The sequence below is a fragment of the Tenrec ecaudatus genome, chromosome 10 (genome assembly GCF_050624435.1).
Source record: "Tenrec ecaudatus isolate mTenEca1 chromosome 10, mTenEca1.hap1, whole genome shotgun sequence".
Taxonomy (NCBI): Eukaryota; Metazoa; Chordata; class Mammalia; order Afrosoricida; family Tenrecidae; genus Tenrec; species Tenrec ecaudatus.
Genome location: NC_134539.1, coordinates 105198174 through 105334804, shown reverse-complemented (window position 1 = coordinate 105334804; position 136631 = coordinate 105198174). Strand labels below are relative to the sequence as shown.

Sequence of the window (136631 nt, the reverse complement as noted above, 5' to 3'; positions counted from 1 at the left end):
TCCCTGCCCCAATCATTCTCAAGGCATTTGCTCTCCACTTAAGCCCTTGCATCAGGTCCTCTTTTTCCCCCTCCCTCCCTCCCCTAATTGTATTTTTTCGTGAACTCTTTAAGACTCCTCACATTCTTCTGGTTCCTTCCTGCGAGGTCGCCTTGGGCTGATGGCGTCCCTCAATAGGCCATTACTCCTTTCAAGGAGTCTACCCTACTTAATCATCCTCTTTAGATTCCATAACTTCTCCTACTTTTGCCCCTTTAGGACTAGGGGTGGTGACCATTCACCTGTTGTCAGGTCCAGGTTCCTCAGCACCCTACTCACTTGCTGCCCTTGAGTTGATGCCGACTCATGGTGACCCTGTAGGACAAGGGAGAACTGCTCCTAGGGCTTGTGAGACTGTAACTCTTTATGGGAGTAGAAAGCCTCATCTTTCTCCCAAGGAGTGGCTGGTGGTCATGAACTGCTGACCTTGTGGTGAGCAGCCCAGCTCATAAGCACTAAGCCACCAGGGCTCAACACCTTACCTACACCTTTATAATTTACAATAAATCCCTTTCTAAATAAGCCTTCCTCAATTTATCTTGCTTGAGTGAGCTTCCTGTCTCCTAGGGGACCCTCACTGATGATCAAGGATAAGATAAATGCAAAGAAGCCTGCCAAGACAAACAGATTAGCTAGTGAAGATGGAGAACCAGAATACGGTACCAATGAAGTCACTGGGAAACAGGATTAACAATAATGGCAAAAATAGTTAAGCGACCCAGTAAAACAGGAACTGGAAAGTGTCTACTGAAGCAGTTAGGTGGGCACTGATGACCATAGTGAAATCAGAGTCTATGGAATGGTGAAAGCAGAAGCTAGGTGGAAAGTCACTAATTAACTTGCTACATCTCTAAAACACATGGAAAGAATGGAGTAAAGAGTATACCTCTGGGACAAAGCAGCATATTCTCCACCGGGAGGGCATCTGAGCGTGCCATACTAGAGAGTCCGAGTTGTGAGACAGAGACTGAGACAGGGAACAACAAAACTAGTGAAGAAAACCCTGAGAGCCAGGAAGGAACAGAGTCATCGAGTAAGAGTCGTCTGCCCTTTACTCTGCGCAGCCTCCACACAGCCATAAGGCACTGGCAACTGCCACCCTGCACGGTGTCCTTGCTCATCACTGTCATAATGTCCCCTGCCCAGACATCTAGAAGGAACCTAGTCTCCTGTTCTCACAAGTTCTTCATTCTACCCTTCAAGATGGGTTAGAATCTTCAACAGCTTCTCCTCCAGAGTATCTCTAAATAAGGGCACCTCGGTGAACTTGGCTAGCAGCCGCATTTTTAAAATCTGGACTTCTCCTTTTCACTGAAAATTATAGATAATATGTACCCATGGTAGAGAATTTTATTATTTTAAATGATACTATCTTGAGTTGGGAGGTACTTTTTAAAATGAATCTCTAATGTCCAGCTAAGAACAAATTTACTTACAATTTCCTCCGGCCCCCCCTTTTTTTCAACCCTCATATCTCCTATAGTTGCTTCCTATCTATCATCCAGCTCTCTACAAAATTCAGACTTCATAGAGCCTGCATTTGTACCACGCCTTGTGGAAAAATCACTTGTCCACAGCAAAACAAGATACAATAACAGGCGGTTAGATCTGTATATATTCTCCATCTTCAAAATCTAGTTCAAAACTTAAATTTAGAAACTCTTCCCCAATTAAATCTGACCCTCTTGATCATTTCCCTTTTCTTTTCCAGTGTTACAATATTAATGTCATTTGTTGAACAGTATCTACAGGTATCTCCATTTATACAAGGAAAAGCCAATCTCCATCTGGTTCGTTTTCCCAAAGCCTAGTGTGACATTCTGGGTTTGTGTCACTGGCACTGAGCTAAAATTCTCAGTAGTGTGGCTGGAAGTCCCCCCCCCCAAACACACATACACCCATACTGTGACCTAACATAATGTAAACGACTCCATGAAGATTACAGTAGGCCCTTCCTGCAGTCACAGCCTGAAGCCATCTATAAATAGACTGTGGAGAATTCACTCACTCGCTTCTTCCTGGTGGCCTGGACCCTGCATGTGGTTCTTTAGACTTGGGTCCGTGGCCTGCCAACCTTGAATTCGTCCAACCTGACCTCCACCATCCAGCCTCCTGGTCAGTCAGCCAGCAGCGATGTGAGTCAGGAAGAGCCTCCAGCTTAGCATCTGTCCCATGGACGTGGGTCAGACTGGGCTGGCCTGCTCTGTGGCTGTGGGCCACTTTCTGGATATACATTTCTCTCTTACATCTATAAGTGTCACTGGTTTTGTTTCTCTAGAAAACCTAGCCTAACACACCCAGTCCTACCTTAGACCTCATCCTCCCATCGAAACACTCTTCTTATGGCTTAAATGCAATTTCCCAACCATAATTTCCTAAATCTGAAATTAACTGCTTCTGGGGAGAGACTGGGCAGAGGAGCCATCACAGGAGTGGAGGCTGACCACTCTTGGTCTTCAGCTTGAAGGTCAAGGAGACAGACCTCTCTTGGGTCACCACGGCTCAGAATAGGGTCTCCTGAGCTTTAAAGTCAGTTCTGCATTTGGTTTTTCCATGCAACTTAAGATAGCAAGCTCAGAAGCTTCATTCACAAAATACTGAAATATAAACCAGATGTCCTGCTAATTAAAAGTTAGAAAGAAACTTTAAAATAACTATACTGAATGAAAATATTCACACACAAAAAAACTATAAAATTCTTCGGTAGGCTGTGGGAGCAGATTGTTTTAAGATGTACAATGTACTCTGTTGCTTGGACGCCTGGGTTTCTGATAGCAGCATGCATTCACGGGATGACCTGTAGCTTATTTCCTTCCTCAAGTTAAGACAGGACCATCGCCACATTCCATGGGTCGGGCAAGATCTGTGGGGAAAAGTTGTCAGCTCTTTCCAGGGAGCTGAGACTCTTAAAGTCTGAGAGATAAATATTTCTCTCCCGTTCCCTGGGAAACCGTTGAAACAAGGCATTCTGCAGGTGTTGTGCTACCCCCCTCCAAACCACAGTCTAACTGGATACAGATACGCTTCCTTCTTTGTTTGCCTTCAGAGATATGGTCTACAAACCCTTTGTGTGCGAGTTTGTGACGAAATGCAGGATACGTGACAAGAAAGGTATGTAAGCCTGCCTTGAATAAAGTTCTGGGCCCTGGAGAGCCTACGCTTCAGAAGCTCCCTCCACCCCACCTGTTATCTTTTATCTTATCTATCTTTCTTAATTGCAACTGTGCCCCTCTTGACCCCCTGCTCATTGTGAGGGAGCTGGTCATGTTAATCTCACAGCTGTTCCTGCAGTCACAGCAAGATCTAGTTAGATCAGTGATTCTTAAATATGGTTCTTGGCCTGCTAGGTTAGTGCACAAGAATCCATTGAAAATTCTATTTTAAACATTTACTTCCAGATCCTAACTCAGACTTCTCAGAGCCAGATGTGTCAGTGGTGAAATTAAGGGATCTGTGTCTTGAACATGTGCCCTAGGTGGTGAGGATACCTGGTCAGATGTGGAAACCTGTGCATCAGTCGATCTTAATGCCTACTTACCCAGCACTCAGTCTGGTCTGTCCATTTCTACCCTGGCTCCGGTCTACAATCAGATCAAGCCCTAGAACTGCAGAAATGCTGTACTTCCCGATGACCTGTTTTCGTCTGCTCTCCATTCGAATGCCCCTCTTATCCCACACTTCTGGGAACACATAGAGCAGCTAGGTTATACTTAACCACATACCCTTTTAAGTTTAAAAAAGAAAATCACATTTCAGTGATGCCTATCAACCTGAACTTAGTTATTCTTACTGGACCCAAGCTTGCACAAACTATCTGATTCAACCTTTACAATATCTTGGTGATAAGAGCAATATCGTTTATTTCTTTGAATTTATTTTAACCATATGCCAAAAATCACTTTGTGATTTATGGTAAAAATACTATTAAATGATCATCTGATGGCCTGATTAGGTCATCTTTACGTTTTCATTAAGAGCAACAAGAGAGAATTGAGTAAAAAAGAAAAATCTCACTGTCATGGAAATGATTCCAACTCATCTAGACAGAGTAGAGCTGCCCCTGTGGGTTTCTGACACTGCAGCTCTTTATGGGAACAGAAAGACTCATCTTTCTCCCTCGAAGCAGCTAGTGGGCTCAAACTACTGACCTTGCGGTTCACAACCCAACATGTAACACACTTTGCCACCAGGCGCCTTTGAGTTACAAAAGGTACAATAATTATTCACTTACTAACAAACTGTCCCTTTGTATGTTACTCCAGAGGTTTTCCACTCAAGGAGAACATGGAAGCAAATGAAGCCTGTGCGCGTGTGTTAGGGAAGTGCCAATAGATGGGGAGAACAGAAAAAAATGTGGTGAGCACACAGAACTATGAGGTGTCCTGGAAAATGTGATGAGGTCACGCTTCAAAGGCTGACACTTGAAAGTTTGAAACTTTTCTTTTGAAATGCCAAAATATAGAGCATCCATTGAAACTATTTGCACTTTTGATGAAAAATTATGAAATGCTTTGATGTCAGCTTACAAATGTGTAAGAGGAACTCAGAACTTTAAAAAATTACCCTATGGGCTATCTGAGCAAAAAATATTTAAAATAGCCTTGCTCACTTTGAAAGTGATCTGACTTCACTCAAGAGTGCCAGAAGTGGGCCTCTGTTGGGTCACACTAATCCCAAACTGTTTCAGCAACAAGAGGAACTGGTTCAGGAATGGACACGTAACTTCATATGGGGCAATGATACTCTGAGGAAGTTTGCTGGAAGCTTCTGGAAATAATCTCCTGCATCCTGAGAAAGTCCTAGGAAGAGACTCCCTCTGTATGCTGTTGCCCGGAACTGCTGCTGTTGTCGAAGTACCAGCTCTTGATGAAGGCAGGAAAACTACGAAAATCAAGGAGAAATGGAGCCAGGGTACTAGAGAAAGGAAGTCCTGGAACTGCCATCGCACTGACTTCTAGTTACGCAAGCTTATACACTTGTATATTTTAAAGCAAATTGAAGTTGGGTTTTGTCTCTTACAGATATAAGCATCTGCATCCTAGCAGATACAAAGGCTTTCCCTTAACTTTCCAAAGACGGGGTCCTACCCAAGAAGACTCAGTACTTCGTGCAATGACATCCTCCCCAAAGTCTTCGAACATCTGCAGGAGGAAGTTCTCTCGTGGTCTCTTGAGCCCGCACTCCATTGGCCCTTTTCTCACCTCTTTCTTTTTATAATAGTTCTGGTCACTTTCCAAGACCTATAGAGTAAAAACTTCTTAACAAGATTTCTCAGGCCCATGTCTCCCTTCTCCATCACCTGTCCTATACTCTCCAATGCCAGAAAATGTAGTCATACTGGATTTCCGACAGTTGAAATATTCCTTACTCTTTAGAGCTTCTCTCCCTTTGAGATCAGGTTATTCTCACTTCCTGAAATACTCTTCCCCATCTTGTGCTCTTAACCAGTATGTACAAAATATAGACACTTCCATTTTCTATCCTCATATCCACCCCCATGGCAGATACTGTCATGTTGGGCATCTCTACTTTGTGGCTACAGTTCATATTCATGTCTCTTTTCTTCGTTAGACTGTGCACAGGAATGAGGTGTCATTCATTTTGATATCCCCAGTACCCAGTAAATGTTTAAGGAGCCCTGGTGGCCTAGTGGGTGGTGAGTTGTGCTGCTACTAATCACAAGGTGAGCCATTCGAAACCATCAGCTCATCTAACTAAAGGAGAAAGATGAGGCTTTCTACTCCCATAAAGAGTTGCAAATTCGGAAATCCATGGGCCAGGTCTACTGTGTGTGGTGTCCACCTGACAGCATTGATTATGGTGTTTTGAGAGTGAGCAAATGTTTGTCAAATTACATTGTGATTGTCTTGCCTCCATAAGTAGTCTGTAATACCCTGAGGATTAAAATGCCCTTGAAGGAAATTATTTTCAACTTGGTTCTTTAGCAAGCCTAGGGCAGTCTCTGACACATGGCTGGTGTCAATAGCTATTTGTAAAAACACGTTTTTCCCCCATCTGGATATTTAATGATGGTCTTCTTTGCCCACCCCCTTCCTGGTTCCCACAATCAAGAGGGCCCTATCAACTCTGTGTCCAAGGCTGTCTCATTTGCATAACTGACCCTCATGAATCGGAAGCGGGCACAATCTGCCACTGGGGTCCTAAATGTTGGCTATGGCAGATGCCATTGCGCCCCCACGATTTACTTGAGGAGGGAAAATCTGAGAAGACTACAGCGCCCATCAGTCTCCAAGTCAGGGCTGCAGCAGGGGTGCCCCGCTTCTGCCGCCCCTGAGGCTGGCAGGCGCGGGAGCGGAGTGGGGATGGGTCCTGGCTTTGCAGGCCTCACACCCTCCCTGGGCAGGTGGGGAAATGGAGGCCCGTAAAGCGTGAAAGCCAAGGTCACACAGTTAACCCGGCTCCGAAACAGACCTAAACGCAGGGCTTTCGCCCCGCTCGCCGGCGGGGAGTCAGGAGTCCAGGGCCCTCCTCCCGCCCAGCCCTGACGGAATGAGGTCTCACCGCAGGCCGCACCGCCCCGCGCTCCCTCCGCTCGGGCTCCCCGCACCGCTCCGCCCGCTCCCGGAGCCCGCAGCTGTGGTCTCGGCGTCGCGGGAGACGGACCCCAGCCACTTCCGGTCCCCGGGAGGCTCTCGGCCAATCAGCGCGCGCCGCACTCCGCGGGTGGAACAGGTGGGCCGCCGTGCCTACCCCGCCTCGTTTTGGTCCCGCTTTGCTTTGGGCTGGGCGCTCCCTGGCCAGAGCCCCACCTCCCCTCCGCCCCCAGCTAGCTCCCCGAGATGGCGTTTTGCACCGTGCGCGGCCTCCTTGGGTCCCAAGGTCACTGACAGCCGGGTCCTCCAGGCTTCCTAGAGGGGCTCCAGGGACGCACTTCCGCCCGGCGGCGGGCCGCTCTGCGCGCCGGCGCCGCTCCCCACGCTTGGGTGCGAGGCGTTGAGTCCGAGCTCCGCGGGCCCCGGGAACCGACTGCCAGCGCTGGAAGCCGACCTGTCATCTCCTGGCGACGAGGACGACTGCGGTGCCCTGCAGGGGGCTGAAGTCCGAGGCTTGAGCAGTAAGGGGAGGGCAGTGGTAGAATTCTCACCTTCCTGGCGGCACGCACAGGTTGGATTCCGATTTTTCCGCCGTGCGCATCCACGATCTTTCTGCCGTTGGAGGCTTGTAAGTGTTGCTAGAACGCCAGACCGCTTTCCGTGGGGTTTCCAGACTAAAATAGACTCCGACGAAATGGCGGGGTACGGTTTACTTCCAACAATCTGCCCGTGAAAACCCAGTGGGCCACGACAGACCGATCCGTTTGTGCTTGGGGTCGCCATGAGTCAGGGCTAACAGAAGGGCAAGTGTAAGATGCTGTTCTCATTGTGCGAACTGCTCTCCCACTCCCCTTATCTCCCTTGAATAAGCCTAGCCTGTTTCCGTCTCAAAACCTTTGTACCGGATACCTGCTGACTGCCCTTCCTCTGCAGCGCAGGCTTCTTGTTCATTCCGGATGGTTTAAATGCCACCACTGTGGAAGGACCTTCTGTCTTGTCCCTGTCTCAAATCACACCACCCCTTTCATATATCAGTGATGAGACTATAATTGGTCACTTGGCGGGGGGGGGGGGGGGGGGGGGAGCTCGTGCTCACCCCTCGACGAATGATTGGCCAGATGAAAGGGGGCATATACTTAGCCAAGCCTGAGTCACCTGTCTGCCCAATTGTGGGAAGGGGAGAACGTTCTCGGTTTGTGGAACCTGGAATGTTGTGTGTGTATTCAGGACACAGCCTAGCAGAAAGGCTCACATTCTCTTGAGTTGTCACTGGAATTCGGTCACAGGCTCCAGGATTCATCACTTGAGCCATGCCCAATTTCCTTATGCTGCTGCAGCTACCTGAGAAGACTGTGAAGTGTCCACCCAGATGGTCAGTTGCCTTGCCCAGGCTGCTAACAGCTCCCACCAAACAACACTCAGTGTTATCGGGTCGATGCTGACTCATAGTGACCCTCTAAGACAGGTAGAACTGCCCTTGTGAGTTTTCCAGACGGACCCTTTTTCAAATTTTTATTGGCACTTCATCCACATATACCATCAATAGTTCCTTCATAGCAAAAAGAGCAGTGCAATCATCACCACAGTCAATTTTAGGACATTTCCTTCGTCCTCGGACTTATTCTTGTAATTTTTTAAAATTGTGGCAAAAATATACATCACAAAACACCCTCCACGGCAACAACTTCTACATTTAAACGTCAGTGCCATTGATTATACTCTTCGTGTTGTACAACCATGATTGATAGCCTTTCTAAATTATTCGACCACCATTAACATAAACTCAGTGCTCTCTAAGCAGCAACTTTTCCTTCTTCACTCAGGCCGTTTGATTTCTTCTTTTTTTCCCTTTTTATAAGTTTTCTTGATACAGTGTCCACATATCATATACTTTGATAGTTAAATAAATCAGCTTTTAAACGGATTGTATAGATATCATCATAATCAGTTCTAAATCGCCTTCCTCTGAGATGGTAACCTATAGGAGTAGAAAACCCAGTCTTTCTCCCGCAGAGCAGCTGGTGGTCAGAAACTGCGGGCCTTGCAGTTGGCAGCCCATCATACAGCCACTACCCCACCAGCGCTCCTGCAGAAGACCTCCAGGATTAATCGATGGTCCCTACCTCACGGAAGTCATTCACGACTGCCCAGAAATCATTTTGCTTCTCCAATGAGTTTGTCGACAATTTTGCACGAACTTATTTTCAACTTTCTTCACTTTGCCCAAATCTGTGGTCCACGAGGAGAACATTTCCATTGCAGTCATTGCCAGCTATATTCATCTCATGGAAGAAATGCCCAGACTTTGAGACTATCCACCTGCAGGACCATGGTTGCAAAACATTGGGTCCCATTAATTTTTATACATGACACTTATATTATCAGGACTGGTGTTGCTGTTGGGTAAGCTTTGGACTGCTAACGGCAAGGGCAATGGTAGAAATGCACCAGCCATTCCTGAGGATTAAGTAGAGGCTGTCTGCTCCCATAGAGATGTTCTGTCTCAGAAACCTTAGATAGGGTTGCGATGAATTGGAGTCAATTCAACGGCAGGTGGTTAGGTTGGGTTTACACTTGCACCAGGGGCCCTGGTTGCACTGTAGTTAAACACTGCTGCTAACTGAAAGGTCAGCAATTGGAGCTCACCCGCCTCTCTGAGAAAGAAAGCTGTAGCAGTCTGCTTCTACAAAGATCTATGGCCATGAAAACACTGTATACGCGAACTTACGGTTGCTCTGAGTCAGAATCAACTTGTGTGGCAGTTACATAACCTGTTGTCAATTTGAGACTTAAGAGTAAAGGGGTGGGGGGAAGCGGGGAGGGAGGGGGAAAAAAAGAGGACCCGATGCAGAGGGCTTAAGTGGAGAGCAAATGCTTTGAGAGTGATTAGGGCAAAGAATGTACAGATGTGCTTTATACAATTGATGTATGTATATGCATGGATTGTGATAAGAGTTGTATGAGCCCCTAATAAAATGTTTTTTTAAAAATAGTAAAGGGGTGGAGTCTAGCTTGTCAATCAGGTTGCAGCTTGATGACTTCATTTGGAGTCGCTCAGGAGATAAATAGCTCTCTGGAGGTGGGATACATGCTGACTTCCTGGGAGACATTGCAGCTGACAAGCCACATGGACCTGAGCTGGAGGAGCCATGTGGGGACCCCTGCCAGTGCTGAGATGTTTTTAACACCACTGGATCCATAAGACTTCCCACCTGCTGGCCTGTGATCTTCCTGCAATCGGCATCATTGCATGGTTGTGTAAGTCTAAGGAGAAATTTATTCAATTGCTCGTGTATATAAAGCTCTCTTTTACACATATGAGTGTCTATGAATTGGCCATAGGTACCAATGGTCATAGGTACACTTAATGGAGAGGCTTCTGTCTCAAGAGCCTACATCAGTGATTCTCAGCCTTGGTTGCACATTGGAATCACCTAGGTCTCAAAGATACTGATATCTAATGCCACCCACAGAGTCTAGGTTTTCCAGGTAACTGTAACATGTAGCCGTTGTTGAAAACCAATAAGCTGGGTCTGGGGCTTCCCAAATGTGGTTTCTGAACTAGCAGCACCTGAGGAAAAAAGGAAACTATCAGGCTTCCCCCAGATCCCCTGAATCAGAAACTAGGGATGGAATTCACCTTTGTTTTTAGCAAACCCGATGCACACGGAAGTTTGACAATCACGGATCTACATATTGGCTTGACTTCATTGAATCATCCCTTGTCTGTGAATTAGATAGTAAAAGGCCAAGTTTTCTCCTCCTGGCCTCTCCCCTGTCCATCACCTGCTCTTCTGCAGTAGCCAGTTTAGGAGCCAGCTGGATCACTGAGAACCTAATGTGAAAGACCAGAGTACATAGTCCACAAATACTATTCCTATTTCCAATGAGAGGGTGTGTGCGGCTGGGTAGGGACTGATGTTTGTCATCTACCAACTGAATTGAATTGAATTTTATAGGTAAGTCTGAGAAGTTTTGCTCTTCTTGAAAAAATTGCAGGTAGGAACCGTGTCTCCCTCATTGCGTTCCCTCCAGAAGAGATGCCTGAAAAATAAAACACGTATTTTGGGATATGATATCGACAAAATGAGCAAAAGGGCAGAGTCAACAACTCCAAGCAAATCCCTCCACTGAAACATCAAAGAAACCAGTGGAACTTATCAGGTTTGTAGTAAGAAAGTCAATTCGTAATCAAGAAACAGGCAACCTACAAGTGGTGGGAAATTTTTGCAGCTTTTTATTTGCCTTATCCCAACCTCTCCCTGGCTCTGTGGCAATGATGAAGATGGCAGCCCTGTGTGACCCCCAGTACTGGAGCGTGCAGAGGAGAACTTACTTGAAAATTGTCAGGGGAAGCCAACCCCTAACACATCATTACGGGTCTAGTAGGCGCAATTGTACAGCGATAAGTAAAGATTATAGTAAAGTTATAGAGAGCATGAGAGATAGAAGTGAAGTATTGAAGTAAATGGAGTCAGACATGATTTATGGTAGCATGCTCACCTCGGCCCCGCCTGATGGTCCACGTGGAAGGAGAGAGTGATATTTAATGTTAGCCCAGGCTTTTTATATTCGCCGAGGACATGCAAGCCCCCTAGTCACAGGTGAGTACATACATCACAGGGAGGGGTTGTGCTATAGGTAATACAGTAATGAGAGGGGAGAGGGGGTGGTCTAGGGACACACATGCAATAGTAAGAGGAGGGATTGGGGGTATACATGTGACAAGATGGGCGGATAACTTAACTTTGGATATCACAGAGTCAGTTTGACCTGTTCCCTGACTCAACTGATAGAGATCATTATTGGTGGGGTGAGAAGGCTTGGTCGCAGGCCTCAAGGAGGAATAGTTTATTGTCCCCAGTAGCAGGGAGTGAGGCCTGCCATATAGTCTGGTGACTAACTGCCCTAGAGGCCTACCCTGTAGTCTGGTGACTAACTGCCCTCAGGGAGGATGTCTGTGAGCGTCTGACCTCCCCCCACAGAAAATCATTGTTTTTCTGTTCTAGCCTCTTTGGGGGCCGTGCTTAGGACTGGCAGAATAGCTTTTCACTATTTCACCTCATTCAGAATCCACTCAGGATGGGAAAGTGGCAGACATTGCTTGGAAGCACTGTACGCTAAATGAAAAACTACAGCCGGCTTATAAGCCAAGGATTTTTCAAAGAATCTAGAAAAGGCAAGAAAATGCTTTCTCAATGAAAGCTTCCGGGGGGGAGGGGAATACACCCCTGTTGACGCCTTGTTTTTAGCGCAGTGACACATGAGAACCCTACTTACAGCGCTGTAAAATCATACATGTGGGTGGTTTTAAACCATGAAATTTGTATTAATTTGTTAGAGTGGTCAAAGAAGACGAATACATCTGTTAACCAAATACCAGAAAAGGTAGGGAATGGACTGCGGCCACTGTAGCAGTAACCTCAGGTTATTACTAAGACATGCAATGTTGTTATTATTAGGTGCCATTGAATCAGCTCCCATTCATAGCAACTCGGTATACACACGGACCAAAACACTGCCCGGTCCTGCTTCATCCTGACAAGTGTTATAGTTAAGCCCATTATGACATCAAGACACGTAATAAATCATTTAAATCCCCAAAGGAAATGTCAGAGAGTTTGGAGGTGTGAGGGAACTAGGGTGCTCAAATGTGCCTGCATAAAGGGGCAGAGTTATGGAAAATTGTGGACATAACCAGACACCTTGGGAAAATGTGTTTCTGGGGCTGGGGCTCAAGACCATAGTGTTAGGGGACACCAAGGTCAACTGGCATAGCATGGCATAGTCCACCAAGTCCATATCTTACTTTGGTGAGTAGCGACTGGGGTCTTAAAAGCTTGTGAGCAGCTATCTGAGTTGCAAATATTGGCCTCTCCTTGTCTAGAAGATGGAACATCAATGAAGGTCAAAGACACATGGAAGCAATTAGTCCAATGGGCTACACAAACATCATCAGTCTCCATGACCCTGAAACCAGAAGAACTAGATGATTCCTAGCTGTTTCTACCAACTCCTCCAAAAGAGATCTCATTAAAGGTTCTGAATAGAGTAGGGAGATGTGGGCCAAAACTCAAAATCACGAATGAGACCAGGCTTGCTCAAACAGAGACTGGGGAAACCCTTAACACTATGGTCCTTAGTCTCCCTTTGGTTTAAAAACTGAACTCGACCCTGTAGTCCAATTTTCAGCCAAGCAATAGGTCCATAAGGAGACTAATAATACTATTCATATGTGCACACCTTAAATAATGGACTCTGGGATTGAGGGAGCGGCATTTGCCCAAGGACCAAGTTCAGAAGGGTTAGGAAAGAAACACGAGGCACAGAAGCACGAGGAGGAAGGATGAGTGTGGTTACCCCGAGGGGATTGCAATCAATGAGATGAAGCACTGTGTCTCAACCGCCGAATGATGGTCTGCATACCTTCACCCAGTTCACAATAAGAGGTTTTTAGTTGGTTTGTGTTTTTAAGTTCTTTTTGTTAGCACGAAGGACTCCAACTGATTTGTGTGTGTGGATCTTGTACCCTGTCACTTTGCTGGATCTTTTCATTAGTTCCTGTGATCTTACTGCAAATCTTTGGGGTTTTCTACATAAAAGATTAGACCATCTTCAGATAGATATAGCTTTACTTCTTCTTTGCTTACATAACCTGTGGGACACCATAATGCAGGCCAAAAGGAGACAGGGGAGTAAAAAGGATAGTTTAAGAAATATTGAAGTTTCCCAAATTTGATTAAATGCATGAGTCTACACATCCAACAAACTCCAAGTAGGATAAATTCAAAGAGATCGGCCCAAAGGCACATTAATGTCAAACTGTAGAAAGTCCAAGAGAATATCTTTAAAGCAGTTAAATGGAAGTGACTCATTACCACACCTACAGGAGATCCTTAATACAATTGACAGCTGATTTCAGAAGTCATGGGGGCCAGAAGACAGTGGGTTGGCATATCTAAAGTGCTTAAAGAAAAAAACTATCAACCAAGAATAACATATCTAGCAAAATTACCCCTTAAGAATGAAAGGGAAATTAAGAAGTTACTAGAGAACTCTTTTTTTTGCTTAAACTCACTAAGAGTAAAGTGAGCTAGAAGTAATGGAAGAAGGTGGGCTGTACGAGACAACAGAACAGACCAGAAAACGAGGGATCAGAAGGAAAGAAGAAAGCTGTCCAGACAAAATAATAACATAAATTATCAAGGGTTCATGAGGGAGGGGGAAATGAGGACCTGGTGCCAGGGGCTTAAGTGGAGAGCAAATGTTTTGAGAAGGATGGGGGCAATGAATGTACAAATGTGCTTTACACAGTTGATGTATGTGTGGATTGTGATAAGAGTTGTATGAGCTCCTAGTAAAATGATTTTTTTAAAAATGCTGTCCCTACTTACAAGACTCACCACTAGGGCTCTGGAGTCTCCACCCAGATAGAGAGACAGTCAAAACACAGGCAAGATACCACTGATTCTTCATAGTGTCTTTGCTCGTGAGCCTGTATCTGCCTTAGAGCCCGGCCCACCACAACACACCAATGAATTGCTAATTAGTCTGAATTATCCTCTGAGTAGGAATTTTTTTCCAATCTCAGGGCAACGGAGCTGTAAATTAATATTTTTGAGTTGTTTGTTTGCCAACTAACATGAGAAGAATATCAAGTCTCAGTGTCTCTCATGAACATAGACAACTAGCTCTCAATGTGACTAGAGAGCCTTGGCTATCTAGGTCCAAGCCTGTCAAAACAAGTCCTAACTGTTGTCATGGTGTCATTTTTCCAGTTCATGGTGTGATCCATCCTAAAAAGACTTCATTGACTCATTCACTTCATTGACTCATTCACTCCTCTCTACGGCACAGCCTTCTTGCTCAGGCTACAGCAATGCTTTTGCCATCTCCCACATTCTGTTTGCGTAGACTCCATGCGGTGTTTATGCCATATTCCTACCCACAAGGTCGTCCTGGTCTCCACTGGTGGTGACATCTCAGGGATTCTCTGAAACAGAAGAGTTTGTTTCTAAAACTTTATTTTGCCTGCTGACACTCAAATTCTCTCACCTCGAGGTCAATGTCTTCCCCCTTATTCAAAATCGCTCTACCTTTGCAAGTGGTGAGTCAGCCTGCTTATAGCCCTCCGGACCTCAACACTGCCAGATCAGAAGCTGCGATGTGTAAACCTTATCCGGTGGGCAAAAGATTGGCTTTGAGGTGTGGCTTAAAGAACACTCAACACAAATTGTATCATACTCAAACCAAAGGTGGGCGAAATAAGGAAACATTGCTATAGAGTCAGTGCTGTCACATACGACCACCACAGGGCAGGGTACGTTTTTAAAGGTAGTAAATCATTTTGGGTTTTTTTAAGTTTTTATTGTGAAGTAGTTGGCATTACAGAGCAAATCAGTTTTCTTTTTTTATATAGCAGTTTTATTGGCATATAATCCACATCATGCAATTCATTTGTTTCAAACTTGTCAACAAATGTTGTACAACCCCTCCCCCCCAATTATCATGATCCCAATTCTACCTTGCGGTCCTGGTTAGACCAGAGGATGCACAGCGGTGCAGTAGGGATCTGGAAACACAGGGAATCTAGGACGGATGCACCCCTCAGGACCAGTGGTGAGAGTGGCGACACCGGAAAGGAAGGGGGTGTAGAAAGGGGGAACCAATCTCAGAGATCTATATGTAACCTCCTCTCTGGGGGATGGGCAACAGGAAAGTGGGTGAGGGGAGACGCCGGGCAGTGTAAGATAGGATAGAGTAATAATTTATAATTTATTAAGGGTTCGTGAGGGAGGGGGGAGCAGGGAGGGAAAAAAGGAAAATGAGCTGATTCCAGGAACCCAAGTAGAAGATGAATTTTGAGAATGATGAGGGCAATGAATGTATAGGGTGCTTTACTCAATTTATGTATGTATGGATTGTGATAAGAGTTATATGAGCCCCAATAAGATGATTTATTTTTTAAAGTTGTACAACCATCACCATAGGCAATTTTAGGACATTTTCTTCATTCTTATACTCATCACCATTAGCTCCCCAATTCCCCCCAACCTTCGCTGTCATGCCCCCAAAGGAACCATTAATCCAGTTACTGTCTCTATAGATTTTCCTATCCTGGATTCCATGTGCAGAAAACATTAAAAAATAAATAAATCTAACAACAATAACTAAATAAAACACCAAAAAAGCAGAAAATATTAAGAACTATGACAGATTTGAAATATATCAAAAGGGAGATCAAATGATAAGGTGTTAATTTAACCTAACAGCATTTGCAGTGCATGCTGCCTGATACTGAGGTTAGTCACACTCCAGGTCTGTGGTGAGAGGGGACTCACCAGAGGCTGAATCCACATGTATTTCCCCCTCACCTGTTTTAAAAACTGAACCAACTTTAAAATGAGTCAAAAGGGAGATCAAATGATAAGGTATTCCATTGTAACCTAACCACATGGAGGCAGGGAATCTCCACAAGCAGGCTGCCTTCACTCTCCCCTCTGGAGTAGCTGCCGGACTCAAAACAGTAACCTTCCGGCTGAAGTTAGACTCCTTGCCAAACCAAACCAAACCAAAGGTCAACCCACTGACTGCGAGTCAATTTTAACTCAGAGAGACCTGCCTAGGTCTTTACGGAAGCAGAGCTTCATCTTTCTCCCCGCGGAGAAGCTGGTGGGCTTAAACCACTGAATGTTTGCAGTGAATACCCCCATGCCTACCCTGCCATGCCACCAGACACCACGAGGGCTGTTTATAAAAACTGGACAAACTCATGGGCACCAGGTCAATCTGGCTCGCGGTGACCTTATGGGACAGGGTAGCACTGCCCTGCGGGGTTCTGAGAGGATCACTCTTTGTGGGAGTGGAAAGCCTGATCTTTCTCCTGTGCAGAGGCTAGTGGTTTCAAACTGCTGATCTTGCCGTTCGCAGCCCAGCGCCTAACCCACGATGCCACCAGGTCTCCTTGATACTTTCTATAGGTAAGTCCCCAAATCAGGTGTTTATAATTCAACGAACACAAAAAATTAACATACATAGTAATTGCTCTTTTTTCCTAATTATTTCCATTAAAAAATGTTACCAACTGATTACAGCTCATGGAGCCCTCATGCCTGCCAGCAGAACTCCGCTCATAGGATTTGGAGCTCCTTAGACAGTTTGTGGGGAAAGGTGAGGCGTTCTAGTCCTGTAAGGAGTTATGGTGTAGGAAACCCGCAGGGGCCGGCTCCCGTCCTATAAAGGGTGGCCATGAGCCAGAATCAAGTTGTTGGCAGTGAGTTTTATATACTTCATAGAATAGCCATGGTCAGAAGAATCTCTCAACGCCCAGGCTAGCTACAGCAGCCACAGATGAATTTTTCTCAGATAAAGGAATCTCATCATTTGTCCAACTTTGGTCAGGTCAAAAGGGAAAATGTTAGGGTTAGAAGCCAAATTTGTAGACTTCTCCCGGGGCACTTCTCACTACAACTTGACTCTCTAAACCCCAGGCAGCCGGAGTCTATGCTGACGCATGGCGAGCCCCTGCGGCTTTCTGAGACTGCAACTGTTGAGAGGTTTTTACCTGCCCGGCGCTGTCACTGGTTTTGAATGCTGACCTTGGGTCCAAACTTGCCAGATATCACCGAAAGCCAAGTGAAAGGCATGGCGATTCTCCCTCAGATTCCTCAGACAAAACCGGAATGTGGCCAACTTTCTAACTTTAACTTCTAGGCTCCAGAACCATGAGACAGGACATGCCTGTTCTGATAAGCCACCCAGTTTGTGGTACTTTGTCCTCCCTCTCACAGCTGTTGCGTCACGTGCCGACTCAGAGCAGCCCGACAGGACGGGGTAGAATGGAGGCTGTCGCTCTTTACAGGCGCAGAATGCCTCATCTTTTCCCCTTACGTTCGACTTACCACCCACCCATGAAGACCCATTTCCCCACTAACACAGGTGAAATCATGTACCTTTGCCACAAACAATATAAAACCAGGCTCTTACCATATCTACCCTAAAAGAAAACAGGTAGGATGAGCACGAAATAATTATGTTTATCTTTAAAGCAGATATTGAGTGAATTGAATGAAAATAAAAGGAAGTGAGGGGGCAGGTGGAGACTGAGGAAATCTATGTTCTTTGTTCTTTTAAGTGTTGTAAAGGTTCTCAACTCATTTTCTCCCCAGACTCCAGGGCTGCCTTTTTTGCTAAGCTTTGCCACTGTGGGAGTTAAAAAAAAAATGTCCATGCCTTACCCTAGCTCAGGGGTGGGGAACTTCCACATGAGGCCCAAGAAGTCATCAATACTAGCTAACATCACACACCTCACCAGAGAGAGGCAGTGCCAACCGCCACATTGAAACTCCCTGCCTTCGGGTCAAGCCAACTCAACTCTATGGGACAGGGGAGAAACGCCCCTCTGGGTTTGGTAACTCTTTGGTTTTTTGTTTGGTTTTGAGGTTGTAACTCTTCAGGGGAGTAGACCCAGCATGAGGTCCTTCTCCAGGACTGGTCTCTCCTGACAACACGTCCAAATGATTTCAGTCAGTCTTTGCCTCTCAGGAGCATTCTGTCTGCGCAGATTGGCTTGCTCCTTTGGCAACCCACGGTCCTTTCAATCTTCTTCACCGGCATCGTTATTCAAATGCATCGATCCTTCTTTGCTCTTCCTTTCTCAGTGTCCAATCTCACATGTACATGAGGCAAATGAAACGATCACAGCTTGGGTCAGTTGCATCCTACTTTCAAAGCAACACCCTTGCTTTTCAGCCCTTCAAAGAGGCCTTGGGCAGCAGAGTTACCCAGGGCAGTGTGTCTTTCGTTGGTCTCTTGACGGCTGCTTCTGCGAGCATAGGCTTTCGAAACAGCTCTGAACCAACCCCTCTCTCCTGCTTCTGCTTCTTAGTAACTCTGCACCTGGCAAAGTGACCTGAACACTAAGCCTTATCTTCTTCTCCTGAAAAATGGGAAGAATACTAGTATATACGTCTGTTCTTGTGAGAATTAAGTGAAAATGTCAATCACCAGTTGTTGAGGTATTAAAAACGTATGGGTTTGGATTGATGGCAGGCTCACCCCGTGGGCATCTCACAGTATCCCAGGCCCGCACAAACTGTAGCCCTGAACCACTGCCTGGCCTTGCCCATGGGCTGCAGGCACTGAGGCAGGTTACACAGTGGGGGAATACGCAAATAAATAATAAAATAAAAACAAACCAAAAAAGAACTTGCCCACCGCCCTAAACTCAACTCCAATCTATAGCTGCCCCCCCCCCAAAAAAGAAAAAAACCAAACGCACTTCCAGAAAGTCAATTCTTACAGTGACCAGCAAGTAAGAACTGGGGGGGTGGGGGGGTGGGGCGGTGGCAATGATAGAATCCCTGCGTGCTTGTGTGAGAAAGATGATCTGGCGCAGAACTAAGTAAACTGAGAATCTTGAAAGACACCGCAGAAAGAGCTAAATTCTTAAATCCCGATGGCATAATGGTCATGCATCTGGCTGCAATCCGCAAGGCCAGCATTCAAAGCCAGTAACAGCGCCTTGGTAGGAAAGAAAAAAACAAACCTCACAGTTGTCTGAGAAACCCACAAGGGTCACCGTGAGTCAGCATCCACTCTGCGGCTGCCCGGGGTGGTCAGAGATGTTTCCTCTCTGGGCATCAGGTGGCGCCAGAGACCTATCTGGACCAGAATGACGGGGCAGTGGGAAAGTGGATGGGCCGGCAAGAAAAGGATGAGTCTTAGAGTTACTGGTCAACCTGATGGCGGCTGACAGTGTGGGTTCAAAGCCATTCCGATTCACAGCAGCCCTATAGGGCAGAGAAGATCTGCCTCTGTGCGTGTCCAGACTGTAACTCTTTACACCGGTAGAAAACCTCCTCTTTCGCCTGTGGAGTGGCTGGTGGTTTGGAACCGCTGACCTTGCAGATTGCAGTCCGATGCATAGCCGCTAAGCCACCAGGGCTCCTAACTATGCGCCTAAAGCATCATCAATAGAATGAAAGGGGGAAACGTTGGCAATGGTGCAGTAAAAATAACACCAATTCACCTTTTTTAAGTGTTCCCTGAGAAGGAGAAAAGTCTACTGCTGAAGCCCGTGGAGCAATTTTGGATCCAACTGTTCGTCGTAAAAGCCTGCTTGTTTCGCTTTTTCTTGACATGAATTCCTATGGCACGGGCACGTATTTAAGACCACCTTTGGTTCCAGTGACTGGCTAGAAAGACTCACTGGATGCAGAAAAGGGCTCATGTTCATGGGTACAGTTAATTACAGCCAAAGGTTCAAATTACAATCCGCGAAAGGAAAAGGCACATCAGGTAGAATCCAGGGGAAACCAGACGCAAGCTTCCAGTGACATGGACATTGTGGAGTGCTTCCAGCAGCGATGTGTCCAACAACAAAGCCGGTGTTCCCCTGCAAGATGCTCACCTGGGCCTCACCACCCAGGAGGGTTATTGGGTATTCATCAGGTTTCGATTAACCCCATAGCTGATCTCAGGCACTCTGTTTTCAGTCCCTGCAGAAGTCAAAGGGAGAAAGCATGGCCCAAAGCCCCTGGCCACATACAAATAAGTGTTCACCATAAATGATATTGCTAGCAGAAACTATCTGGCCCCAGGTAGACAAGACACTCTTATCAAGCAAGATATTCCAAGGGCTTGGGGATTGGCTTCCAGGAGTCAGTGGAGGGCCAGTCCTGAAGGCCTCAGGAAGGTACAGTTTGGTCAGTCCATTAACACTTTCCTACACAATACTTTTATAATAAAGACCCGTCACTGAAGCTACCTTCTGAACATCTTTGCTCCTTGCACGAAGACAGCCAAAGGAAATCTATATCTACTAGTTAGTAGCTTGCCTGGTCTTAGGGATACGCAGTAAATGAAGAGAGGCCCCTTACGGAGTGCCTCAGAAAATAAAGATGTGCGTCTTGGCATACCATCGTTTCTCCAGCTCTAGCCCGATGACAGTCCATCCCTGCAGCTCTTTCCACAGACTAGCTTCTTCCCAGCTGTATCCCTCATGTCTTCTTTCCAACCCTTTCTTACTGGTCCAGCTCTTCCAAGACCTCCAAGATCCATTTGTCCCCTCCCAACAAGCCATCAGGTCTTCTGTCCAGAGCCAGGACCGGGAGGAAGCAAGCCGAGCTGCCCTAGATATAATATTTAAGGAGGAACTCCCTTTCAGCGGCATGCAAGAGAATGTATGCCTCTTTACATTGTTCTCTCCAGGCCCCTCGCTGACCTCACTCCAGTCCTGAGCCCATGTCTTGCTCTGAAAGCATCCTGGGATGGGAACCCCTTGGTTTTGTGTGCATTGACAGGAAATGGGGAACTGAGGGGAAACACAGGTGCCTAGTCCTGGGACAGAGTTGACCATTAATTCTGCTAACTCAGGTGAGTATACATAACTCAGGTGAGTACACATTTCTCATCCTCCTCTTTACTACGCGCCATCCTGGAGCATCATTGAAGGTGCGTGGCCGTGCAAATGGCTAAGCATTGGACTAAGAACCTAAGTATTGGCAGTTCAAGCCCACCCAGAGAAGCCTCGGAGGAAAGGACTGACAAGCACAGCTCTCCTCGATACCAGCTGCTGCTGCTGGAGGACACCTGGTTTGCAAGTATTTCAATGAACTCTAAGTGCCGGAGAGCACCGGAAACGGAACCTGAGGACCAGCACCCGCTGCTCTGTCCAGGGTCCTTTCCCCAGAAGCAGGAAGCTCTTCTTCTCACTGCATCTCACACTCTTTCTTCCGTTTCCAAACGACCTCTTGGCGGTAGAAAAGGGACCTCCGTTCTGTATGGAAGATGAAGTTTCAGGGGTAGGGCGTGGCTGTAAGAGACATCGGCATCTTTGATCCTAGCAGACAAGCAAATGTCTTTAAAGTGTTTCATGGCAAGTAGGAATGCTCCCGTTTACTGCTTTTGTCACCTGGTGTGTCACTTCTGATCAGGAGGAACTGTGGACAAAGTTTCCTCCAGGTTTACCTTTGATCAATTATCCACATAGGAGAAATAGAAAGGTGCTATGTTTAGGATTCAACGAGCAGCTGTACATACTGAGGTAAACGCAGACTTACATTTGCGTTGTCACATGTTTATCATCTCTTTTCCTCAGAGTACATCCTCAGGTACAAATTGAGCTGATGGTATTTTTTTGTTTAAATCATTTTATTAGGGGCTTGTACAACTCTTATCACAATCCATACATTCACCCATTGCGTCAAGCACATTTGTACATTTGTTGTCATCATCATTCTCAAAACATTTGCTTTCTACTTGAGCCTTTGGTATCAACTCATTTTCCCCCTCCCTCCCAGCTCCCCCCTCCCTCATGTACCCTTGATAATGTATATATTGTTATTATTTTTCATATCTTACACTGTCCAATGTCTCCCTTCACCCACTTCTCTGTCGTCCAGCCCCCAGGGAGGAGGTTATATGTAGATCCTTTTAATCAGCTCCCCCTTTCTACCCCACCTTCCCTCCACTCTCCCTGTATCGCCACATTCACCACTGGTCCTGAAGGGATCATCTGTCCTGGATTCCCTGTGTTTCCAGTTCCTACCTGTACCAGTGTACATCCTCTGGTCTACCCATATTTGTGAGGTAGAATTGGGATCATGATAGTAGGAGTGAGGGGGTGCAGAGGAAACATTTAGGAACTATAGGAAAGTTGTATGTTTCATCATTGCTACACTGCACCCTGACTGGCTCATCTCCTCCCTGAGACCCTTCTGTAAGGGGAGGTCCAGTTGCCTACAGATGGGCTTTGGGTCTCCACTCCACGTTCCCCCTCATTCACATTGATATGATTTTTTGTTCTTTAATGCCTGATACCTGATCCCATCGATACCTGGTAATCATACAGGCTGGTGTGCTTCTTCCATGTGGGCTTTGTTGTTTCACAGCTAGATGGCCGCTTGTTTATCTTCAAGCCTTTAAGACCCCAGACGCTATAACCTTTTTTTTTTCATGCTTAGTATTTTATTTCATAAAATAAGCCATGCGAGGAGCCTCCCTTACGTGTGCTCCTCTCCCGGCAGACACTACATCTTTTGATAGCCAGGTACCATCAACTTTCTTCACCACATTTGCTTATGCACCGGCTTTGCATTCAGTGATGGTGTGGGGAAGGTGGGCATCATGGAATACCAGCTTAATAAAACAAAGTGTTCTTGCATTGAGGGAGTACTTGAGTGGAGGCCCAATGTCCATCTGCTACCTTAATAATAAACCTATAAATATATGCACATAGATCTATTTCCCCATTATCACATATATGTTTACATATGTACATGCCTATATTTAGACCTCTATAAATACACTTTGCCTCCTCGTTCTTTTCTCTATTTCCTTTTATTTTCCTCTTGTCCCACTATCATGCTCAGCCTTCATTTGGGTTTCAGTAATTCCTCTTGGTTACATTGCCCTTGATCAAGCCCTAACAGGTCTCCTACCCCCTCCTCGCCACCAATTTTAGATCACTTGTTGTTTCCTTGTCCCTGGATTTCTTAACACCACTTCCTTTCCCCCGCCTCCCCCTCTCCCATGTCCCCCGAACCATTGGTCCTGTTGTTTTCTCCTCCAGTTTGTTTATCCTGCCTATCTTATCTAGATAGATCTGCAGCGAGGATAATAAGCACAAAAATAAGACAGAGCAAAACAAAGTAACAGAAGAAAACAACAACAAAATGACAAAAAATAAAAGCCAGTAAATAGTTCAAGGTCTGTTTTCTGACCTTTAGGAGTGTTTTCTGATCAGTCTGATGGAGTGCCATGCCCTGGCCCCAAAGTCTGTTTTTGGTATTCCCTCAGGACTTCCTTGTTCTGCTCCCCTTGCTGTTCTGTTCCACGCCCTTAGTGTTTTGCCTGAGTCAGATCAGGCGCAATTCCCACACTGTGTCTCCAGTGTTGTCCCCTGTAGGACTATGGGTCAGTGAGGGATGTTGTGTCTCATAGTGGGGGCGGCCCTATGGTCCTCTCTGTCCATTGACTGCTCTGAGGAGGAATATTGTCCTCAAGGCTTAGTGGGCCAGGATGTGCTCTACTTTCTCTTCCTCCCCCTTCATTTGTGTGCTTTGATCAGGCATGTCCCTCTCCTTGAGCTGTAGCTTCAGTGCTGTCCTCTGAAGTGAATTCTTCTGGGGGGAGGGGTGGCTGTCCAAGTAGTTGGGATTGGGGCCGGCCCCTCAGACCTCTCTGCTGGTTCCGTGCTTCATGCCGGTATGTTGTATTCACATCTTGGAACACCGGGTTGAAGTCTGGTCCCTCTTTCCCTGTGGACGTATAAACAATACCCTCCCCTTGAGTGGGTCAGTGTCCTGTTCCCCTGCTACCCTTGAGAAAAGAAGTTGTACAGGTCATTTCTAAGCCACCAGAGAGAACCAGGAAATAACAGTCCAAAGGGAGCCTCTGGGCACCAGTTCAATTCTTTATTGAGAAAGAAAGGAAATCGCGGGCCAGGTCGGATGAGGGAAGCTTCCAAACCCTCAAAGTAAAACTCCCGGCATTGAGGTGAGTCCGACTCATAAGGACGCTGTGGAACAGAGTGGAACTCCCCTGTGGGCAGTTCTGAGACCGCACCACTTGCTGAATAGAAAGCCATGTACTTCTCCCACTAGAAACACGCAGGTACAGCAAGGAGCCAGGCCAAGTGTCCCAGAAATCAGTGCCATAGGAAAAAAGAGCTCATGTTGGCTGGGTCAACAGAGCATGAGAATATCTTTTGAAGGATCAAATTGTCAGAATAAATTGCTGGCAAAAGGAAACAAGTGGTCAAATATGGCACAGAGGTTTGAGTCAGGGGGCGGGAAGGTGGGTGGAACTACAGGTAAGTGGGGAGGTTGGCCTGGCGAAGGTGGTGAGTTACATTTCAGGTATTTGGTGTTCCTTTGGCTCCTGGCTCCACCTACCAGTGCAGATCCAGGAATCCTGACAAAGTAATTCCCAAGTATTTGTGGGAATCCTCAAAGGATATATTACATGTTCCAATGAATAAGTCTTCTAGATGGATATCTGAGAACTGACACTAGTTATCTCCTGCATCTCTTCCTGCTCAGGACTCCTTCCACTGGGTACCAATTCATGTTGGAGCCTACTAACAAGCAAATCAATAGGAACTACTATTTGTCTGTTAAGCACTAGAAACCTGCTTTTAAAGCTAAAATGAAACTGTTAGTATAGAGTTGTGAGAGACTGATGCCACAAGACATTAAAGATCAGCTTAGTCCATGATTCACATTTTGCAGTTGTATAAGATTAAGAAGCCAAAAGGCTGGAATTCATAGCTCAGGTCAGTGTCCAGACCAGGACTAGCTGGCCCCCCAGTGCCAGCCTGGTCTCCTAACCTTTTCCAGGTCTGATACATTCTGCAGCATTTTCTTAAAAAAAAAAAAAAAAAAACCTCTAATAACTTGGGTACTTTGTTTTTTTTAACTTGACTTACCCAAAGCCAAACTCACTGCCATCAAGTTGATGCCAACTCATAGCAGCCTATAGGATAAGGCAGGACTGCCTCTGTGAGTTGCCAAGACTTTAACTCCATCGGAGTAGAAAGCCTCATCTTTTCTCCCAAGGAGTGGCTGGTGGTTTCGAACAACTGACCTTGTAGTTAGCAACCCAACATGTAACCTCTACGCTCCTACTTGACTCATCTGGAGGTTTGTTTTTTTTTAATCTTTCATTTCCAAAACTTGTGTTGTTGTTTTTTTAATTTCCAACCATTTTATTGACATATCATCCAATACAATTATTCAATCACATCTTTGAACACCGACCAGGCACTCCTGATGGGAGGGTCAGTCAGCATCCTAGGTGAGAAAGAAGTTTGGTAATCTCACTCTCAAGCATAGACAAAAGACCATGCCCTTGCCCCTGGTCATGCTAGATCCAGGAATCCATCCAGGAAGGAAAAACAATGTCAAAATAAGAAGCCTTTGTGACGGACCTGCATTGTTGTCGACTCAAGCTCTCTGACTTCTCCTGAGAACCGAATGTATCTGTCACCTACCAATTTAGAGCAGCAGGGTGTGAGGGTCTTCCGCTGAATTCTAACCAGTCAAAATATTTGTAAATATATTTTCCCCCTTTTCAGAACTGGTAAACAGTATCCCACTGATGCTTTGCATTGGCCTTTCCTTGATAGTATTACCCGAGAGAGCAACTTTCACATACTGTTATTAGTTACTTGTATCTTCCACGACGGTTGACTTGCTGAATAATCGTTTCATTCTCCTCCCTCACCCTCAATTGTAATAGGACCTTTGTATGTCCACACTGTGCGGGTATGTTTCTGAGCTATTTGTTTGTTCTTCCGGAGCTCTGGCAGCATGGTGGGTTACGGGATGGCCTGCGAATCTCCAGGTCACCAGCCACTCCTCCGGAAAAAGGTGAGGTTTTCTACGCCTGTAAAGAGTTCCGGCCTCAGAAACCCACACAGACAGTTTTGCCTTGTGTGGGGTCAGTGACTTGGGTTTCCCGTTTGATGAGTTGGTGCTGACTCAGACCCGTAACAACCGCTCCTGAAGCTGCCGGTGTTTGCTGTGGAGAAGGCCCTGACTCCAAGTAACCCCAGTGTGTGTCACGCTGTGCAGGATTTTAAAAACCGCTTTACTGGGCTACAATTTACCCACCACGGGTTTTACCTTTCAACACGTACATTCCAATTGCTTTGCAGAGCTGTGTAGTCATCACCACGTTTAACTTCAGAGCTTTTTCATCATCCTGAAAGAAATCGTGCCCATTAGCAGTCGCTCCCCCCGTCCCACGCCACCCCAGCTCTAGGCAACAATGCGCTGTCTGTACAGCTGACTCTTCTAGACATTCCACAAGGAACCCTGCTGGCATAGCGGGTTAGGTGTTGGGCTGCTAACCACGAGATGAGCAGTTCAAACCCACCAGGTGCTCCGTGGGGGAAGGGTGAGGCTGTCTGCTCCTGTAAGGATTTACAGCCCTGGAAACCCAAAGGGGCAGTTCTAGCCTGTCCTCAAGGGTCATTAGGAGCCGGAATCAGCTCAATGGCCCTGAAGGAGGCATTTCATATCAGTGGGGATCATGCATTGTGTTGGAGTTGCTTCTTTTTGAAGTTTTCACCAAACTCCAAAAGCTAAAATAAGCCGGGGGTGGTTGGGGGTGGCGGGGGCGATGAACTTCTGTCTTGTGCGGGTCTGGATTTGCGCCTTCCAGCACAGACGTGGTACTTGGAGTGGAAATGTCACCTCATAGCCGTCTCTCTGCTTATTGTTCTGTACTTCCTGCCCAGCTCCACTGTAGTCCCTGTGTGTGATGAAGATAAACAGGAATCTTCCTTTCATGCCAAAATACAGTCCGCTCAGGCGGCTCAGTCCCGCTTCCCCAGTGCATCGTGACCCCCCACCCCGCACAGCTGCACAAAACAGGGCTACGACCACCCCCAGCCCCCACCATCCTCTCCTGGAAGTCCCCAGCCTTTCCAGCCCTCCGTGGGAAATCGCGCTATTCCTTGTCAGAGCAGAAACGGCATAAATGCCCTTAAAAGGAGCTAAAAGTCGGCGGGAGGATGACGATGCACGCCCCGCCCGCCCCGCAGCCTCCTCCGCGCCCACTCTGACCTGAACCCAAACCGGGATTGCTCAGGAGCCAGCGCCTGGGAGGGCACCCTGGCGGGGTGTCCCCTTTTAAAGGGCGCACCGTCCCTTCCAGAAGGTCCCTTCCCTGCCCGTCTCCCTCTGTGCGGGAGAGGCACTGTGGACATGAATGCAGCTGCGAGCTGGGGCCTGAAAGAAGAAAGGCATCTTTCAGAAAGCCACGTCCCTGGCGCTCGGTCCCGCAGGTGCGGCTCACGGGACCTGGTTTGGCAGAGTGGGACCGCTGCACTGAGTTTCCTCGGCTGACAATTGGCACATGATCGGATCGTTTCCCCAGAGTGCCCAAGCCATCTCTGACCACCCAGGGGCCTTACGGTATAAGGGGACAAACACGGGCTGAGGACCAGCAAGCTACCCTTCCGGACTTTAACACGGTTCACAGCGGGGTCACACCTGACAAACACTTTCCTTCTCCTCCCATTGAGTTGTTATTGCCGGCGCGGTCGGCCTCCACTCGGGGCTCCACACACAAGGGGATGGAACGCTTTCCGAACTAGATCGCCAGGTCTTTCTTCCGAGTCTACCGGAATCTGGAAATTCCGTAACATCATACCCACTAAAAACCCAGCACCACGGAGTTGGTTCCTTGGGGACCCTATGGGGGCAGGGTAGAACTGCCCCCTTTTGTGTTTCCAAGACTGGAAGTCTTTACCAGAGTCGGCAGCCTCATCTTGCTCCCTTGGAGTGGCTGGTGGGCTCGAACTGCTGGCTTTGTGCTTAACAGCCCAGCAGGGACCCCGCTCTGTCACCAGGGTTTCTTTGGGAACATCACAGCCATGCACAAGTCTTCTCTGACAGACTGGTGGGGGTTGCACATGAGGTGCACTGCCCAGGAGAGACTCGGGATCTGGCCGGTGGAGGATGAGAACTCTGCACCTAAGCCCAGAGTTGAACTCACTGAGCTGTCCCTTTACCCTATCTCACCCCTCTGAGCTCTGCCTCTGTCCCCGCCTCACCCCGCGGAACTGAAGAACCAAAATGTGCACACACACACACACAACATGGCACACACCCCTGATGCCCTGAAGGGCTTGGGGAATGCAAAGCACGCAGTAGGCATTGCTCTTTGTTTTCCAGAAAGATAAGAAACAAGATGAGCAAAGAGTTGCCTGCCATTGGCTATAAAATTGAAGTTAATTCTTTATTTATTCTGTATCTTATCTGATAAAGTGAGAGTTCAGGTACTTGTTTATTTGGTCAGCCAGGCGGTGCAGGGGTGGGGTGGGGCTGGAGGTGGGGTGGAGCTTGTTTTGTTTGGGCTTTCTAAAAGGGGACAAGAACTTTTCACTCATATTGAAAAGATTGTTTTAATAATTCCAAAAACTGCTACTTTGTAACCTTCAGCCTCTGAATGTTGATCTGGAATCCACATTTGCTTGAATACCGTGCTATAGCAAAGGATTACCTTGTAAACCATGTTCCCCATAAGAGGCCGACTTGACTCACCCACTTGGTCAATATTGGCTTTCTATGACGTCACTGACCTATGTCTGATTCTGCCCATTTAAAGACTTCTGTGGGTCTCTTGAAAATCAGGAGTCTATGGGAAATCATTCCTTGTAAGGAAAACCAAACTCACTGCCATCTAGTCAATTGGGACTCAGAGAGCCTACTGTAAATGAGATCATATGCGAGCTACACAAATAAAGACGGCCTGCAGGAGGGGAACCCTAATGGGGACAACTGAGTCAGGAACACAGATATGTAAATGCATAAGTAAGTAAGAAAGCAGAGTAAGATTTGGTTTTCCGGAGGGAGGGGAAAAAAAAAAAGAGGACCTGATGCAAAGGGCTTAAGTGGAGAGCAAATGCTTTGAGAATGATTGGGGCAGGGAATGTATGGATGTGCTTTATACAATTGATGTATGTATATGTATGGATGGTGATAAGAGTTGTATGAGTCCCTAATAAAATGTAAAAAAAGAAAAGAGAAAAAAAGAAAGAAAAGAAAATGATTAGGGCAAAGAATGTACAGATGTGCTTTATACAATTGATGTATGTATATGTGTGCATTGTGATAAGAGTTGTATGAGTCCCTAATAAAATGTAAAATAAGAAAAGAGAAAAAAAAGAAAATGATTAGGGCAAAGAATGTACAGATGTGCTTTATACAATTGATATATGCATATGTGTGGACTGTGATAAGAGTTGTATGAGCCCCTAATAAAATGTTTAAAAAATAAAAAAAAATTTTTTAAAGATTTGGTTTTCCAAGACAGGCATATACATTTTTCTATGGGGATTGAGAGGAGGGAAGAAAAACTCTCAGCCACGTCTGGGTAGAAAGATGGCGCAAGCTTCCGTGTGAGCCGGACTTAAAGAAAGGCAGTGTTTTGGCCAATAGATACTGGGGCAGGAATGAAGTCCTTCCAGGATGGAGGGAAGGGTCTCACACGTTGACAGTCTCGTTTGGTCCCCGTGTATGTTTCCACTGTGGGCAGAAGTGGAGGCTAAGACAAGAGGTCCGTCCACTGGAGCAGGACCCAGGTCCCCAGTCTCGGTTGAGTCTCTTCCACTACTTCTCATTCAGCTGTTTATGACTTGGGATCCTAATCTTGGTCGCAACCTCCTTGAGTTGAAGATAGTTTGCCTCTGTGGTTAAATAAAGGCTGGCTTGGGCTCTGATGCCTTCCCAGGCTACCTCCTTCAGCGGGAGAGATCAGCTTCTAGTTCGGGCCTGCTGCCAAGCAGCTGAAAACGACACGGCCAGTTACACCCTCGTTTCCTCATTTCTTCGTCCCCTGGCACGGATCACACCCACCTGGCTGTACCATTTTACAAACCTCATCGTAGCTTCTGTCTCCTACTGGACTGTAGCCCCTACGAAAGGAAGAGCTAGGTCACATTCCAAGTCCCCACCCTCAGGGAGCCCAGTCTGGTGGGAGTGACCAACACAGCCCTTGTCCTCTCAAATGGTAAGTGATGGAGATGTAACTGGAGGAAGCAGGAAGAGGAAAGGGTACCTCCCCCAGACTAGAGAAACGAAGGTTTCTAGAAACCACGCCCAAGGGTGAGTGGAAGCCAGCCCGTCAAAGGGGCTCTCAGGGCAGCAGAACTTCCAGGAAGAGCAAAGACCCGCCAGCAGGAAACAATGTGGTCTCCAGGAAGACCGTGAGCAAGCTAGCGTGTGACTGAGAGGGCCGGAAGGCAGAGGGGAAGCACAGGACGCGGCTTTGTGGGAGGCATGTTGACATAGATGCGTGGGCATTTCAAGAAGTCTGTTGGAAAAATGGAATTGAAAGATCATGGAAAATATCCACAAACTTTCTGAAACCTCCGTGTATTTGCTACACCATTATATCCTCCCCAACACACAGGAAGATGCTTCACATGCAATAGAATCATAAATACATTGTTCTTTTTATCATTCATCATACGTGTGTGTGATCATATATATACATGGCAAAACATCCACCAATCCAACCACTTCTACAAGTACACACACACACACACACACTCACTGCCACGGAGTCCATTCTGACTCAGTAGGACAGGGCAGGACTGCCCGTGTGAGTTTCCAGGACTGAAACTCTTTTTCTTTCTTTTAATTTTTCTTTTTCCGATGTGAAAGTCTTTATTTAGTCCTCCTATCAGCTCCAGATCCACGGAAGCTCGGTGATCATGGGAGGATCCCTGGAGCTTGGTTGTATTAGTTCCTTATTAGTTCCTTAATAAGATGGTGAGTCACTTCAGGAAAGAACTGACAGACCAATTGGAAATCATGTCACTTAAACAAGTGTTCAAGAGAACATCACGCCATTAGAGCCATGGGGAAAGAGGCCATCGAAGATTGTCCCTATCCTGGAGTCACCAGTGTCCTGAATCCAGAGGAACCGAAACCTTGTCGTCTGTGGGCTTAGTAACTGATGATTCTGCCCCTTCAAGAAGCCTTTCCTCGGAACAAAAGGAAACAGCAACCTCATGTGTGATTTAGACCAACTGTCAGGTAGGGCTGACACCTGATTTTCGACTTAGGGGCTATAGCACTAAGAAGTTGCTCTAGAAAGACCTCATTGGGATTTGACACAGATCCACGATCCATGCTCCTAGAAGTGGCGATCACGAAATCAAATGAGTTGCATTGAGTAAATCTGCCCCACAAGATCTCTAAAATGTTGACGAGCTAGGATGTCACCTGGGGACTTGGTGGTTTCAAACTCGCAACCACGATGCCCCCAGAACTCCTTTCGTATGCATATTAAAAAATTTTAAACCTCAAACTCACTGCCATCAAGTTGTGTCTGACTCACAGCTGCCCAATAGGACAAGGTAGATCTGCCCCGCTAGGTTTCCAAGACTGTAACGCGAACACTTTGTGGGAGTAGAAAGCCCCATTTATCTTGCACAGAGGGGCTGATGCTTTTGAATTGCTGACCTCGAGGTTAGAAGCCCAACACATACCCGTCCCAGCAGGGGTCCTTTAGGAGGTATCTACATGATGCTTACTCATTCTCCTGTTGTTGACAGTTGGTTGTTTCTATCTTTGAGCTGTTGTGAAATGAGCTTCAGGGAACAATGGTCCAGGTTTCCTGGATCCATATCACATCTAAGATTGGGATTGCTGGGTCACATGGTAGTTCTTTCTGCATTCAACGTTGGAGGGACTGCCCAGCTGTTTCTCACAGTGACTATACTGTTAGGTGCCATTGAGTAAGTTGCGCCCTGTAGTGACCCCACATATACCAGAACAAAACACTGCCCGGTCCTGCACCCCTCACAATCGTTCTTGTTTGAGCCCATTGTTGTAGCCCCTGAGTCACTCCATCTCATCAGGGGACTTCTTTTTTTGCTGTCCCTCCACTTTACCAAGCATGATAGTTACATAATTTCATGTCAACTTGAAGATATAAAAGTGTAGGGGTGGAGTCTAGGCTGTCAATCAGGTCACAGCCTGATGGGATCTCCTGGTGGGCATGGCCTTCTCATAAGGAGGATCCTGGGAACTTTCTCTCTCTCTCTCTCTCTCTTCTCTCTCTTCTCTTCTCTTCTCTCCTCTCCTCTCCTCTCCTCTCTCCTCTCCTCTCCTCTCCTCTCCTTCTCTCTCTCTCTCTCTCTCTCTCTCTCTCTCTCTCTCTCTCTCTCTCTCTCTCTCTCTCTCTCTCTCTCTCTCTCCCTCTCTCTCTCTCTCTGCCTTCACTGTCCTGGTGTTGAGTTACTCCGAGAGCGAGTCTGAAGAGGGATTTATGCACTAGTATCAGATGTATGGTGGAGTTTCAGCTCTTTCCTCTGTATATGAGTGTCACTGGATTTGTTTCTCTGGTCAACCTGGCCTAACACAATGGCCCTTCCCAGGGACTGGTGTCTCCTGATCACATGGCCCATGTAAGACAGGCAATGACTGTAGTACATAAATATCTTTTAACAGCTTAAGCCAAAAACATCCCCGGGAGTCTTCCTAAAACAAAACCCCAGTGTCGCCTAATTAGTCCAAGCACGTCCTGCTTGGCTTTCACGATCTTTTGAGATGTTATCTATATGGGATCCAAATTGACAGGAACAGCTGGGAAGAACGGCTCGGAAGCGCAGGGGACAGGAAGTTCCTGTGGTGGGCGGAGGTTCTGATTCACAGGGACACCGTGCATTACAGGATGAAACAAGGCCCGCTCCTCTTCCCCCCCACAGGAGTGTCCTTCCGTTTGGTCCCACTGTTCAGTCCCTGTGTATGCTGCGCGCGGAGGAGAAATAACTCAGAAGAGGGGCTGAGGAGGGCTGCCCAGTCCCAAGACCGTCATCCTGTCGCTCCACTGTACGTGTGGGAAGGCTGGGTTGTCTGGAAGGAGCCCTGGTGGAGGAGTGGTTATGCAGTGGCCGGCAAGCTGATGGTGGATCGTGTGAAAACACCAGCAGCCCCACAGCAGCAAGCCCGGGCTTTCTACTCCTGTCACTAAGTCAGCACTGACTCCATGGCAGGAAGGTTTTTTGTTTTGCTGTGTTTTTTTTGCTGTGTATAATTTACATTTCAACCATCACCAAACTTTTAACAGTCTTATTGGCATGAAACTCACAAACCATACCATTGAATAGTTCAGTTATAAGAAGAACTGTACAGCCATTCCCACAATCAATTTTAGAGCATTTTCTTCGTTCTTGGACTTGTTACTCCCCAATTCCCCCAAAACCTCCCCTGCCACCCCCCAAGGACCCATCAGTCCAGGGACGGTTCCTAGAGGCTTACTTCTCCTGGATTTCATACAATTTTTTTTAAAGATCAATAAGCACATGATAGAGGAAATGGCCTCTACAATTCCTTCCAGCTCACGAAAGCCAGTGTTGCTGCCTCAGGGCCTTTCAGAGATTTTAATGCCCAATCTGGAAAACTCCAAGGAGAGGAATCAGACCTCCTTATGGGCTTTATTTTCTAAAATGTTTGCTCTATCCAAGTATCTATGTGAAGGGGAGGACATGGTTTCAAATCCACCTTAAAGGTAAGCTCCCCTGTGCAGGTTGGCTCTTGTGCTGGGTGAGTTGTCCAAACCCAGCCCTGGACTGGAGGCTATCAAGGTAAGGGTGGAACTTTACCCAGGGAGGGGCTCTGGGGCCAGAGTAAAGTGGAAGGAGAAAGATAAGGACTCAGGTGGACTCTGGCTTCCCTCCTGTAAGACCTGTAACCCAGGTGCTCCTGAGATAGTGAGGTGGAGCCCTGTTGGCAGAGGAGACGGTAAATGTGAGGCAATAGCAAAATTCATCTGTGACAGCCTTCTACACGTGTGCACCATAAATCACTGGAATGAGGCAGAAGAGTTTATCTGGGCACAGGACTTCCTGAATGAGGGGCCTTCGAGCTGCTGACCCCAGTGTCCAACCAAGTTCCTCAGAAAGGTGTGTCTGCCTCCCTACCCAACCTCCGACATTCCAATGGGAAATGTCATTGTGAGGTTTTCAAAAGAGAAATCTTGGTGGCACAGTTGGAGGAAGTATCTAGATTCCAGGTCATGACTGGAGAACAGATAAGGACATTTGGGACACGTAAAGCCAGGGGTTGGAGACAGTCCTTAGCGGACCATCTGGCTTGGATGTTAGGGTAGAGCTTGTATAATCGCCTATCTCTCTTGGTGACCGTAGGGTCCCCCAAACTCGCTGAGAGTGTCTAGTGTCTTGGTTGCTGTGTCCGAGCCCTCTGTGGTACAGCCACTGTTCATGTTCAGGATGCCACAGTGTCAAGGTGGGCGGAAGTCATCAAGCCTGGGGCTGCGTGGAAGCCATAGAGAAGTCCCTGGGCGCCCCTCTGTCGGGGCCAGCAGGGATCTCCCGATGAGGAAGGCTCAGGGCCCTGGTTATCTCCCTCAGCTCCCCGCTACCCCAACCATCACCTCTGTCACTTGCACCCCACCTTCTGCTCTTTTGTAAATACTCAGGGTGGGTTCCAAGGTTTGAGGGGTACAGTGACCTTTATTCCCATGGGTGTCACCCCCTTACCCCAGGCAGGAGCCCATCTGATCTTGGGGCACGCACAGTATATCCTTCGGTGAGCCCCAAAGGGCACTTTTGTCCTACAAATGACCCCGCCCCAGACACACATCCTTAGAGCAGTAACCGTTCAGTCTGCTCCTGGACATGCTTGGGGTGGGGGGGGTCTCGCCTAGACGTTTCCTCGGCGTTTTTCTCTCCTTCTGCCTCTCATTGGTTCCGGGGCTCCATTGCCAAAGACATGGGGTGCTCTTTTGTCTCGCACAAACTCCAAAGGAAGCGCCTGTCCCTGAGTGGGTTTCCTCTCCTCCTCTGCAGAGCCTCAAACCCTAATCTGCCAATAACTGGTTCACAAATTAGGGGCCCTGATGCTACAGTGTGTCCTGCATCGAGCTGTTGGCAGGAAAGTGAGCAGTTCGAAACCACCAGCCACTCTGCCGGAGAAAGATGAGGCTTTCTACTCCTTTAAGAAGTGAGTCTCAGAAACCCACAGAGGCAGGTCTGTCCTATAAGTTGCTCTCAGTCAGAATCGACTCAATGGAATTGAATTTGGTTTGGGGGTTTACAAACAAAGTTGGGGCAGGAGCCTCTGGCCTTGGGGTAAAATGGGATCTTCCTCAAAGCACAGGAGTCAGAGCAGCACTGGGGCCACTGTGCGAATCTTCTCAAAGGCAGTGGATTCTGCTTACTAATTGTGGGCACTTGGGCAAGTTACTTCACCTTTATGTGCCTCCGTTTCCTCATGTGCAGATGGGATAATAATAATCATCGTAACCACTCGAAGGGCTATCGCAGGATGAAATCTGTTAATATTTTTTAAATAATTCAAACTAGACCAGGGCCTGTTGTGAAAAAAATTTTTTAAATTAAAACACATGCTAAGCCATATACAAGGGTTGGATAAATGTGCCATTTTTCTATTGTGATAAAATATACAGCATAAGAGTTGCCATATTAATCACGGACAATTCTGTGGCATTATTTATAGCCAAAATATTGTGCAAATATCACCACATTAATCTACAGGTTTTCCATCAGCTCAATCAAAAGCTCTAGACAAGGTATGTTTTTTCCACTTGAACCCTTCCAGAGTAGCAGATGCACCACTGCTAAGCATCACTGTGGAGACATAAATGTGGTCATATTTGGGTCTGTGGTAGCCTTCCCTTCAGCACTGTGGCCAATCTGGGGTTCCCTCAAGGTCAGGGTCTGATGGGCTCATTCCTTCAACAAATGTTTGAGTGTCTCCTGTATAATATGGTTTCAGTCCCTGGATGGCGCACAAGGTTAATACAGCCAGCTGCTAACCCAAAGGCTGGAGGTTCAAATCTACCCAGAGGCAGCTCCGAAGAAAGGCCTGGTTGATGTACTTCTGAAAAATCAGCCACGGAAAAAACCCAGTGCGGCCCAGTCTGGGGCCACTAGATAGGAGGCAGAATCAACCAGATGGCAACTGTTCCGTAACACATGGCCTGGAATTCCAGCGTCAGCTCCATGTCCAGCCTTCTGCCTCCAGTATGAAGCCTCTGAAGCTCTTCATTCAATGCCTGAACCATAGGTGGCGATCGGCTCCAAGAGGAAGTGCCCGTGGGACATTGAAATGTGGTGTCTGGTCCCAGCCCAACTCTGCTGGATTCCAAGCAAGCCCTAGAGGTTTCTGGACCTCATTTCCCTCAAGAATACTAAAAAATTAAATATTGATGGTGTTGACAGTTTTACAGACAGTCAGTATGAATTATTTTGTGACTTAAAAAGCTAATAAAGTCTATACCAAAAAAGTTTCAGTAAGTAAATCAGGGAATTGGATTTAATACTTTCTTCCTTGCCTCTAATCTCTAATGGGCGATTCGATTTGATTCAGAGTGAAACCCTGCCTTCCTTGTCATGTCCACCACTTCTCCTGTGGTTCTTTGGTCTGAAGCCTGTCTTAAAGTGCTTCTCTGGCATGCGCTGTGGTATTTCCCCTTAAGATCCATCCAAACATACAGCGTTTCCTAAGCACTGTTTCCTCATCATTCTTCGCCCTCTGGAGTCCCCACCCCCTGGGCACAGTCGTGTAAATATAAGCAGGTGTTCAATAAACATGTGAGCACACGCTCTCTCACGGCCATCAACTCAATGCCGATCCATAGTGGCCCCATGGGCTCTCTAGGACAGGGCAGACCTGCACCTGTGAATTTCTGAGACTAGCCCTCTTTATGGGAGTAGAAAACCCAGTCTTTCTCATGGAGCGGCTGGTGGTTTAGAACTGCTGACTTTGCCGTTAGCAGCGTAGTGCGTAATCACTACGCCATCGGGGTTCCTGAGCAAACCTTTTAGGGCACCTTTTTTAGGAGATAGCAATGGATCCATTAAAACCAGGCCCACAAAAATAAAAATAAAACCAGGCCCACTTTGGCATGGGCATATTAGACAAGGGTCTAATCGCTAAAATCTGTAGAAAACATCAACCCCTCGACAAGGAAAAACAATTAGCCCGATTAAAAGTGTGTCGAGGACATGACCGGACAGCTCGCCAAAGAAGACATTCAGGGGCCAACAAACCTAGGAAGAGATGCTTGAGACCACTGGCCGTCGGAGAGATGCAAGTCAAAACCACCAGGAGAGACAGTCCCCTCCCAGAGTCCATCCCAACAGTGCCCAAAAAGGCAGCAGACAGCAGGTGCTGGAGCGGCTGCAGAGAGATTGGAACTCGCACACTGCTCGCAGGACCACACAGGGCTACCCTGTGGGACGCGATGAGGCCCTTCCTCAAACAATTGGGATCCAGCAATAACACTACTTGGTATATACCCTGCAAACAACAAACAAAGCACGAGCAGGTACAATGCTCATTGCAGCAGGATCCACAACAGCAAGAAGGGGTGGGGCGGGAGGGGACCCTGAATTCCCATTGTGGTCCCTAAACACAGTGGAATACTAAGAATGGCTGAAGAATAATGAGACTGTGCAAGCTCCCACGGCCTGGATGGATTTGAAGGGCATGATATTTCCTTACCCTTGTAGTGTTTGTTACACATGGGGCTGCTCACCTCAGGATCAGCAATTCAGAACCACCAGCTGTTCCCCAGGAGAAAGATGGAGCTTTCTAAACCGGTAGACTTGCCATATCAGAAATCCACAGGGGCAAGTCTAGTCTGTCCTCTTGGGTCACTGTGCGAATCCTCTCAAAGGCAGTGGGATGCTGAGCAAAGCTAGTCAGCTGCAAAGATAAATATTGAATGAGCCCACTACCCTGGGAGAAGAAAAAAAATCAAGAAAAGGTTTTAAGGCAACAGACTCTGCTGGTAATCAGGAGTGGGGGGAGAAGAGACAGAAGTGGAAGTAGGGGGTGGATGTGGGTGAAGGGGAAGAAGATGCAGGATAGGAGGGAAACGCCCACAAAAGGAGGGTGGGGCGGGCGGGCAGGACAGTCATTAAGTTTGATAAATTGTTGAACGCCAACATGAGGACCTGATATGTACAGCCCACCCGATTCACAATCCAAAGCGGAAACAAAACAGAATGTTCTGGAGTGAGGACAGAGTAGGACGAACTGCTCCTTAGCGTTTCCAAGACTATCCATCTTTATGGAGCAGACAGCCTCCTCTTTCTTGCGAGGAGCAGCTGCTAGGTTTGAACAGGGCTCCGTCTGCAGTTTGCAGCCCAAGGCGAATCCCACAGAGCCACCAGGGCTCCTTATGGATACAATGCAGTGCGAGAAATGTAGATCACTTCCATCGTCTTCCTCCTTCGCTGCGTTTGCTGTATTTCAAACAAAGCAAACCCCTCTCCACAGGCACGTCCTTTTCTGCAAGGTGGCTCCGCGTTTCGCTTGTATGAACCTACGTGGCTCGATGCAAATGCTCCGTCTCTTCCCTTTAAAAAGCAAACTCAAAAGCCCGCACGTGAGGAAAATGGCGCCCTGGAAAACGACGATGAGCCACCCTAGGCCGCAGCGCGCGCAGGGCAAAAGGCCTGTGCCAGTCCACCTCGGGGACGCACGCGGGCGGGCGGGCGGCCTCCCGGGCCCTGCGCTTGTTCCCGGAAAAGGGCAGCCCGGCTCTCGCGCCGCCCGGCTTCCTGCGCATGCGCCGCCCGGCTTCCTGCGCATGCGCCGCCCGGCTTCCTGCGCATGCGCCTCCTCGCGCCCAGCGACCCAGACCTGAGCGCGCGCCGCCTCGGGAGCGCGCACGGGCGCGCTCACCCTGCCTGTGGACGCGCAAACGCGATTTTTCTGGAGAACAAGCGCCTTTTCTCCCCCTGGCGGACAATCGTGGAACAACCGCGTGGGGAGGGGGCAAGTTTCGAGGGTGCCAGCCTTGCCCTGGAATAAACCCTTCGGGCTGGACCGCGTTTTGCAGCAGCTCCCTTCCTTACCCGAGGCTTGCAGGGAGGAAGCAGGGCAGGTACGACCCTTGAGCCCTAACCTGTGCTAGGCCCTGTACCTGTACGGGCACATCCAATTACATTAGGCCTATCTATTTACTTAGCCGATTGAGAGCCAGGGGCGAGGCTGGAAACTGAGTCCGCCTGCGGATAAGGAAAGCCCTAAGCAGTTGGGAACGGGGCTCTGTCTTGAGAGAAAGACAAGAGTGGGCCTCGGGTTGACAAGGCCCTGCAAGACGGCCCTGCACAGCTGTGTGTCACTTTCAAGGGAGCTTTAACAGACCGTGAAGGAGGTTCCCTGTGGCCAGCAGCCAGGTTCACTCCTGCACGACGTAGGCAAAGCATGACAACTTTCCAGCCTGTCCAGTGGGGGTAGAATCTCACGATAGCCTGGGAACTAAAGCACCCCAGAACAAGGCCTTTCCAGGTCTCTGAAAACATCTTCCTCCTCTTCTAGGGAGTCGATGATGCAGTGGTTACAAGTTGGACTGTGTCCTGGAAGTTCAGAAGTTCAAAACCATCAGTCACTCCTTGGGGAAAAGATGAGGCTTTCTACTGCTGTTTCCAAGTGTTACAACCTTGGGAACCCACAAGGGCAGCTCTGCCCTATCCTACATGGCTCCCGGGTTTGCGCTCTAACGTTGCGACCTAAAGGCCGGTGTTTTGAACCCAAGGCCTGGCCACCTGCTTCTGTAAAAATGTCAGCCGAGACCCCTATGGAGCAGTGCTACCCTGTGGCATCCACATGGGTCACCGTGGGTGCAAATCTACTCAAAGGCAATAGGGTCGGCATTCTTTCATTTGCTGGTGGATTAAAGAGGGTGGATGAGGGGGGAAGGAATGGGAGGAACTGTGATGGAAACCTTTATTCATAAAGCTTTCAGGAACATCATAGGTTAATGTCAGCCCCTAACTCACCGCCATGGAGTCGATGCCAGAGAAGTCTGCTCCTTAGGGTTTCCAAGACAGAACATCTTTATGGAAACAGACAGCCTTATGAGGTACCCCCAAGGAGTGGCTGGTGATTTGGAGCGACAGGCCTTGCACCCCAAGAATCATACGTTTAGGAATGACAGCGTTTCTGTAACACACATCGAATGACTAGACCTTGATACTCTCCAGATGATGCCAACTCCTCTTGCCTCTTAAGAGACAGAAGCATGTGGTAGGAATGAGAACTTGTCTAATAAGGTGGAGGCTGCTGACTTCCAGCCTGGCGAGGTGAGGACACCAAGCTGAATTTGGTTAGATAGCAGACATGTCACTAATGGGGAGCTGAGAGCCCCAGGGACACCAGAACTTGTGAGAGAACTTTGTATGACTTGGAGACAGTGTGCCTCATGACCTATTCCCTAAAGATCTACTGGCCCTGGAAGAACCTCAGGGTAGGACATTGAGATTCCTCGGGAACTGGCAGATCTTTGAGGAGGGTAAATCGAACCTCCCCACCGTGCACCTGAAGGAGAATGTTAACATGACAGCTTGCCCAATTAGAAGCCATGGCTCTGGGAGGGTATTTAAAGACACCACCAGGGGAGGAATCTAAAAGTACTGGGATTCCCAAATGTACTCAAGATCAAGGTAGAAAAACTCTAGGTGACAGAACTTTTAAAATGTCTCAATACAAACGAAGAAAAGAGGCTTCCAAAGAGACCAGTGTCAGAAAAGTGAATCTCCGAGGAAGCAAAGGCAAAAATGTGGGAATGTCCAATGGAGTGCGAGAGAAACTTGGCCTGTTTTCTGGGTGGCTTCTGTTTGGGAGTCTAAAGGAGACCCACAAAAGAGTGACTATCACTTCTTTACAGGGTAATGTGGGAGAACTCAGAAATGGGGTGGGGTAGTGGTGGTGGGGAGCGTTGTCTGAAATACGGGACAGGCTCATGTGGAGGGTGGAAATGAGGCTTCTGGCAGCCCTGGAGGTGAGATGGAGCCTGCGTATCGGTTGGCTGACCTGGGTTGGAATCCTAACTTTGCTCTTAGATCTGTGGCCTTGAGCAGCTAAACCTCACTTTCCCACTTGAGAAATAGGGAGATAAGACCACATATTTGCACATGAGGGAAGGGGGTGCGGGGAGGGAGGGGAAAAAAAAAGAGGACCTGATGCAAAGGACTTAAGTGGAGAGCAAATGCTTTGAGAATGATTGGGGCAGGGAATGTGCGGATGTGCTTTATACAATTGATGTATGTATATGTATGAATTGTGATGAGTTGTATGAGCCCCTAATAAAATGTTTTAAAAAAAAGACCATACAGTTTAAACTTATTGTACAGGGTTACTTTCAGGAATTAAATAGTATGCATACGGAATGCTAGTGCCATGGTTACATGCAGCTCAGGATGGATCAATAAGTACTAAATACTAAACAAGGCCCATCCCATAACCCCTCTGCCATCAAGTTCGTTCTCATAGCAATCCTAGAGGATATGGCAGGACCCCAAGGCTATAACTCTTTATGAGAGTAGAAAGCTTCAAAAAAAAGAAAACCTCGTCTTTCTCCCTAGGAGCAGCTGGCGGTTTCAAACTGCTAACCTTGTGGTTAGCAGCCCTGGGTGTAACCACTCTGCTTCGAAGCCCTTAAGCATGGTAAAGGTTGGACAAGTGGGTAAAAATGATAGAAAATGTCTATTTCAAAAGGCAGAGTCTTTAGGGAAAAGCAGTTGCTCTGTGTTTGAAAACAGGGAGCCACCTTTCCCAGCGAGGGCCCCCTGCCCTGTCTGCATCGCTCAGCTTGCTTTGAGTCTGTCATTTTCTTGTTCCCATTTAAGTAAGTCTCCTCAACCCTAGTATAAACCGCCCAAGTGAGCATTTGCCAAACTATCTATTATATCACCGATCTCGGTCACTGATGACAAGTCCCAGAAGACCTGGCAGTGACAAGTGCCAAGAAAAAGGTAACGGCATTGGGTGTGGAAACCAAGAGGCCACCTGCTCTCACCTTGCCCAGAGCTGTGGTATGGCTGCGTCCGGGCCCGCCCAGGCTTTGGGCGGCTTGCACCTCACTGCTGGCATTAGGTGGAGCGGCAGCTGAGATCGGGCAGGAAACCTGGGGATTCCTCCAGCCTGCCAAGCCTACGTAGGGTGGCACTGCCATGGGCTTGTGGCTCCAAGACAGAGCATTAAAATGCACAGGTGGTATCCCTATTGAAAGGCCTTAAGACAAATGACATCCTACTTGGATTCGTCATGCACCCTCCCAAAGGCAGGTCACGCAGTGAGCTGGGAAGCTGATTGTGCTAATAAGGACAAACTTGGAGCTTGGGGAAACTGTGGCTGTCTGACAGGGAGCCCTGGAGGCACAGTGGTTACACGGTGGCTGTACTCTGTAAGGTCAGCAGTTTGGAACCCCCAGCTGCTTCTCAGGAGAAAGACAGGGCTTTCTACGCCAGATCACAGTGAGTCTCGGAAACTGCCCTGTCCTATAGGCTGCTACCAGCGGCATCGGCTCGATGGCAAGGAGTTTGGTTTGGGTGGCGATTGGGTGGTGCCGACAGAGAGCAGCACCTCCTCTTAGCAAAACCCAGGCGGTGTCCAGGGAGGGGGAGCAGGAGCGAGATGGGAGAGGCAGAGCTGGAAGCTCTGGGTGCATGAAAGGAGGCAAACCTAACAGGGCACAGCCTGCTGAGGAGACCCACTGTTCTGAGGGGCAAGGAAGATGAGCGCATGGGGAACCCCCGCGACCCCTCTCTGAGCCTTTGCTCTGCCATTCAGGCCTCTGTGAAACCCCCCAACACTCACGACTGAGCCACAATGCCGTTTGCTATCCTTTATTAAGGGTCCCATACCCTCATGGGACTCCAGCCAAACCAGACAGGTCCCCCAAATATAGCAGGAGGCCTGGAAGGGGAGGGGAATGACTCATGATCCCACCACACCTCCCTGGAAACAGAAACCCACCACAGACAGACAGACAGACGGGGGCGGGGAAGGAGAACTGGCCTCACTCCAGGCTCTCCCCCCAGCCCCTACCTTGAAAAGAAAGTCAAACACTGGCTATGTAGCACCCCGGCCCCCTACCCCACCCATAGCAGCGTTGGTGGGACACCCCCTCCTCTGCAAGAGGTGCCCCGAGGGGCTTCCCATCGCTTGTCCTCCACTTTGGTTTGCTCCTGGCAACTCCGTGCCCTGCCCTCCATCGGCCTCCGGCCTCACCCCTTCATCTTCTATCACCTGCTCGGACCTTCTCTCCTCTCGGGCCTCCCTGCCCAGGGCTTCTGGGGAAGCAGCGTCCCAGGCGTCCTCGCTCCTCCCTGCACAGGCCTGGCCAGACCCCTCGGCCCAGGACCTGGGGCTCACACGGCCGCCCCACTCTCCTTGAGGTCAGGGGCTGAGCGCTGCCGTCTCATCCGCGGGGGTGTAGTGTAGGGGGGGTAGCGGGGCCCCGGGGGCCTCTGGGCGGGGTACGGCTGGGGCTGCTGGGGGTAGTAGTTGTGCTTTTTGGGCTGGAAGTGCTGGGGTTCGGGCTGTGTGGAACCCCCTCCACGGGGTCGGCCCCCTCCGTCCAGGGAGTTTCTGCGGGGGCGGTGGGACCGACGGGGACTGGGGGGTCTGCGGGCAGGGGGGGCGGTGGGGGGCGTGACCTCCTCTGGGGGTGGGGGAGGCACCGGGGCCTCCCCGCCCACCATCCCTGTCATCCCTGGCCAAGATTCCCGGTGCTGGGGGTTGCTTTTGAAGGGGAAGCGCAGCTTGCAGTCGTGGGGGGGCACGAAGCGGGCAGGGGGCCTGCGCAGCCCCCCACCCCTGCCCCCAGAGCCTTGCAGTCCCTGCAGCCGCAGCTGCTCCTGCTTGAGCCAGCGGAGGCGGCCACGCCGGAAGGCCGGGTCCTCCTCCATCAGGCGAGACACCCGCTCCAGGCTCGACAAGGGTGGTGAGGGGGGCCGGCCAGCGGGTGGTCGCTCTCCCGAAGCAGCCTCTTCTATGGCCTCAGGGCCCTCGGGGGAAGCCCAGGTGGCCTCTCGGCTTTCTTCATTCTCATCCTCGTGATCCTGGGGGTGGGGGGGATGTGCGAGAGAAACAAAAGGGGTATGAGGAGAGCTGGGAGAAGGTCCCGGAGGGGTCCCTGGGAAGGGCGGGGTGATGCGGGAGTGGGCAGAGGAGCAAGAGTCTGCGGGGAAGCCCGTGTCCGCCACTTTCTAGTGTGGCATCGGCAGGCCTGGGGCTGGTAGCGGTTGCATCTCATCCACAAAGCTGACTTCGGCAACACCCGCAGCACTGGCTGCAGGGAGCCGCCACCAGGAGGGGGAAACCATTTCAAGCAGGTGCTGAGAACCGGGCCCGGCACGAAGCAGACCCTCAGTACAGAGCTGCCCAATGGAACACACAGAAGAAAGCCACCTGCTACCGAGGGGCTTACATCTCCGCAGGCTGAGCGAGCAGACAAATTCTACATGTAGGCAGAGGCTCGTGGGAGAATGCCAGCAACGTTTCATCCTGTTTCTGCATGGACTTTTTGAAGGCCCCATGTAGATGCTACACACACACACACACACACACACACAGACATGCATGCTATACACGGACACGCATGTACTCCAAGATACAGCGTGGACCTGAGCGAAACCAGGCTAACTCTATAAGCAGCTCTGCTACCAGGGCTCCAGTCCAGCTGCACATGGGTTTGTGTGACACAAAAGGTCTTTAAACATGTCTGTGACCCGCAGCCACGATGCCTGCAGGCAAGCTCTCTCAGTACTCTTGTTACAGTGCCTCCAGAACAGGCCCAGTCACACGGGGCTCCATGGGCTGAGCCAGGGACATTCAGAGCAGAGAGGTCAGCTCAGGATGTTCGGGTGACTGTTGTGGGGGGCATCCCTGAGCGGGACAGAAGGGTAGACTGTCTGGATCACAGGGTGAGCCAGGGGCTGGCTGATGAAGGTTAGAAGGGGGCAGAACTGACTGATGGGGAAGGCCTGGCTAGTTGGGCTGAGGACTTGATCTAGCAGGGCAGCACCCCTGCGCCATCTGTGAGGGTAGCAGGGGCTGTCCTAGAGGAGTCCCTGGAGAGACCTTTAGCCCAGCCACCCTACAGGCCTGGTCCTGCCCTTTCAGACTTATTTTCAGGCCCCCAACTCCGGAGACGTTGACAAGGAACATGATTTGAGTCCCTCGGGGACACCCAGGCGGCTGCTGTGATGTGGTTTCATCTAGAGTATCTTCGGGAAAGGGTTGGAGAAAGGGAACCATCTTCAGAAGTATCTGGGCCTACGCCGGGGGTATGTTGAGACACAAGCATCACCCCTGGCCATTTCTGTTTCATAAAGGCTTCGATGACTTTGCAGTAATATTTGATGATTTTTCTGACTTACCCTTACACAGACATGCTGCTGCTGGTTGCCGTGACGTTGATCCCATACGTGCAGACTAAAACTGCACCACAGGATTTTCAAGGCCTCTGACCCTTTGGAAAGACAGGCCTTTCTTCCTCAGTGCCACTGAGTAGATTTGAACCACCTGCCTTTCAGCTAGTATTCAAGCATTTAAACACTATTGGGCCACCCATGGATTCCATGTGTTACACACACTCAGGAACAGACGACACGATGAACACACAAACCATGCACACTGACACACAGGGGAAGAGAAAGGCTCAGGCAGTGAAGCGGTGAGAAGCAGGAGGGCAGGACGGCCTTGTTCCCGGTCTCACATCTGGCCTGGGTGCTGTCTTCCCACTTTTCTATCACTCATTTCAACGCAAAACACGCAACTGCATTTTCCCTGACAGGGGGCCTGGTGGTGTGGTGCGTTACCCATTGTGTTGCTAATCACAAGGTCAGCAGTTCGAAACCACCAGCCATACGACGGGAGAACAATGAGACTTTCTGCTCCCGTCAAGATTTACCATCTGGTAAGACCCAGAATAAAACCATACCCAAGATGAATAGGAGGGGGAGCAGGGTGTATGGAGTGGAGATCCAATGCCCATCTGTAGACAATTGGACATCCCCTCACAAAGGGGTCACAGGGAAGAGATGAGCCAGTCCGGGTGCTTCCTTCACCCCACTAGCATGACCTCAATTCTACCTTACAAATTGGATTAGACCAGAGCATGCACACTGCTACAGACAAGAGCCCCAAACACAGGGAATACTGGATAGATAAAAGTCCTCAGGGCCAACAAGGAGAGTAGAGATATCAGGAGGATTAGGGAGGATGGGAGGAGAAAGGGGGAAACAATCACAAGGATCAATCTAGAACCCCCTCCCAGGGGGACGAATAACAGAAAAATGGGTGAGGGGCAACAGAGGATGATGTAAGACATGGAAAAAATAATCTATAACTTATCAAGGGTTCGTGAGGAAGGGTAGGTGGGGTAGGGAGGGGGAAGAAAGGGGAAGCGAATTATCAGGGGCTCAAGAAGGCTTTGAAAAGGATGGCGGCATATGTGCAAATGTACTTGACACACTGGAGGAATGTATGGCTTGTGATAAGAGATGTAAGAGCCCCCAATAAAAGTATTTTTTAAAATGTGCTGAAAAACTTGGCTTATACACGAATATACACAGTATTCAGGTTTTATTTTGTTAGTTTGATAAACTTGATTGGTTTAATTTTTTTTAAATACCATAAAAGTGTGATTATGACTAAACTCAGTAAGAATGAGTTTGGGTTTTCTTAACTATAGTAAAATTTTAAAAATTGTTTTCAATATTCAAATAAAATGTCTCTGTGTTTGTAACCTGAAAAAAACTTTTTTAAAAGATTTATCGTCTGACCTGATGCAAAGGGCTTAAGTGGAGAGCAAATGCTTTGAGAATGATTGGGGCAGGGAATGTATGGATGTGCTTTATACAATTGATGTATGTATATGTATGGATAGTGATAAGAGTTGTATGAGTCCCTAATAAAACGTAAGAAGAGGAAAAAAAAAAGAAAATGATTAGGGCAAAGAATGTACAGACGTGCTTTATACAATTGATGTATGTATATGTATGGACTGTGATAAGAGTTTTATGAGCCCCTAATAAATTGTTAAAAAAAAAAAAAGATTTATCATCTGGGAAACCCGTAAGAAACCCTATTCTGAACTCAAGTCCTTAAGTTAAAAAAAAAAAAAGAAAAAGAAACCCTATTCTATTGGGTTGTTAAGTGTGGGAATCGATTCATGGCAGTGAGTTTGACTTTGGTCTCTGACAGGTTTCTGCCTTATTTAAAGTCTGGCTTTCTTGGGTTTTACTGTGTGCCCCTATGTGGTGTGTGGGTTTGCACACTGCAGACACACACAGGTACCCTCTACTTGTTGCCAGACGGACACAGACAGCAGAAGAGAGGGACACAGTTGGTGGGAGAGTAGCCACACTGAAAGGGCGGGAGGGATTCACTGAGAAGTGACCTTCTCAGCAAAGACCTGTAGGAAGTGAGGGAGCGATGTGGACGTGAGGGCCAGCCTTCTGAGCGACAAAGGCTGTGAGGCAGGAGCAGGCCTAGCAAGTTCAGGGAGCATCCAGGAAGCCAGTGGCGCTGGGGTGGAGTGAGCGAAGGGAGAGGTGTAGGTGAGGTCCGAGGGCTGAGTGGTCAGCAGTCAGGAACTGGCATCAAGACTGTCATGGGGCTTTCCCCGCTAGAACTACAGTAGCCTGGAGGAAACTCTTGGTTTAAGCAAGCCTGGCCACTACATTAATGCCTGGCACACAAGCACCACATGTTGACCGGCTGGGTGAACAGATGCAAAATGGGGATTGGTGGCTAAAATCACTGCATATTGTGAGGATTATTAAAGGAAATCACGCAACACAGAGCTCCCACAGAGCAAGTGGTCGCCCACAGGGAAGAGGGATGCACAGCCGGGTGTCCACCTATGTAAACACTCACTGAACTCGAACGTAAGAGTCTGAGTCTGTCATACCTGGGGCAGGACCCAGAAATCTGCATTTTTCAATTGGCACCCTGGTGACTGACCACGAAGCCAGGGATTCACAAACTATACGAGAGAACACAAACTATACAGAGAGAAAATGTGTCAGCTGCCAGTAAGACATGGTCTAAACAAAGGGAACCAGAACTAGATGGTGCCCGGCTGCCACAACCACCACCAAACGCTCTGAAAGGGGGCGTATTAGGTGGTCCTGCAGGGAAATGTGGAAGAGAACTCACAATCAGAAAAGGGACCAGGCCCACTGGTCCAATGGAGGCTGGCTGGACCCTCCCAGACCTTAAGTTTCCCTTCAGGTCTAGAACTATTAGGATAAGTCAGCCACTGATGATCTTACCGAAGGATGGAGGGTCGGAGAGGCAGAGGGAAACAAAGCGCAGGGAGGAAGGGGGCCAGGCCAGCATCCATTGGGGGGAGGAGGTTGGGATAAGAATGAGCGGAAGTAAAATGTGTACAAACAGCTGAATGTAAGACTTCCCTGTGATCCGCTCTGCAAGCCTTGGTGTAATTCGTGATAAAAAGCAGGTAGGGCGGGGACGGAGTGGGGGGTGGATTCACGTTCCCCAGGGGCACAGCTGGGGACGGGCGGCAGGGCCTCCCTACCTGGGCGAGCGGGATGACCCTCTCCATGCGGAGCATGCGGTCCCGCAGGGCCTGCAGCTCGCGGTCCTTGCTGCTGTTCTGCAGCTTCACCTCCTGCAGGATGCCCGTGAGCTTGTCGATATGCGCCCGCAGGTCCTCCACCTCCGCCCCGCGGGCGCCCTCCTCGCCGCCGCCACCGCCGCCGCCTTCCTCCTCGCCCACCGTGTCCCAGACGTCGCGGGCCACCGCGCGCCAGGCGTCCCCGGGCCCCTCGGCCTTGCCGTAGGTGCGGCACAGCTCGCGCATCTTGAGGGCGGCCAGGGCCTCGATCTCGGCGCGCCCGTGGCGGAAGTCGGCCAGGGCCACCTCGTAGCAGATCTCCTTCACGGCCTGCATCTTCAGGTCAGCCATGGTGGCCCAGCGGGGGTCTTTGCCCTGCAGCCGGCGCCGCTGGGGGATCTGGTACACCCTGCGTGGGGCCCTGCGCTTGCCGCTGCTGGGCAGGCCGCAGCGCTTGACGATGGTCTGGACCGTGGTGGGGGGCAGCTGCTCCCGCAGAGAGGAGATCAGCCGCCAGCTCTCCTCGCAGGACCGCTTGTCCGAGTCGTCCCCGCTGTCCGAATCCGCATACTGGAGCAGAGGGGAGAATCAAAGGCTGAGACTCGCCTGGCCCCTGGAGACCCCAAGGGCACGAGAAACACCCCTGTCGGGGTGCCTGGGTTCAAATCCTGCTCCGTGGCTTACGAGTCACCAGGGGCCCTTGCACAGGCTGCTCAGCCTGATGAGCGTTTCCACCACGCAGGGTCACTTAGAACAGTAGCTGGCATGGAGAATGTGATCGGTATGCATTAGCTATGGAGCCGTGGTAGCTCCGGGCAGCTAACCACAAGATCAGCAGTTAGAAACCACCAGCTGCTCCATGGGAGAAAGGACTTCCTACTCCAGTAGCGGTCGCGGAAACTCACAAGGGCAGTCCCACCCTGTCCTGTAGGCTCACTTTGCGTTTGCCTTGACTCAGTGGCACTGACTTCTTTTTTCATATATCGAGAACAAGAACCTCCTAGAGCAGCAGTTCTCAAGCTGTGGGTCGAGAATCCTTTTGGGGTCAAAGGACCCTTTCACAGGGGTCGCCCAATTCATAATAGCAAAATGACCCTGATGAAGTAGCAACGAAAATGGTTTTATGGTTGGGGGTCACCACCACATGAGGAGCTGTATGAAAGGGTGGCAGCGTTAGGAAGGTTGAGAACCACTGCCCTAGAGGGGCTCTGTGAATTAAAATCAACTCTACAGCCTGGGTTTGGTTGGCTGTTCTCTATTTAAAGAAAAATTGTAACTAACAATGCAAGCACTTGGCTATGGTTGCTGCCAAGGGGGCTCTGCCCTCGTGTACAATAGGATCTGACCATTGGGATCCATGTGTTCTCATTGACTAATATTTTTTTTTAGAAATAGACCGCCAGGCCTTTCTTCCTAGTCGCACGTAGACTGGAAGCTCCACAGAAACCCATTCAGTATCCCCTTAACACACGAGCCTCCCCTGATTGACAGGCGGTGCTGTGTATGAGGTGTGTCGATGCACCTGCCCGGCAGGTAAGGGAGCATTCCACCGGGGAGTCACACCAGGACCTGGTGAAAAGACCCAGCACCCACTGGTGTCTGGGAAACCCTGGCCAACGGGGAGGGGCGTTAGCTCCCTGCACATACTGGTTTCTTCTCCAATCACAGTTCTTCCAAGCTCTCCTCCCAGAGGCCAGGCTCCACCCTCATCCCCATTCCCACTTCCGCTCTGGCTCCGAGCAGGTGATTGAAACTCTTCCCAGCGTCACTGCTCGTCCACTCACCCGCGGTCCTGAGCCTCTGCACACCCACCGCACCCCATCCCCGGCCCTCACCAGTCGCTGCTGCTCCAACAGAAGATCGGCCTCCTCCTTTTCCTTCCGGTACTGGTTCTCCAGATCCTGCAGCCTGGGTTTGGGGAGGGAGCAAGAAAGAGCTGTATGGGGTTCAGGAGTCACTTCAAGTCACATCCCAACCAGGTAGGGATGCTGGGGGTGGGGGAGGGGGTCCACAGGAACAGCCTTGAGGGGCTGCGGGTGGGCTTCCCAGCACCCTTCCGCGCACCTCTTCTCCATCTCCAACTTGATGTCGATGCCCTGCTGCTCCAACAGCTCCTTCTGGGCAAAGTTCCAGTCGACAGGCTCCGAGGGGGGCCCCGGGGGCGGGGGGACCCCTCTTTCCCGCTCCAGCCGTGCTTGCTCCGGGTGATTGAAGCGGAAAACATGGTTCTTGCCCATGACAATCCTATTCCCTGGAGACGGGAGTAAAGAAATGTGGAGATGTCGCCCTAGAGCAGCGAACTCACCCCCAGGCCCACGGCATCTAAGACATGAGCCCCAGGCCTGTCTGCCCCCAACCCCATCATGCCAAGTCCAAGGGGAGCTGACCCCAGAAGCCACTCTACCCCTGCCGGCCAGCCAAAAGGGACACCGACACCCTTCTCTCCAGCCCAGCAGGTGACCCCCAGACCACTCCTTTCTCATGACAGCCTAGTTCTGTCGGCACAGCCCCACGCCACTGCCTATTCTAGGGCCTGACCCGTGAATTTCCCCAGAAGGCTCAGCATGGGACTCCCTACCAACAGCCACACCCAGGACCCTCCCACCACAGCACTCCTACCTGACTTCAGCACCAGCGGCTCGGTCACCAGCTTCCCGTTGACGTAAGTCTCGGCCCCTTCACACGGCTCCAGTGTGACCACCACTGAGCAGAGGGAGACAAGGCATGGGCAGATCAGATTATGGGGGGAGATTGGGTTGTGGTCATGGACTCCCCCCTTGCAGTAACTCCCCCCAAAACACATGCGCTACCACTCCCACCCCTAGTACCTGTTGGGGTGCCAAGGCCCCTCTGGTGGCAGGCAGCACAAAACGGAAGAGCAGAAGGAGGGTTAGAGTCCCAACTACAACTCCCAGAAGCCCCTGCAATGGCGCCCTACCCACCCGCCACCACAGACCCCGACCGAAGCTTGGAAAACCATTCTCAGGAGGCTTCATTCCTCATGTTCAAGGGGATGACCCCTAACCAGTTCACACCTCGTGTTGTAGCGGACATCTGCCTTCCAAGCAGCCATTCCCTCCTTTCCAACACTACGATCCCTGCGGGGCTGGGATTCTTCTAGCAGGCGCCTGGCCCGTCTCTCAAACAGCGCGCTGGCTCATCCTGCCCAACCCGGCTAGCATATCCGTCTTCACAAGACAAGATAAAGCCAAGCCAACCCAAGCTTCTATCCAGTTGCTCCTGTGAAAATTACGACTGCCACTTGCTGGGGACACAAAGGTCCGTGCCCGTGAGGACTGGTGCCTCGTATCACGGAGGGACTTCTGTATCCCAGAGAACCAGACACCTCAACTTCTTAGCTGAGGGGCGCTGAACAAGTCGTCTAACTGTGGCGAGCTGCTATCAAACAGGTGCGTGAAAGCTTCCTTTACAGAGCTGTGGAAAGACGCTCACGAACAAGCCCTAAAGTGACGTGCAGACGCCTGATGGTCGCCCTCATCTGAGCAGCACACAGGTGCGTGAGCAACGTCACCCCAGAGCCCTGCGCTCCTTGCAAAGGATGGCCCGCATTGACCCCACGGTGGAGATGAGGAGGTCAGGGTGAGGCAGGCAGCAGGGAAGCTGGACTGCCAGGAACGGGGCCCTGGGAAATGCCGACGCAGGGTGAAAATGGTAGCCAGTAACACTGCGCGGTTTGTGTGGCTGCGGCCAGCTCCCACTCATAATGGCCCCATGGAAACACGCCGGAGCCCTGCTCGGCCCGCGTCATCCTCGTGGTGCGTCTGCGTGCGCCCACTGTCGCAGCCTCTGCGGGCTGAAGTGGCTATCTGGTGCCAGCTTTTGCCAAAATCTGAATAAACCATTTCTGAGGAGGACATGCAAATGTGACTCTTGATTATTAAAATAATACAAGCAACAGACCCAGAAACCAGAATTCACCGTAGCGCCAGGCAGTGTGTGCCACTTCTCCCCCTGGGCACGGAGGCTGATGTGGGAGGGCAAAAAAAGCAGACCAAACTCCTCCAGCGAATCAATTCTGACTCATCTCAACCCTGCAGGACACCGGAGAACTGCTTCTGTGGGTTTCTGAGACTCCAACCTTCCTAACACCGCGACCCTCTCATACAGGTCCTCATGTGGTGGTGACCCCCCCCACCCCAACCACAGAATTATTTTCGTGGCTACTTCATCACTGTCATTTTGCTACTGTTATGAATCGGGCAACCCCTGTGAAAGGGTCATTCGGCTCCCAAAGGGGTCGTGACCCACAGGTTGAGAACCGCTGCTAACTCTTTAGGGGAGTAGAAAACCTCCTTGTCCTCCACAGAGCAGCTGGTGATTTTGAACTGCCGACCCTGCAGTCAGCAGTCGAATTCAAAACCCTCTACACTCCCAGGGTTCCTTCCATTTCGGGGTAGGGGCTGGGAATGATTATGTGGGCCCATTCTTGAAGGGAAGGGCGGCTGATTGCAACTGGGCAGAAGGGACGGAGACAAGGGAGAGGGCAGAGAGCCAGCTGAGAACCTCGCCAGGTGGTGGCTGAAGTGCATATCCTTCCCCGCCCTTACTTCCCAGCATGCCCCAAATGCACTCATTCATGCCACAGAGGCATTGCGCGCCCCCATATGCCAGGGCCTATCTTAACCAAAAACAAGCAAAACAAATTTGTGCTCATCAAGTCGATGTTGACTCCTGGCCATGCTGTCGGGCGAGCAGAACCGCCCGGGGGAGTTTCCAAGGCTGGGATCTTTATAGAAGCAAACGACCTCATCTCTCTCCTCAGGAGTAGACTCAAAATACCAACCTTTCAGTTAGCAGCCAAGTGCTTAACCACTGCACCACTAGGGCTCCCGGCACTTTCTTACCAAACTAAGCCAAGCCCACTGCCACCAAGTCCATATGGACTGAGAGCGACTCTAGGGCAGAGTGAGCTGCCTCAGCGTAGAACTGGCCCACGGCGGCAAGCCGTTACAAAAGCACACGACCACATCTTTCTGGTGCGGAGTGGCTGGTGGAGCGAATGGCTAACCTTTCCATTAACCACTGGACCACTAAGCCCCCAGAGCTCTCTGGCCCTATCTCAAGTCTTGGAAACAGAATAGGAAAAAGGGGGGGGGGGACCCTACAGCCGAGAGCTTATTGCTGGCTGCTAAGGCAGACAATAAACAGTAAGCAGTCTGAAGTCCAGAGGGAACAGGAGATCAGGCCGGAGGGGACCTCCTGAGACCAGGTGAGGAGATGAGCACCCAGCCAGCCAGCTTTCTCTGCTTTGCGTCCAGGAGGCCACAGCTTCGGCAATGAGGCGGCACCAGGCAGAGCTGGCATCCTGGATTGGAATCTAGTTCTGCCGTTTTCCAGCTGGGTGCTCTTGGGGAAACCACCTGAGCCCTGAGCGCGCTGGTTCCCGCACCTGTGAGCTGTGTGAAACCAATGTGCAGACACAAAGCGACCCCCTACTAAGTCATTATCAGTCTTCTGCTTCATTGGCTGGCATCGTGGGTTATGTGAGTTCCCGACCGCCAACAAGGTCCACAGTTCAGAACCACGGACCACTTAGCCTGAGAACCCCCAGGGGGCAGTTCTGTCCTACAGGGTCCCTGTGGGTCAGAATGAACTGGATGGTCTTGAGTTTGGCTTGGCCCAGGCCGTCTCCCACCTCCAGGCCTGCCTCTGGCAAAGTCTTAAATCTGCCCCAAGAACCCAAAGATGAACCGCTGCCCCGAAGCCAACTCCAGCTCGGGGCAGCCTTGCGTGTGCCGTGGTCGTCCTGCTCTGGAGGGTTGGGTGGCCGGTTCTGCCTAAGTGGATTGCCAGGCCTTTCTTCTGGGGCACCTCTGGGAGGACTCTCCATCTTTTCCACGAGCAGCCAAGTTCAGTTTGCTTGTGCCACCCAGGGACCCCACAAGAACGAAGGCCCGAGATGGACACTTTTTATAGGCCGGCTGGGGAGGCACAGCATCGCTGGCTGCTTTTCCTGGCCTATAACAGTTTCCCACAGGTGTGTGTTATCTCTCCGGGCACTCCTGGAGGATGGGCTCGCCGGGAGGCCTTGGAGGGCTCTGCTAACTCCCCCAGCACCTGCTCCAGGTAACCGCAGAACAGAAACTTGGCAACAACTCACTGCCCTAAACTGCTGTGGTGGAACGCTCACCCACAAGGCCAGAGGTGTTTGCCGGCGCTGAAGCATGCCGCCTGCTTCCTCTGCGAGCCCTGGACTAAACAGAAGCCCCACATGCCTGCTCTACACCTGAGATGTTCAGCCACCCAATGGAAGCCTCCCTTATTTTAAGGGTTCATTCAGTCCTAAGATGCCAGAAATTCTGGATTTCAGGACCACTTACAATTCCATTTCTAAAATGTAAAATTCTGTTTCTGCATTCCCCCCCACCCTTTTGATTAGATTTCGTCTGTCGAATCTTTGCTCCAGATGTTCTGTAAGTTCAGTAAAGGCAGCCAGGCACCATCTTTTTCTTCTGGCCTCCTGTCAAGGAAGGCCATCAACCACAGGTTCCATACCCTCTCCCACTGTGTCCTCTCCTCCTCCCTCCGTGGCTCCAGGTGAGTCAGCCCATCTGCTGTGCCCTGGATGACCGACCACCTGCAGGCTTGTCAACCCTGGGCACCAGCAACAAACCAGCAGGTAGGGCAGAAGCACTAAACACATTATTTAGATGAATTAATCAGGATGCCCCATAAAACCATCAGCCTAGCCGGCAAAGCCGAGAAAGGAAATCCCACGAGGTGTTTGGTTGTACCCGAGCAGCTTCAGCCTCAACTCTGTCGTCGGTATTGCACGTTTCTCTCTGGCAACCTTTTACGACGGGCTGACGGTGGTGACATCTGTCGGTGTGCAACCCGACCTTTCATCGCTGAAAGCCACACCGACTGCTCCTCACAGAGCAGCTCCCTCCCGCCCTGCTGATCGCTCACAGACTGGGGCTGTGCTTTTCTGTGATGGGTGTGGGGGAAGTCGATCACCAAGCCTTTCTTCTGCCGGCACCCTTACAGCTGTGGTTCCTGACAGCTTTGGCTGCTCTGACCGTAGAAGGGAAAAACTTCTCGGAAAGTTTTGGAACCAGAGGGATTACTTGGACCAATTAACTCCCAGAGACTTGTGTGGTCATAGCCTAAGAAGGACAAAGATGTCCCAGAAAGACACATTTAGTAGATAGGCCACGGAAACAAACGCAGGTTTCCATGAGAAAGGAGAAAGAGACAGACAGACGGACCGACCAGGGTGTTGTTCCAGGCTGGGGGTATCAAAGAGGAAAGCGGGGACCTCTTCCTCACCAAACTCTCACTTCTGATGCTCCATATCACCCCATTTTTTTCTTCAAGGGCCCTCACTACTTTCTGACCACGGTGGTCTAAGCCCTCGGGAGTGTGGCAGATGGCCAGGCCCTTGGAGCCTGCCCCTCCCCCTACTGCTTACCCATCAGCTGGAAGCTCCTCGGAGGGCAAGCACGTACCACCTGTTTACACGGCCCCCCAGTGCCCGGCCCAGGCCTCTGTGTCCGTGATGGCCACGCCCCCTCACCCCCGCAGCCGTTACCTTCTCCGTCCACCTGAGGGATGCTCCGGAACAGGCAGTGCTGCTCCCGGATGAACTGCCCAGTCAGCTTGATGTCCACATCCACCTGGCCTACCCTGGGGAGCAGCACCAGGGTTCTCTGAGCACACATCGGGGTCTGCCAAGCCCCTCACGAACACACGTTCATTCCACCCAAGGAGCCCGGCCTCACGACCCCCTCACGTCGTCGGAGAAGAGACTCAGAGAGGCGAAAGAACTTGCCCAGGGCTTCGCAGAGGGGCAGTGATAAGTGGGGGCTAGAGCCCATTTCTAGGTCACTGTGTCATACAACAAGGGCGAGGGTGTTAGGAGATTACCAGAGAGAGATGCCTTCCCTCAGCAGGGGGCCTTCCAACCATCCTTTGGGCCAATCCCTCACTCCCTACCCTCAATGATCACCCAGGATGGACAAACACCGGTGGGGGGCAGGGAAGGGGGCGCTCTCTCGCCCCTTTAATGACAGGAAGTGACCTTAGAGGCATTAAAGGCCCAGGGGCTCATTAGCATAGGCCTGGGAACAGGGGGCTGGGCCATGTCTCCTTTCTCCCGCCCCTGGGGCAGTCGCACCAACAGATGCCAAGGCAAGAAAGAAGTGGTCCAGAGGTTCCCGATGACTCTTCGGTCTCAGGCCGTCAGGAGCGCTGCCCACAGCACTGGGTCCATTCGGTCCCAGGAGCCAGTGCGCTCTAACCAAAGGGAGTGGGTGGAGGCAGGACGGGCACTGGGCAGGCAGGCTCAGCAACCTTCCCAGAACCCCGTGGGGCAGGCAGGGCTGTGGGGCAACTTTCCAGAGACCTGTGGTGTCTCCAACGGGGTCAGGTCATCTGGAAGGCAGTCACCACAGTGGCCTCTCTCTGTGACCAAACCCTGAGGGAGAGGCTGCCCGGCAGGCCGCTGAGCAAGCACTACCTGGTGACTCCATCTTTGATGTGGTAGAGCAGACATTCTGACATCAGGGGGTCTTCATTCAGGTTCACCAGGTGGGGAGTCTGTGGGGAGAGACAGGAGCCAGTAGTCAGGGGGAGGATCATGAGAGCCAGCTAGGATGAGGTCCATGGGGGGGGGGGGTTTGGAGTAAATCTCAAGAAACACCTGTGTGAGTTTCTCTCCCTTCCTGCCCTCCCGCCTGTCATCATTCCCTCTGCCCAGAGAGACCCCAGGAAGGGCAAGGGGAGGGGTTCCCACTTCTCCTGGGTACCACCCAGTGGTCTACAGACCACTGACTGGGGCCTGCCCCCCCCCCCCGCCCTGTCCTCCATGCTCTCCTCACACGCAGCAGGGCCTACGAGAGGACCCCCTCCCGGGGCAGCAACCTTTTCTGAGGCTGCTCCTGTCAGAAGTGCCTGGGCCCCGGGGGGTTCCACGGACCGGGACCTTTGGGAACCGCCTGGGCCTTTGTCTTCAGTCCCTACCCCTCCTCTGGTCCCCGGGTCCCACCATTCCCTCCCTCCAAAGCTCACTGGCAAGTTCTAGAGAGGGTGAAGGGAGAGCGGCCCTCCCCTTCCTGGAAGCTCCGACTTCTTAGGAACATTCAGGACGTTAACATGCAATGTAAGGGATCACTGCACTGCACAAGAGCAAGCAAACCCTGGTCTCACACCAGCCTCCCCTGCAGGCAGCCAGGCCCAAGCCTAGTCCACCCCTGCCCTGGGCTACCTGCGCCACGCCGAAACCTCCGCTCACTCCCGTCCCCAGCCTATTTCCCCAACTTCTCCGTGTCACTTGATAGGACTCTGAGCAGCACACAAGTCTGTTCCTGCTACACCACAGCCCACTCCGGCCACCAGCTGTCACATCTGCTGCCTCCGGTGGAGCCTGACTGTCCAGGCCACATGGCCCCCTGGCCATTTCCCTTCCTCTCGGCTCAGAGCGCTCCAGTTGGCACCCATGCCCCACTGACTTTGCAGCCTGCTGTAACCCTTTCAACCTCCCAGATCCACCACCACCTCGCCCCAATTCCATGCTCCCAGCTGGAGGCTGCTGAGCACCCCCCAGAAGCAGGTCTCCTGCTCCCCTGACCATGGAGCTCAGCTGGAACAGTCTCCCTCCCTGCCCTGCCTGTCAAAATCACACACTTGCTGCAGTCCCTCTCCAATGCCACTTCTGCCACCAGGTTTTCCCGAGACTTCTACCCAAGCTCAAGCTCCCCTGACCTGGCTCTGTGCTCCGAGGATTTACGGTGGGCTTTCTACATGAGAGAGCCCGATCATGGAGTACTGGACAGAGAGAGGGGTCCCACTCAGGCGCTGCTGTAAAGGAAACCAGAGTCAACCTGAGGAGCTAAGAGTTGGCATGGAAACACGATGCCTCATTAAAGGCTTCTGATGGCCCCGCTCCCCCACGAGTGCGCTTCTTCCTCGCTCATTGCTCTGCTCCTGGACAGCAGTCACTGTGCCCGGGGAGGACTCCCTGGCCAAGCAGGACAAAGGGGAGAACTATGGGAGCCTGGGTGGGGGAGTGCACAGACGTGCAGGGGCGAGGAAGCGCAGAGAGGGTGGAGGGAGAACAGCCTGTGGTTTACAAAAAAACAACAAGCTAAATTCACCCCCAGAGTCTGACTCACAGTGACCCTACAGAGCAGGGCAGCAGAACTGCTCCTGTGGGAATCCAAGGCTCTTTATGGGAGCAGAAAGCCCCATCTTGCTCCTGGAGAGCTGATGGTGGTTTCGAACTGCTGACCTTGCCACTAGCAGCTCAATACATAACCACTCCCCCACCAGGGCCCATTCTTCCTTCAGTCCCTCACCCCAGACAGTGAGCTCAAGGCTGCGCCTGGAGGACGCCATATGTCTGCCCCCCTCAAGACACCCCAACGTTCCCCTTCTTCCACAGGACACCTCCCCTGCTGCCACTGTGTCAGGCCTGAAGGGACACAGCACTGACGGACTCTGGGGGCTGAAAGGGAGCAGCCCCTGGGGAGAGGGATCACGATTGAGGGCAGTGTTTTTCAATCTCTGCTTGGCCCCGAAAGTCTTTGTTCACATGAAACCTTACCTAGAAGCCCAGGTCTGAAGCAGATAAGCAGAGAGCTGCTTAGGTCGAGGCTGGGGGCTGGGACCCAGGATCTGTGCCTGCCTTTCCCTGAGCAGCCTGTGAAGGAGGCTCCTTAAATCTGGAGCGAAGAAACCCTCCCCTCGGGCTGGCAGAGAGGTCCTAGCAAGAAGGGGCTTTGCCTAAGGTCTTTGTTCTCCAACAAAGACAGCTTTCCCCTTAGGGCTCAATACCCCATCCAACTCTTTCTGGGTGGGAGCTACTGCGCCCCCCCAAACCTGTTGCCCATATAAGCCGAGCCTGTCTCTTCTCAGGAACGCCCCAAACACTACAGCAATTCCAACCATGCTCTTCCTCACCACCAGAGACCCCCGTTTTCACCCACCGGATGGCAGAGCCTGAAGACCCAGGCTGTCGCTCTCAGGAGTACAAACTAGTATGGCCAGAATGTTTTTAATGGCTGCATTTGACCGCACATCTCCACTTCGAGGAATGCATTCGACAGACAAGAGGCCGATTTATAAGAGTATATCGTAGCATTGTTTGTAGTAGCCTGGGATTGGAAGCAACCTAAATATCCCTCAGTTGGAAGCTGATTAAATAAAATGATCCTACAGCTGTACAATGGGATCCTCAACACTGAAGAAGAACGAGACAAGTGTCCTACATACTGGCATGGACAGAACACGGGCAAAAACCACACTCACGGCCATGGAGTCGATCCTGACTCAGGGTGGCCCTATGGACCAGGCAGAACTGCTGCTGCCCTGTGAGCTCAGGATCAGAACTCTTTACGGGAATAGAAAGGCCTTCTTTCTCCTGCAGAGCGGAGCAGTGGATGGTTTCAAACTGCTGACCTTGTGGGTCAGCAGCCTAACTCAGAGCCACTCTGTCACCGGGGGTCCTTGTGGACAAAAGACAGATATGGGAGAAAAGGACAGTGTCAGGCGTGCAACCACTCCTAACGGGAGGCTGTGCGTGCGACCTGTGCAGCCTTGTTCTTCCAGGTCTCCCACGTCTTCTTCCCTTAGCAAGGCACAGTCGGATTATGCACTGAGCTACCAACCACAAGAGCAGCCCCTCGGCTCTTGAGTTTGCTGAGATTTTGAATGTCACTTCTGTCCTGCTGCCTTCCTCCCCGCCCCTCCCCTCCACCCAGACTAACTGAGCACGTGCTATATGGCAGGCAGGTGCCAGGCAGTCGTACCCTTCCCAGCCCCAGGACTGCCCGGGCACCTTGTGTTTGCAGAGTCTGGTGGTCTCCCTGCTCCTCTCCACCCTGCACATCCCATTCACCATTCAGGCTTCACTTTCCAAGCCAGCTTCTCCAGGAGGCCTCTTTCCACACAGACCGCACTGAGGTGGCTTCCACGGTTGAAGACCTCGCTGTGTTCATAGACACTGCCTTACAATGTAGTGCTTCCGCCCCCTCTGGGTGATCCTGTTTCAACTGTGACTTCTGTAGGTTTCTTTTCAGTTTCCCCGTTGGTGAGACGTGTGCAAGGAGCCCTGATGGGACTGGGCTGCTAAAACGCAAGGCCAGCAGTTCGAAACCACCACCTGCTCCATGGGAGGATGATAGGGCTTTCTAGTCCCATAAAGAGCTACGGTCTCGGAAATCCACAAGGGCAGCTTCACCCTGTCCTAGAGGGTCACTCTGAGTCAAGTTGGCATGTAAATTTTTGAGAAAACATGCGTAAGGTACCAAGTTCCAATCACAAAAGTCTATGGGGAATGAGTCTCTTTCCCACTCCTGGGTTCTGGGCTTGGCTGCTGAACAAAAGGTTGGAGCTTCAAGTTGACCCAGAGGTACCTTGAACAAAGTCCTGGCCATCGATTTCTAAGAAATCAGCCACTGCCAACACTACAGAGCACAGTTCTACTGACACACGTGTCTTCATTGACTGGGAATCCTCTCCGTGGTGACGAGCTAGCTGGCTCCCCTCTTCTCTATAGTCAATCACAACCATCAGTTTCTGGCAAATCCTTCCAGAGAACAATTCCTACATGTGTGAGTTGATGTTTGTGTACACCTAGTCTAAGCAGTTCTTAAAATCCCCCCATGGGTCGGGGCCCTGACATCTCTGGTCCCTGAGTCCCTGGCACCAGGCACATCACATGCTCTTGCTCTCCGGCTCACTCACACAGATGGATAAAAAGAAGCAGGCAGGTGTGGTTGGACAACACAGAGGGGAAGGGACAGAGATGAGCCAGGATCATTCAGAGATCTCAGGGGGTACAGGAGAGGAGAGACCAAGGTCAGAAGCGCCCCAGTCCTCTTCTCTAAGCGTCCAGAGAGCTCCCTCCTCACTCAACTTGTCACCCACCTTCTTTGGAGAGAAAACGCCCACAGTTCCTCCATCTTCTCGCACAGCCACCCCCATCTCGGCCAGCAAGGCTTCTCTGTGAGCAAAGGGGGGGGACACGTGGCGGTTTTATCATTGGAACCTCAGTCTCCCCACCCTCCTCCTCCTCAGCCTCCACCCTACCCCAGCTCTGCACACCTCTCCATCCTCAGGGCTTCTGTCTTGCGTAGCTTCTCCTCCCAGGTCTCATTCAGCTCGGCTATAATCTTCTCTGTCTCCTGGGGGGACACAAGGACAGGCAGAGATCAGGACAGTCTGGGACAAGCATCTACCACAGGGTCACACTATTCCTGGGATTCCATCTTCCTCTCCAAGCCCTGGCTTTGGAGAACTGACCTTCCAGCAGACCCGAGCCCCACGCGTTCACCGGTTCAGCTTCCCACCTGCAGCCTCTCCATGGCCTCCTCGGGCCCAATCTGGGGCTCATCACTGGGGGAGAATGGTGGCTCCAGCTCCCCATTGTGCGCAGGTGGGGAGAGGGGTGAAGCTGGGTCAGGAGGCGTCGACACTGCAGGCAGAGCACCTCCAGGACTCCCCTCTTCCACCTTCAGGTCTAGGAGGGACGAAGAGCAGAAAGAGGGAAGAGGGAGGGAGGTTGGAGCTGATCAGAGACACAGTGAGGGCCAGGCGCTCCCAGGGCACCAGGAGGTACAGGACCTCCAATGACATCTGGCCACCTCCAGGCAGGGACTCGCCATCCTCCTGCAGCCATTATGCTATGCCATTGAGTCGATTCTAACTCATAGCACCCTACGGGACAAAGCCGAGCCACCCCACAGGGCTACCTGGGCTAGAGCCCCTTACAGAAACAGGTTCAAACCACTGGCTTTTCAGCCGGCAGCCCAGCGCTAAACCCCTGCGCCCCAGGGCTCCTGCCTTCTCCTGTCTTTGTCATCGGCGGCAGGTGCCATCCGGTCAGTTCTCAGAGGAACTCTGTACAACAGAGCAGAACGCTGCTGGGCCGAGTGGCACCCTCACCCGTGGGGTGTTTGAGCCCCGGTTACAGCCACGGTGTCACTCCCTCTTACCCAAGGCCTTCCTGTTTTCGCTGCCCTGAATTTCACCAAGCATGACGTCCTTCTCTAGGGACCGGTCTCTCCTGCTAACGTGTGCCACGAACGGAAGACAAACGTTTTCGCTACCCTAGCTTCTAAGGAGCATTCTGGTATACTTCTTTCAAGACAGATTTGTTTGCGCTTACAGAAGTCTCAGTAGTATGTTCAACATTCTTCCCCGGTTCTACAATTGAATCAACTGCAATCAAGTGCATCAATGCTTCTTCCGTCTTCCTCACTCACTGCCCAGCTCTGGCATGTGTAAGGCAATTGAAAACACCCTGGCTTGAGTCAGGCGCACCTTAGTCTTCGCAGGAGCGTCTCTGTTCTTTGATGCTTTAAAGGTCTTTTGCAGAAGATCTGCCCAAGGCAATATGCTGCTTGATTCTTGACTGCTGCTCCCACAGCACGGATTGGGAATCCAGCAAAAGAAGAGGCTTGACACGCGTAGTCTTTTCCCCAGTTATCAGGACGCGGCTCCCTGCTCTGGCCGCGAGGATTTCTCTTTTATCCTGAAGTGTGACCCAAGCTGAAGGCTGGAGGACTGGATCTTCGCCAGGAACTCTTCGCTTTCAGCAGGCAAGGTGTGCTGTCTGCACAGCACAGAGTGTCAGTGAGTCCTCCGCCAAGCCGGAGGCTGCCTCCTCCTTCACAGAGGTGAGCTCCCTGCCTTATGGGATCAGCATATAGATATGGTCGAAGGATCCAATCCTGGCACAAAAATGGGCACCAAGGCTCCGTTTGTACTCTTCCAGGATGGAGAGCTCATTTTATAACAAGCCAGTTCCACTCAGTGAGATGAAATCTGCCTCGTGTTTTCGCTTCCACCCCAGGGAGTACAAGAGATCAGACGGCATTTTTCTCTGCATGACAGCCCTTCACACAGTGAAAAGCAGACAGCCAGCCTGACCACCTTAGCCTCCTCTTCCGTTTTACGCACAGTTCCAAGTCCCTCAGCACCCGGTCTGCCCTCCACAGGCTAGACCCCAAGACTGAATGAGGCGTCCACCGGGACTTGTCCAGCATGGGGCATGCATCTCACAGAGAAGCTGCTTTGGATCAGTGAGGACGGACATTACTGCGTTTGAGAACAACTCCATCGTTTGCTTCTGTGATGCTCATGACCAGCTAAACCCTTGTTTCTACCAGAGCTCTGCCAAGAGCGCTGCCGAGAATATTTATGATTTATTTTTTAAGCCAGAAATGCAGAAATTGACATCCCTCCTCCTATCATTGTATAGGTTCCAAGAGCCTGTCAAGGTCCCTCTGAATCTTGACTCCCCCAGGAAAATAAGGTCCTGCCAGCTTTGTAGTCTCCAAGGGTGTGAGAAGTCCCAGCTCCACATGCATCCAGGTCACTGAGAGTAGGAAGGCTTTCATGGCAGGCGGGGGGAGGGGGAGAGGGTGGTAGGCCCTCCCCAGCCCGAGGACTGGGCCCAGGCAAGTGAGGAAGGACACGGTGGTTGAACTGCCACTCTCCACGCTCTCTCACCTCCCAAGGCGGAGGCTGAGAGCCCCTGTGCCAGCAGCAGTTCCCGCAGCCGGGCCACCTCCTCCTGCAGCTCTCGGATCAGCCGGGCATTGGGGTCCTCGTTGATGACGGCATTGCACCGGATCTGCTTGGTGCGGTCTGCATACCTGGTGGAGGTGCGAGGGGCCAAGGTGAGGGAGAGACCCACAGGGGAACCTCTGGCCTGTGAGCTAGGCCCTGCTCTCCCACCTAGGGGCAGGGTTGGGGTCTACCCTGTCTCGTGTGCAGGGTCCTGGGTAGCTGGGCTCTGAGTCTCCAACACTTTTGATTCGTTGCCCACACCTGCCAGTGCCTGGTGCCCCACCTGAGGGTGCTAAGCGTTTCCTCATAGTTGATGTCAGCAGGGCTCAGGGCTGCAATCATCGCGGTCCGTGAGTTCCCACCTATGAAGGGGCAGAGGAGGGAGGGGGGAGCATACCCCACGTTCCTAGTCAGCATGGGCCATGGGGTCAAAGAGGCCTTCAGTGCCCAGGTAGGGAGCACACATGACCCAGCCGGGCAGAGCGATAAGCTGTGGAGCTAACCACACGAACTGGGGCTCAGAGGGCGGGAATGAGGCCAGAGGGACACCTGAGATGGCAGAGTGGAGGGAGATGAAGTCAGCAAAGGGCTGGGGTCAGTGAGAGGTCACTGGGGTGCCAGGTCAGTAAGGACCTTGGCTTGGCAGACAGGGTGGAGTCCTGAGCCACATCGCAGCATCAGGCCGTTTTTGCAGGGTGGCCTCTGGGACAGCGGGAAAGTGAGACAAATGAGAGGCAGTGGTCAGTGGGACAACTGAGAAACTGGAGGTTCTCGGTGGCCAGGGGCTTTGTCAGATGAACTGAGAGGAGCTGGAGGGACGGGAGCAGGGCCGGCAGGCGGGGTGGGGGGTCCCTTACTCACCCAGATTCTCCTTGAGCAGCCAGGTGAGCACAGAGTCCCTGTAAGGGATAAAATCTGACTTCCGCTTCTTTGATTGCTGAGAATGGAAGGCAGAAGAGGTCAGGGGGCTGGGGGCACCCCCTTTGCCACTGGTCCGAGAGCCCCAGCTCGGCCTAGCCGCCAGGCCTTACTTACCATGTCCGCAAGGGCCGAGATCACCTTCCCCAGCGTGGTCAGGGACTTGTTGATGTTGGCGCCTTCCTGGGGAGGAAGGAGGAGCATAGGGAGTGAGACCCCGTCCTCTTCCACCTGACTCCACTTCCCCAGCCAGAGACCCGGGCTCATCCCCAACACGTCCCCCCCCCCCCCAACTCCGTCAGCACCCCTCACCTTCAGGCGCATGCCCCGGGCCCCGGAGGAGTCAGCCCGCTCGCTCCCGGCAAGGTCCACCAAACTTATCTTACTAACCTGGGGGGGGGGGGGGGGCGGAGGAAAGAGCCAGGAGGTGACTGGGCTTGCTTGGTGGGAGATAGGGCAGGGAGGCCAGGGGAATGAATAGTCTGCTGGTGTTTGAGTAACTAATGAAGGAAGAAAAGCCAAAAGGGGCTGCAGGAAGAGGGATGGAGAAGAGAAAATACGTGGAAGCAAGAGAGACGAATTGGCTACACGCTAATTTCTTTCACTTAGCCGTTTGGAAACTGGTTTGGCCATAGTGCGTCAGGGCAGGGGGCACGGTAGGAGCCCAGCCTGCCTGGAGAAGGCCCGTAAATGGAAGAAAGCGGCAAAGGAGCGATTGGAACGTAGTTCCCGGGGGGAGGAGGACAGAGCTCTGTATGCAAAGAGCTGACGCCCGGCCCAGCAAGGACATGGAAGGACGGAGGGAGGGAGGGAGGGAAGCAGCCAGCCTTCCATCTCATCATTGTCCCTGCCACCAGGTGGGGTGGGGATGACGTGTGACTGGGCTCCCACCTTCTCGGAGTCTAGTCCCGTGAGCTGGTCGTGGCAGCGCTGCGTGAAGACAATGGTGAAGACGGCATGGGAGCGGCTGCTGGTCTCGTTCATGTTGGTGGCAGCCACGGTCCTGGGGGGAAGGAGACAGGGTTAGAGGGCTCCTGCTTCTGGTCTCCTCCACTCGGCCCCCTCTCCCTCCCTTGGCCAACCTGTCTCACCGCGCCTTATTGCCACAGTCCATGAGGTCAGCGATATCTGCGTAGGAGGTCACGGCCAGCTTCGACAGGTCCTGCACGTAGGGGCCCAGGATGGGGTGTTCCCGGACCCGCAGAGAGCCCCGGCTCTTGGGGTTCAACAGGTCTCGGACTCGTTCGCAATAGATCTCCATGTAACTCACCTGTGGGAGCAGCCGAGGAGAAGTAGCAAAGCTGCAGGGACACCAACCGGTGAGCCACCCTAAACGCCACTGGCCAGCACCCAGGTCCCAGCCTCTCAGTGTGCCTGGTGCTCAACAGCTCCCGCTGAGCAGTGTATCTGATACCTAACAAACAATTCTACCAAGTGGGTCCCATCGAGCCTCATTTCCGTGTCACACAGTAACACACTCTGGCCCTGAAGGATTAAATCAATGGCCCCCCAGTCACAGTCAGAAATGGCCAGAGCCAGGGCTCCAGCCCCAGTCCTCAGTCATACTCACTCGGCTCGCCGGTCTTCTGCCCACCTACCACGCACACCCGGACTTACCTCCACAGAGTAGGACAGCTGGGCACTCTGGTTCTGATTCACTCGGGAGAAGAGGTCCTCACAGAGCTGGAGGGTAAGGAGGGGCACAGAGCTCCTGTTCCTGCCACACCCACAGTACCTGGCACGGGGCCCTGCCCTGCCCTGTGGGACCCCTCGCTCCACACCTCTGATAGGGGGAGGGGCATCACCATTCTACAGATGGGAAGATTGAGCCCCTGGAGAGCCTCACACTTGCCCAGGGTCACAGGGCTAGCATTCAGGGAGCCAGGATGCACACCCAGGCATCCCAACTCCGAAACATGCACAGCCGGAGAACCGGCGCCAACTCTCAGCTACCCACGATGGGCTTTTCCTGCGCGTGACACCTTGACAGCAGAGCACGAGCCCGGAGGTGAACTAAGCCCACAGACACTTATGAGGCCAGGTCAGGGGTAGAATGAGGAGCGTTCGAGGCCAAGGCTCTCTCTCTGTTTTCAACAGCCTGGCTCTTCTCACCAGGCCTTACTGTCTCAACTGGAAAAACAATCAATCCCCAAAGGGTCCTGGGTTCCGAGGTTACAGACACACTGCTGTCACATCCCGTCACTAAGCCACGCAGACAAACCAGGCCAGTCCTTGCTTACTTCAGGAGCAGCTACCAATGTGTGCCCCCACCCCCCGCCCCGCCCGGACTGCCCTGCCAGGCCCCAGGCGTGTTACCTGGGGCACAATGCCCTGCTGCCCCGGCTCCTGGCGCCCCATCATGGTGTAGGACTTCCCGGCCCCGGTCTGCCCGTAGGCAAAGATGCACACGTTGTAGCCTTCGAAGGCATGGAGCAACATCTCTTCGCCGATGTCGCGGTAGACCTGCTGCTGAGACGCAAACTGGGGGTCCTCCACCTGGCGGGAGGGGGCAGAGAAAGACAGTCAAGAACCCAGGATGACTACGTCCTTAAGGTCTTGGATCTCCAGAGTCCTGGCCCCAGCATCAATCACTGCCCAAAGGTCTGCCCACCTCCCACCATCATGCCCTTCCCCTCTCTAGAAAATCCCATCCACCAACTTCCTGTCAATTCTCAGTCATCCCAAGGGGTCCTGTCTCCCCCCACGTGGTCTCTATCACAATCTAAGGAGCCTCCTCTGCTACCATCACCCTGGGAGCCTGCCCCACCCCTCCCCCGACCAACTCCTCGGAGGGAGGCCCATTTCCCAGCGATGGCCCCTCCCCAGGCCCCAAATGCTCTGCCCCTCTGTTCCCCTTCTTCCCAAGCCATGGGCCTCACCGAGGTGTGTGACCAGTAAGAGTAGTCGAAGGTGAAGCTTTTGGGGGCATCCTTGCTCTGTTTGGGATTGATGATGGCTGAGGGGTACAGAAGGCAAGGAGAGGAGGACCAAGGTCAGGTACTCCCAACCTCTGCCCACACCCAACAAGGTCCCAAATCCAAGTGCTCCTACTCCCACCTCTGTCCTAGCTCATCACTCCCCTTTAATACACCCCACCCCCTCCAGTCACCAAAGCTAATTTTGGCTTCCCAGGACCCGCCCCCACTGAGCTGCCTCTCTGGATTGGGCAATGGAGGGCGCCAGGCCAACAGTTCCCCTCCCAGGGGCACAGAAAGGCCAAACTGCCCCAGCACTGCCCTTACGCGGAGCACCTGCTCTGTCCGTGCCTGGCCCAGGCAGGCCCCTGGTTCGGCCCATTGGGACTGGCCCTTGTCGGAGACCCAGCTCTCCTGCTGTGCCCAACCAGGCCTTGGGACTCACTCACAGGTGGTGTTGCCCTGCACGCTGACCACACACTTGGCATCGTGGCTGGTCTCGCGGGCGTTGAAGGGACGAACCCTCACGGCCACTTTCACGGAGGCGCCAGCCATATCTCCAGACACTCCCGCCCTCTTCAGCTAGAGGGCAGAGAAGGAGGGGTAGTTAGAGGCCCTCGGGGAACCCTGACATTGCCTCCTAACATCTCCCAAGAGCCACCTCCCCCCACCTTCCCTACCACCCAGAATTTCAAGGACCTAGTTCCTGTCTCCCTAGCATCCCTCCTGAGAAAACTCCAAAGGTGGTCCTGCCTTTCGCCCCAAGCACATCCCTAGGCCTTCCCCCTGACTTACCTGGCGTCGTGGCCCCAGATCAGGGGGTCTATATCAGTTCTGGCTGCTACCGGCCCTCGTAGGGGGAGTCCCATCCTACACTTGGGGCCTGGCCACTCCAGCTGGGGCAGCAGGAAGAACCCTGTCGGCAGCGCCAGAAGAGTGGTTAGAAGGTACCTGTGGCTCCAGAGGCTGTGGGGTGGGGGTGGGTGGGAGGGGGACACTGGGAAAGGTGAGGAGCTGGACACAATGTGAATCCAAGGGCAGAGACGGTGACATTTTTATTCCTGGTCACTCACAAGTGTACTGAACATTCAGATAAAGGAGAGAGAGAGAGACTGGACAGAGGGCAATCCCACGACACTGAGGCCGGTGGGAAGAGGGCAGAAAGCCCCAGGCAACAAGAGCATGTGGGACTTGAACAAGCTGACAGGCTGGAGGTGGTGCCAGGAAAGGAAAACTGGGAAGAGGAAAGGAAGGGGAGGCACAGAGGATTCCAACCAGACAGGAAGGGAGCCCAGGAGGGAGAAGGGCTCCCAATTCCACACAGGACCAGGCTCCCATCGCAGGCTCACACACAGGCGAGGGAAGCTGAGGGGCTAAGTTCCCAGGGCAGGTAGTGCAGACCAGGACCTGGATACACATACACACACACACAGCCTGCCTCATGGGCCCCAAACCCCTTTCCCAGCCCCCCAGCACTTCCTCCTCAGGATCCAGGACAATGGGCAGGGCAGGGTGGGGTCATCCTGTATCCATCCCAACAAACCCAGGGTGCTCCTGCTGGGGACCCACGATACCTGTGGCTTTGGTGGGGGGGGGGGACTCTCCCAAGGGGGAGGGGAAAGAAGGCAACAGGGCGGCCTGGGGCTGGTGCTATGGCCGGCATCCGCTGCCCTGGGGAAGGTGCCAGGCTGGAGCCCAGGAATGTGGGTGATCCGGGTGCTCACACCCTGGGAGGAGAGGCTGAGCAGCCGCCGCCCACGGACCGCAGGGTGGAGGATTCGGGGATGCCCTGGCCCTTGGCAGCCCCAGAGAACTCCAAGCCCTGTCATGCTGGGCCTCACCTCCTCAGGCTTGGCTGGCTCGGCAAGGCTTGGGAGGGGCGGGCGAGAGGGCTGGTTAGTCCCAGGACAGGAAGGGAACTTCGGAGACCCCAGAAGCTATCTCAGGAAGTACAGCCCTGGCCCCAGACACAGGGATAAGGCACTGGGGGGGCAGAAGAAGGGTCGCACGCCACGGAAGCACCCTGGCCGGCCGAGGGTGCAGGCAATGCGGAGCAAAGGGACAGAGGGGCTAAAGCTGGGGTCCGCAGGGGGCCTCGGAAACGCACCGTGGGGGACCGCAGGAGCCGGTGGCTGGGGTGGGGCCATCAACCCGAAAGGGGGCCTCGGACCACCTGTACCCAGTCTCTGCTCTCCCGGCGGTTCCCCCGCAGGCCTCGCCCCGGCCACTTTGGGCGGCCCTGTCCTCCTGTCCAGCCACCCGACGGCCGCCCCGGGCCTGGCTGGCACCTCTCTCCCTCTCCGCGGGACAAACAGCACATGACCCCAGCTCCTGCGCCCGGCCGGGCCCCGCCGGGTCGTGCGCGCGGGGACCCCGGCTCTCCATCCCGCAACTCGACACATTCCTCCGCGGGCACCTCGCCCCTCCCCAACCCCTTAAGCTCTCACCTCGTCGCGCCGGGGCTCGCGGAGCCGCTCGGCAGAGTGCAAGGGGACAAACGTTCCGGTCAGCGGAGGACGCGAGCCGGGGAGGTCCGGGGCCGGCTCCGGCCTGCCCTGGCCCCTCGCCGGGTCCCCGGGCGGCGGGCGGCGGGCGGCGGACTCGCGCCCCGGGGGCGGCAGCAGCAGCGGCGGCGGCGGCGCCAGCGGCCGGCGCCCGCCCGGGCAGCGCGAGCTGGGGCGGCTGCGAGGGGCGGGGGGCCGCGGGCACGCGCGCGGGCCGGCGGGCGCGCGCCGTCGGAGAGCAAGCCGGGTGGGGTGGGGTGGGGAGCGCCCGGGACTGCTCTTGTTAAAGGGGCAATGCGCCCGTGCCCGCGGGACCCACCGGATGGGGGCCGGGAAACTTAGTTGGTGGAAGGAGCAGGGCGAGCTGGGTGCTGGGGTTAGAGAGGCTCGTCAGCATCCTTGGGGCCGGGAAAGGAGGGGTCGGTCCCGGGAGGGGACCCAGACCCCCTGCACCCGCACGCGCGTGCGTAGGGGGCGGGGCCTCCATATGCCCCGCCCAGGAGGCGGCTCCGCGCAGGCCCCGCCCCCAGCGCGCGACGCCCGCCGGCTCCGCCCTCAGCTTTCGACACCGCGTCTCCCCGGCCGACTGGGCCCGTCGTTCTAGAACTCGCCGCGCAGCCGCCTCAGGTGCTGTGCCCAAGTGCAGACTGCGGCGACAGCTCCGTCGTCCGGGCACGCTGCCCCGCGCGCGCGGCCGTCCGCACGGGGCCCGGTGGTGGCCGCAGACCGCAGCAGCCCCCTCAGGCTGGGCGGCCCGCCTCCGGCCGGGGCCGTTCTCGCAGGCCCACGCCACCCAACCTGGTCCCCTCAAGCATGCGTCCGCCACCTCCAGCAGGAGGGCCGCCTCAGGCCCCCACGTCTGAATGGCCGCCGCCACGGCTGCCCCACTCCGTCTGCTAGGGGCCAAGCCACCCTGCAGGCCTGGCGCCCGCATCCGGGGCACGGTTCTCCAAGGCCCGGACCCAGGCCAGCGCCCTCCGCCCGGGCCTTCACCTCCTGTCCTGCCCTGCTGCCCTCCAAGACTGCCCAACCCCCAGCCCCAGCCCGCCCCGCGGATCGCTGGCACCCACTTGGGACCAACTGGACCGACCCTGAGATCCCATTTAGACTCCCACCACCCGCCGCTCAGCCGGAGAAAGGCTTTCTACGCCCTTCACCACCTCAGCGTTAGTCTCAGAAACCCCTCAGGAGCACTTCCACCCTGTCTCACAGGGTCCACACGAGTCCAGTCGCAATGGACTTGATGGCAGTGAGATTGGGTTGGTTTTTTTTTTTATCGTTTTCCCATAAAAGCCCAACTTTATGCCTGAGTGGCCTCTGGTGGCTTGGTGGGTTAATTTGGGGCCGCTAACCACGAGGTCAGCAGTTCACAACCACCAGCCACTCTGTAGGGAAAAGATGGAGCTTTGACTCCCGCCCGAAATGAGTTACAGTCTTGGAAACACAGGAGCGGTTCCACCCTGTCCCATAGGGTCACTGTCAGTTGGCATTGACTCAATAGCAGCGAGTCTGGTTTTTTGTGGGGGTATTCAGTCTCCACCTGTTACCCTTCTTCATTTTATCATTTCCCCAGTTCCGTCACTTAACTACCAACTGTACACTTGAAATATTGACTTCAGAAAATGTCTTGAAAATGTCTTTTACCGCATCCACTTTTCCTAGGTTCTTTATATCTTCCATCTATATGTTCAATGATTATATTCTAGAAATAACCATTTAAGATCTTTCTTTTGAGGGGATTAGGGACCTGTATACACTCTCCCCAATCTCTAAATCTGTTACTAGTCTCCTCCTTGAGCTATTACATGAATGGATGATTCATTTTCTGCTATCCTCCCAAAGCCAAGGAAGAGACGGTCCAGCCACTCCGTCCAGTCATGCAGGTACAGGAGGATGGAGACTACATTATCCCCTTTGCCAAGTGAGTCCTCCCCACTCAATAGAGTGACTGGGAACAGGCTGGAGGGTAGGTCGCATGCCCAAGTCCTGCCCTGATGGGTGGGAACGAATAAGTGTCATTCATCGAGTGATGATTCATTCATCTATTCAGGACATGATTTTTAAGCACTAGTGTTCTAGGCACTGTATTTGATTCTGAAATTCAGGGCCTACTGTCATACAGCTTACATGCAAGAGGGAGGCAACAAAAGGTATAAACAAATGTTACCTCAACTAATGTTCATTATTATGAATAAAACAAAATCAGATCTTAGTTAGCATCGTGGAAAATAGAATGCTTAGGGGGACACAAGATTTGATAGGGTGATTGTGAAGGACACCTGGAGAGATGAATATGAATCGAGACTTGAGAAATGAAGAGGAACCAGATATAAGAATCAGGAGCAATTTAAAAAGGACTATCAGGTGAAAAGGCCTTAAGGAGGAAATAAGCTCGGGAAGTTCTAAGAACAGGAAGCAGGACCATAAAACTTGATAGTGAGCAAAAGAAAATTTGGCATAGTGAGTTACCCATTGGGCTGTTAATCACAAGGTTAGCACTTCAAAACACCAGCTGTCTGAGGGTCAAGGACCAGACTTCCCACTCCTCTAAGGATTTAGTGTCAGAAACTCACAAGGGCAGCCCTCCTCTGACCTGTTGGTTTGATTTGAGTTGGAATTGGTTTGATGGTAGTGAGTGAGTGAGTGGCAGAGGCTAGATCATATGTACCCTTAAAGACCATCAAAAAGAGTTTAGATTTTATTCTAAAGACAGTAGAAGTCACTGGAAGGTCTTAAGCAAGTGAGTGACATGATCATACTTTCAATTTTTTTTAATTATGGAAAATTTCAAATAAATACAAAAGGAGAGAAAACTGTATAATGGACTCAATATACCCTTTTTGTTCCACTTTGTTATCTGCATGTGGATGATCTTTTCATCTATACACCCAGTTGATCCTTTACTTCCCAATTATTTTGAAATACACCTCAAACCTTATAGAATTTTTTACAATACCATTTTATTTACTTTTTGCCTGCCTCTTCATCCAAGTCTAGTTAGTAATTTACTCCCCGTTTCCCTCCCAAACCTAGTATCATTTCAAGTGATCATATGCTGAGGGAGATTATTCTCACTGCTCAGAATCAATAGTTGGGGTGGTGGCGGGGAGGGGGCGTGGAAACGGGAGTAGGGAGAGGAGAATACAGAAGTCCAGGCAGGAGGGAGGTGGTCTGGGGTAGGGTGATGGGAATGGAAATGATAAGAGATGGTCATGTTTGGGTATATTTTAGATATAGAATGGGACTTCCTGGTGGGTTGGATAGAGGAAGTGAGGGAAAGCAAAGGCATACTATGGTGTTAGCCCTAGAAACTGGGAGTATTGTTTAGATAGAAGTGCTGGGGAGGAGATGTTGAGGGCCAGTTGAGCCTGTAAATCTGGAGCCCTGGGGAGGAGCGAGGGCTCAGAGTAGAGATTTGGGGTTATCTGCACATTGGTGTTATATAAGATCACGAAAATGGGTGAGGTCACCTGCGAGGGCACCAGTCAGATACCACTGTAGAGATGGGAAGGCAGCCATCATTCATTGGAGGTTTTGGAAATGAACAGTGCCATTTCAAACAGCTCTGCACATCACTCCTGGCCTAGGATAGCAGTCCTTCTCAGGAGAGACCAAGGGAGGTAAGCAGAGGCTCTACTCTGCTGATATGTCACACTTGCTAAACACGGTGTTCTCTGGCTTAGAACCTTGAGATCCAGTAAGACGTGATGCTACAACAATTAATTGCCAGTCTTCTTTCAAATGAGAGGCCTTACCACCGTTCTCAAATGAAGTTGATAAGGGAGGAAGCCTGGGAAAGCTCTAGGGTCCCATGGAGAGACAAGGCTTCTGAATCCATGGTGTGAGCAGCCTCTGCAAGGGAAAAGCCAAACCTGAGCCTACCTTGTCCTCGCCTCAGGTGCTCCAGGGTGGTCAGCCGATCGCCACTACTCAGCTCACCTGCTCAGAGCCTCAGAATGACGCCCCAGCGCTATGGAGACATCTTCTGGGAGAATCTTGGTAAAAGGCCCAGGTGGGTAGTGAGGAAGAAAAGTGGGAGGGGAAGCCGTACAATTTCAAGCTACTCTGACCTAGGGATAATTGTCCCACTGGGGGGTGGACAATTGATGGGTGTCAGGCCTAGGGAATCACAGTTGGGAAAGGTCATTAGAGAAGCAATATTGATGGGGCCCTGCCCCTTGTAAGGAGCCCTGGTGGTGTAGTCGGCTACAAGTTGGGTTGTTCACCACAAGGTCAGCAGTTTGGACCCACCAGCCCCCTGCTCCTCAGGAGAAAGACGAGGTTTCTGCTCCTGTAAAGGATTCATAGCCTCTGAAACCCCCAGGGACAGTTCTACTCTGTCCGGAAGGTTTGCTATGAGTCAGAATGAGCTCGGTGGCAGTGGGTGGTGGTGGCTTCTCCCTGCATTAGCCTACTTTTTGTGTTTCACAGCCCCATGTGGACAGAGGAACGGTGCTTTCCACCTGTGCTGGTATGACAACCTCACTGTCTTTCTGCACTTCTCTGTTAAAAATATACCCATAGTCATCATTCCCAGCTCCCCGTATTACCCTTTCCCTCTAGAATCCCCTCCTCAATCAGGCCACTGACCAGGCCCTCCTTTCTGTGAGTCAGTCAGCATGTTTGTGTGCTCTCCCCAAATCTTGATTCCCTGTGCAGTTCAAGCTCCCTTGTAAGACCGACTGCTCTCTAGCACCTTGTCCTCCATTCTCTGGCTCAAAGCCTCTGGTTGCTCCCAGCCACAGGTTGGCCTGTACCCTCCTGAGGGACTCCCACCCCCTGAGATGCTTTGCAGAAGGAAGAAAAGGAAGCCTCATTCCATCGGAGTCCAGCAGGGACCTGGGGGTGTCCCAGCCCGGGTGAGGGCTGTGGCTTATCACCTGGAGGATCTCCGGCGGCGCCAGGGAATCATAGATGAGTAAGGAGAAGAGTGGTGTGCCCTCTGAGAGCCAAGAGGGGCTGGAGGGCAGGATGGGGTGAGCAAGGAGAGCTTGGAGGGAATTAGAGGTTGTTTTGGGGTGAGCCCCGAGCTTCGTGTGATTGAAGCAGAATTTCCACAGTGTAGCAAGGAGGGGGCTGAGGGATGCAGGTGAAGCCACACGAAAGCACACCATACAAGAGAGTGGGTAAGAGGGGTCACCTCTTGGTGCCAGGGCTGAAAAGATCTCACTAGTGGTTTCATGCTGGGCTGCTAACCTCAAGGTCAATCGTTCGAAACTACCAGCCAGTCTATGGGAGAAAGACAAGATTTTCCACTATGGTTAATGAATTGCAGTCTCAGAAACGCACAAGGGCAATTCCATCTACCCTGTCCTACCCGGAGGGACACTATGAGTTGGAATGGATTTGATGGCAGTGGGAATTCCAATAAAGGGGGCAGAGAGTTGGAGAGTTAGAAGACCCATGACAACACCCCTGGGCCCTAGCAGGAAGTTTTTCCACACAGAAGGGTGAAGAATGGAAAGGCATGGTGTCCAGGCACCTCTCCTAAGTCTCAAGTCTCCACAGACTGAAGAAGGCCCAGTGGGGCAGCTCCGGAACACCATCTGAGTCCCTTGCGCTTGGTGACGAGGACCCAGGCTTCTTGGACACCGCCAAATGCCCTGGTCTGGAAGAGGAGCAGGCAGTAGGTCTACGGGAAGTCAGCCATCCCCTCACTTCTGGTGGGGCCCAGGTATGGCTGGCGTGGCGGAGGGCATGTGGACCCCTGATTTTGCATGGAAAGGCTGGGCAACCCATCTAGGATTTGAGAGCCAAAAATTGGGTAGGTGGGACCATGAGACGTGAAGGTACGTACCTGAGTTTGGGGACTAGGAAACCTGGAGAGAGGTCTAGATTTCCATTCCTTAAAAAGTAAACGTTGTAATTTCTCTCATCCTCACAGCTACTTTGGTCTCCCTGGAGTCCCGGGGGCCAGGAGTCTTGCCTCTACAGGGGACAGAGCTCCCTGCCCTCCTAAAGCCTGGCCACAGCCACGAGACCTCTGGTCAGGCCCTGGGAGACGGAATTTGAGTCTGAGGAATAAGGAGAGTGTCCAGGGCCCAAGGTAGCTCTGCTACCTCCTGGACACCAGCCTAGCTCCCCGTTTCTGACGTCGAGGTCTTTTCCAGCTTCCTTGGTCACCGTTGGGCGCAGGCATTAGCAGCCCACCACGGCCCAGGAGCGCCCCCAGGGCCGGCGCCCCTGGCATTGTGCTTTCTTCTTGGTTCTGTTATTAAAACAAGCAAACGGGTCCTGGTGTGTTTTTCTGTGTGAAGCAGGGATGGAGGGACTAATGGGAACGTTTTTTTGTCCCCTTCTCGAGGCCCCACCTATAACAAAGTTGGGACGCGACCCCTCCCCCAAATTCAAGAAGAAAAGTGCGGCCCAGCCCCTCGACTGCCAGCACCTGCCGGCTGCTCCCGCCCCCGAGTCCGCCAGTCGGTCAAGCTTCCGCCTCCGGGACCCCGGGATCCTGGTCCCCGCACTGTGCTCCCTTTAGAGGCGTCCCAGCAGCCAGTCCCTCGGAGGCCATTCCCTCCGCCCAGCGCCCCACCCAGAGCCCCACGTGTGCTGACCCCTGGTTCCCTTTCCGACCCCCACCCCCTTAATTGGGAGGCCCCGCCCCGTGCGCCGTGACGTAGGACGCCGCTGTCAGCCGGCGCCGGGAGGGGGGGTCGGTGTGGGGTAGAATGGCCGCTGCCGCCGTCACCCGCGGGACCCCGGGAGGTAAGAGCCAGGGCCTCTCGCCTGCCTCTCCGCCCCCGCGCCAGGGGGCGCCGCTCCACCCGGTACGGCCGTAGAGCGCCGCGCCGGGACCACCGCCCCCCCATCCCCCGCTTCGCCCCCACTCCCGCTTCCGTCCTCCTCCCCCGCGCCAGGGGGCGCCGCTCCGCGCAGGGTCCCACGGCGGAGCTGCTCTGCCCGGCACTGGACCGGGGCCCCAGGGGCCCCGGCGCTTGCACTGCCCCTCGCCCGCCGCCGCGCGCTCGCGGACTTTGTCCAAGGCTTCTCCAGAACATCGTCAAGTGCAGGCTGGACCCTCTCACTTCCGAAGGCCTCCGGGGACCGCCGCCCCGTCGCGGGGAATCGCCCCGCGGACCGGGTGTCCGAGTCGGGCGCCGCCCCGGCCCGCGCCCGCTCCGCACCCTGGCAGGCTGCCGAGCCCTGAGTGCGCACCTGCGCCCTGGGGCGGAGTCCTTACCCCAACTCCAGCTTCAGTGCTCGGAGCTGAGATGGGCCACCTCCCCCTCTTCATCCCGGACACCTGGCGGAGCCCGCTCCTGAGCCTCCTCCAGCTTCCATCTGTTCCCCCACGAGGGTGGGGGCCTCGGGCGGAGTTAGAGTGGTAGATGGGGTAGGGTAGGCCTGGAGGCGGGCGGAGGTGGGATGGGGGGAGGCAGAAGGGTGCTGCGGAGGGCCTGTCAGTCTAAGGGTGCAGAATGAGTTGTCCTGAGAGGGTAAGAAGCAGAGTCTTGGGCGTCCAACCCTAAATTCTGCCAGAATCCCAGCAACCTGGAGGCGAGAGTAGATTAGTATGGTTATCAGAGCGGCCCTTCCCCTTGGGACAAGTCAAATAGAGAAGGCTGTCAGTCAGGGTGTGCCTTCCAAGGCCCTGCTCCCCCCCTAGCATTCTGATTCTTCAACCAAACCATCCTCCAGGACCAGAGGCCCCGAGTCCCAGCCCCCAAGCAGCCCATAGAGCCTCTGGCAGCCCAGCGCTGTCCCCTCCCTGTCCTCCTTCCTGATGCAGGCATTTCTGTGTCCTTGCCACCTCTGCACTTCCCTTCTCTGTCTCTCTCCCACATCCTAGTCCATAGTCCGGCCCCTTCCTCCTGCTTGCTTCTTTTCCAATCTACGGATCCAATTCTGTACTCTCCACCTCCTCCTGGATTGGGGGGGGGGTGTGTTTCTGCCATGACCTTGTTCTCTCCCTTGCCAGCACAGACTCCCCCTCCCCCCGGCCCCTTAGGCCGGGGGTGACCGTGCCCCTTGGAGCCCTCACCATGAATTCCAAGGACACCACTGAGGTTGCTGGTGAGTTGAAAGCCAGGGTCTTAGTGTGGGCGGAGCCATTTTTCTCCCCACGCAGGGGGGAGGGGGGTGACTAATTCTTGGATCTCCTGCTCTGCTTTCCTTGTCGTTGCCTCAGTTTCCCCATCCTCTTGAATGCTTGCCCGCCCCATTCTTTGGGCTGCCACTGTGCTGCCGGGTGATGCCTGGTTTCTTCCCTTCAATTTTCCTACAGAGAACAGCCACCACCTGAAGATCTTTCTCCCCAAGAAGCTGCTGGAGTGCCTTCCGCGCTGTCCCTTGCTGCCATCAGAGCGGCTCCGGTGGAATACAAACGAGGTGTTCTCAGGAGCCTGGGGACTAGGGCCCAGCATGGCGGGGGCTAGAGGAGGGGGGTGGGGGGTTGAGCTGAAGGAGGCTGAAAGGGAGTCCACACTCCTAAAGATAGGCCACCATTGTAGTCTCTTTGTAACCAAAGCCAGAACCAGTGCCATGAAGCTGATTCCCACAGTGACCCTATGGGCCCTTCTGGAGCAGACAGCCTCATCTTGCTCTCTCAAAGCTGCTGGCTGGGCTTGAACCCACCGTCCTTACAGTTAACAGCCCACTGTTTCACCCAGGGCTACTTGGGGGATTAGAGGGGAGACATAGAAAGATGAGCTTCAGAAGAGCCCACTTCTTGGCGTCTACAATGAGGCGACACAAATAGTTACCATCTACATGGGTCACAGTGATAGGTACCGTCTATGAAGTGGTTCCTCCTGCACTGTCTCCTTTACTGTAGTTCTGTGACAATGCTGGCAGATAGTTATTGTGTTTCGCCACATTGATCGAGATGAGAAGACAGACTGATCTCATGTGGTTTCTCTGCCTCCCTCCCGAGTTGGTGCTTTTAACCACCTCTCATGCTGCCTTCCCTGATGGCAGGGTCTTTATTTCACAAACCTGTGTGCTTCCTCACACCTTACAGGGAGCTCAGACTCCAGAATAACTCAAACTCCCTGCCATTGAGTCTGTTCCGACTCAGCGACCTCGAAGACAGGTAGAACTGTCCCTGTGGGTTTCCGAGACTACATCTCTTCATGAGAGGACGTCTCATCCTTCTCCCGAGAGCGGCTGGTGCCTCCAAACGGCTGACCTTGTGGTTAGCAGCCCAACACGGCACCAGGGTTTGTCTGCATGTAGACAGTGCTTCGTAATGACTTATTTGATGTGACGAGAGAGAGCCACCAGGCAAAGGGGACAGGTCCATGTTGTTCTTGTAAGTGCTAGAGAGCCTCAGGGAATGGCCAGCAGGGTGAGCAGGATCTCACAGAACATCTGGAAAAAGGACTTGCTCTGTTGGATGGCTCGGGATTCCAGACATGGGGTTTTGTGCAGACAGCACTCCAGGCTGACAGAACAGAGGGAACAATACAAGGACCAGGCAGGAGGGGTAGGTGCACTGTAGGTAAAGGATGAGCATGCTGGTTTGATCCCTGGTCACGGGAGTCGCAATGTCAGGCCAACTCGAACTCTCTGCCAACGAGCTGATTCTGACTCACTGCAACCCTCTGAGGCTGTGAATCTTTATGGGAGCGGAAAGTTTCATCTTCCTCCCATCAGGCTAAAGAATTTGGAGTTATTGGCGTTGTCAGACTTTGGTTTTTTTGGTGGGGGGCGGGGTGTTAGTCAGGAAGTGTCAATAAAAATGGGACTTGGACAGAGTAAAATAATAGGCACTGTGAAGATAGATGAAGAACTTGAACCTAACTCCGAGACAAGTGCCCCCATTAGAAGAGACAGAAGGAGGCACAGTGGAATCATTGTCTGCAGTGAGGCCTGGGGTTCTTGGAGGGCGGTGGCCCTTGCTGGGTCCAAACACCTGGAAGCATCCTCCAGAACTCAGCAAGAGTAAGGCCGAGGGGATGCTCATGAGTCCCTCCTCTCTCACCTGCAGGAGATTGCCTCCTACTTGATCACCTTTGAGAAGCACGATGAGTGGCTATCCTGTGCCCCAAAGACAAGGTGAGAAAGCAGGCAGAGGCGGAGAGTGGCAGAGGTCACCGCTTCTCCTGGTCACGGCCTTCGAGACCAACCCTCCTCTCTCCAGGCCTCAGAATGGCTCCATCATCCTCTACAACCGCAAGAAGGTGAAATACCGGAAGGACGGTTACCTCTGGAAGAAGCGGAAAGATGGGAAGACCACCCGAGAGGACCACATGAAGTTGAAGGTCCAGGGCATGGAGGTAAGAGAGCCCGCATCCATTCTCTGCTTCCCATCTCTCTCCATGACCCAATTCCTCAGGACTTAAGCCATAGCTCCCCCTCACAGACACAGCCTCGGCCCCCCCGACCCCCATTTTTCTCGAATTTCCCTCAGGGCTCCAGGTAATGAGCCCCTCTTCCTCACATCACAGTTCCTCACCTCTGGTGCATCCCTGTCCTGCCCTGAAAGTTTTAGAGAGCCCCTTCAAATCTGCCCCCCCCCATCCCTCATCGGTGGCTCAGTCCGCTGGCATCTGAAATCAGAGGTGGGGGCTGGGTATGGGTGGGTGTGGGGAGAAGGTCCCAGAGGAGCTGGTGGAAAGATGGGGATCCCTGCAAAAGGACTGAACAGAGGAAGAGTTTGGGGAGCAGACTAGCCCTCCCCCCACCCCAGCCTGTCTCCTGGCAGTGTCTCTATGGCTGCTACGTTCACTCTTCCATCGTCCCTACATTCCATCGGCGTTGCTACTGGCTGCTCCAGGTAAGCACAGACTTGCTCTCGGGCAGCTGCGCACTGCTCTGAGATTCCTCGAGGGAAATGAGATCTGAAAGGATGCGGTGCGTGGGGGGGGGGGGCCGGTGAGGGGGTGATGGCAGCCAGCTTCTCAGTGCGGGACAAGAGCCTGCGAAGGAGGGAGAGGGGGGCTGGCAATGAAGAGAGCCAGACAGTGGGAGTGGGGTTGGGAAGGGCTGCCCTGGAAGAAATGAGGACAAGGAAGCTGAGCCCCTGAGAGTTCAGGACCCCACATTCCCTGTGGGGACACACTTGTGTTCCTAGAACCCCGACATCGTCCTTGTGCACTACCTGAACGTTCCGGCCCTGGAAGATTGTGGAAAGGGCTGCAGCCCAATCTTCTGTTCCATCAGCAGCGACCGGCGGGAGTGGCTCAAGTGGTCTCGGGAGGAGCTGTTGGGGCAGCTGAAGCCCATGTGTAAGGCAGCAGAGTGAGGGTGGAACAGGGAAACAGGTGCTGCTAAAAGGGGTCAGGGCTCTGTACCCAGAAACCTGTGGGGGGGACCATTTCCCTGCAAGCCAGGATGATGGTCTTCTGTGGGGGGTGCTAGGTGCCCTGGTGCTTTGCAAGGTGGACTCTGGGGAAGCGGCTGGCTGTGAGCCACATGTCCCAGCCGTCTTGAGGCTGCTGGCCTCTCTCTGTTCATTCAGCCAGGTGTCTCGGAGCTTGAAGGAGCCATCCAGGTGCTCTGGGGGCAGTATTTTTGGGGGTTCCCTCAGTACCTCCTCCCCCCATTTCCCTCTAGTTCATGGCATCAAGTGGAGCTGCGGGAATGGGACCGAAGAGTTCTCGGTGGAACACCTGGTGCAGCAGATCCTGGACACGCACCCGACCAAGCCCGCACCCCGCACCCACGCCTGTCTCTGCAGTGGAGGCCTTGGTTAGTGACCCTGATGCTGGCCCTCCCTTCCCCTCTGTCCACACTGCACTCCCACCACCCATAGGGAAACTGCCGCAGCGGGATTTGCATGCTGATTTGCAAGTCCTTTGCTTGTCCCCAGAATGAGGGGCCATGTGACCGAGGGCCTTCCCATCTGGGCACACACTGGCCCCTGCTCCTTTTACTGGGAACTTCTGGCAGCTTGCACCGCTTTCTGCGGTCTACCCTTGGAGGTCTTGGCCACCTCGGCACCCCTGTTACTTCCAGCCCTGGCTTATTCCCAGTTGGCACCTTCTCAGTGCTGCCATTGCCCTTTTCCCCACAGCATCTTTACTGCTCCAAGCCCCCAGCCCTCCTTTGCAGTGCTTGTTGAGTTTTGTTTTTGTGGTGGGGGAAGGGATGTGAAGTCTGGAGAGGGGGAAACCTTTGCTGCCTCCCAGTGGCCATAGTTGGTACTACACAACTGGGCTCTAGGACAGTCCTAGGGGCTTTTATAAAGGTTTTCCGAAGGTCGAAGGATCCAGGTGTCACAGTGGTTAGTGCTCCACTGCTAACCAAAAGGTTGGCAGTTCGAACCCATCAGCTGCTCCCTGCTTCTGTATAGAGTTACAGCCTTGGAAATCCTCTGGGGACAGTTCAGTGCTTTTAGGGTCACTATGAGTTGAGTTCGACTCCAGTGGCAATGTTTGGGCCCAGTAGGGGAAGGTTGGAGAAAGTTGTCCTACCCTAACTTACCCTGCCCCCCTCCACTCCAGGTTCTGGGAGCCTTACCCATAAATGCAGCAGCACGAAGCACCGCATCATCTCCCCCAAAGTGGAGCCCCAAGCACTGACCCTGACCCCTATTCCCCATCCCCCCGAGCCCCCTCCATTGATAGCCCCACTGCCCCCAGAGCTCCCCAAGGCACATACTTCCCCATCTTCATCCTCTTCCTCCTCCTCTGGCTTCGCCGAACCCCTCGAGGTCAGGCCCAGCCCACCCACCACCCGAGGTTCCTCCAGAGGTGGCACTGCCATCCTACTGCTGACTGGACTGGAGCAGCGGGCGGGAGGCTTGACACCCACCCGGCACCTGGCTCCCCAGGCTGATCCCAGGCCCCCCATGAGCCTGGCTGTGGTGGTAGGCTCTGAGCCCTCTGCCTTACCAGCACCTCCCAGCCCTGCCTTTGATCCTGACCGGTTCCTCAACAGCCCCCAGAGGGGACAGACGTATGGAGGTGGGCAGGGAGTGAGCCCAGACTTCCCTGAGGCAGAGGCTGCCCTCGCCCCTTGCCCTGCCCTAGAGCCTGCTGCTGCCCTGGAGCCGCAGGCGGCCGCTCGGGGCCTTCTTCCATCGACGGGAGTTGGTGGGATAAGAGGAAACTGCTTCTTCATCCAAGATGAAGACGTTGGGGAGGAATTCAAGGCCCAGGGAACTGCCAGGCCGGCACCTTCTCCCCCTTCTTCACCTCCACCCTCCCCTGCCCCCCTCGAGCCCTCAAGCAGGGCGGGCCGAGGGGACGCCTTGTTTGGAGGCCCAGGTGGGCCCAGCGAATTGGAGCCCTTCAGCCTCCCCTCGTTCCCAGACCTCATGGGAGAACTCATCAGCGATGAGGCCCCGAGCATCCCCACCCCGGCCCTGAGCACCATCACAGACTTCTCCCCGGAGTGGTCCTACCCAGAGGTGAGTCCCCAGCCCGCCTCGGTTCTCCCCTCCCTGACTGGCCTAACCTGTTTCCTGGATTCCCCAATAGAAGTTGCATCAACTGTGGTTCCTTTCCCTCCAGTGATCTGTGACCCAGTTTCCCTGTGTTTTCCTTGTTTTTCAACTTTCTGCCCAGCTTCTATCCTGTTTCTCTAGTAGTCCCCCCCCACCAGCTAGCCCTTGCTCCCCACTCCTCACTGCCCATGGACTCCCTAGGAACTCATTCCCCTGGAGACTGTTCTCCACCGGAGGAAAGGAAAGCATGGCTGCTGACTGCCGCTTAGCCGACTCTCCAGCAGGGGCAAGAGTTCTGTTTTCAGTTGCCTGGGCAGACAGAGGAGGAACGACAAGGCGATGCCCATAGATCAGCTCCTCCCTGTGCACCCCCCAAAAGGAGAGCTTCCTCTTGAGAGCTTTCTGCAGATGAGCTAGCTTTGGGGGAGGCAGCAAGTTCCCCATTTCTGGCTGGTTCAGAGAGCGATTAGGTCACCATTTGGCAGGATTGTTGGGGAGGAACGACCCTCTGACCTCACCCTGCGAGGCCCTGGTCCTTAGAGACTGGCCCCAGAGCCTGGCAGGTAGTAGATACTCCAAGGGTCTGAACAAACGAATGAGTGTGTGAGTGCGCATGCGGAGGAACACCCAGCCCACCTGCCCCTCAGCTGACGCTCTGGCATCTGTCTGCAGGGTGGGGTCAAGGTGCTCATCACAGGTCCGTGGACTGAGGCCACCGAGCATTACTCCTGTGTCTTTGATCACATTGCAGTGCCAGCCTCCCTCGTCCAGCCTGGTGTCTTACGCTGCTACTGCCCGGGTAAGGGGATTGGGAGCAGCCGGGGGAAGCAGGCACTGGGGACAAATGGCCTTGGCCCTGAGAGGACAAAGAACTCTTACAGCCTTGAGGCCGAGCCCCAGGTGCCCCCAGCAGGTAGAGGAGCCTGCGTTTAACTACCAGGAAGTGCAGCTTCTAGTCCTTTCTTGGGCCCCTGGCCTCCGATTTTATAAGGAGGTCAGGCATTTGGCCCCGGGCATCACCGGTGTCTGTCCGAGCTCTCTGGCCAATTGCTTAGATTCTCTTAGGAAGCTCTCTTGGGAGAATGGGCAGTGAGGGCGGTCCCATCTCCTTTGACCAGTGACAGAATGACACTGGCTCCTAGACCTGCATTGCTCAGTATGAGCCACCAGCAGTCCATGTAGCTATTTTAACGAGCTATTTCCTCAGTCGAAGGGGCCGAGTGGCTGGGGCTGCCGTAGCCAGCAGCGCAGGTACAGAGCACATCCCTGGGTGCAGGACGTGTTCCACTGGACAGTGTTTGTCCAGACACCACTGCTCAGCTAGCCTCCTCCCTTACCGGACCATAACTTCCCTGCCCCCACCTCAGCAGGTGCATGACATCCAGACTCTGCTCCTTAGGGGCTTGGGGTGGTATTCTCCCGATGGTTCAGAAAAGGACTCTGAACCCTCGGCTTCCAGGCCCTGTTGCTGGATCATGACTACCCAAAGGGTCGTAAGGGCCCATCATAGGCCTAAAGTTCTTGAGTGAATGGAACCAAGAGGGCCAAAGCCACTGACCCCAGGGCCTCTGGAGTGAGAGGCGGGGACGGTGAGGGTGGATCGGATGTGTGGCAGGGGAGAGGGCCTCTCTTGCCGACAGCACCCTCCCCAGCCCACGAGGTAGGGCTGGTATCCTTGCAGGTTTCAGGGCGGGAGGGGCCCCTTTCTGCCTCCGTGCTTTTTGAGTACCGCGCCCGCCGGTTCCTGTCGCTGCCCAGCACTCAGCTTGACTGGCTGTCCCTGGATGGTGAGTACCTGGCCCTCAGAATCCCATCTCAGTCCATGCTGTCACACCTCTCAGGGTTCAGCTGGCCCACCGATTCCCCACTCTCCTTTCACCCTACCAGGGAGCTTCAAAAAGCTCATGGGAAAATCCTATGGTTTGGGAGTCCATCTTTCTCCTTTGAAGCCCCCAGCATCAGTCACTTCTGAATGCTGTGACCAGTTCCCCTCCCTTCCCTTTCCCCACAAATCTTGGGCTCACCTTTGTCTAACTTCTTGAGCCCCGCCCACTCCATCCCAAAGGCAAGAAGGGCCAGGATCTAGTCCAAAGCAGGTGTTCCCAAACTTTAGGCATCAGCTTTTGCTGCCCCTCCCCCTCTGTCATTCTAGTGCCACCTTGGGACATACCGACCAAGAGCAATATCTACATGACACCCATGGACACTTACACAGATGGTTTGGAAATTACAAAACAGCATAAACAAACACGAGGCAGCTTCAAAAAAATTGATGGGAAAGATCCCATTATCTTTCATTTCCATTTCCTTGTGAACTTTTCAAAGTCCCCCCACCCCCCAGCCTGTCTTTATTTGAATCTGTGGAGCTGTTTTTGTCCCTGGTACTGGCTGTCCCTCCCTGTGGCTTCATGAGCGGTTTCCGTCTGTCCCTGCTGCCTTCCTAGGTTTGCATCCCTGTCTGTGTCACAGCTCTGCTCAGGCTCTTGGGCCAGTAAGTCTCCCTGCCCCTCTCAGTGCCTGCGCCCCGGTCTGTCTCAGCCCTCAGGGTGTCCCATGCCCCACGAGCCCAAGGGTATACTGGGTCAACCTCCGGATTCTGCCGGGCTCTCAGCCTTGCTGTCTGTGGGCCGCCCTGTGTTCTGAGCTTGCCTCATCTGTCTCACCCTCTCCCCATTGGCTCGCTCCTCCTACACTCTGCTTCCCACTCCCATTTCTGCAGGTGTCCTCACTGCCCCAGTGTGTGTCCCAGTGTCTCAACTTCCCCCCTTTTCCTTGTCTTTCTTAACGGCATGCTTGACTCTCTCCTCTGGTTCTTATTTGTCCTCCACCGTTTAAAGAGCCCTGGTGGTAGCCTGTGCGATCGCGAGGTGTCGAAGGCATGAGGTATCAGGCATCAAAGAACATAAAATCTTATCATTGTGAATGAGGACGAGTGGGGACCCAGAGCCCATCTGTGGGAAACTGGACAGCTCATTACAGAAGGGTCTCGGGGAAGAGTTGAGCCAGTCAGGGTGCGGTGTAGCAATGACGAAACATACAACTCTCCTCTAGTTCTTTAATGCTGCCTCCCCCCACCACTATCACGATCCCAATTCTACCTTACAAATCTGGCTACACCACAGGATGTACCTTGGTACAGATAGGAACTGGAAACAGGGAATCCAGGATGGATGATCCTTTCAGGACCAGTGGTGAAAGTGGCGATACCGGGAGGGTGGAGGGAGGTTAGGGTAGAAGAGGGGGAACCGATTTTAAGAATCTACACATAACCTCCTCCCTGGGGAACGGACAACAGAAAAGTGGATGAAGGGAGATGTCAGACAGTGTAAGATATGGCAAAATAATAATTTATAAATTATCAAGGGTTCACGAGGGAGGGGGGAGCGGAGAGGGAGTGGGAAAAATGAGGATGCCAGGGGCTTAAATAGAGAGCGAATGTTCTGAGAATGATAAGGATAATGAATGTACAGATGTGCTTTATACAACTGATGTATGTATGGATTGTGATAAGAGTTGTATGAGCCCCCAATAAAACGATTAAATAAATAATCCTGGTGGCACTGTGGGTTAGGTGCTGGACTGGCAACCCTAAGGTCAGCAGGTGAAACCCACCAGCTGCTCCTCGAGAGAAAGATGAGGTTCTCAGAAACCCTATATGGGGGTGCCACGGTGGAAATCAACTCACCTGGTTTCTTTTTTTCCGCTCTCTGTTATGCCTGGGCAGCTGCTCACCGTGCTCCGTGCCTCCCCACCACCCTTACCCCTAACGCCCTCTCTGTCCACTGAATCCCTGGTGTCTCAGAACATCCAGACCTCCATGCTGTTTCTCTCTGCCTGTTGTCCCAAGGCACTTATCCCTTCTCGTCTCCCCTTTGTCCTTGTGTGATCTCAGGAAGGGACAGATATAGCTTGTGCGTGTGTGTGTGTGTGTGTGTGCGTGTGTACTCGAGTATTTGTGTATGGGGCTGGGGGGAGGCATGGACATGGCTATTCATCTCTGTCACCTTCCCTTCCCCCACCAGCCTCTTTGTGGACAGCTGTGGGGGGCCGGGACGAGGGGGCGGTGCTTTGAAATCTCAGTCCCTGAGCTCTTTTGGCCAGTGGTTAACAAAGAGGAGGGACCCTGGAGTCCTTCAGCGTTACCATGGGGGACAGAGGTAGTGTCTGGGACCAGGAGGACTGGCAGAACGTGTCACCTGGCAGAGGTGGGATCGTGCGTGGATGCTGTGGTTTGGGGTGGCTGTGGGCTTGGCGGCTGTTTTGGAATTCCTACTCTTTGTAACTTCCAGGACATTGCTCTGTCCATCCCAGGTCCTGGTCCGAGCTCTGTGGGTGGTACTGAGAGCCAGGGTGGGAGCCCTGAGTACCAGTGGGCTTCATTCAGGTGTGCGGGTAAAGGAAGAAGAGGAAATTCTGTGTCTTCACCTCCCAGGTCGCGGGGCAAGTCAAGGTGTGGTGTTCAAGGCCTCACCTAGACCCTGCCGCCTCAGCCTCTCACCCCCATGTCCCCGCAGACAACCAGTTTCGCATGTCCATCCTGGAGCGGCTGGAGCAGATGGAGAAGCGGATGGCTGAGATTGTGGCAGCCGGACAGGTGCCTTGTCAGGGTTCCGACACACCCCCAATCCAGGTACTTCCATGCGGACGTCTGCGGCAGAGAACACAGGGAGGGTCTTGACTCCAGCAGGACTCCTGTCCCCAGCCTCAGCCAGTTCTCCCTTCTCCCTGACTGACGTCACCTTGCTCCCACCCCCACCCCACCCGGTGGCAAGAGTGGCTATTCTGGGCACCCTCTTGGCATGACAGGCCTCCGACTATTTCTGGTCTGAAGAAGGGTGGAGGTGAAGGCGAGGGTGGGGGAGGGAGACAGGAGAGTTGGAGCTTTGACGCGCCTTGGGTCCCGAGTCTCTGAAGTAGGAGTAGTAAGGAGGGACTCAGAGGAACGAGGAACGTGGAGTTCCGAGGGGGAGAAGCCATCTGTGTGCTTGCTGCTAATCTGAGCCAACATGAGGGCACAATGGAGGGGGTGAGTGGGGTGCGGGGGCGAGGCCTGGCTGCCAGAAGGGATGTTGCTGGTTGACTATGGGAATGGGGGACACTGAGGCTACATGGGAAGCTAACTGGGAGGGCACATGGATGTCCTAACTAGGGGGGGCTGTCAAGAGGTCCTGGTGCTAGTCTCAGTGGGAGTGGGGAGGACTCATGTTATATGGCCAAGGCCATGCCAAACCAAGGGCCCAACTTTTAGGTCTCTGCATAAAGGCATGTGTTCTGCAGGATGAAGGCCAGGGGCCTGGGTTCGAGGCCCGGGTTGTGGTCTTGGTAGAGAGCATGATCCCACGCTCCACTTGGAGGGGTCCTGAACGCCTGGCCCATGGAAGCCCCTTCCGGGGCATGAGCCTTCTGCACCTGGCTGCTGCCCAGGGCTACGCCCGCCTCATTGAAACCCTGAGCCAGTGGCGGTGAGCAGGGGGTGTGGGGAGGGGACCTGGGCAGCCTCTGGGACGGTGTAGGAACTGCTGAAAGCCCTGGGGCCCTGTTAGAAAGGAACTGGGGCCTTTTGGGGGAGGAGGGGGAACTGGAAGTGGACTTGATACTTTGATCCCTTAAAGTGCTTCTAGACAACTTGCTTCCCCACCTCTTTCCTCTGGGATGTTCCCATTCTGCCCACTTCCTCCCTTGACTGGGCCCTGCTGCCCCTCTCCCCCAGGAGTGTGGAAACCGGAAGCTTGGACTTGGAGCAAGAGGTTGACCCTCTCAACGTGGATCATTTCTCCTGTACTCCTCTGGTGAGTCCACTGGACTCCTGAGTGCACATGGGAGACAGTGCAGCTGAAGGCCAGGAAAGGGGGCAGGGGTTACAACCTAAGGGGACACATCTGCCCCTCCTGCTACTGCCCTTGTCCCTCACTGTTCCTCAGATGTGGGCTTGTGCCCTGGGACACCTGGAAGCTGCGGTGCTCCTCTTCCGTTGGAACCGCCAGGCGCTGAGCATTCCCGACTCACTGGGCCGCCTGCCTCTCTCCGTGGCACATTCCCGGGGTCATGTGCGCCTGGCCCGCTGCCTTGAGGAGCTGCAGAGACAGGAGGCTTCCACCGAGCTCCCACTTGCCCTATCGCCACCCTCCTCCAGCCCGGACACTGGTGAGGGCTGCCCCGACACTTTGGGGAGAACTGTGTGGGTGGGAGGTTAGGCCGGGGCAAAGCCAAAGGGCAAGAAAGAGTGGGAGAGGAGGCAGAGGCAGGGCAAGAGCTAACAGGAGCCTGAACAAACAACGCAGCAAAACCCACCAGGGTGGGGATGGTAAGAGACTCCTTGCAGGGCTGCGGGTAGCTCCTGCTGCCCTCACTTTCCATATCCTCGCAGGTCTGAGCAGCGTCTCCTCGCCCTCGGAGTTGTCAGATGGCACCTTCTCGGTCACATCGGCCTATTCTAGCGCCCCAGATGGCAGTCCTCCCCCTGCCCCTCTGCCAGCCTCTGAGACGATGATGGAGGAGGTGGCCCCAGGCCAGCTATCCTCTGGTGCCCCAGAGGGCCCCCTCCTCCTCATGGACTACGAGGCCACCAACCTCAAAGGTCCCCGGCCCTCCCCTCGTTCTCACCCATTGGCCCTGGAGGAGGGGCCTGCCCCAGAGGAAGTGGACAGCCTGCCCACCTTGGACGTGATCCCGGTATTACTGACAGGGATGGTGTCTGGAGGGCGGGACACGGGTGTGCTGACCTGGTGGGCCCATGAGACAGAATCACTCGGGCTTCAGCTTGGGAAGGAAGGGGCTGTTCTCACCATTTGGAGCAGGCAAGGCAATACTTGGCTCCTTTGTGGCCTAGAGACTCAAGACGCCGTGAGCACTGGAGCCTGGACGTTGTGGGGCATATCTTCCGTTAAGAGTGAGGTTGTAGGGCAGCTAATCTGTTGACCTGAGAAGGGCTCTGGCTCTTGGAGAAGCAGCAGGGTGACCGAGGAGTTTGGCAGTGCGGGGGGGAGGGGGGCTGCATGGGGCCAACACAGAGAGAGGCTCATGGAGTGAGAGGACTCTGCAAAAGCACTGTCCAGCACACTTCCCTGCTTAGGATGTGCCTGCTTTAGGAGGCCACTGCATTAATGGGGCAGCAAAGTCCGTGTGCCGGAAATCTGGAGGCCGGCACAAGGAGAGTGGCCAGCAGGAAGTATTGCAGAGGTCAGGGCGTACGGTTGGCCAGCCCTGCGCTGGTTCTTGGAGAGCAGAGGAATGTGGGGCCTTTGTGGCCAGGACCATGGGCAGACCTGGATGGACAGGAGGGAGTTGGCATAGAAAGACAATAAAGTCTACATTGGAATAGCTCCTGAGCCCCCACTTGGGAGTATGTCCTTCCTATCCCACTTCTCCCGCCGCTTTTGAACATAAATGGCTCTACCCCTACATCCTAAGTACAGTTAGTACAAATGAATGAGCCCCGGAGCTGTGGCCTACAAGATCAAGTGAGCAGAGAGCTGTCCCGGAGGCCTTGGCATCTAGAGGCAAGAGCAGGATGGGGCATGCATGAGGCCCAGGCTGCAGCTTTGGCAGAGTAGAATCCTCTGGTCATGGAAGCCCCTCAGGTGCTCACTCAGTGGTTCTTTTGGTCCAGGTGGACATGATCTCACTGGCCAAGCAGATCATCGAAGCCACGCCAGAGCGGATTAAACAGGAGGACTTTGTGGGGCTGCCTGAAACCAGAGCTCCACTTAGGGAGCGGACAGGGGCCGTGGGACTCAGTGAGACCATGTCCTGGCTGGCCAGCTACCTGGAGAATGTGGACCATTTCCCCAACTCAGCCCCTCCTAGGTGACCAGCTTGGGACAGAACCTTAGAATTGTGAAGGGGAATATGGGAGGGAAGGAGGAGGCTCCCCACAGCCCCTTCTCCCTGGAGAAGTGGACTGGCTTCTCAACCCTCTGGCTGGTGCTGGGGTTGGGGGTATGGTTCTCCCTTCAACTCTAGGTCAGAGAGAGCCCAGATGCTCTCTGACACCCTCTTCTCTCCACCCCCTGCAGTGAGCTGCCCTTTGAACGGGGCCGCCTGGCTATCCCTCCCGCACCTTCCTGGGCAGAGTTTCTCTCAGCGTCTGCCAGTGGCAAGATGGAGAGTGACTTTGCCCTGTTGACGCTGTCGGATCATGAGCAGCGGGAGCTGTACGAGGCGGCCCGAGTCATCCAGACAGCCTTCCGGAAATACAAGGTCCGGGCCGGCTCCTTAGGGGAGGGATTACCATCTAAATCAGGGAAGAAATCCAAGTGATCTAGACAGGCCTTCCATGGGGGGAAGAGCCAAGGGGCCCATGGCAGGTTAGTCATTAGGCAGGTCATTAGCCTCGTGAGCAGGTGGTGAGACTTCTCATCTCACTAGGGCCGGCGACTGAAGGAGCAGCAGGAGGTGGCAGCCGCTGTGATACAGCGCTGTTACCGGAAGTACAAGCAGGTGAGCCCCTTCTCTGGGAAGCATGCCCTCAGCCCCACCTCACTTCCCAGCCCAGAGCATCCAGGATGCTGCGGGCCTTTAACTCCCCTTCTCTCTCCACAAGCTGACCTGGATTGCACTTAAGGTATTAGGCATGAGAGCTGGATGGGGGTGGGTGGGTGGGTTGGCCCGTGGTGAATGGGTCTTCCCAAGAGCATGGGGTTTAGAGAGCCAGTAAAGCACCAACTGAACTTGGGGGTCGGTGGGTGGAATATGACCTGTAGGGACGGAGGTCTCTGCCTCCGCTCCAGCCTGCTTCTCCTCCCCACCCCTGCAGTTTGCCCTCTACAAGAAGATGACCCAGGCAGCCATCCTGATCCAGAGCAAGTTCCGCAGCTACTACGAACAAAAGCGGTTCCAGCAGAGCCGCCGGGCTGCCGTGCTCATCCAGCAGCACTACCGCTCCTACCGCCGCCGGCCCGCGGGTGCCCTGCCTGCCCGGAGCAAGTACGGCCCAGGTGCCCCAGCCCTGTGCCCACCCACTGAGCCCGGCCTCACCACCCTCCAAAGGGCCTTGGGGAGATGCCTGAGTGCTTGGCAAGGCCTCCCATCTTTCTCTTTTCTCCCCCAGAAGCACCTTTCTCACTAAGAAGCAGGACCAGGCAGCCCGGAAGATCATGCGATTTTTGCGGCGCTGCCGACACAGGTACGGGCACCAAGCTCGTTGCACTGTGCCACCCCCACCTCCCCCTCGACAGACCCACAACCTCAAGTCTCCTGACGCCCTCCCTCCCTGTGTCCGCCCGCAGGATGAGGGAACTGAAGCAGCGCCAGGAGCTGGAAGGACTTCCCCAACCCGGACTGGCCACCTGACGTCCCAGGGAGCTTCTTGCAGTCTTAACCCAGAGAGGGCTTCCTGGAGGAGGGGGAGCCCCCCCCCCCAGTCGGCAGCTTTGTCCCCTTCACCTTTGTGGGAGCCCTTCCTGGGCCCCCACCCTTGTCCCCTCTCCCAAGTGCTGAATGTCCCCCGCCCCCACGCCCTCCTCACACCCTGGTCGTGCCTCGCTCTCCCCCACCCCACCATCCCACCCCACCCTGGCTCCAGAAGACCTGGGCCCCACCTACCTGCATCTTCAGCTGTGACCTACGGAGCCCTGCCTGCTCCTTTTCCCCGTCCCCTCCCTGCCTGCCCCCCCCCCCGTACTCAGCCCCATCCTGACTTGCCTTATTTATTATTTGTTCGACTCGTCTCTGAATGTATCAGCCACAGCCCCCACCTCTGCCTTCGCCGCGAGCGCCCCTCGGGTCGCGAGGCTGCCCGTGCCCCCACCTGGCTCCGCACGTTGGCGTCCGTTCCCGCCCCGCCCCCGTCTGGCCCCGGTATCTCATCACCCAACTGTGGCCACCAACCCCGGGATAAGGGGGCTGTACAGGAACGCGCCGCGGAGCCCGCCCCGCCCCGAAGGGGAAGGGGCTTGTACATAATGTACCATACAGAGTATAGTGAAGAATCTATTTAAGGCGCCGCGGGGAGGCCGCACGGTCGGGCTTGCGGTTCCCCGGCGCGGCGAGGGCCTCCTGCTGGCTCCACCAGCACTTTCTACGTGTGCATGGGCTTGGTTTATACGAATTGCCATTAAACATCGCTGCACCAGCCAGCCTCCGGCCTCTCTCTGCGGGGGCGGGGCCTGGGCGGGGCTCGGAACGGCGCCCGAAGGGGCGGGGCGCGAGCCCGGATTTTCTCCTGCCGACTCGTTTCCGGTCTTAAAGGCATTGCGACCTTCCCTTTAAGACGCACCGCCTCCTCTCAGTCTCTCCCAAGATGGCGGACCTACTGGGCTCCATCCTGAGCTCCATGGAGAAGCCTCCCAGCCTCGGTGACCAGGAGACTCGGCGCAAGGCCCGAGGTGAGGATCCCAAATTCACAGCCGCCTCTCTTCGCCTAGTTCTCAGGACCGCACTCTTCCCTCTTTGGACGCTCCTGCCTCCTCAACCTTGAAAGACCCCTCACAGGCCCCCTTCCGCGCCCCCCAGAGTCGCTCAACAAAGCTGTAGACACGCCCGCGGTTCTTGGCGGACGAGGATTGGCTATCTGCGTCCTGGCCCCGCCCTCCGCCCGTTGTCCCGTCCCCTGGACTTCCGCAGTCCTTGTTTTCAATTAGTCCGCCAGCCTGGCTGTCTGCTGCTGGCGTGCCCTGACTGGTGGCGTGCCTCTGGCCCCACCCATCTCTTCGTCTTCCTCTCCGCTTGGTCGGATTGGAGGAGGGAGTATTTGGCCGAACCTAGGCTCCGCCCACCTCCCGGCCCGCCTTTCCCCCGCCCCCCTTCTCTCTTTCGATTGGATTAGGGGCCTGTCCATTCACTGTCCTTTCACTTTTATTGGTTACCTCAACTTAAAGGCCTACCTCCTAAGTCCTGGTCGACCTTCTCGGCTGACCCACCCTGCCTCAACATCTTCAATTGGCTGCTGGGTCCTCTTGGGCCCCTGAGGCCCCTCCTCCCATCTGTGGCTTTCCACGCCCAGACGGACTCGTGGTGTTGATTGGACGGAAGGGACTGTCCAATTGGCCGTGGTCCCCCGCCTGTGTTCACCGTGGGACTTCCCTCCCGGCGGCCCCAGGAACTGGGCTGCCGGTGTTGGGCGCGGCCGGAGTGGTGGTGGTCGAGGCTGCCTTTGGGCTGCTCGCCGGGCGGCTGCTTGGGAACGAAATTGGCAGAATGAGCTCAGCTTCCAGCCCCGCAGGCTTAGACCGAGGACGCGCCTGCCCCACACCCACCGGGTCCCCGTTTGCCTGAGGTGGGCCCGCGCAGGCAGGGTGCCTTTGAAGAGGCTGCTTAGTATCCAAATGCCATTTACTGAACGCCTGCAGTGTGCCGGGGGCCAGGAGTATCCTCAAAGAGGCCACAGGCCCAGGCCAAACCCTGGCAAAGCACCAACTAACTGGACAAATGCTGTAAAAACATTGCCCCTCTTTCCCCGGTGGAGGGGTAGGGGGCCTCCCAACCTACCGTGTCTTGGTCCATGAGCCTGGCTGAAGAGTCAATAAGAACCCAAACCCACTGCCAGCACGATGATTCCGACTCAGCCTGACTCTGAAGGACAGACTGGAACTGCCCTCGGGATTTCTTGAGACTAAATTGTCACGAAGGCAGGCGGACAGCCTCGTCTCTCTCCCACACCGTGGCCTGTGGGTTTGAACCCTCTGATCTTGGGCTAGCAGCCCAACAAATAACCCACCGTGCCAGCAGGGCAACTTTCAGTGAGTGGAACAAGGGTTCCAGGCAGAGGACTGAGGAGGCGAGGGCACCATGGGAAAAGGGGACATGCTGCTCACTAGCCATACGTGACTAGAAGGCCCAAGTGCAGCGTTTCGTCACTTGCCCGAGGTGACCCAACCAGTGACACGGTTTCACTGAAATGTAACTTTGGAGACAAGGCTCTTCACCATAATCCCTTGTCGCCTCCCTAGATGGAGATGGAGGACTCACAGCAGCTAGAAAAGCAGTCGGTGGTGAGGCGTAGGTGTGTGGTGCTGAAGATAAGAGCTCTGGAGGTGGGGAGGGGAGTGCCCGTGCAGCGGGCAGTTCTAGCCGGGCAGGCCCCAGGACCACGGCGGGATCCCTGCCTTTAGGAGCACAGACTCTGGCAGGGGAGCCTACCAAATAAAAAGTTGCATTATGTTCGTTCTCAGCACCTGCTGGAGTGGGTGTCGGAAACAAATGCTCTTGGAGCTGGAAGAAATGAGTAAGTGACACATGGCCACTCTCAGTTTGCAAGGAGAGGAAAAGTGTCCCCTGCAGAAGGAACAACGTGTGCAGTGGCATGGGGTGACTAGGAAAATGGAAAGCCGTCATTGCAGCTGGAGCGATTCAGACCCTGAGGGAGAAGTAGGCTGAATGTATAAAGGATTTGAAAAGGCAGAAGCAAGGAGAGGGTCGATGGGGAGCTGGGGGGGAGAGTGGGAGTGGGAAGGACTGTATGCTCCAGGCCCCAGAGGCAGGAAGTTTCCACTGTGGGGGCAGACAGGAGTATACTGTGGCCTGCGCCCCCCACAGCACCCTGCCCCAGGGCCAGCGGGGGCTGGTGTAGACGCAGGAAGCCCGTGAGGGAAGAGAAGGGTTCGGTAAGATCCAAAGATGGGGTGTTCCCTTGCAGCTATGTTGGACACCTGCAGGCCCCAGGAGGAGAGTCTCAGATGAGCCATTTCAGCTTCCTCCTGCTGCCGTGTAGAAGTAGGAAGTGGGGGTGTTTCAAAAGATAGGAAGTTAAATAATTTCCCCCTTGCTAGGTCGACAATGAGAAGATAACCTCTTTGAGGCCAGAGGCTTGGTCTGTCTTCCTCACCTCCCCAAGTTCTTGGTTTCTATTGTTCTTTGTATGCAATGTGCGTTAAACAAATGTTTGCTCATTGGTTTCCCCAAGGGGTCGGAAAATGGGGTTCTGATCTGCCACCCCTGCTGAACCAGGAGCCCCTAGACAGTAACCCCGGGTCTTAATCATCTTTGGGTTCCAGGGCCCAAGATAGTGCCAGGTCTACAGAGCAGCCGTCAGTAACTGCTGGTGCATGCACCGCCTGCCTGCTCTGGCCAGGCACCTCCAGACTTCCTGTGAAGCTTTACAAATTCTCCTTGCTCGCCCTCCTCACCCTGGCCTCACACTGCCATCGTTTCTCGCCCCCAGAGCAGGCTGCCCGCCTGAAGAAACTTCAGGAGCAAGAGAAACAGCTGAAAGTGGAGTTTCGTAAAAGGGTGAGCGGTTCCTTAGAATGGGAAGGCTGAGGGCTCTGCCGTCTGGAACACGGTTCAGGGGGCGGCACGAAGGCGGGGAAGGTGTGGGAGGTCAAGAAGGCCTAGTCAGGAGTGGTACCATCACCTTACATATGCTTTCCTTTCCCTCCCTGGAGATGGAGAAAGAGGTATCTGATTTCATCCAAGACAGTGGGCAGAACAAGAAAAAGTTTCAGCCGATGAACAAGATAGAGAGGAGCATCCTGTGAGTGTCCCCAAGCCAGAGGTGGCAGGGCCTGGGTGGCTTGAAGGGGCCATCTGGGAAGTCCTTCCGAGGACAGCACTAGGAACCCCCATGGCTCAACAGCTTCTGTCCTGTCCGCCTTCCCTCTCCAGACACGATGTGGTCGAAGTGGCCGGCTTGACATCCTTCTCCTTCGGGGATGACGATGACTGCCGCTATGTCATGGTCTTTAAAAAGGTGAAAGGCCTCAGGTCCTTCCTCCCTGTGTGTCCCCCCCCTCCTTGTGGAGAAGAGAGGAGACATTCATACGGGTCCTGTTATCCCTCCCTCAGGAGTTTGCACCCTCAGACGAGGAGCTAGAGTGCTACCGGCGCGGAGAGGAGTGGGACCCCCAGAAGGCGGAGGAGAAACGGAGGCTGAAGGTGGGCTTTAGTGACTGTCACTGGAGACTGACGGCCAACCTCGGGCAAGCAGCCAAGGGTCAGACTCCCGAGCCTCTGTGTCCTTCCTGTGCACATCTAGGAGCTGGCCCAGCGGCAGGAGGAGGAGGCAGCCCAGAAGGGACCCGTGGTGGTGAACCCTGCCAGTGACTACAAGGACAAATATAGCCACCTTATCGGCAAGGGGGCAGCCAAGGATGCAGCCCACATGCTACAGGCCAACAAGACCTACGGCTGTGGTGAGGGCACAGCGAGGAATGAAGAGGGTTGAGGGAAGAGCACAGCATGTGGGGAGGGGCTGTGGGGGCAAGGCACAGCCCCCAGGCGCTCCCCAGCCACCTCTTCTCTGTCCCCAGTGCCGGTGGCCAACAAGAGGGATACACGCTCCATCGAAGAGGCCATGAATGAGATCCGAGCCAAGAAGCGTCTGCGGCAGAGCGGGGAAGAGGTGCCACCTACCTCCTAGGCACCCTAGCTCCCCCCATGGCGGGTCAGGGCAGGGAGAGACAAGGCTGCTGCTATGAGAACCCATCCCAGAGCCCCCACCTCTGAACCACCCCCCTCCTCTCCCTTGGGCTGAGGAGGACAGGTGTTTGTGTCACTGCTGGAGTCTGGACATGTGTGTGGTCTGTGTCTGTGCGCGTACGTGTGTGCAAGAGTGTGAATGCACAGGTGGCTATTTAATCTGTATTATCCCCCATTCTTAGATTCCTCTTCCCCCAGGGGTTAAGTAACATTCAATAAACACTGTTTGGCCCGGACTCTTGCTGTTTTGTGCGGAGAAGGGGGTTCTTGGAGTCTCTGGCAGAGAGGAAGCAAAATCATTTCAGGTCAAACTACACAGAAGTACTGTCTGTACAGATGCTGGTTTTATAAACTACAGCCTTTTAAAAAAGAGCCATGTTCACTACTGTTATGAGGCCTGGCTCGGGTCCTTGTGTCATTTAACCCTCCTTAAATGGGGGCAATCATGGTGCCCTCCTGATGGAGTTCTTTCCAGAGCACGGTCTCTAGCTTTCAGAACAGTCGCTGGAAGCCCCACAGACGTAGACACGATTGCCATCATATAGCCCTGGGCCTGCAGCTCTGCAGTCCACTGATGGACGGACTGACGGCCCCTCTGGTCTAGCCTCCAGACCCTTGGGCCCCCACCCTGTTCCCCTTCTGGAGCAGACTCCTTGTTCCCTCAGCTTCATTCGCCTATGGAACCTGTTTCCATCCCCTCTTCTCAAAATGTGAATTTTTCTCTTTCATTCTAGATCCTGCCCAACTTCTCTGTGACTGAGTCCCCCACTTCCTAGTTTCAGGAGATTATGCCTTTGTTCTCTGCCTCCCTCCCACAGAGCAGCAGGGCTGTATTGTTGGCACCAGTGTTTATTTCAGGGGAAAGGCTCCAGGGCCTGTGTCTGTCCTGGGGTGGGGGTGGGGGGTGGCGCCTTGGGTCTCCAGCTTCTCACTTGGCCTTCGGGTTACGGAACTTGTGTCCAGCAAAGACAGCCTTGTCCCCAAGAGCCTCCTCGATCCTAGTGGGCAGAGAAAATCAGTGCTGCTGCCAGCCAGCCTATGGGCCTGGGTTCCTCCAGCCCACTGGACCCATAGTACCTCATGAGCTGGTTGTACTTGGCCAGGCGCTCTGAGCGGCAAGGGGCACCAGTCTTGATCTGAGAAAGAAATTGAAATTCAGAGGATGGAGAGAAGGGGCTGGGCTGGGTCCCCAGGCTGCAGACGTGGTATATGACCCAAGGCCAAGGTCCCCCCAACCCCCAGTAGGAAGACAGAGGGGAGTCGGGCATACCTGTCCAGTGCAAAGTCCCACCACCAGGTCAGCGATGAATGTGTCCTCAGTCTCCCCAGAGCGGTGGCTCACCATCACCCCCCAGCCATTAGACTGAGCTAGTTTGCAACTGAATAGAGAGGGACTTGATCAGGCCTGCAGGGAGAGCTTCAGGGGAAAGGCCAGCAGCTGAAGGAGCTTTCCTCCTCCAGTTTTGGCCAGTGCTGCCCAGCTAGGCAGTGATATTTTGAAAAGGGGGTTCCTGACTTTGAATATGGCCTCCTGGGGTGCTAGGGGCAAGAACAGAAAGGCATGGCATCAGAGGGGCATTGCAGAGTCCCATGGGCAAAAAGTCTGGGGTCAGGGGTAGGAGGAGGTGGGCCTGGAGTTTGAGAACAAGGTTGTAGGTGGAGTGGCTGGGGCAAGAGGGGGACTGGGGAGAGCCCTGGGGCCAGCAGGGACTCACGCCTGAATGGACTCCGTCACAGAGCCAATTTGGTTGACCTTCAGCAGCAGGCAGTTACAGGCCTTCTTCTCAACAGCCTGGGCAATCCTCTTGGGGTTGGTGACTGTGAGGTCATCTCCCACAATCTGGATGTCGACCCCCTTGAGGAAGGAGGTCCAGGTGGCCCAGTCATCCTGATCAAAGGGGTCTTCGATGGAGACAACTGGTGGGGGTGGAGAGTACAGTCAGCAGACAGAGGTCAGAATGGGCCTCGTGGAGGAGTGGGAGCCAGAAGACGGAAGAGACAGGACTGGGAGCGCCAAGGTGGTGGTGCTGGAGGGCAGTGAAGCCCATGTTTATGGACAGTGGGTGGGGCTTGGGAAAGGGGAAATGAGGGGGTCTCACCAGGATAGTTCTTGATGAAGCTCTTGTATAGCTCCCCCAGCTTCTCCCCAGTAATGTGCCTTGAGGGGTCATCGGGCGACTTAAAGTCCAGGTCGTATTTCCCACTGCGATAGAACTCGGACGCTGCCACATCCATGCCAATCACGACCTTGTCTGGGTAGCCAGCTGCCTGGATGGCCGTCTTCAGCAGCTCCAGGGCTGGGGGTGGAGGGCAACAGGAGAGAACCTGAGGCTCTAGGGGTCCCCTTTCTGTAGTCCTCCTCTCTGTGGGAACCCTGGAGGCCTGCTCTCCCCAGTGAATACTGACCCTCGTTGTTCTCCAGGATGTTGGGTGCAAAGCCGCCTTCGTCGCCCACATTGGTGGCATCCTTCCCATACTTGGACTTGATGACCCCCTTGAGGTGATGGTAGACCTCCGCACCAATGCGCATGGCTTCCTTGAAGGAGCTGGCTCCCACGGGCAGGATCATGAACTCCTGCATGGCCAGCTTGTTTCCCGCATGGGAGCCCCCATTGATGACATTGAAAGCCTGGGAAGGAGATAGGAGTGGGGCAGCGTGAGGGGCCCAGGAGGGCTGGGGTGTCCCGGTGGCATTCTCGCTTCCCTATTGGGAGCTGAGGGAGCACAGGCTGAGTAATTTTACTACTCGGGGCCTCTTCGTTTCTATACAATGGGAATGGCACCTACTTCCCTACAGGATCTTTTGCTGACACTTTGAGAAAAGTCCATAGGGTGTTCCTGGTACATAGTCGTGACAAAGAGGACAACGGGAATAACTAATGGCTTTGTAACTGGATCACAGGGAGGTGGAATCGGCACGTTGGCCATGCTCTGTGCCAGGGAAGATGCCTGGGTGGCGCAGTTTGTGCTCACTCGCCTAACAAAGGTGAGCAGTTCAAACTCTATCCACAAGTCTGGCTATTTAGTTCTGTAAGCTTCTCAAGCCAAACTCCGCCCGATACAACAGAGGAGAGCTGCCCTGTGAGCTCCTGAGACGGTAACACTCCACGGCAGTCACAAGCCCTGGCTCTCCCTCGGAGGGGCTGGTGGTTTCAAACTGCTGACCTTGTGGTTAGCAGCCCAGCACACAACCACTACACCACCAGGGCACAGGAAACAAGTGCAGGTCTGCTCTAAAGCGCCTGGGTCACCATGCATTGGAATTCTCTCAGGGCTGGTAGGCTGTTCTGTTTTGCTGATACATTACAGGTAGTCGGTGGCCTAGGATGGAGTGTTGTTCCTAAGTCAGTTAAGTGGAATACCTCTCTCTCGCTCGTCTTTAGGGTGTGGTGTTAGAATAATAGCATCAGCATGCTGTGTATAGTACCTAATAAGACACATTCTTTTCCTAAAAATAGTTGTAAATGTAGTTTGTCCTAATTGCATACTTCTAAGGAGGGGACTGCCCACTTTGTATGAGCTCATTTCATTCTTAAAACAACCCTACGAGGGCAGTTCCATGCTCATCTACAAAATCACTGAATCAGAATTGACTCAATGGCAAAAACCAATCAAACAAAAATCCGTCACTGTCATCAAGTCAATGCCCGCTTACAGCCAGGGCTATAAGACAGCGCTCCAGGACAGGGTAGAACTAACTGCCTCTGTGAGTTCCTGAGACTGACTACTGGAGTCGACATCCTCAACTTTCTCCCCAAGAGCAGCAAGCTGGTGGTTTTGAGCTCCTGACCTTTCAGATCACAGCCCAACTTGTAACCACTGCACCACCAGGGCTCCTGACTCAATCAATGGCAGTGGGTGGGGTAGGGTGGGGAAAAGTATTATTATCTTATTTTACAAAGGAGGAAATTGAGGCACAGTACATATGTTGAAGATAGAGTTGCTATGAGTCAGTACTGCCTGGATGGCAGCGTATGTGTAGGTGCATGTGTATGTGTGCCTGTGTGCAGAGAAGCCTGGTGGCAGAGTAGCTACACTTTGGTCTGCGATCCCCTGAGTCAGATTGGTAGTTTGAAACTAGAGAAAGAGGGGAGGGGGCTCTTTAGTCCTACAAGCAGTTACAGTTCTGGAAATTTATAGGGGGGCAGTTCTACCCTGTCCTATAGGGTCTCCATCAACTTGTGGACAATGAGTTTGGCTTTGTTTCTTTTTCTTTTTCGGCCTGTGTTTACATATTACTTGCCTAAGTTCACACAATTAAGTGAAGAGGCAGTCAGGATTGGATCCCTGAAGTCTGCCCCTGCAGTCCATGCACTGATACAATCTGCCTAACAAGTAACAATAAATGGTAACATTGAGATAATTTCAAAGGGATGCGGTAAAGAGAGCACTTGGCTCAATTCCGTTTAAAGTAGCGATCGAGAAATGCCTGGATTCTTGCCATTTTAGAAGCTCTCAGTTTGCCGTGAGGGCCCCTTGTCCAGGCAGAACCGAGTTTGGAGTTATCGCCCAGGGCTGGAATGTGAAAGGACCGGGTTGCATTACAGGGCAAGGAAGCAGAGTCTGGGGCAGGCTTTGGATTATAGGAGCAGGGAGGGGCTGAACTAACCGCAATTTCAGAGGGTTGATTTCAGAAAACAGCTTTTTGGAGCTGGTTCTGGAAGGTGGGTTTTCCAGAAGCTATTTATGGACTTGCAGGAGGCCTGGTGGCACCTTTGTTAAATCTCTTGGCTGCGCACCATCAGATGGGCCATTCGAACCCACCGGCAACTCAGCAGGACAAAGATCCATAACCTTGGGCACTCCAAGGGACTGCTGCTCAGAGGTAGAATTGCCTCAAAGGCAGTGGGTTGGGTTTTGTTGTAAACACCCTGAGGGGGTTCTGTCACTGGGATCTGGCAGGGCAGATGCGCTCACAGGCACTGGGAGAACGAGATCTGGGTTCCCAGCCAGGTCTGCGATGTGGCGGTAGAGCGGAACCCCCTTCTCGGCTGCTCCCGCTTTGCACACGGCCAGCGACACGCCCAGGATGGCATTGGCCCCAAACTTGGCTGGATGGAGGCAAGTGGGAAGAATACATGAGAGCGCTCATCTCCTCAAACACCCTCTCTGGTAACCCCAGAAAAACTCTCAGCACTCCACCACGTGCCCAAGGATCCCTTCTCCCCTCCCCCTGCACACCAGCTCTGGGAGACCCCTGCCCCCACCGGGGGAATGTGTCAGCTTCAAGGCTGCACTCACAGCCCTGCCCAGGCCTGGCAGGCAGCAGGCACCAGGAAATGCTTGTGGAATGAATACAAAATCCATCCAGCTCCGATGGGCCCCAAAACGGGGGACACAAGAATAATCCCACCAGGCCTCTGGCCCTGGACTGTCTTTCTCCTCCCCCACCTGCACCCCTTTCTTCCTTCACCCCTCCCCTCTCCCTCACTCACACTTATTCTCAGTTCCATCCAGCTCAATCATAAATTTGTCCACTTTTTCTTGATCGACAACACTTAGTTTCTGGAAGGGCAGGTTTGAGGAGAGAAGGCAGGGGTCAGATTTGTCAGAAGTTAGGGCATGTCTAAGAGAAAAGAGGCATGAAGGCATGCGGGTGAGAGGGGAAGGGGGGAGGTCAGGGGGAGCAGACCCCTCCACTTGCCTTTTCCAGCAGAGCAGGACCTAATGTCTTGTTGATGTGTTCTACGGCTTTCAGGACTCCTAGAGAGGCGCAGGGGAGGGGGTGTAATTCAGAAGGGTTCTGATCTCCAAATTAGGCCTCTTCCTGAACAATCCCACCTGCCATGAGCTTCAGTTCCCATCCTCTGCCCCTCCAGCATTGGCCTCTCCTCACCTTTCCCCAGGTAGCGTGATTTGTCTCCATCTCTCAGTTCCAGCGCTTCGTAGATCCCCGTGGAAGCTCCGCTGGGCACAGCTGCTCGGAAGCGGCCTGGACACAAAACCCAAACCCACTGTCCTGGAGTGGACTCCCTAAGGACGAAAGAACTGGCCCTGCCGGGCAGCCCAGGCTATCATCCTTATGGAAGCAGACTGTCATGTTTTTCTCCCACGGAGTAGCTGGTGGGTTCAAACCACCTACCTTCCTATTAGAGAGCAGCAGGCTCTTAACCCCTGCACCACAGTGTTCCCTCATTAGAGGAACTCGGAGACCACCCAGAGTCCCCTCCACACCCTTAGGACTGAGGCAGGGCCCAGAGACAGTGCAGAAAGGCAAGTGAGCTGGGAGACAAGGCTGTAGGGAGGAATCTGGAGTAGGGTCCCCAGAGAGGAGAGGATGTGACTCAGAGCTGGGGTCGGGGTGGGGTGGTGGTAAGGGGAGAAATAGGGCTAGGGTCTTCAAAGGCATGAGTCTGTTACCCTTGGCTGTGTACAGGTCCACCTCAACAGTGGGGTTGCCCCTGGAGTCCAAGATTTCCCGGGCAAAGATTTTCTGCATGGCCATGACTGCTGCACAGGAGATGGGAGTGAGCATGGACAGTTGATCCTATAAGGAGCCAGCAATCCCTTGCCCTTTAACAGTTTTCCCTACCCTAGGAAGGCAGGTGCTGAAGCTAAAAATATCCCACAGAAAGGTCACAGACCAAAGTGGCAGGCAGAGCCCCCTCTCCAATTCCATCCCTACCCTAAAATGGGGAGATACCAACTTAGGAGTCCAGAACGCATCTGAACCCCTTCCCCAACCTTTCTAGGGGTCCTCCTTTGATTCGACCAGCCCCCCCCACACTCCCCAACCTCATTTTCCCAAGACCTACACTTATGTTCCCCAGTCCCTACTTCCGGTCAAGCTATCAATTTGCCAGGGCTTCCCAGCCCTGACAGCTTCTCCAGCTATTTGGTCTCTCCTTTTCCTGCTCGCAACCTGCTCCCAATGCGCACTCACTTCTGGCTGCCATCGGATCCATTCCAATTCACAGTGACCCCACAGGACAGAGTAGAACTGTGCCCCGTGATGGTAAATCTATATGAGAGTAGAAAGCCTCATCTTTCTCTCGTGGAGTGGTGAGTGGTGGTTTGGAACTGCTGACCTTGCTCAGAGATCCCAAATTCCCCACTTAGCTCCAACTCTAACTACCTTCCTTCCTACGCCTGCCCACCTGCCTGCCTCTATCCCCGACCTCTTCCCTTACCCTGTTTCACTGCGTGCGCTCAGAGTTCTCCCTGGCTGGTTCCAGCCCCTGCAACCTTTCTCAAGCTCCCCCAGCCCCAGGTGGGAATAAAGAAATGTCCCATCCTGCTCCAAGCCAGCACCACCCTCCCTCTCCCCACTCCCCATCCTTTGGGGCTGGAAAATTCACCAGACCTGCGATGTCTTCGTTTGGGGCTTGGGGTGAGCTCGGAGTCTGGGTGGCAGCTGGGACAGTGGCAGCTCACCACCTCTCAGGCTGGGCATTTATCCTCAGCCACCTAGCTTCCCCAGCCCCGCCCCTCTCCATATCCATCCTTCCACCCGTTCCCCCCCCCCTCCCGCCGCGCGCCATACCAGGCTAGTAGCCAAGTGCCCACTGAAGCCTAAAGTGTGGACATGTCTTTGGTCCCAAGGTCTACCCCATTCCTGAAGGCCAGAGGCACCCCCTCACCCCACTGAAAATACTTCCTTTTCAATTACCTCTTAGGAGTTGCAGGGAAGGGGCTGCAGATTGGGGAGGGGGGGGTCTCACCCTCCTCAGGAGTATACTTCTATCTTGAAAGGTTAAAGAGGAACCAGTGACCTTTAGGAAAGGGCAGGGGTAACCTGAGCCTGCAGGGTTGGGGAGGGGGCCTGGAAGAGGGGCTGTGGGATTGACATCCACACATGCACGGCTCACTGGGCACCTTCCAGCTGCCTCTCCCCCTCACAGCGGAGCAAGGAGGCGGGACTCTGGGCAAGATGTCCGGTCTACGTGTACCTACAAGGAGAAGGCGAACGGGTCTCACCTCCCAGGGTCTTCCTCATAATGGCCATACCAGGCTCCACCCCACCTGACCCAGTACAGGCCGGCAAAGGGCAGGGAGACAAATTTAGACGGGCCCTCAGGGCTGGCGCCACACCCGCCTGATAGCGCTGGGGCAGCACTTAGGGGTCGGAGTGGGCTGTCGGTCAGGAGCCCCTTTCCCCGACGACAGCGGGGCTCGCTGTTGAGTGCAGGGTGGCAAAGAAATGAATGGACCCGAGCATCGGAACGCCGGCGGGCGGCCTGGCGGCCAGCCCCGAGCGTGCTCCTCCAGCGGGTCTCTGCACTTGGCCACACTGCGCCCGGGCAGCGCCGAGTGGGAAGCGCGGCGCCAAGTCCTGCCCGCAGCCCCAGCCTGGGGAGGGCCGGCCGCCGGGGCTCGGGCGGCGAGGTCTCTCCCGCCAGCCGGCGACCGGTGACTCACCCCGTTTTCTGCCCGGGCCCCGCCTGCCCCACGCGGGCTGCGCTCCCCGCCCCCACTGCGGGATCCCTGCCCCCCACCCCAATCTCCCACGTGGCCCCTCCTTTATTCTCGGGCGGCTCCCTGCCCCTGGGTGGGGGGTGCTGCAGTCCAAGAGGGCGGCGGGCGGGGTGCACCGCCACGTGCCCGAGATGGACTCCGCCCGAGCTGGCTGCTAGGGACTCCGCCACGGCGGCTGTCGAGGAACGTGGACTCGGGGGGCCCCGGGAACCAGGGGGTTCGGGGTGGTGGGCGCGAGCGAGCCGGGCCGACTCCGGAGGATGAGCTAGGAAGGAAGCCCCTTCCCGCGCTGGAGGCTCGGCCAGACCGGGCACCCGCCCCGCCGAGGGACCGGAAGCAGCCAAGGCCCTCAGCGGCGACGGGGCAGGTCGGGGTCCGGTTCACCTCTGCGGGTCACCAGAGGTTGGCCTCCACGCCCTTCCCGGCTGGCGGCAAGCGAAGTGATCGCGCCAAGTTTTTATTGAAGGAAAAAACAAAAGCCCAACGCAAACGGTCCCGAGCAAGAGGGACTTTCCCTCCGTGTGGAAAAAGTTCCACTCGTGCACCTTTTGGAGAAAGTTCCATTCGTATGTGCCGCTCCTTCGTGTTCTTCCGCCTAAGGAAATAGTCCCGCCGGTCTCGCCCCGCAGGCGCCCGCGTTCAGTGACCTCTGCAGACTCCGGCCAAGGGGCACGGCCAGTGACCCACAGGCGGGGCTCGGGCGTGGGGCGAGGCTCCGAACTGATCCCATCCAGGGAAGATCCTCTGGAGGGGGTGGGGTTCAAGGGCGCCCAACTTGGGGTGCGTGCACAGGTACTGGGAACCTAAGTCTCCCACGTGTGACTTCGCCTCTGGAAACGGCCGGGACATTTCACAAAACTCCCCCTTCGCTGCTTAGTTCTCGGATAGAGAAATAAAATCAAAGGCGTGGAGGCCACAGCGCGCCCGCCCTCGCCCCTGCCCCTGCCTTCGGGCGGGAGACACGTCCCCGGCCCGCCTTCCTCGCAGGAGGGTCCAGATCGCTCCGGCCAGTCGCGCCCGGGCGCGCGCCCGCGCAGACGGCCGCCAGCCCCAACCGTCCCACGCGCCTTCCCTCCGGCCGCGCGCAGGCGCAGGCGCAGGCGCCGCCGCCCGCCGTCCCTGCCCTCTGGCGGAGGTGGGGGGAAGGGAGAATCGTTCCGTTTAACCCTGGCTTCCCCAAACTCTCTCTTTTCAATTTGCTGGGTTTGCAGCTTGTTATTTCTCCCACCTCTCTGTTCTTTTTCTTCCTCTGGCTCACTCCTTTCCGCCTATGCTAAAGCCTGGTTTACAGTCAATGGGAAGGGGAACCCTAACCCTACTCTCGCCTTGTGAGCCTTCCCCCGCAGCCCCCTCCCTTCTTATATAGCTTTCCATCGGACTCGGCAAATTTTGCAATAGGGGGCAGGGATTTTTTCTCAATTGCCATTTGCAAACTTCGGTCTCTGGGCCGGCGGGCTGGGGGGCGGGGGGCGGAGAGGAGGGAATAGGAACAGGCCCCGCCCCTACTCCTCATTGCAAATAAAATTCTAAGGGGAGCGGGGGGAGGAGCAGGAAGTGCGAGGGCTGCTGCTGCACGGCTAGCAGAGCCGCGGTCCGGACAGCAGCGCGTGCCCCGAGCTCTCCGCCTTCCCCCCGCCCGCCCGCCCGCCCGAGGCAGCCCAAGCTCAGCCCGCGGCCCCAGCAGAAGCACCGAGAAGCTGCCCCAGTAGCAACGCCATGGCCGGGTGGAACGCCTACATCGACAACCTCATGGCGGACGGGACCTGTCAGGACGCGGCCATCGTGGGCTATAAGGACTCGCCCTCTGTCTGGGCCGCTGTCCCCGGGAAAACCTTCGTCAACATCACGGTCTGTGAACCTGCGCGGTTCCGGGGACCCGGCTGGGCTTGGACCCTGAAGGAGGGACTTGGGTGGGGGCGGGCGCGGTCTGGGGAGGGCAGCGAAAGACCGAGCCGGCCCTTGTCCCGGAATTGGCACGAATGGCCGCTGCACGCGAATGGGACCCTCCGTTGCCTCTCTTAAGTCCTACACTCTAGGCGGCGGCACCCATCCCGCCGGCCGCCCTGCTTTCCGCGACGGGGCGTTACATCCGGGGCACAGGGCGGGGAGGGGCGCGCCTCCCGGTGCGGCGGCCCACTTCCGCCTCGTTCAGGGCGGGGCGGGCACGCGCTGCAGTTTTAGGCAGAAATGGTGATTTCAGAAGGGGCTGAGAGCCCCTTGAGCCCCCTGCTGCACTTCCGGCTTCCAGCACGCGTCCCCTCCACCATTGTTCCGCTTTACGGCCGGAGGGGTCCCCAGGCGCTACGTCTGGGTCCCCAGCCCGCCTTCCGCGGGCTCCCTGCCCCTCCCAGCTCCGTTAGAGCGGGCGAGGCGGCCACACGCCCCCTAATTCGGCACGTTGGGCCCAACATTCCTGTGAGGTCGGTCCCGGAAGTCCCCTCACCCTCCTTTCCCGCCACCCAGCGGCCCTGGAGCGGGCAACTTTGAGAAGTTCTAATACAGTACAAGTTGTGGGATAAGGGATGGCTGGGTGTCCCCATCACTACCTCCCCTGCCCACACTGCCCGGAAGTGGGGAGGGGGAACGGAAGTTCGAGGGGGGGGAGAAGGGGATTTCCGGGCGGGAGGGGACCGGATGTGGGGGTTTGGGGTAAAAGGGGGAGCGGGGAGAAAGGTTCCCTGAGGTAGCTGGAGGGAAAGTTTACTGATATGCACCAGGCCCCTTTCTCAAAAGTTTTCCAACTTGACCAGAGTGGGGGCAGCGGTGGTCTTGCTCACGGCGGGCCATAGACACCTGGACCTCAACTCCAGGTTACTTGGAGACCCAGGCGTCCGGGCCCCTAACACGCCGGCAGAACCTTTGACCAAATAAGGGCAAAGTTGCTTCTCCTGCCTCACCCGCCCCCCCTTCCCCCTCTGCTTCTGCTTTTCCTGAAGGAGAGTTGTGAGCATCCAAAGGCTGCCTGCCCACTCACTTCCACCCCAATCTCCTCTCTGCCTTTAGGCCCCATTGATTCCTGGAGTTGTCCTCCTTATTAAAGATCGAAATCGAGTTTCAGCGGGATAGGGCATCCCTATTACTACTCGCTAGGCTGAAGGATCGTGATCTTTGTGCATTGATGTCTTTTAAGAGTTTCTCACTTTTCATGGGCTTTTAAACAAAGCAAATCTCTCCTCACTTTGGGTGGCTTGGAGTTCTGGCTCCCTGAGAAGTGTCAGGAAGGTGGGTCCTTGGCAAACGGGGTGGGAACCTTGGTGTACTGACTCCCTTTATAAGGTTATTGGTTCCCCTTTCAGCCAGCCGAGGTTGGAGTTCTTGTTGGCAAAGACCGGTCAAGTTTTTTCGTGAATGGGCTGACACTTGGGGGCCAGAAATGTTCTGTGATCCGGGACTCACTGCTGACGGACGGGGAATACACCATGGATCTTCGCACCAAGAATACTGGCGGAGCCCCCACCTTCAACCTCACTGTCACCATGACTGCCAAGAGTGAGTTTCTGACCCTTTGCCATCTTTTTCTGTTCATTTTCCTGTGTGGGTCCCAGTGTGGGCATTCTCTGCTCCTGGATGCTAGGATGCTGTCTCAGTTCCTCATCTTGTGAGTGATCTAACACAGTTGGACTACATTATCCCCCAAGTTCCTGTCTGCTTTAGTCACTGGTTAGAAGTGAGCATTCATGGAGGTAGATAGCTGGTGCCCAAATCAAGTTCTTGGGTTTTGAACTCTTTCCTCAGCCATTTCTGGCCTGAATGCTGAAGTCAACAGTACAAGAGCCTTTAATCTTCTCTATGTTTTAGTCATGTTCCTTTCCAGCCTCTTAAGCTTGTTCTTCCCCCCTTTTGAAAAGCTCCATTGTTTCTTCATGACTGACAGCCTGCCTGTGGGGGGGGGAGAGGGAGGGATGGATGAGGTTGGGTTACAGCCCCAAGGGCTGGACAGCTGCTGAACAGCTGGCAAAGGGTGGCAGTGTGACACCTGGGTCCTAGCCTCCTCTCTCTCTCCTCTCCAGCGCTAGTCCTGCTGATGGGCAAAGAAGGGGTCCACGGTGGTTTGATCAACAAGAAATGTTATGAAATGGCTTCTCACCTGCGGCGTTCCCAGTACTGACCTCGTCTGCCCCTCCCCCCCCACCACTTCCCACTGCTTTTGCAACCCCCCCATACACACACACCATTTTTATTTTTGGGGGCCATTACCCCATACCCCTTATTGCTGCCAAAACCATATGGGGTGGGGGGTTGGGGCTGGATGGACAGGCACCTCCCCCTACCCATCCCTCCTGTGTGTGGTTGGAAAACTTTGTTTTTTGGGGTTTTTTTTTTTTTCTGAATAAAAAAAGATTCTACTAACAAGGTGCTTTGTGGTTTTAGTCTGGGTGTGTGAGGGGCTGGGGGAGGCAGCATGACCTGTTTCTATCCTGACTAGGTGATGCGGTTGGGGGTTGGTTAAGGGGGGCATCCTGGAGTGTTGAGGCAATCCAGTTCCTTGCCTCAAGCCTATCTGGACAGGAGAACCTGCTTTCAAGCTGTCAGTGCTAGTTTGGTGTGCTAGGTGAATTGGGGGTGAGAGTGCCATCCAGACAAGAGACTGGGTCCAGGCCTCAGGGCAAGGCAGGACCAGTTGAGTCATCTCTACACGTGGGTGGGGCTCCCCCTCTCTGAGTCACAACAAATGCCTGCTGGAGCTGTCCCCATGACTACAGGTTATGTCTCTCCAGCACCCTCTGCCAACCACAATTAGAAAAAAAAATTAACGTCCACAAAGGGATGATTACCCCAAAGGATTAAGTTCACCTGTGCAAGGCTGATCTCACCCGTAGTCCAGAAAAACAGTTTTATTAACTCACAAAGTGAAGACCCAGTCTCCTGTTCTCCAACTCCCTCAAAGGGGTTGAGTGTAGGAGAAACTTGGGGCTGGAATGTCCCCACCCCCCAACACAAGACTGGAGGGAGGGCAAAAGACTGCAAATAGGTCACCAGTGATTGGAGGGCGGGAGTGTTCCTAGACCAGGAGGGTAGCTGAAGGAGAGGGTGGGGTATCTGTTGAGGGCCCAGGAAACACAAGGGGGGGTGGAGCCAAGGAGCCAAAGGAGGTGGGGGGAGTGGAATTGGAGCCCAAGAGAGGGGTCCGTTCTGAAGCAGGGTGGTCTCTTGGCTCCCCTTCCTCATCACCCTCCTCTGGTCCCTGAGCTGCTGCTTCCTGATCCTCTTCACCAGGACCCCGATGCACAGGCTGCTTACAGATGGGGCAGGTCTTGCGAGTCTGAGTGAGCCAGGGGTCCACGCAGCGGCTGTGGTAGGCTATGGAGAGGACCAAGGTGAGGCACCTGGTGTCTGCTGGGGTGGGCGCGGGGGTGAGGACACAGAAGGCAAGGGCCTAACCATGAGCACATGGGAGCACCCTCAGCTTGTCCCCATCTTCATACTCGTCCAGGCAGATGGCACACACATCATACTGGTCTCCTGGAGAAAAAGAAGGGGCATCAATCTTGGAGCCTTCCGGAACCTATGAATGCAATCTGGAGGCCTGTGGTGGAGCCAAGTCCCCCAAAAGGTGTTTGCCTCTTATGCAGAACCAGTGAAAGAGGAGATGAGAGGGTAAGGCTAGGGCAGACGTGCAAGACCAACCAGAGCATAGGTAAGAAGGGAAGTGGTTTCTTAGGGGGAAGGGTATGGGTGGAGTGATCATGGGAGGGAGGAGAGCCTCCACTGTAGCCTTATACGGGCACTGGAGGCTCCAGGGCCAGAATCCCCGCCCCTCATCTCACCTGCTCCTTTTCTGGCCAAATCCCCCCCCTATCTCTCTTCACCCCACCCTCTTATAAGCAGGGTTGACCCTCCAACTTCTCCCCTGAGTACTTTGTTTAGCCCCCCCACACACACACACACACTTCCTGCCTGCCCTGCTGTACTTCGCCTCCTGTTGTCACTGTGGGTAAGAGACAGTGACATCGCTCCCTGCCATCTTTACTCTCGGGCTCAGGCAGCCTTGGAGTCAGCTGAGCGGTGAGAAAGACTCCCCTCCCCTAGCCCCACTCACCTTTCTGGTAGTCGTGTGTGGGAATCTGTTTCAGTTGCTCCTTGGTCAGTCGATTCCTCTGGAGCCGTTTACGGTGCTGGACACAACGAACTATCTGGAGAGTTGGATGAAAAGGGCTGGTACCTCTCACCTCACCTCCCAACCCCAGATTGGGTCTGGCTTTATAGGTCCTAGTATTTCCCATCATGCTTTCTGAGGTACTCACCATCACGACTCCCATGGCCAAAACCAGCAATCCTACAATGCCTGTGAAAGGGATGAGGTAATAGCCCAAGGGGAAGGTATTGTCCGGGACCAGCAGCACCCGAGCCCTGGGGGAAAAGGAAGACCCCTGTCAGGAAAGCAGGAAAGACCCAAGGATACAGAAGTAGAAAGAGGGCGGAAGGATGAAGTGACCAGGACCGGGGTGAAAGGGAAGACGGAGTTCCATAGAGGACGAAGAGAAACAGGCGGGAAGTGGAAGAACAGAATTGAGTGATTGGAACTGTTGAGTGCAGAGGTGATGGTATGAAGCATACCACCCCACCACCGCCGCCACCTAATTCATTCAAACTAGAAAGTTAAAAAAATTGGAACAAAAACCCCTATAAAAGACCCATGGCTGGCAAGAAAGTGCAGAAGCATTGGTAAAGAGGGTTTGAGGCCCCACGGTCACAGCCGCCAGGTTGGCCCGGACTTGCCGAAGGAAGGGTGGAAAGGAAACACACTCCGTACCCCTTCTCGTAGACGAAGAGGGCACGCAGGTACTCGGAACTCCTCTCCCCAATGAACACAGATGGGATCCAGATCTGCTGCTGGATTTCCTCTACAGGGACGGGAGTGTTGCCCATTAGTTCCCTTGCCCTCAGTCTCCAGCCTTCCCACCAGCCCTCAGCCTTAGTGCCACCGAACACCCCTGTCAGACACCCTAGCCTTACCACTATTCCACACCATGTTCAGCAGTTCATTGGAGTTCACGTTGTGCACCACAGCTGCACCATACCCAGCTTTCTGAGCATTTAAGACCTAGGGACAAGGAGCCATCCTGAGCCTTGCTGCCCTTCATTCCTGGTGACTTTTTAACCCTCGGCCTCCCAGCTCCCACTCCACATTCAGCAACCTTGAGGTCAAAGTTGCAGTTGAATCTTCGAAGCAGTGCAATAAAGACTGACCCGTTGACCGGGGCTGGGGGTGGTGGGGCAATGGGGCTGCAGGCATTAGCTGGGTGAGCCTCCACAAGGAACCCCTGGGGGAGAGCAGCAAATAATGATTAGTTTTCTTAGGTTCTGGTCCCACAAACCCAAAAGAAACCCGTGGCCATTGGGCTGATTTTAATTCATAACCACCCTAAATGAGGTTTTTAAGCCTGTAAACCTGTATGATTGCAGCCAGCCTTCTCTCCCCGCCTCCCCTCCGTGGTTTGAACTGCCGACCTTATGGTTAGTCATCCACTACTTACCACAGATTGGCACTGGTTCACACATACTGTATGGGCACCCTCTACCCCCACTTCCCTGTCACTCTTAGGTCCAGGCATCCCACTCCAATCTGCAGTTTAATCTCTCGTCCTCTGGAGGATGCAATTGCACACATGACAGGCCTGAACCAGATCTTCCCAGCATCCCTCTCACTGCCAGACGGCTTACCCAAAACCCAACACTGCAAGCTAATTCCCTATCTGCCTTCCAGTTTCCCACTGATTGTCATTCCACCAAGCCACATCACTTCCTCTCAAGTCCCGTTTCACATCTCTAGTGCCCGGTAAGAGACACTTCTCCCACACTCCCATTTCCCCCAACCCATCTCACAAACAACGTCATTGGTTATTGACGGTCAAATGAATTCTTGCAATTGGCCATCTTCTCGGTGAGGGGCTACAAAAGTGCTTCTCTAACAATCCTCCCAACAAGCTGCAACGATTTCTCTACTTTCTCCACTTGAGGAAGCCTGCTGGCAAAGGACTGGGCTGCTCCCCACAAGAGAGATGTGACCCTTGGACTCTTAAGGATTTATACACTCTACAGGGCTCTTCAACTTTGTCCTATAAGGTCCCTTCCATGTGGTTGTTTTGTATTACCCCACTTTCCAGTAAAACTATGGTTCTGCCCCATAATTGACTTTGTCTACTGCCAGACTGGCAACAAGAAGTCTGAGACTACTGGTAGGCACAGCGCCTTGCCCGGGTTTCTCTCAGTTCACTTGCAGGCTCTCCTCACAAGACAGTCCTTTTCGTTTCTCACTTCCACTCTTGACGTGCTCAAACACTTAGTTCCTACCTCGGCTTTTCCTTTCTCCGACTTCACCCATGGCAAGCCTCCTCCAGCCTTGCCCAAGACGGAAGATTTGGGGGAATATGGAAGAAAATCACCTGGAGTCCCTCTTGGCTCAGGCTAGCCCCAAAGCGAGCTGGGAGGTCTGCAAAGTCCATGCTGGCGTTGTGGTCAGAGGTCTGCAGAGAGAGAGTCCATGTGCCCCATCTGCTTGCATCCCCTTCCCTCAGCGCCCTTCCCCCGTCGGCCCTCGGACTCACCGCTCGGATGAGCCCCCGGATGGGGGCCGCTCCCCACAGCACAGTGGCCACAACCACAGGAAGCGGGAAAGCCGCAGCGTGCATGACAGCGGGAGGGGAGAGGCGGAGAAGCCGCGTCCGGGGTAACAGGAGCAGAAGCAGTGTTCTGCGTCCTACCCTCGCCCCTCCCTCGGGATCTCAGGGGGTCCCACTCCCCCCAGGTTCCACTTCCTAGCTACATGGAGCCCTCGAGGAAGTACCCTCCACCTGTTTCGTAGAGCTGAGACACTATCAATCGACGCTTTTCTAGATAAGGATTAAAACCAGGAGAGGGCACGGAAACAGGGAGGGCTGACAGAAAAACTTGAGGAAGGGGTGGGGGGGGTGCTCAAAGAGGTGGGACTTCCGGCCAGGTGGACCGTCTTCCTATCCCTCGGAAAAGGGTTTCCGGCAGAGGGACAGCCACTTCAAGAGTCGGACGCTCCCGTTGAAGGACTTCCGGTCCTAAAAGGCCGGTTAAGAGAAGGTTAGAGGTGGAGGCAGTGTCTGCGGAGATGTAGGGAGCACCGACGCCCCCGGAGACGGCCCGATCGTTTTCCCTCTAGCCCCCGGACTCCCGGAGCTGCCCTGTTTACAAACCTCTCCTCCCTGTGGTGGCCGCCGCCGCCGCGGTACTTACAAGTGTCGCGAGAACGCTCGGCACGCTGCCCCTCCCCCCGCCCTGTTGAGCGCTTGCTGCATCTATCGCGAGAGGCCGCCCAACTTCGCCGGCTCGGCCCACTCGATCTCGCGAGACTTCCAAATACATTCTTTTTATTTCCCCGCGATTCCAATTTGGTAAAAAGAGCGCCCACACGCTGGCTTCCCGTACGCCCCGCCTCTTTCCACACCCATCCTCCAAGCTCCTCCTCCGACTTCGCCTTATTCCCGGCCTCCTTTGCGCTACGCGCCTGCGCCCGCTCCCAGCCGGTGCGGGACCTGAGGATCCGAGGGGCGTGCGCGCGCCCTCGCCCCTGTTGCGCGCGCGGTGTCACCTTGGGCGCGAGCGGGGCCGCGCGCGCTCGGGACCGGGAGCCCAGGGGCCCTTGAGTGGCGATGGCGGCGGCGGCGGCGAGTCCCGCGGCTGGCGGGGTAGACGGGAAGCCCCGTACCTCCCCTAAGTCCGTCAAGTTCCTGTTTGGGGGCCTGGCCGGGTAAGCTCAGGCCCGTGGCTGGGAGAGGAGGAGGAAGGACCGGGCCATTATAGTCAGTGGGTCTTGCAGTGCCCAGAGCTGGCACTGGTTCAGTGCGGTCCCGTGTCTTGCAAGGTCCTTGATGGGCTGCCCGGACCTTTTCTCCCCTTGCAGAGCCCCTCACTGGGCTTTCCCAGGCCTTTGCTTTACTTTCCCGGCTTATTTGGGGCCCTAGGCCATCACATTACCCCTGCCAGCCAACATGCACCCCACCCCCGCATGCCTCCATCCCTGGCACCCCCCGGAAGCACTCCCTGGTCATCGCTTGACCAACCTGGAGCTGCACGGTGTGCTTTCGTTGCTTGACCCCCTCTGGACCACTGGGTTTTCCAGACACGCATACCTGCAGCCTTGGTGATTCTCCTGGCAAGCCCTGCCCTTTATGACTCCGTTGCTGCCTGTGGCTTCGATTCCACTCCCATCTTCCCCCAGGATGGGAGCTACAGTGTTTGTACAGCCCCTGGACCTGGTGAAGAACCGCATGCAGCTGAGCGGGGAAGGGGCCAAGACGAGGGAGTATAAAACCAGCTTCCATGCCCTCACCAGCATCCTGAAGGCAGAAGGACTGCGTGGCATTTACACTGGGTACTGGGGCTACATGATGGGAGGGTAGGGCTGGGGTTGGCCGCCCCTCACCTTGGCCTCACGCACTGGCCCCTTGCTCCCCAGGCTGTCAGCTGGCCTGCTGCGCCAAGCCACCTACACCACCACTCGCCTTGGCATCTACACCGTGCTTTTTGAGCGCCTGACCGGGGCAGATGGTACACCCCCGGGGTTTCTGCTGAAAGCCCTGATTGGCATGACGGCAGGTGCGACTGGAGCCTTTGTGGGCACACCAGCCGAAGTGGCTCTCATCCGCATGACCGCTGATGGCCGGTGAGTTCCAGGCCTGCACTTGCCCCCACCCCCACCCCAAGGCCATTCCTTGGATTCTACAAACCCCTTGCCACAGGGAGGATTCAGACTCAGGGACCCTATAGGACAGAGTAGCTCCTTTAGTGTTTCTGAGACTGCGTATCTTTATGTGAGCGGACAGCCACATCTTTCCCCCAAGGGGCTGCTGGTGGCTTTGAAGCCCCGACCTGCAGCAGTTACTGTAAATCACTGTACCACCAGGGCCTAAGGCTTAAGGAAAGGACCGGTTTCTCCTGCCTGATGTGGAGCAGAGTGCTCACTTGTTCTTGCCTCCCTTTCTTTGCTCCCTCGGGCCAGGGTGGGCCATCCTGAGCCTGGGCTCCTCATGCATTCCCACCAGGCTTCCATCTGACCAGCGTCGCGGCTACAAAAACGTGTTCAATGCCCTGATTCGAATTGCCCAGGAGGAGGGGGTCCCCACACTGTGGCGGGTGAGTGGACTGGAGGGGCGGGACACTTGGAGGAACGTAGGGTGTGATCTTGGGCATTTCTAACTACCCCCCTCCTCCCCACCAGGGTTGCATCCCTACCATGGCCCGAGCTGTTGTTGTCAATGCTGCCCAACTTGCCTCCTACTCGCAATCCAAGCAGTTCCTGCTGGACTCAGGTGAGATGCAGAGCTGGGTCCTCTGCTCCCAGCCTGGCCCGGCCAAGCCTGAGCTAACTGTCTGCTACCCTCTGCCCCGCTCCCGCAGGGTACTTCTCTGACAACATCCTGTGCCACTTCTGTGCCAGCATGATCAGCGGCCTTGTCACCACCGCCGCCTCCATGCCCGTGGACATTGTCAAGACTCGGTGAGTATGTAGGCCTGGGCCTGAGGGGCATCCGAGGGGCTCCCTTTCTGCATCTCAGACCCCATCTCCTCTCCCTCAGGATCCAGAACATGCGAATGATTGACGGGAAACCAGAGTACAAGAACGGGCTGGTGAGAAAGCAGGGACTTGGGCTGAGAGGTTGCGTGGGCGGGGTGCGGGGCTGCTGCTACAGTCACTGGGGGAGGTGGGATGGGGCCGTGGAAGCCAGAACCTGTCCTGAGACCCTGCCTGCCTGTCTGCCTAGGATGTGCTGATGAAGGTTATCCGCTACGAGGGTTTCTTCAGCCTGTGGAAGGGCTTCACACCGTACTATGCCCGCCTAGGCCCCCACACCGTCCTCACCTTCATCTTCTTGGAGCAGATGAACAAGGCCTACAAGCGGCTCTTTCTCAGTGGCTGAGGCAGATGGTGGGGGGGGGGGCAGCGCTTCCCTAGTCAGTGTGCCCTGGTGGGGACTGGACTCTGCTGCCCTGGGCCCCTCTATTTATTTCCCCTCCACAGGGTGTGGTCTTCTCCCCCTGCTGCACTTTGCCCTGCTTGTCCTGATCCTTGTGGCCTCTCCGGGTGGTAGTTTCCGGACAGCAGCAGGCCCCCTTCCCAGAGGGGACGCTCAGCGCTCAGGTGGAGCCGAGGGGACAGGAGAGAGTGGAAGCTACTCACCGTGCTCAGGGTGGCTTCATTGGGAGGACACAGCCCTTCCTCGATCCAGCTCATCCAGGGCTTAATCAATAAATGGAATTGGTGACACCACCCCCAAATGTGGAGCATTGTGGGGCTGTGGAAGGTGGGTGGTGAGGGTAGGGATGGTGTGTGTGACTGGATAGGGAAGCTGATGCCTCCTCTGGAAAACAAACTGGAATTTTCAGGAAAAGTCCAGAAAAGGCATCCGTTGGTGTTACGCAGTGCCATGTAAGTCAGCCTGGTCAGGGGAGCTATTGGGGTGGGGACCCTGCCTGTGTGCTGCTTCCTTCCCACCAGCGCCAGTCATCTCACCCACCCCCTGCTAACGTCTCTGGGGGGGGGGTGGTCCCAGATTCTGCAGCCCAAGGAGGCAGAGGACCAGATCTTTGAAGTCTGGCGCCAGTGGGAGATGAGGGGAGCCAAGAAAGGGTGTTGGTGAGAGAACTGGTCTGGTCCCCTGCCTGGAGAGGGTAACTGCCCTGGCCGTTTCATTTGGGAGAGACTGATTCCCAAGCACCGCCCTAAAAGGAGCTTAAAAACCTTTTGTGCCCCCAAAGGGCATGAGAAGGTCAAACTAGGAGGAGAATTTGGCAGCAGAGGCTGAAGGCTTTGTGCCAAGCCAGCGACAGGAGGCAGCAGGTGGGAGCTGTCCCACAGGCAGAGGAAGGGGAGCTGGGCCACCTGATCCCCTACTTGTGTCCTCTTGCCCCTACCTCCCTTCTAAGCCCTTCCACATGTACATACCCTAACTAGCCCTGAATGGCCTCTTTGATATACCTCAATCCTGGACCTTGACCTTGAGTTCCAAGTAGCAGAGGGAAGATGACACCGAAAGTTTGCCCAGTAGAGGGGAGAAGGATAGCTTGGAGCACCTGTCTGGGCCCAAAGAGGAAGAGGGAGTCTTGCACTGACAGCTAGACTGAGGGGTGGGGATTGCTCGAGCTTAGACTAGGAAAGCCATGCTGGGGAGCAAGCAGTGCCCTTGCTGGAGCACTGGGAGTGAAGTGTTCTGTCTCACCCAGAGGACAGTTAAAAGTGGGAGAGTTGCCACCCATTTTTCAAGTTAGGAGGGGCTAGCACAGTCTGGAGGCGGGCTCTCCAGTGGAACTCCCTCTGGGAGCCATACCTGGATGGGGGAGGGGGGGGCGGAACTGAAGCAGCTGGAAAGAGTCCTGCTGGGTGTGGCCAGGGCACAGAGGAGTGGCGCTAGGGATGCCTGTGATTTGCCATCAACCCCACCAGGACCCCCTCAATAGCAGCCTGAGGCGCCAAAATGGTTCTCTCTCTACTCACTTGACCCAGAAAACCCCACCAAATCATGCAAATCAAGAGGGTCCGTTTTAAGAACACCCGTGACACTGCTGAGGCCCTCAAGGGTCTGCATATTGGAAAACCACCAAATATTTGAGAGACGCCCCTGCAGAAACACTGTGTGTCCTTCTGACCATACAATGGTGCCGCGGGAGGCAAGCCCAGACCGGACAGGGTCGCTGGCTCAAAAAGAGTGTGGAATTTTTGTTGCACGTACTTAAAACTGCAGTCATGCTGGACCTAAGGGATCCGATGTAGTCAGTGAGCACATCCAGGTGAACAAAGCCCCCAAGACGCGCCTGCGGCCTTACGGAGCTCATGGTCGGGTCAACCCACACGTGAGCTCCCCCTGCCACACAGATGCTCCTGACTGAAGAGGACCACGTTGTTCTGAAACCGAACATCTCCCAGAAGAAGCTGAAGAAGCAAAAACTTACAGTTTGGGAGTAAATTAAGCTTAAAAAGAACACACACACACCAAGATGGAGCACACAGTCAATGTGTGATACAAGCGTAGTTCTGGGGCTACTGATGTCAGTAGCCCCCACGCTCCCTCTTAGAACACTACCCCCGGTGTAGGCCTCAGCAGTGCCACTAAGCACCATGGAGGCTTGAATGGTTCTTGACCTGGACGGGCCCTTGAACATCACCCTGGAGGAGGGGAAGCGGGTGTTGGGTGAGGGAGTTGACAGCCCCCAGGCAGGGAAGTGCAGGGTATGACAGGATGTGTGTGGGGGGGTGGGGAGGGAGTTTGAATACATGGTACAGAGGGGGCAATTGGGGCTTTGGGAATGCTCATGACTGGGACCTCAGCCACCCTGCCTCTTCAGGAGAAAACTCAAATTTTAATGATTTATTACACTAGCACTGTACCATGATGATGGACAACTCAGAAATGCTAAGCAGAAGGAAAAAACAAGCCACATTGACGCCCCAGAGAGAACCAGTACTCCCATCTGGATGAAATGAGGGGGGGGTGCTTATTATTTCCTGAAATGCTTCCCCAAAGGGGTGATAGTCATGTAATCTAGGGCCCCCTCTCCCCACAATAACACAGCCTGTGGCCCACTCAACACTGTCTCAATCTCTTGATTCCTGGTTTACTGCATCTGAGGCGTATGCCTGTGGTGTGCCGAGGAGCATTTCTATTAAAAAGTTGTTAAAGCCCTTCCCCTGACTCACCCACCGAAAGCTAGATCCCTCCCTATGCATAGAGAAGCCCATCAGAACCTCTCTCCAGGTCCCCAAACACCCCACCCTCTCCACCCACCCCCGTCCTCAAAGGCTGTGGCCAGAGTACCTAATACCCACTGTGCCCAGCAGGTCTTGCCCACGACCCAGACTCAGGGCTGAGGGCCACCGTCTTGCCACTAGAGGACCCACACGGCCATTGGACCTTACCCAGAGGAAGAGACTAGAGCGGAAAGTGGGGAGTGACCCTTGGAGAAAGAGCAGCCAAGCCCGGGGCACAGTCACCTGCCTGCCCCTTTGCAGCTCCAGTTGTGTGGTGCATACAGCTGCGGTTTGGGGTCTCACGTGCTGCAGCTGAATCAGCAGCAGGATGAGGATCACAGAGGCAACCAGGAGCCAGAGAAGACCCAACACATAGAAGCCCAGGGGTAGGAGGCAACAAAAGTCAGGGCCAAGGAAAGGTTCGTTTCTGGAGCTGTCCAAATTCCCTTGACCCATCCCTTGGACATTCAGGAGATTGGGAGGTTCAGAGAAACCTGTGGATTCTGCAGTCATAGGCAATGAGATGGATTCTGTAGGAGTTAGGAATGTGGTGGGCTCTGGAGCAGTTGGGGTTGTAGTCAGTTCTGAGGTGGTGGTGGTGGTGGGGGTGGTGGGCTCCGGGGTGGTTGGGGTGGTAGTGGGCTCCGGGGTGGTGGTGGGGGTGGTGGGGGTGGGGGTGGTGGGCTCCGGGGTGGTTGGGGTGGTAGTGGGCTCCGGGGTGGTGGTGGTGGGGGTGGGGGTGGTGGGCTCCGGGGTGGTTGGGGTGGTAGTGGGCTCCGGGGTGGTGGTGGTGGTGGTGGGGGTGGTGGGCTCCGGGGTGGTTGGGATTATGATGGTTTTTGTAGTGAGTTCTGGGATTTTGGAGACTGTGGTAGATGGGCCTGTGATGAGGTGTGAGATCTTTATGCTTGGGAATGTGGTCTGTCTTGGCATGGATTCTGGGAGCGGGGACAATGAGAACATTTGGCTGCCTGCAGAAGCAGTAGACTCTGAGTGGAGCCGGCCCCCGGGGGTTGTGTAGTCTTTGGTGTGGGTAGAGAACTTGGCCACAGCCCTCGTGGTCTGCGCCTTATCCTTTCGCTCTTCTTCATAGCTGTCATAGGTGTCATAGTCTTCGTCAGCGTCCCCCAGGCTGGGGCAGCCCTTGGTTGGGTAGGTGTAGACAGGTATATCAGATCCGCCAGAACATAGCACACTGCTCACATCGGGGGTCATGGCTTTGACATCCATACCTTCCTTCCATAAGTAGACATTGTTTTCATTGTCCTGCAGCCAGCGACGGAAATAGAGAATCTCGCAGTCGCACGTCCAAGGGTTGCCGTGGAGGAAAACAAAAGGCAGGAGGAGGTCCCCAAAGAAGCCCTTTGGTACCGTGTGCAGCCAGTTCCCTTGGAGGTAGAGGGTGTCGAGCTCCGTGAGCCCGTCCAGGAGCCCGGGAGGAAGTTCTCTCAGCTGGTTGTTAGCCAGGTTGAGCTTCTGCAGCTTTGGGGTGGGTACCAGAAGCCCCGGGGGCAGATTCTTGAATTCATTGCCTCTTAGGAAAAGCTGCTGGAGTCCACTCAGGCCGTCCAGGGTCCCTGGAGACAAGGAGGCCAGCTGGTTGAAGGAGACATCCAGGACAGTGAGCGCTGGCAGGGCCTGTCCTAGTGGGGGCAGGCTTTTCAGCTGATTGTGTGAGAGGGTGAGGGTCTCCAGCAGTGGCAGCGTCCCGTCAGTCTGCAGCTTGGCCAGCTGAGTATGGTCCAGGTGCAGCTGGGTGAGGTGAGTCAGGGACACCACAGACGCTGTGGAGAAGGTGACCAGGGGGTTCTGATTCAGGCGCAGGATGCTGGTGTCTTCTGGCAGGGCTGAAGGCAGTGCCTTCAGCCCCAGCGCCTCACAGTTCACGTCCATCTGGCCAGCCTCTCTGGATTCCTCACAGAAGGCCTCCAGGTGAGAGGGGCTTGGCAGCAGAAGCAGCAGGAAGAACAGATGCATGGGGACCTGTGGGCGGCGCAGTGCTTGAGTCCCTGACCCACCCGCCCACCCACTCTGGCATCCTTCCCCTTGTCCTGAAGCCCCAGGGCAGCTTCTAGGTTCCCTTCCAGAAACTGGGTTTCCACCCACCCAACCCCCATCTCTCCTGCCCTTACCAGCCAAGCCCAAACTATGCACTCCCAGGGCTCGAATCCCTCCCTCAGCACCTCCTCCCTGCAGCCCCCAGGCCCAGCTTACCATCAGAAAGACCTCTTAAGGCCCAGAGCTTCTCCCAGGGTGTGTGTGACTCAGTCCTTCTGCCTTCCAGCCCCAGGGAGGGCCTGGCCAAGGGCAGGAAGGGGTTGGGGATGGGGAGGAAATGCCAGCCTGATAGGGTCCCCTCTGACCTGGGAACGGAATCTCCCTCCCAGACACAGGCCCTTATCACCTCCCTCCACAACATTCCCCACACTCTCCTTTTGGCTCTTGCCTCCCACACTGGAGGAGCTGAGATGGTTGCCCTCAGTCACCCACATTCATCTTTTCACACCCCACCCCCACCCCAGCTGCCACCCTGTCCCGTCTCTCCGTCACAGTCACATTTTGCCCGTGTCAGTGGCCTCATGGTATCAGGTACAACTGGCCCAAAGGGCTTTCAGCTGTGGCTTCTCAGAAGCAGATCAGCAGGTGTCTTAGCAGGTGACCAACCTTTTGGCTGGTAGCCAAGCATTGAACTGTTTGCAATACATTCTTCAAAAACGAAAACAAAACAACTCTCATCAAAGTCACTAGCACTGAGTCAATTCTAACTCATAACAACCCTCTAGGACAGAGTAGAACGGTCCGGTGGGGCCGGCAGAGGCTGTATCCTCACAGGAGCAGAAAGCCTCATTTTCCCCCAGTGGAGTGGCTGGTGGGTTGGAATCGCCCAGCTTGCAATTAGCAGCCCCAGAGTGTAACCCAGAACACCACCAGGACCCCAGACTACATTCTCAGAGTTGTCTAATTTGAGCTGTCTGCTTGCCTCATCTTTCTCGATTCCTCCCCCTCCTCAAGGCTGGCTTCTTCCCCTGCCCCGTTGATTGAGGTCTTGCCAAGATCAATAGTGCCCTCCATTGTCCCCAGAGTTTGATGTTGGGCCCTTCTTTCTTCTATTACACAAGCACCTCACCTACTTTCCTGCCTTTACCCACCATCTAGTCCCCCAAGCCAAACCAAACCGTTGCCACTGAGTCAATTCTGACTCAGAGTGACCTAAGGACAGGGGACAGCTGCCCTATGGGGTTTCCGAAGGCTGTGATCTTCACAGGTACAGACTGCCCCATCTTGCTCCCACTGAGCAGCTGGTGGGTTTGAAATGCTGATCAGGCATCTCCCCCCGCCCCCCGCCCCCCCCACCCCGCCCCACCCAAACCAACAGCCTTACATTTTTTATTGTTAAATTCTCGATGTGGAAGCATTAAAAACCAAGGAGGAAACCAGATATTTGCCAATACCAGTTTAATTGATCAGATGGTGGCAAAGGCTTAAACTCAGTATGACGGACCGCTGGTGAGCCTGGGTAAATGCAGGCGTGCGCGCCATTGCTTAAGGGGCAACTTACAGACCCAGCATGGTTCTCCAATGTCTTCTCTTGGGGTTGTACCTGATCTTATGACCAGTTTTCACTCGAATCCAGTGGGGAATGGGCCCATTCTGCCTCGGTTTCTTGGACAGGAACCTCTTGATCCTGAAGTCTTCTGAGAAGACATTGCGAAGACGGAAACCAGCACCTGACCTGTCATCTTTTAACTGCTGTGTCACCAGAGCTTTATTCCTGGCTCAGACTCCTCCTGAGACCCAAACACATATTTCCAGTTGCCTTTTAGACTTCTCCCCTTGAATGTTCTACAGGTGCAAGAACAATGCAAGGGGGTACCCCCCCCCCCACCCAAACTGGAACTTTCTTTTTTCAAAGCTAAGTATTTACATTTTTTAAAAACAAAGCAACCACATCACCTTCTAAGTACTCTCCATTACACTTAATACATTTGTCAAATCTGCAATTCTATTCTTGGAAACATTTTCCAAATTCATCTGTTATATGTAGATCCTTGTAATCTGTTCCCCTTTTCCAGCCCACCCTCCTTCTATGTTCACAGTATCACCACTCACACCACTGGTCCTAAAGGGATCATCCGCCCTGGATTCCCTGTGTTTCTGGTTCCTATCTGTACCAGTGTTCATCCTCTGGTCTAGCCAGATTTGTAAGGTAGAATTGGGATCATGCTACTGGGAGGGGAGGAGGAAGCATTTAGGAACTAGAGGAAAGTTGTATTTTTCATCGTTGCTACATCACACCCTGTCTGGTCCGTCTCCTCCCCGAGACCACTCTGCAAGGGGATCTCCCACTTCTACTTCTTTCAATCTCTGTCCTTTCATGTCCCTCTTCATTCACAGAAACAAAAAGAAGTTGCACGGAGTGAGGTCAGGTGAATAAGCTTCATGGGGCAAGAGAGACATGCTGTTTTCTGCACAGAACTGTTGCACTGAGATGGCTGCATGAGCACATGCATTGTCATGGGACAAAACCAGTCCCCTGTCTGCCACAAATCAGGCCTTTTTTTGTTGTACACTGTTATGCAATCTTTTCAGAAATCTATATAGAAAACTTGATTAACAGCCTGTCCTGGTGGAATGAACTCTAAATGTACTATCTCCCACACATCAAAACAAATTATCTTTGATTTCACTTGATGAGCTTTTTGGGGGGTAAGGTAACAATGGCTTCTACTGGCTTGATTGATGTTTGCTTTCGGGGTCTTAAGAATAGCACCATGTTGCATAAGCAAATGTGACGAAGAAAGTTGATGGTGCCCGGCTATCAAAAGATATAGTGTCTGGGGTCTTAAAGGCTTGAAGGTAAACAAGAAGCCATCTAGCTCAGAAGCAACAAAGCCCACATGGAAGTAGCACACCAGCCTGTGCGATCAAGAGGTGTCAAAGGGATCAGGTATTAGGCATCATCAGAACAAAAAATCATATCAGTGGTAATGAGGGGAAGAGTGCAGAGTAGAGACCCAAAGCCCATTTTTAGGTTACTGGACATCCCCTTACAGAAGGCATGCAGGGAGGAGATGAGCCAGTCAGGGTGAGATGTAGCAATGATGAAACATACAACTTTCCTCTAGTTCCTAAATGCTTCCTCCCCACCCACCCCCACTATCATGATCCCAATTCTACCTTGCAAGTCTGGCTAGACCAGAAGATGTATACACTGGTACAGATAGGAACTGAAAACACAGGGAATCCAGGGCGGATGATCCCTTCAGGATCAATGGTGTGAGTGGTGATACTGGGATGGTGGAGGGAGGGTGGATTGGAAAGGGGGACTGATTACAAGGATCTACATATAACTTCCTCCCTAGGGGATGGACAACAGAAAAGGGGGTGAAGGGAGATGTCGGACAGTGCAAGATATGACAATATAATAAATTATAGATTATCAAGAGCTCATGAGGGAGGGGGGAGCGGGGAGGGGGGGAATGAGGACCTGATGCCAGGGGCTTAAGTGGAGAGCAAATTTTTTGAGAATGATGAGGACAATGAATGTACAGATGTGCTTTACACAATATATGTATGTATGCATTATGATAAGAGTGGTATGAGCTCCTAATAAAATGATTTTTAAAATAATGAAATTTTAAAAAAAAGAATAACACCATGTCTCATACCTTGGAAAAAAGTCTGGGTCACTTCGGACCTGTTCTTTCAAAACACGGCATGATTTCAGTGGATGCTCTTTTTCCTGGTCAGTCAGAACCCAAGGCACAAATTTTGCAGCGACTTTTCTCATTCCCAATTCTTCCATTAAAATTTGCTGAACCAAGCTCCAAGATAGGTCAGATAACCTCCCATCTCTTCAATAGAGCGACGTCGGTCTTCGAACACAAGTGCACGAATTTCGTCTACATTTTTGTCCATTCAGGAAGTTGATCGACATCCAGAATGAGGTTTGTCATCAACTGACATTTCACCTTTTTTTGAAATGACAAGATCATTCGTACACTTGAGTTTTCCCATAGCGGTGTCCTTGTAAACTGTGTTCAACAGTTACTGCGGCATTTTTCCCAAGCAGGAAATAAAATCCCACAAGCCACACGCTGTTCTCTTAAACTGGCTATCACAAAAAACGAGGTTTGAGCAAAACTGCTTTTACCAAAAACTTCACTGTGACCAGAGAGAACTTTCCCAGGTGACACCACTAGGTGCACTAACTCAGAGCTGAGTTACTTGATGTCCTCCTAGCAGGAAAGATGCATTACTATGAAATCTTCGCCCAGAGGAGCTTTTTCCATTTTTTATGGGTGGGGTACTCCCTTGTATATTCAAAATGGAACTCATCATCTGTTATGGATTGAATTGTATCCCTCCAAAGATATGCATTGGAATCATAACTCCTATACTTACAAATGGAATCCCACTTGCAAATGGGATTATATATTAACTAGGCTCAATCAGTAGAGGTGTATCCTGAATCAATCACTTTGGAGTTACACAGAGCAGCATAGACTCTGAGACGAGCAAGCACAAACAGAGGAGGATTAATGCTACTTGAAAGCCACCAAGGAACGGAGGAACCAAGAGAGAGCCTTTCCCTGGAGCTGATATCCTGAATTTGGAATTCTAGCCTCCTAAGCTAAGAGAAAGGCATTTCTCCGCTTTTGATATCTCTCTCACAGCAGCACTAAGAAACTAAGACCTCATCTCTCTCTAAATAACTCCTCCCCTTGTGTTCTCCAACTTAGTGAAGGAACCCTCATCTACCCATGTGTCCAGCTAGGCAGACATTACAAACAAAACCTCATCCAGTCATTCCTACCTCCTTCCCTCCTTCATCCACACAACCAGCCTATCACCAAGTTTTTGTGAGTTGACCTCTTAATCTCTCTTGCATCTGCTCCTCTCCATTCTACTACCACCATTTCTAGTCCGCGAAACCATCTTCTCTTCACTGCTTCACTCCAAGAGCTTCCCACCCAGCCTCCTTTGCTCTGCATTCCTCGCAAGCAGTCTTTCAGAACTGCCGCTTTGCTCCTCTCCTGCCACTGCGCAGTGCATCCAGGGCTCCTCAGAGCCCACAGGAGGACGTTCAGAACCCCCACAGCCCTCTAGGGTCCTGCATGTCCCTGCTGTCAAGCCCATCTCTTTGCCTTCCATCCTTTATTTGGGACTATGCTCTCTTTCCAGCCTAGCCTGATCTTCTGCCTAATTTTATTCATTCATTCATTCATTCATTCATTCATTCATTCGTCTATCTCTCTCTCTCTCTCTCTCTCTCTCTCTCTCTCTCTCTCTCTCTCTCTCTCTCTCTCTCTCTCTCTCTCTCTCTATCTAGTCTTCTGCCTAATTTTAATTCAGCTGGCAGGCCCAGCTCAGAAGTTCTACGCACAGAAAGCCTATTCTGACTTCCCAAGGTCAGGCTAGGTGCCTATTTCGGAAAGTCAGTGGCCACGTAGGTTGGTCCTCTGCTCTCTGAATGAAGAAAACACGGCACCTACTGTCCCCAGGAGGGGCAGCCAATGCAGCCGCAGGAGCCTGTTGTGCTGCACACCAGTGGTGACTTGAGCCACATGCAGTTACTCCATAGGTTGTCCCGTTCCTTAAATACTCACAGAGGATTGGAAGCTGTTGAGAAAAGCAGGCAGGGAGTGGCAGAAAGGGAAGCAGAGGTTGCATGGGGAGAAACCATAGTGGGGAGGACCGTGCGGAGGCTGTTGCTTTTCACTGCACTTGAGTTTTTCATTGTACGCAAAAGAAATTAGACTGAAGAGAAAGTTATTACAAAATATCTTGGCTACTTCATAACATTTGCAGCAAGGGCCGGAGAATCAAGCTGGGAGCAGTGTGGGAACCATGCCCAGCCGCAGGCCGCAGAACCAGTCTGGTGAGCAGAGCTGTTCCTGCTTCAAGGACCAGGTCACTGAAGTTTGCACCATGTCAGCTGCTGACCTGGAACGTGGCCTTAGCAACCTTCATAGCTGCAGCGGGGATGCCGCACCACGTCTACTTACTCCTCTGTCACACCGCTTCCCGATTCAGAGTCTGGATGTGAGCTCCATGGCTCATGTGCTTGTGACTCAGCTGCAGGGGAGTCGGGAGAGCATGTACCTGGCAGAAGACAGACTGCTTCTCCAGAGAGTTTTAGCCCGAAGGACGTTCCTAACATAGAAATGGGACATATGCTTTGGCATGATTCAGACATGATTCTCTTTTCACCTTCAATCCTCAATGTCCTTCATTGTATTATTACATTTAAAAATTTTTATATCTTTGAATGCTTGGGAGTAGCCTTACTTGGCCATGATAGCTTATTCTTTATTTAATAAAGCAAAAAAATTGTTATTGTGAATTGAGTGAATGTTATGAATTGTTCTTTTATGTTTGCATTAATTAATATGTTTACAGTTTCATCGACATATCATACACAGATGAATTATTCTCTTAATATGATTCTAGATGGATGTAGAACTTGTACATCTGAGTTCCAACACAAGAGTGCCATATTGATTTTCTGTGGAAGGCATTGCATAGTTTTTATTTATTTGTTTGGTTTGGTCAAGGTCATGCTAGCTTTATAAAATCAGAAAAGTATGTTCTCTGGAACGGTTTACAGGTCATTTCCTGGTCTGTGTCGTTTTGGTGCAATGCACTGATAAATCAGCAGGACCTGAGATCACTTGAGGGACCTCCACTGCCACCCAGCCCATTCTGAGTCACAGCAGCCCTGACGAACAGCGGACAGCGTGGCGCTGCCCTGGGGCTGTAACTCTTCATGGAGCAGAAAGCCTCCTCTTGGTCCTGCAGAGCAGCTGGTGGTTTCAGACTGCGGGCGGACCTTTGCACCGACAGTCCAAGCGTGACCCACTACACCAGCAGGGCTCCTCCCATCGCAGGGATAGCTTTCTGAATACCTTTATAGTCCCTGCTGTAATTATCGGTCTGCTTTGGTGTCTAATCTTTTTATTTTTAAAATTATTTTAAAAAATAACTTTATTGGGGGCTCTTACAGCTCTTATCATAATCCATCCATCACCTTTTCCCCCATGTCTTACACCAACTACTGTCTCCCTTCACCCACTTTTCTGGGAGGGGGTTATATGTCAATCATTGTGAAAGGTACCCTCTTCCTCCCCCCCCCACACACACACCTTCCCCTTTCCCTCCTGATATCAATATTCTTATTGGTTCTGAGGGGTTTATCTGTCCTGGATTTTCTGTGTTTCCAGCTCTTATCTGTACCAGTGTACATGTTCTGGTCTAGCTGGATTAGTAAGGTAGACCTGGGTTCATGATAGTGGAGGGGGTGGGGGAAGCATTAAAGAACTAGAGGAAACTCAGGACCAATAATGACAGTAGCAATACCAGGAGGGAAGGGGAAAGTGGGGACAAGAAAGGGGAACTGATCACAATATCTACATAAAACCCCTTCCCAGGGGAACAGAAAAGTGGGTGAAGGGAGACAGCAGCTAGTGTAAGGCATGAAAAAGAAATTTATAAATGACCAAAGGTTCATGAGGGAGGGAGGGGAGGGGAGGGGAGGAAAAAAATGAGTTGAAACCAAGGACTCAAGTAGAAAGAAACTGTTTTGAAAATGATGATGGCAATAAATGTACACATGTGCTTGACACAACAGATATATGCATGGATTGTGATAAGAGCTATATGAGCCCCCATTAAAATTATTTTTTTAAAAAGAACTAGAAGAAAGTTGTATGCTTAATTGGTGCTATACTGCATTCTGTAAGGGGATGTCCAGTTGCCTACAGATGGGCTTTGTAGTCTCCACATTCACATTGATATTATTTTTTGTTCTGGATCTTTGATGCCTGATAACTGATCCCATCAGCACCTTGTGATCACACAGGCTGGTGTGCTTCTTCCACGTAGGCTTTGCTGTTTCTGAGCTAGATGGCTGCTTGTTTACCTTCAAGCCTTTAAGACCCCAGACACTATCTCTTTTAATAGCCGGGCACCATCAGCTTTCTTCACCACATTTGCTTATGCACTCATTTGTCTTCAGCGATTGTTTCAGAAAGTTGAGCATCACAGAACGCCAGGTTATTAGAACAAAGTGTTCTTCCATTGAGGGAGTACTTGAGTAGAGGCCCGATGTCCATCTGCTACCTTAATACTTACATATAAATATATCTGCATTGATCTATTTCCCAAACATCCTATATAAATATATTTGCATATGTACATGCCTTTATTTAGACCTCTATAACTGCCCTTTGCCTCCTAGTTCTTTCCTCTGTTTCCTTTTACTGTCCTCTTGTCCCACTATCATGCTCGGCCTTCATTTAGGTTTCAGTAATCCCTCTCGGCTACATTGCCCTAGATCAAGCCCTACCAGGCCTCCTATACCCTCCTCATCATAAATTTTAGATCCCTTGTTGTTCCTTTGTCCCTGGGTTTGTTGATATCCCCCTTCCTTTTCCCCGCCTCCCCTTCTTCCATGTCCCCCTGGAACTGTTGGTCCCATTGTTTTCTCCTCCAGATTGTTCATCACTCCTAGCTTATCTAGATAGACATGCAGAGACAAAGATAAGCACAAAAACAAGACAAAGCAAAAGAAAACAACAAAACCCCAAAACAACAGCAATAAAAAGAAATGCCTATAAATAGTTCCAGGTCTGTTTGTTGACCTTTAGGAGTGTTTTCTGGTTGAGTCCAATGGGGTGCCACCACACCTTTGCCCCACAGTCTGTTTTTGGGATTCCTCGGGGACTTCCTTGCTGTGCTCCCCTTGCTGCTCTGATACACTCCCTTAATATTTTGGCCCGGTGCAGTGGGGTCAGATAGGGCACAATTCCCACACTGTGCCTCCAGTGCTGTCCCCCGTAGAGCTATGGGTCAGTGAGGGACGTTGTGTCTCGTGGTGGGGCCGGCCATATTGTCCTCTCTGTGCATTGGCTGCTCTGAGCAGGAATATTGTCCCTGTGGTGACACACTTAAGATTCCAAGCAAAGCCACTACCCTGACATCAGGTGGCCACACCACCACAGTGATGGGTCCAGGTACAGGAAGTAAGTTGGTAATTCCATAGAGAAGCCAAAAACTCCCTGTGATGCTTGAGATAGATATACTCTCTCTGGATGTTGGTGAGAAAATATGTAACCCCAGATGAACTGTGGAATGCTTGAGAGGTAGTTAATGAACTGGTTAATGCACTTGGCTGCTAACCAAAACATTGGCAGTTCGAGTCTACCCAGAGGCACCTTGGAAGAAAGGGTGAAAATCTATTTCTGAAAAGAAAAGAAAAGAAGAGAAGAGAAAAGGAAAATTAGTCATTGAAAACATTATGGAAGAGTCTTACTCTGAAACACATGAAACTGGTTACCTGGCTAAGTGCACTACACCATGGATCCTGTGATCACAAATGGATCCGGCCTTTGAATTAAGCTGATGTCATGGAAGATATAATGAAACAATGGGTAGAAAATGGGTCCTTGATGGCATGACTGAGCTGCTGAAGTTCACTGAGATAAAAATTCCCTAATTTTTTAAGTCAGCTGATATTGGAATAGTTACTTGTAACATAATGAACGTAAGAGATCAAAATGTTTTTTTAATTTTAATTTTTCTATTTCAACAATGATTTACAAGAACTAAAATAAAATCTAGGTGGAATTTTATTTTTCTCTGTATAGTCATGTACCACATAGCATCCATTTGGACAATGTCTGACGACATGTATGAGGGGCTACAAAAGGTTTGGGGAAATGTAATGATCATGGAATCTTCCCATGAACGGTATCAAGTCTCCTCATGTGTCTGTGACCCCATAAAGTTATAATAAATAAGCAAACAGATTCACTGTCACAGAGTCGATCTTGACGCACAGTCACTCTGTAGGACAGAGCAGAACTGCCCCTGTGGCTTTCTGAGGCTGCGTAAATCTTTACAGGGGCAGGAAACCTCGTCGCTCTCCTATGGAGTGGCTGCTGGGCTTTAACTGCTGACCTTGCAGTTAACAGCCCAACGTGGAACCCACCAGGCCACCAAGGCTCCTCTAAAGTTATAACAGAGTTCAGAAATCCCACTCTGAGAGCAGAATGTAGGGGTACACGAACTTTCTGCATACAACACATTATCTCCTGTCTCTCATCTACGAACTGATTGTGCTGCCAGGGTTTATGGTCCAATGCGTATATAACCTATAATAATGCATATGCATATGCCTTAGTAGTCCTAATAAACACACCTATGTTGCTTGCTTATGTATGTACTATCCTGTACTTTCCACCTGAAAAGGTTAGTGTGTCATAGCACATGCTCCACCTTGTAGGCAGCAGCTTCCAATTTGTGGGTCTCACATCTCTTGTATGTTACTGTAGCGTTATCTCCCTGCTCAGTTTTTTTTTAAATACATCACAGTGAGAGGCATCATGGCTCCCAGACACAGCCAAGCCATGGCTGGTGCTCGCAGCAGCAAGAAACAGAGAGGAAGAATTGGTTAGGATGTGAAATCAAAGTGCATTAAATAACACAACGGCCAAAAAAAAAATTCAGCGAGCGCTATTTGCTTACATGTGTTACACCTGATCACATCAGTCTCCGAAGACAAAGGGGGGAAAATCAACAAGCTGATACAGGATCAGCTCCACGGAAAGTGACAAGTCTAATAAAAATGCGAGAGGAAACTCTATCATCCATGGAAGGGTTGCTCATGATGCGGATTGAGGACTAAACATGAAAATGCATTCCTGTAACATGATGATGCACACTGCTGAGGTAAAAGGCTTGTTGGAAAGGCGTAAAGAAAAAGCGGGATCTAACTATGACGGGATGCTCACACGGCATTTGCCCCACATAGCGTCCTATGTCCCACCTATATCGCGGGCGCTGCGGCATGTGACTGTCGTTTATTTATGCGGCTGTTGTTGCTGTTCAGAAGGTGTACAGCACAACATGCTGAGGCTGCCACTGGTCATCGAAGACACCAAACCAAAAACCAACTCCCTGCCATCAGGTTGCTTCTGACTCAGCGATGAGTCTCCTGGAACACTTTCTGCAAGTAGGCACATGCTTCCAGTCCTGTTCCGTTCTCACCCCCTCCTTCTCAAGGGTTCCTCTCTCTTCACTATGAACCGACCACCCCCTAAGCCTCCTCTCAGACCTCTCCAGCTGCTGTCATCAACTTAATCCCGTGTAGGCTGGTTTTAAAAGAGCATAATGCTCAACCTGGATATCCTTATGTAACTCAGCAAAATCATAATTGTTTCTTTAAGGAAGACTTCAGGGGCTATTTTTGGCTTAAGGTTTAAAGATGATCTTGGGGCAATAGTTTCAGTGCTTCATCCATGACGCTCCAGTCCAGATTCCATGAACATTTGAAATTCTGTCTCTATCTCCTTGAATTTGATTGAGAGTTTTCTATAGAACCTTTGCTCCAAACATTCAATAATGGTCCTGGGCAACACCCCCCCACACACACACACACACCAGCTCTTCTAGTCTCAGGGCAAAGAAGACCGTTGTTCACGGAAGCAATTAGATACAGTGAGTTTGGTTTTTGGTTTGATGTCTTAGAATGACCAATGGCAAGCTTCTAAGACTCCAGACAATATGAAAAGATGGATTAACCAATAACCAGAGTAAGCATGGGCTTACTTGTGTCTGCTGGGTCTTCTACCCCTGCCAGGAACTATACATTTGAAACTTAAATTCTATAGGAAGATGCTGTGGCATTGGGAGGGAGACAGATCTTGACTCCAGATTAGTAAAGAAGTACAAGCAAGACCACACTTGCCTTACTTACTGGGCAATCCAACATTAACCGTGTGCAATGAACTAGGAAATAGAACAGAAGCACTAAACGTGCTGACAAGTTTCATGAAACCATGACTCTAACTCTCCAAACCAAGGTATCAAATCCCATGAGGTGTCTGATTGTATATAAGCAGCCTCAGCATATTGTTCTTGTGTCTATCTATCTATCATCTATCTATCTATCTATCATCTATCTCTCTCACAATGTTTGCCATCTCACAAATGTTCATCAACGTCTTGTATTGACATTGATTCTATGAATCAGCTGTACAGCCCTTACCTTAATGTGATTTTCTGTCATTGTTCCTGGCGGAATGTTTAAGACCTATATTTTTATTTTGAGCTAATCACACATTCAGATGCAGCTGTAAAAAGCGATTTAAAAAAAGAAAGAGAGAGAGATGCCATGTTCCCTTTCCCCCCTTCCCCCATGATAGCATCTTGCTGCTGTATGTGTGAATCAGGCAGGTTTATAGAGCAGATCGGTTTTCCATTCGGTGGTGCACACACATTTTGTTTCAGTTCCTTGACTGCAGCCCCCACAGGGTGGAATCCTTAGTTCACGTCCTCCTGTGCTTCCTGTTCCTGTCCCTCCTTCGTTCCTAACCCCTCTGAATTTTGGCCAGAGGTAAACGCTACTTTTTTGGCCAGAGGTAAATGCTACTTTAAAAAAAATTACCTCAAGTGGTTGAGTACTTTAAGGTGTGCATACCTCCTTCGTGTTAATCTGTTGATCGACTTGTGATTGTTGTCTGAAAAGAGACCCATGCCGGTGAGGCCAGGAGCTTCAGACCTGATGATGGCCCAAGGCCATTATCTCAGGGATTCCACCCAGCGATGGCCAGTATTCTTGGTTTCGATCAGACCAATGAGCACGGTCTTGCTTATGATTTTGAGTTACTCTCCCACTTTATGCAGGATCTTTCAGTATGATCCCTTTCAGAGCAGTCTGTCATGGTAATGAGGCATCATGTCGTTCTGGCCTCAGAGAGTTGTGCAGGCACGTGTGCAAGATCCATTCATTCATTGTAGTAATTGTTTCCATGGATCTTCTACTTTTTTTCTTTTCTCTTTCTCTTTTTATTTGTGTTCTCTTCTTTCTTCCAGACAGGAGAGACCTTAGCTGGCTGCTCCATGTGGTTGTTAGGGACCATCGAGTAGGCTCTATACAACAGAGGCAAACAATGCCCGGCCCCGCACAATCCTCACGGTTGTTCCCGTGGGGGAGTCCATTGTTTCAGCCACTGTGTCCGTCCGTCTCATCGAGGGCCTCCCTCTTTGGCACTGCCCCCTCTACTTTTCCAAGCGTGATGTCCATGTCCAGGGGCGGGTCCCTCCTGACAACATGTCCGAAGTTCGTTAGATAAAGTCTCGCCATCCTTGCCTCTCAGGAGTGTACTTCTTCCAAAACAGGCTGGTTTGTTCTTTTAGCAGGTCCCTGCTACTTTCAGTATTCATGGCCAACACCTTGATTCAACAGCATTGGTTCTTCGTCTGTCTTCCTTATTCAATGTCCAGCTTTCACATGCACACGAGGCCATTCCAGAATTTATTGCTGTTGCTTTTAATACTACTTGAGCCATATCACCTAAGGTTTGGGGCTTGTTTGAGGTGTGAATTTGTTTTATAGATGATAAATATACATATACAGTGTATGTATAAAGCAGCATGTCTGCCCTTCCTGTT

General features: G+C 53.1%; 10 protein-coding genes and 1 non-coding gene across 27 annotated transcripts in view; 6 read left to right on the top strand and 5 right to left on the bottom strand.

Annotated features, from left to right (window-relative positions):
* ZFP3 (ZFP3 zinc finger protein) overlaps positions 1-6760 on the bottom strand; it is an 11526-nt gene extending 4766 nt beyond the window's left edge. The window contains exon 1 of the mRNA XM_075561135.1: positions 6562-6760. The gene's annotated coding sequence lies outside the window, so the exon portion shown is untranslated. The remainder of the gene's footprint in view (positions 1-6561) is intronic.
* An 11861-nt stretch (positions 6761-18621) lies between these two features.
* On the top strand, positions 18622-18753 carry LOC142460560 (small nucleolar RNA SNORA42/SNORA80 family). Its single transcript, XR_012786741.1, has one exon. It is a non-coding gene; the product is annotated as a small nucleolar RNA SNORA42/SNORA80 family (small nucleolar RNA).
* A 23972-nt stretch (positions 18754-42725) lies between these two features.
* Positions 42726-70483, bottom strand: KIF1C (kinesin family member 1C). Its single transcript, XM_075561134.1, has 23 exons — positions 70300-70483; positions 68648-68768; positions 68302-68434; positions 67817-67893; positions 67254-67433; positions 66555-66620; positions 66029-66207; positions 65829-65940; positions 65250-65327; positions 65055-65120; positions 64881-64956; positions 64303-64381; positions 63960-64105; positions 61796-61965; positions 61551-61630; positions 61374-61449; positions 56965-57044; positions 56038-56132; positions 51105-51188; positions 50550-50736; positions 50321-50393; positions 48447-49055; positions 42726-43959 (listed from the first exon to the last, which is right to left on the bottom strand). The coding sequence occupies exons 3-23, from the start codon at positions 68405-68407 to the stop codon at positions 43267-43269; spliced, it is 3312 nt and encodes a 1103-aa protein (XP_075417249.1). The 5' UTR covers positions 68408-68434; positions 68648-68768; positions 70300-70483; the 3' UTR covers positions 42726-43266.
* Positions 70484-71247: 764 nt separating this feature from the next.
* Positions 71248-76582, top strand: INCA1 (inhibitor of CDK, cyclin A1 interacting protein 1). The gene is made up of 7 exons (XM_075559186.1): positions 71248-71615; positions 72199-72277; positions 74255-74368; positions 74788-74827; positions 75096-75274; positions 75865-76030; positions 76241-76582. Exons 1-7 carry the CDS (start codon positions 71591-71593, stop codon positions 76313-76315), a joined length of 678 nt encoding a protein of 225 aa, XP_075415301.1. The 5' UTR covers positions 71248-71590; the 3' UTR covers positions 76316-76582.
* Positions 76583-76981: 399 nt separating this feature from the next.
* CAMTA2 (calmodulin binding transcription activator 2) lies at positions 76982-93133 on the top strand. Of its 7 annotated transcripts, none has more exons than XM_075561130.1 (22): positions 76982-77064; positions 78278-78372; positions 78584-78687; positions 80288-80355; positions 80441-80576; positions 80990-81076; positions 81374-81527; positions 81856-81990; positions 82746-83653; positions 84362-84488; positions 85342-85476; positions 88204-88319; positions 88967-89151; positions 89400-89478; positions 89611-89833; positions 90057-90361; positions 91299-91495; positions 91705-91888; positions 92057-92128; positions 92445-92614; positions 92739-92813; positions 92917-93133. In XM_075561130.1, exons 2-22 carry the CDS (start codon positions 78342-78344, stop codon positions 92978-92980), a joined length of 3555 nt encoding a protein of 1184 aa, XP_075417245.1. In that variant the 5' UTR covers positions 76982-77064; positions 78278-78341; the 3' UTR covers positions 92981-93133. The 7 variants fall into 7 exon arrangements, with proteins under 7 accessions (XP_075417245.1, XP_075417241.1, XP_075417240.1 ...); XM_075561126.1 differs by having other exon boundaries at positions 77006-77064; positions 78283-78372; positions 81005-81076; XM_075561125.1 differs by having other exon boundaries at positions 77006-77064; positions 78283-78372.
* A 731-nt stretch (positions 93134-93864) lies between these two features.
* Positions 93865-98274, top strand: SPAG7 (sperm associated antigen 7). The gene is made up of 7 exons (XM_075561133.1): positions 93865-94014; positions 96789-96856; positions 97012-97100; positions 97232-97316; positions 97412-97501; positions 97602-97758; positions 97876-98274. Exons 1-7 carry the CDS (start codon positions 93930-93932, stop codon positions 97983-97985), a joined length of 684 nt encoding a protein of 227 aa, XP_075417248.1. The 5' UTR covers positions 93865-93929; the 3' UTR covers positions 97986-98274.
* A 590-nt stretch (positions 98275-98864) lies between these two features.
* ENO3 (enolase 3) lies at positions 98865-107453 on the bottom strand. 9 transcript variants are annotated; one of them, XM_075561116.1, is made up of 13 exons: positions 105962-106413; positions 105654-105728; positions 104405-104491; positions 103881-103976; positions 103689-103747; positions 103480-103549; positions 102962-103095; positions 100451-100673; positions 100144-100341; positions 99760-99961; positions 99315-99423; positions 99122-99180; positions 98865-99042 (listed from the first exon to the last, which is right to left on the bottom strand). In XM_075561116.1, exons 1-13 carry the CDS (start codon positions 105987-105989, stop codon positions 98973-98975), a joined length of 1410 nt encoding a protein of 469 aa, XP_075417231.1. In that variant the 5' UTR covers positions 105990-106413; the 3' UTR covers positions 98865-98972. The 9 variants fall into 9 exon arrangements, with proteins under 9 accessions (XP_075417231.1, XP_075417230.1, XP_075417234.1 ...); XM_075561115.1 differs by having other exon boundaries at positions 104405-104494; positions 105962-106412; XM_075561119.1 differs by lacking the exons at positions 105654-105728; positions 105962-106413 and adding an exon at positions 107005-107452 and having other exon boundaries at positions 98866-99042; positions 104405-104494.
* A 581-nt stretch (positions 107454-108034) lies between these two features.
* On the top strand, positions 108035-110812 carry PFN1 (profilin 1). Its single transcript, XM_075561124.1, has 3 exons — positions 108035-108307; positions 109756-109948; positions 110470-110812. Exons 1-3 carry the CDS (start codon positions 108176-108178, stop codon positions 110565-110567), a joined length of 423 nt encoding a protein of 140 aa, XP_075417239.1. The 5' UTR covers positions 108035-108175; the 3' UTR covers positions 110568-110812.
* A 467-nt stretch (positions 110813-111279) lies between these two features.
* On the bottom strand, positions 111280-115797 carry RNF167 (ring finger protein 167). 2 transcript variants are annotated; one of them, XM_075561111.1, is made up of 10 exons: positions 115667-115797; positions 115009-115491; positions 114847-114927; positions 113599-113724; positions 113417-113504; positions 113214-113304; positions 112705-112810; positions 112500-112593; positions 111842-111922; positions 111280-111760 (listed from the first exon to the last, which is right to left on the bottom strand). In XM_075561111.1, exons 2-10 carry the CDS (start codon positions 115090-115092, stop codon positions 111462-111464), a joined length of 1050 nt encoding a protein of 349 aa, XP_075417226.1. In that variant the 5' UTR covers positions 115093-115491; positions 115667-115797; the 3' UTR covers positions 111280-111461. The 2 variants fall into 2 exon arrangements, with proteins under 2 accessions (XP_075417226.1, XP_075417225.1); XM_075561110.1 differs by having other exon boundaries at positions 115627-115736.
* A 136-nt stretch (positions 115798-115933) lies between these two features.
* On the top strand, positions 115934-118700 carry SLC25A11 (solute carrier family 25 member 11). Of its 2 annotated transcripts, none has more exons than XM_075561113.1 (8): positions 115934-116180; positions 116652-116804; positions 116889-117095; positions 117475-117565; positions 117651-117741; positions 117830-117929; positions 118009-118060; positions 118195-118700. In XM_075561113.1, the coding sequence occupies exons 1-8, from the start codon at positions 116083-116085 to the stop codon at positions 118348-118350; spliced, it is 948 nt and encodes a 315-aa protein (XP_075417228.1). In that variant the 5' UTR covers positions 115934-116082; the 3' UTR covers positions 118351-118700. The 2 variants fall into 2 exon arrangements, with proteins under 2 accessions (XP_075417228.1, XP_075417229.1); XM_075561114.1 differs by having other exon boundaries at positions 115950-116180; positions 116553-116804.
* A 2520-nt stretch (positions 118701-121220) lies between these two features.
* GP1BA (glycoprotein Ib platelet subunit alpha) lies at positions 121221-123449 on the bottom strand. The gene is made up of 2 exons (XM_075559185.1): positions 123390-123449; positions 121221-123158 (listed from the first exon to the last, which is right to left on the bottom strand). The coding sequence occupies exons 1-2, from the start codon at positions 123390-123392 to the stop codon at positions 121221-121223; spliced, it is 1941 nt and encodes a 646-aa protein (XP_075415300.1). The 5' UTR covers positions 123393-123449.
* Positions 123450-136631: the final 13182 nt, after the last annotated feature.

Excerpts from the sequence above, each read along its gene's own strand:
- KIF1C (XM_075561134.1), bottom strand. The coding sequence starts at position 68,407 with ATGGCTGGCGCCTCCGTGAAAGTGGCCGTGAGGGTTCGTCCCTTCAAC. Across the intron at positions 57,045-61,373 it reads GCGTTTTCTCTCCAAAGAAG|ACTCCCCACCTGGTGAACCT; the intron begins GTGGGTGACAAG and ends CTCTCCCCACAG. Across the intron at positions 50,737-51,104 it reads GCCGCTGGTGCTGAAGTCAG|GGAATAGGATTGTCATGGGC; the intron begins GTAGGAGTGCTG and ends TCCCGTCTCCAG.
- INCA1 (XM_075559186.1), top strand. The coding sequence starts at position 71,591 with ATGGACTTGATGGCAGTGAGATTGG. Across the intron at positions 74,369-74,787 it reads AATCTTGGTAAAAGGCCCAG|CCCCATGTGGACAGAGGAAC; the intron begins GTGGGTAGTGAG and ends TGTGTTTCACAG. Across the intron at positions 74,828-75,095 it reads GGTGCTTTCCACCTGTGCTG|CCACAGGTTGGCCTGTACCC; the intron begins GTATGACAACCT and ends GGTTGCTCCCAG.
- CAMTA2 (XM_075561125.1), top strand. The coding sequence starts at position 77,028 with ATGGCCGCTGCCGCCGTCACCCGCGGGACCCCGGGAG. Across the intron at positions 81,991-82,745 it reads TCTCTGCAGTGGAGGCCTTG|GTTCTGGGAGCCTTACCCAT; the intron begins GTTAGTGACCCT and ends CCTCCACTCCAG. Across the intron at positions 89,834-90,056 it reads CTCCTCCAGCCCGGACACTG|GTCTGAGCAGCGTCTCCTCG; the intron begins GTGAGGGCTGCC and ends ATATCCTCGCAG.
- SPAG7 (XM_075561133.1), top strand. The coding sequence starts at position 93,930 with ATGGCGGACCTACTGGGCTCCATCCTGAGCTCCATGGAGAAGCCTCCC. Across the intron at positions 97,101-97,231 it reads AAGATAGAGAGGAGCATCCT|ACACGATGTGGTCGAAGTGG; the intron begins GTGAGTGTCCCC and ends TTCCCTCTCCAG. Across the intron at positions 97,759-97,875 it reads CAACAAGACCTACGGCTGTG|TGCCGGTGGCCAACAAGAGG; the intron begins GTGAGGGCACAG and ends CTCTGTCCCCAG.
- ENO3 (XM_075561115.1), bottom strand. The coding sequence starts at position 105,989 with ATGGCCATTATGAGGAAGACCCTGGGAG. Across the intron at positions 103,748-103,880 it reads ATCACGCTACCTGGGGAAAG|GAGTCCTGAAAGCCGTAGAA; the intron begins GTGAGGAGAGGC and ends GCGCCTCTCTAG. Across the intron at positions 99,424-99,759 it reads GTGACGGAGTCCATTCAGGC|TTGCAAACTAGCTCAGTCTA; the intron begins GTGAGTCCCTGC and ends CTCTCTATTCAG.
- PFN1 (XM_075561124.1), top strand. The coding sequence starts at position 108,176 with ATGGCCGGGTGGAACGCCTACATCGACAACCTCATGGCGGACGGGACC. Across the intron at positions 108,308-109,755 it reads AAACCTTCGTCAACATCACG|CCAGCCGAGGTTGGAGTTCT; the intron begins GTCTGTGAACCT and ends TTCCCCTTTCAG. Across the intron at positions 109,949-110,469 it reads TGTCACCATGACTGCCAAGA|CGCTAGTCCTGCTGATGGGC; the intron begins GTGAGTTTCTGA and ends TCTCCTCTCCAG.
- RNF167 (XM_075561111.1), bottom strand. The coding sequence starts at position 115,092 with ATGCACGCTGCGGCTTTCCCGCTTCCTGTGGTTGTGGCCACTGTGCTG. Across the intron at positions 113,505-113,598 it reads ACTGCAACTTTGACCTCAAG|GTCTTAAATGCTCAGAAAGC; the intron begins GTTGCTGAATGT and ends CCTTGTCCCTAG. Across the intron at positions 111,923-112,499 it reads CACACACGACTACCAGAAAG|GAGACCAGTATGATGTGTGT; the intron begins GTGAGTGGGGCT and ends CTTTTTCTCCAG.
- SLC25A11 (XM_075561113.1), top strand. The coding sequence starts at position 116,083 with ATGGCGGCGGCGGCGGCGAGTCCCGCGGCTGGCGGGGTAGACGGGAAG. Across the intron at positions 116,805-116,888 it reads CTGCGTGGCATTTACACTGG|GCTGTCAGCTGGCCTGCTGC; the intron begins GTACTGGGGCTA and ends CTTGCTCCCCAG. Across the intron at positions 117,930-118,008 it reads GTGGACATTGTCAAGACTCG|GATCCAGAACATGCGAATGA; the intron begins GTGAGTATGTAG and ends CCTCTCCCTCAG.